The sequence below is a fragment of the Triturus cristatus genome, chromosome 2_1, assembly GCF_964204655.1.
Source record: "Triturus cristatus chromosome 2_1, aTriCri1.1, whole genome shotgun sequence".
NCBI lineage: Eukaryota > Metazoa > Chordata > Amphibia > Caudata > Salamandridae > Triturus > Triturus cristatus.
In genome coordinates, this window is record NC_140581.1 from 997,828,701 (window position 1) to 997,972,879 (window position 144,179).

The following is a 144,179-nucleotide window of genomic DNA, read 5'->3' on the forward strand; positions in this document are numbered from 1 at the left end:
TTGTCATGACATTCCATACCATGAAATTCATGACATGACATTCCTGACATTCCTGACATGACATTCCATTCATGGCATTCCATTCCATGACATGACATTCCTGACAGTCCATTCCATTACATGACATTCCTGATGACATTCATGATATAACATTCCATTCATGACATTCCATGACATTGCTGTCATTGCATTTCTTGACATGACATTCCATTCCATGACATTAATGACATCCCATTTCTTGACATTCATGACATTCCATGACAGACATTCCATGACATTCATGACATTCTATTACATGACATTTCTGACATTCCTGATGACATTCTTCACATTCATGACATGTCATTCCATTCATGACATTGCATTCCAAGACACAGTCCTGACATTCCATTCTATGACATGACCTTCCATTCTATGACCTTCCATTCTATGACATTCCATTCCATTCCATGATATTGCTGGCACTCTATTCCATGGCATTCCAGACATTCCATGACATGACATTCCTGAAATTCATGACATTCCATGACATGACATGACATTCCTGACATTACATTCCACTCCTGACATTCTATTCCATAACATTCATTACATTAAATTCCATGTCATTCATGACATTCCATGACATGACATTCCGTGACATGACATGACATTCCTGACTTTCCGTGACATGACATTTATTACATTCCTGACATTCCGTGACATGACATTTATGACATTCCTGACATTCCGTGACCTGACATTCCTGACATTCCGTGACCTGACATTCCTGACATTCCGTGACATGACATTCCTGACATTCCGTGACATGACATTCCGTGACATGACATTCCTAACATTCTGTGACATTCCTAACATTCCATGACATGACATTCCATGACATGACTTGACATGACATGACTTGACATTCATGACATGTCTTGACATTCATGACATGACATTCTTGACATTCATGACATGACATTCTTGACATTCATGATATGACATTCCATTCATGACATGACATTCCATTCATGACATTGCATTCCAAGACACGACAGTCCTGACATTCCATGACATGACATTCCATTCCATGACATTGCTGGCATTCTATTCCATGGCATTCCAGACATTCCATGACATGACATTCCTGAAATTCATGACATTCCATGACATGACATGACATTCCTGACATTACATTCCACTCCTGACATTCTATTCCATGACATGACATTCCATGACATTCTATTCCATGACATGACATTCCATGACATGACATTCCATGACATGACATTCCATGACATGACATGACATTCCATGACATGACATTCCATGACATTCTTGACTTTCCTGACATGCCATTTATGACATTCCTGACATTCCGTGCCATGACATTCCGTGCCATGACATTCCTGACATTCCGTGACATGACATGACATGACATTCCCTGACATTTAGGGCATTCTTGACATTCATGACATGACATTCCATTCCCTGACATTTATGACATTCATGACATTCTTCACATTCCTGAAATTCCATGACATGACATTCCTGACATTCATGATTTTCCATTCCATGATGTTCATGACATTCCATTCTATGACTTGACATTCATGACATGACATTCCAAGACATGACCTTCCTGACATTGCATTCCAAGACATGACATTCCATTCCATGACCTGACATTCCATCCCATGACATTCCATTCTATGACATGACATTTCTGACATTCCTGGCATTCATGACATTCGATTGATGACATTCCATGACCTGACTTTCCTGATGACATTCATGACATGACATTCCATGACATGACATTCCTGACATTCCATTCCATGACATTCCATTCCATGATGTTCATGACATTCCATACTATGACTTGACATTCATGACATGACATTCCAGGACATGCCATTCCTGACATTCCAAGACATGACATTCCTCACATTCCTGAAATTTCATGACATTCATGGTATTCCATTCCTCACATTCCATTCCATGAGATTCCTGATATTCCATTCCATGACATGCCTGACATTCCATTCCATGACATTCCTGACATTCCATTCCATGACATTCCTGACATTCCATTCTATGACATTCCTGACATTCCATGACATGACATTCTTGACATTCCATTCCTTGTCATGACATTCCATACCATGAAATTCATGACATGACATTCCTGACATTCCTGACATGACATTCCATTCATGGCATTCCATTCCATGACATGACATTCCTGACAGTCCATTCCATTACATGACATTCCTGATGACATTCATAATATACCATTCCATTCATGACATTCCATGACATTGCTGTCATTGCATTTCTTGACATGACATTCCATGACATTCCATTCCATTACATTCCTGACAATCCATTCCTTGACATGACGTTCCTGACATTCCATTCTGACATGACATTCCATTCCATGACATGAATGACATTCCATTCCATGACATTCCTGTCAATTCATTCCATTCCATGAAATTCCTGACATTCCATGACATGATATTCCTGACATTCCATTCCATGACATTCATGACCTTCCTGACATTCCATGTCATTCATGACATGACATTCCTGACATTCCATTCCATGACGTGACAGTCCATTCCATGACATGACAGTCCATTCCATGACATTCCTGACATTCCATGACGTGACATTCCTGACATTCATGACATGACATTTGACATTCTATTCCATGACATGATATTCCTGACATGACACTCATGATATTCATGACATTCCTGACATTCATGACATTCCATTCCATGACACTCATGACATTCCATTCCATGACGTTCCTGATGGCATTCCTGACATTCATGACATGACATTCCATTCATGACATTCCATTCAATGACGTGACATTCCTGACATTCAAATCCTTGACATGACATTCCTGACATTCCTGACATTCCATGACATGACATTCATGACATTCATGACATGACATTCCATGATATTCATGACATCACATTCAATTCCATGAAATCCATGACATTCCATTCCATGAAATTCCATTGCATGACATCCATGACATTCATGACGTGTTAGAAGGGTGACCTCCGGGGAGTCGGAGGGTGTCGTACTGACCACCCCGAGAGGCACCGTTCCGTAAGGATGCAGCCGAGCGCCGCTGAGAAGCCTCCTGGGCGAGGTCCTTCTCCTAGGATCGTACAGCCAAGTAATCCCCTCCCACCACAAAGGGACACAACCAGGGTATCAATGCTCACAAGTCGTTTATCAGAATTAAGGGTAGGTCTCCGTGGCAATATTTACAGGTGGATCAAGGGATCCAAAAGAGTCTCAGGGTTTGGTTAGGAACGGGGGTAGCGGGACAGTCTCAGTATCAGCCTGGGACGTAGTCCGCAGGGTTCGAAGGGTTGCTTCGGTGAGGTCGAGCCGCGACGAGGTCAGCAGGGCTCCGGTGGTTGCTTCAGCGAGGTCGAGCCGCGACGAGGTCAGCAGGGCTCCGATGTTCCGTGAGGGTCTTCTTTCTCAGCAAGGGGGAGCCGCGACGCAGTCAGCAGGGCTCGAGTTCTCAGTTCCAGGCAACGAGTCTTTCTCCGTAGGGTCAGCCGCGATCCGATCAGCAGGGCTCTGGACTCCAGGATACAACTGCCGTCCTGGTTGTGGGCTGCCCCAGATATATGGCTGGAGCCCTTTGATGTCCGGACCCTCGCGCCTGGGGGGGCAGGAAGGGCCGGGATGAGAGAGTCCAGACACCCAGCGGGGGGTGGAGCCATCGCCCAGGGAGGCCGGAGGGCGTTCAGGCCCAGGTGTCGGGGGCCGGCGGGAGGCCCCATCGAAACTCCCCTCCTCCGGGATCTGTGGAGTGGCCACTCGACCCCCTTGGGTCAGGTCTTGGCGCCTTGATGTTGGGGCTTCGCAGGGACCGAGGCCCGGGCGGGCCGCGTCGCGATGGCTGGTGCGGGTAGCGGGGTACAAGCTCGGAGGGCCCCGAAGGGTTGGGGTGGCCCCCGTTTGGTCTGGTAGGAGGGTTCGGGACCACGCCACGAGGCCGGGTCCAACAGGCTCCCCCCCCCCCCCCAGCGGAAGGCAGGGAGAGTCACCCAACTTCTTGGGGTGTTCTCCTCGCCGAGGCGTAAGAAGCGGGATAGGCCGTCGGCGTTGGCGTGGTCGTTGCTGGGCCGATGGTCTACAGTGAAGTCCATCCCCTGCAGACAGATGGACCATCGCAACAACTTCGGGTTCTCACCTCTCATCTGCATTAACCACCGCAAGGGCCGGTGGTCGGTTTGGACCCGGAAGTGGGTGCCGAAGAGGTAGGGCCGGAGCTTCTTGAGGGCCCACACCACGGCGAAGGCCTCTCGTTCAATGGTGCTCCATCTTTGCTCCCGGGGCAGCAGGCGCCGGCTGATGAAGGCCACCGGCTGGTCAATCCCTTCAGAGTTCACTTGGGACAAGACAGCCCCGACTCTGTATTCCGAGGCATCAGTCTGTACCACAAACTTTTTGCTGTAGTCGGGAGCTCGTAGCACGGGGGCGGTACACATCGCTGTTTTGAGTGTCTCGAAGACCACCTGACAGAGGGGCGTCCAGTGCACCTTCTTTGGTTGCTTCTTTGAGGTGAGCTCCGTGAGGAGGCCCGCAATGCTGCCGTAGTTCTTAATGAACCGCCTGTAATAGCTCGTGAGTCCCAGGAAGGCCCTCACAGCGGTTTGGGTGGCTGGGGGCTCCCAGGCCATGATGGCGTCGATCTTTGGCTGGAGGGGAGCCACATGGCCGCTCCCCACTTGATGTCCCAGATAGGTTACGGATCCTTGGCCTATCTGACATTTGCTGGCTTTTATTGTGAGCCCGGCCCTTTGGAGGGCGGTCAGAACCTCCCAGAGGTGCCTCAGGTGTTCGGCCCATTGGCTGCTGAACACCACAATATCGTCCAGGTAGGCGGCGCTGAACGCTTCTAGGCCGGCCAGTACCTTGTTCACTAGTCTTTGGAAGGTCGCCGGGGCATTCTTCATGCCGAAGGGCATCACTCGGAAGTGGTAGTGGCCATCGGGGGTGGAGAAAGCAGAACGCTCTTGGGCGCCCGGAGTGAGCCTGATCTGCCAGTATCCGGCGGTGAGGTCAAAGGTGCTAAGGTAGCGGGCTGCTCCTAGGAGGTCGATCAGTTCATCTGCCCGAGGAATGGGATGGGCATCGGTTTTGGTGACAGCATTTAATCCCCGATAGTCCACGCAAAACCGGAGCTCCGGGGTGGTGCCCGGGGCGGCAGCTTTCGCCACCAGGACCACAGGGCTGGCCCAGGGACTGTCGGAGGGCTCGATGACCCCCAGGGCCAACATCTTGGAGACCTCGGCGTGGATGCAGGCCCGCACCCGGTCGGGGACTCGGTAGGCTCGGTGTCGCACGGGCGGGCTGTCCCCGGTGTCGACGTCGTGGACGCACCATCGGGTGACTCCGGGAGTGAGGGAGAAGAGAGCAGCGAAGTGATGCAGCAGTCCTTGACACTCTTGGCGCTGATCCGCAGTCAGGGTGGCGGAGAGGATGACTCCCTCTACGGAGCCGTCTTTTTCGGAGGTTCTCAGGAGGTCGGGTAGGGGCTCGGAGTCATCCTCGGCCCCATCGTCCGTAGCCATCAGCAGGCTAAGTTCCGTTCGGGCAAAGTGGGGTTTGAGCCTGTTGGCGTGGAGAACCCGGAGGGGGTTCCTGGGGGATTCCATGTCGACCAGGTAGGTGACGGGGCTCTTTTTCTCTACCACCTTGAAGGGCTCGGTCCATTTGTCCTGGAGAGCACAAGGGTCAACGGGCGACATGACCCAGACCTGCTGGCCTGGCTCGAACTCGATGGTGGAGGCGTTCTGGTCATACCAGCGTTTCATTTCCTCCTGGCTGGCCTCGAGGTTGGCTTCGGCCAGTTCCCTGAATTTCCGGGTTTGATTCCGCAGGGTCAGGAGGTACCGGTAGACGTCGGGCGGAGCATCCTGGACGGTAGTCTCCCAGCCTTCTTTGACCAGGCTGAGGGGGCCCCGGATCGGGTGTCCGTACAAGAGTTCGAAGGGGCTGAACCCCAGAGACTTCTGTGGGACCTCCCGATAGGCAAACAGGAGGCAGGGCAGCAGGACGTCCCATTTGCGTCTTAGGGGCTCCTCCAGGCCCTTGATCATTCCTTTCAATGTTCGCTGTTCAATTCTTCTTCGTATGGACAATGTTTCTGCGGTCCGCTACATCAACCATCTCGGTGGCACTGAATCCAGGCCCCTTGCAGAATTGGCCTAGAGTCTTTGGGAATATTGTCTGTCAAACAATTTATCCCTGACAGCGGAATATCTTCCGGGAGATCTCAATGCAGTGGCGGATTGGCATTCTCGCTATCTTCGAGACTCCAGCGATTGGAAGCTTCTTCCATCCGTCTTCCGATCTCTTTCTCAAAAATGGGGCCCTTTTGATATCGATCTCTTTGCTTCCCGCCTCAACACTCAGTTACCTCGTTTCTTCAGTTGGCACCCAGATCCTTCAGCCCTGGCAACAGATGCGTCCTTCAGGATTGGTCGCTTCACCTCAACTATGCTTTTCCTCCTTTTCTGATGATCAGCAGGGTACTTTCTCAGGTACGTCGTCAGTCGACGTCATTAGTCATTGTGGTCCCCTTTTGGCAATTTCAGATTTGGTTTCCGTCTCTTCTGGAGATGGTGGTGGATTTCCCGGTACTCCTCCCGGCCAGCAAGGACTTGCTTCTGAACCCCTTAGGCCTTCCACACAATCTTGTTTTAGACAATTCCCTGGTTCTGTTGGCCTGGAAAGTTTCCAGCCTGGCCTTCCTGACTTCCTCCTTTCGCAGGAGGCTTCTCTCTTTATCAGCAAAGCCTGGGCCTCTGGGACCTCAAAAGCTTACAAGTCAGCTTGGTCTTTATGGGCAAGCTGGTGTATGGAGAGACATATCGATCCCTATTCAGCCCCTCTGAATTTTGAGGTCAATTTCTTGGCTTCTGAAGCCAGTTCAGGTAAGTCATACAGGACTGTCAATCTGTACAGATCTGCCATTTCACTTAACCATTCTCCAATCGATGGCAAGCCAGTGGGCGTTCATCCTTTGATCTGTCGCCTTCTGCGAGGAGTTCGTTTTTCCAAACCTCCGTTGGCTAAGTATTCAAATTTATGGGATGTTAATGTAGTTCTCAAGCTGTTTTCTGATTGGCCAGATAATTCTGCTCTTTCTCTGAAAATGTTGTCGGCTAAACTTATCATGTTACTTTTCCTTGTCTCGATAAAACGTGTTTCAGATGTTAAAGCCTTGGAGATTTCCTCCAGGCAATTTTCTCCTACAGGTGTTTTGTTCAACATTAATAGAAGGACTAAGACAAATTTAAATTCTGTTTTTACCCTTATTTCCCTTCCCATCCTAAATTATGTGTAGGTGAATGTCCCAAAGTGTATGAACAAAGAACTTTTGAGCTCAAAACATCCTCTCACTCCCAACTCCTCAATTCTGTCCGTAAACCCCATCTTCCAGATTCCTCTGTACTCTGGCCCATTGGGTCATGTCTAGGCTTTCCTGTTTTCAGTTTCTATTTTTGGTGAATTCTGGTGGTGTTTTTTCAGTGTTTTCAAAACCTCAAAAAAACAGTGCTTTTCAGTGGTTACTCATTTTCGCCCCCAAAAAAACAACTGAAACGGTGTTTTACCGGTGTTTATGGGACGCTTTGCTTTTATTATTGTTTGCTTTCTTTCTTGCCTTTTGCATCATCACTAAGCAAAAAATCAGTAAACGGTCCCACATAGATAAAATTGCATTCACGGCCTCTAGGACTGAGAACCACCGACTAAATGACACAGTTGGGATTACTTTTTCTTTGCTGCCACACAAAACACAAAATGAGAAATATTTGCGTTTTAGTTCCCACGCATACCGAAACAGTGCACCTGAATGGACTACAAAATCAATAGCATTCTTCATTAGCTCAGAAGATTGTAGAGCTGCTTTCAGCATACCATCTAGCAAATGGCATGGATCTCTTACAGGGAAACACTTCAGCTCAGGTATTGCTTTTGAAAGGTCATCACATAACTTTTTCATATACGTAGCGGAATCGCTGCAAATACAAACAATGTCACTCCAATCTTTGTTAAACTTTGTCAGAACACTCTGCAGCAGCATTCCAAGTGACACTGCGTTGCATGTTTCCAGTACATCTAGATCTGCCATGATGGTACGTCTGTACCATCCATTTTTTACATCACAAAATGTGATTAGCACTGCCACTGCTGGGTCGCCACGCATCTCTGGGGTTTCATCAAGGGTAACAGAGATCTTTACATCACCCTGGAGTAACTCTGAAATATGTTCGATATCTGCAAGGAACACCTCTGGTAGGTATTTGTCATACATTTGTGTTGCTCTTGGTAATGTTTTGCATGCTGGTGCACGCTTGCGGAACAGATTCCCAATGGGTCCATCGGCTTGGTGTAAGCTGGTTCCAGATTGCACTAGGGCACGTACAAATTCATGTGCCACATCCATTTCTTCCTCACGTTTTCTTTTGAAGCGTGTCATTGTCTCAGCAAGAGACATCTGGCATAGGCTGTTGCTATTAGGTGGCTCTTTCAATTTCAAGTGGGTCTTGGTGACAAGATGCTCAGCAATTCGGCTTGCAGTCTTCCCAGTTACTATTGGGACAGTCACTCTGCAAAACCTGCAAATTAACATCTTTTGCCCACGCACTTCTTCAACCATGAAATCTTTGTTTTCCAGCACATAATCTTCTGCCGTCTTTATTCTGCGGGGCTTGTTGTTCTGCGCAAACTAGATCATAAAAGAAACACTTAGAAACCGGTTGTGTACTGTTGAAAAAATAATGAAGCCACTAAACAGGCTGCCAACCAATTGGTGAAATTGACGAACACATATTTGAGGCATAGCATAGCATAAGAATCCATTTTATCTTTAAAGCCTGATGAAACCAAACAAAAAGTCTACCCAGCCACCCTAATGAGACTCTCAGTCCAAATGCGTTTCAACGATAGGCACAATGTGGCTCAGATTCCTCGCTCTGGGAGTCTCTCCCTTGTCCTCTTGGCCTTGAATTGACTAAGGATTGGAAAGTCTTGTAAATGTGTTTGTTCCAATAGCTGACCTTGAAGCAAAACCTTCAGCCATCAGGCCTCTAACAGGAACATTCACGAAAACTGGCAATTTGCAGTTTCTAAGTACTTTTGATTGAAAACATTAAAAATCTGTATCCCTGGTACCCTAAATGCTTTTTACCCATCATGCTTTTAGAAAGAATTCGGTTCTGGATGTATGCACATTAGCTAACCTCCAGCTTGCCTAAAAGTGAATAATACTTGGTGGTCGAAAGCCCTTAGGCCAAATTCACGCGTTAAAAAAGTCCAAATAAATGCGATGTATATACAGATGCAGGTCAGGTAACCTATTGCCAGGAGAATGTTCAGCTTAATGAAAGGGGAATGTTGAATCCGTGTGTACAGTATGAAACATTCATAGACAGTTCAACAGTAATAAGGACCAGCGGCGTAAATATACTTACATAGCTCCCAGATGCGCAACTACAGTCACATTTCGGGGGGGATTCTTCCAGCAATCGGCAGAATGGAGATGCAGGGGCTCTAAGAAGGGAGGGAAAAACAAAAAGGTTTTTTTGCAAAACCCAAAATACTTTTCCTACGGATTACATGTTCTAACCTTTACTACAGAAAAGCTGCAACCACTATGTAATGAATTTACATGGAGATGTTATTGATAAACACGCACGCACACAAAAACATACTATTTTGAGGCTTTACTGGCGCCTCTGTAGCTATGGTTAAATCTACCTTTGCATAGCAGAGGCACAACTAGAGCCAAATTTCAGGGGGGGGGGTGGGTAAGAAAAAATTTTGGGGGGGGTGGCTGAATCTTTTAAGCCATAGTTGTAAATACCATTCTGGCGGCCTGAGGAGCAGGGTGCCGCTCCACCCACCAACACACACACTTGTCAGTGCTGCTAGAAACATGGGGTCCCTTTTTGTTGCGCAAACTACTGAAGCATCACCCGGGGCCTTCCATGGGTTATGCAGGCTTCATCCAGAGCCCAGCCCTGGCAGCCTCACTTGGAGCTCTGATGAAATGAAATGAAATGAAATGAAAAGAAGAATTTAATAAAGCGCACTGCGGCCAAAGCGGCTTCCTGGCGCTGAGGACTCATCCATACTCACAGAAAAAACCCAGGAGGACTAGCCAGAAAAAGCCTGAGAAAAAAGAAAAGTTTTAAGGGCCTTGCGGAAGTGAGGGTAGATAGGGATGGAGCGGATAGAAAGGGGGAGGCTGTTGCAAAACCGGGGGGCCAGAACAGAGAAACGGGTGCCCCCGGTACGAGATTTACGAAAGCGGGGGGTGTGAAGCAAAGACAGTGATGAAGAACGAAGAGTTCGAGCAGGGGCGTGAGAAGTGATAAGGGAATTGATGAAATGTGGGGCGGAACGATGGTGAGCCAGGAAAGCCAGACAGGCGAGTTTAAAAAAAGGATCTGAAATGTACAGGGAGCCAGTGAAGAGACCTAAGGGCAGGAGTGATGTGAGAACATTTGGGTAAGCGAAGAATAAGTCTGGCCGCCTGATTTTGGATGGCCTGAAGACGGCGGGTTTCATAGGCGGGGATGCCAACATACAGGCCATTCCCATAGTCAAGGCGGGAGATGATTAAGGCGATGACTATAGTTTTAAGGGCATCAACCGAGAAAAACCGAGAGATCTTACGAATGATACGAAGGGAAAGGAAACACGAGGAAACAACAGAACTGATTTGTGAGTGCATGGACAGGTCATGGCTGATCTTAATGCCCAAGGTCCGGACGGAAGAGACCGGTACCGGGGGGGGACCAAAGGAAAGAGGCCAGTGAACAGGGGACCAGGGGTTGGAAGGGCCACCGGTGAGGACAAGCTCCGTTTTGTCCGGATTGAGCTTCAAATGATTGGAGCTCATCCACTGCGAGATGAAAACTAGAGTAGAGCAAAACTTGGGGAGGGAAACAAGAGGGGATGAAAGATCGAAGACGAGCTGGAGGTCATCAGCGTAGTTATACACAGAAACCCCCAGCTCGAGAAGAGAGGAAACAAGAGGGCGGATATAAAGATTAAAAAGAAGAGGGGAAAGAGAAGAGCCCTGCGGCACCCCACAGGTGACCGAGCGAGGGGAAGCGGAAAATCCGGAGAGGTGAACCGCTTGCGTCCTGCCTAAAAGGAAGGACGCGATCCAGGAAAGGGCAGTGCCCTGAATGCCCGCTGCGCTGACACGGTCGAGAAGAATGGCATGATCGACCGTGTCAAACGCAGCGGACAGATTGAGGAGGACCAGAGCTTGGGGGAGACTGATATCAGCTTTCCCCTTAAGTTCATCCATGACCGCCAGCACCACGCCCTCAGTAGAGTGGCCAGAGCGGAAACCCGCCTGATGGGAGGCTAAAAGACGATTCTCCTCGAGATAGGTGGACAAGCAAGAAGTGACATAGCTTTCAAGGATCTTCCCGAGATAGGGGAGCAGAGAGATGGGCCTGAAATTAGATAGCAGAGAGGGGTCAAGACTAGGTTTTTTAAGAATAGGAAGAACGATAGCAGATTTAAATGAAGAGGGGACAGAACCCAGAGTAAGAGAAGCATTGAGAAGAGCAAGAGGGGGGACAGGGCAGCTGGAGTAGAGAGTTCTAAGAATGAGATCAGGAGCACAATCCGCGGGAGAGCCGGACTTGACTTTAGCAAGCAGATCCAAGAAGAGCTGAGAGGAAATAGGTTGAAAATAATTAAAAGAAGAAGAGGGTGAAGAAGAAAAGGCAGAGAGTTCAGGTTGGGGCACAGGAGGAATGTTAGCCTTAATAGTAAGGATCTTATCAATGAAGTAGTCATTGAGTGAGGAACATAAAGATTGAGAAGGAACCAAGGATGTGCAAGTGCGGTCAGAAGTGGCAAGGTTATGAACTAATGAAAAAATTTCACGCAATTTGTTGGCAGAGGAGGAACTCTCTCAGTGAAATATTTGGTCTTGGCCGCTAAAATGGCTCTTTTGTACTCGTTCAAGAGGGTTTTGTATTTAAGCCGGAGAGTGGGACAGTAATTCCGTCTCCACTGGCGTTCCGAACGCCTGAGACCCAGTTTAAGAGTTTTTAATTCACAGGTAAACCATTTGTGGGCATCATAAGGTCGGACAAGTTTAACCCTCTTGAGCGGGGCAGCCTGATCACAAGAGGAAGAGAGCCAGACACTAATGGCGTCAGCCTGATCTTCCAAGGGCAAATCAGTCAAGTCAGGAGCAGATAGGGCCAGAGAAGATGAGAGAGAATTAAGATCAATCTGGTTCCAGCTGCGTGCCAGGATGGTTTTAGAAAGAGGAGCTTTCTCGGCAGAACCCAGATGGATAGAAAAAGAGATCATAGAGTGATCCGACCAAACACAGGGAAGAATAGAAGTGGATGAAATATTACAACGTGAAGACCAAATTTGATCCAGGGTATGACCCTGGATATGAGTGGGGGCCGAAACATGAGAAGAGAAATTGAGGCACTTGAGAGTGGCAGTGAAATCTTTGGATGATGAATCCTACCCGGGGTCACCTGGCCAATAATTAAAATCACCGAGTAGCAACAGCGAAGAATTGTTGACCACCAGGGTGGCCAGGAGATCCTGCAGGGTGGACACAAAGAGCGGCATGGCTTGAGGGGGACGATACAGAAGAACAACGGTGAGGGGTAAGGGAAGATTAAGGGAGCGGGCCACCAAGAAGTCCACATTAAGTATAGAAGGGTGGGCGAGAAGTTGAAATTTCAAAGAGGAACGAATTATCATGGCCACACCCCCGCCTACCTTACCCTCCGGGCGGTCAGCTCGGAGGGCATAGTAGGTATCGGGTAAGATAGCTAGGAGATCAGGTAGAGAGTCGGAGGAAAACCAGGTTTCTGTGAGAAATAGGAAATCAGGAGAGTCAGTGTGGAGGAGAGTGGAAAGTGCCGTTTGATTTTTGGCCGCAGAGCGAGTGTTGAGCAAAATAGCAGAGGCTGGAGGGAGACTAAGAAAAGAGCGGGAAGCAGGAGGAATACAGGGCAAGGGAAGGGAAGAAGTGATACCATCAGAAGGGGAACAAGAGGGAGGGTGGGCATAAATACCCAAAGCATCTAGATGGAGCCGTAGAGAAGGAGAGAGAGGAAGAGTAGTGGAATGAGCAGACAGTTGGGCCGAAGTATACACCAGAGGAGAGGCGAGGTCTGTGGCCCCTGGTCCCGGCCCGTCGCGGACGGGGGCAGACGGGCTTAACTTAGGCGCAACTTCGGCACGCCTTCGTCGCGCCCGCTGCGCCCGTCCGCTGCGCCGCCGGGGCCAACTGGCCAAGATAAAGGGGCACATAGGGGGAGTGGCAGGGGGGGAGGGGCCAGAAAGCTGCACCGCTAACCCAGAGCCGCCCAAGATGGAGGACTCGCCCGTCTCTACTCCGAGCAGCAGCCCGGCAGGAGGAGGCGATCAGCGGCCGGCGCTCTGGGGGGCGTGCAGGAAGCAGCTAAAATAACGTTGCGCGATAGTCCAGAGCGCAGCTAAGGAACACCAAGGATCGTGGCACAAGGTGAATGTTGGAAGTTAAACTGCGACGTTGCTCCCGGCGAAGCCTCGGGAGATCTGTGAAAGGAGTGAGAATGGGCGCGATGTCCACTGAGCGCCTGGAAGTACTTGTCGGGGGGGAGGGGCCAGAAAGCTGCACCGCTAACCCAGAGCCGCCCAAGATGGAGGACTCGCCCGTCTCTACTCCGAGCAGCAGCCCGGCAGGAGGAGGCGATCAGCGGCCGGCGCTCTGGGGGGCGTGCAGGAAGCAGCTAAAATAACGTTGCGCGATAGTCCAGAGCGCAGCTAAGGAACACCAAGGATCGTGGCACAAGGTGAGTGTTGGAAGTTAAAATGCGACGTTGCTCCCGGCGAAGCCTCGGGAGATCTGTGAAAGGAGTGAGAATGGGCGCGATGTCCACTGAGCGCCTGGAAGTACTTGTCGGGGGGGGAGGGGCCAGAAAGCTGCACCGCTAACCCAGAGCCGCCCAAGATGGAGGACTCGCCCGTCTCTACTCCGAGCAGCAGCCCGGCAGGAGGAGGCGATCAGCGGCCGGCGCTCTGGGGGGCGTGCAGGAAGCAGCTAAAATAACGTTGCGAGATAGTCCAGAGCGCAGCTAAGGAACACCAAGGATCGTGGCACAAGGTGAGTGTTGGAAGTTAAAATGCGACGTTGCTCCCGGCGAAGCCTCGGGAGATCTGTGAAAGGAGTGAGAATGGGCGCGATGTCCACTGAGCGCCTGGAAGTACTTGTCGGGGGGAGGGGCCAGAAAGCTGCACCGCTAACCCAGAGCCGCCCAAGATGGAGGACTCGCCCGTCTCTACTCCGAGCAGCAGCCCGGCAGGAGGAGGCGATCAGCGGCCGGCGCTCTGGGGGGCATGCAGGAAGCAGCTAAAATAACGTTGCGCGATTGTCCAGAGCGCAACCACACCAGAGGCCCGCACTGATGCTACGTCATAGGTTTCCCATCTGCAGGGTACAATAACATACATGCCAGCATTTCAGAAAAGCAAAGTGGGAGATTTAAAAAAAAAATAATAATAATCGGGAGAATGGGGCCTTCAGTCGGGTTTCTGTCATGTATGGACTTTGGAAGTGTGCTGCTGCAGGATCGGACATTTGAAAGCAACTTCACATGTTTTTTTATCGCCTTTCAGAAGCATGGAGCGCAATGGCAGGCAGAGAAAGAGAGGGATGCAAGAGTTTGAACTGGCCTGGCAGGTTGCGGTCAGTGCATACACCCCCCCCCTCTCCTCCGTCAGCCCGGGCTGAATTAGCTTCAGGCACACACACAGCCGCCGCCCCCCCGCCCCCGCTCCCAGTACTTCACAGACCATTCGCTTGTTAATGAGGCTTAGTTGTTTTTTCACCTCTTCTAGACCTCCTGCATCGCCATTCTGATTATTGCTGGAAGAATTAGCACGTTACACTGCAGGTAGTTCCAAGCACTTCTCACTGGCACACCACGACGTCGCCATTGGTAACCTGCGGGCCGGCCAGATGGTGGGGGGAGTGGGGTGGGGGGGGGGGGGGGGCAGGAGGTCATTGGTCCCCAGGCCCCACGCTTTCTCAAGGCCTTGAATGTGGGCAACATTATTATAGATTTTAAAGCACGTCTGCCCTATTTATTAATGACGAGCCACCTGACCATGCCGGGGCCTTAAATGGAGCCAGAGGCAGGACCTCAGGGCCGGCTTTAGGGCGGTGCGACCGGTGCCACCGAACCGGGTGCTGGCTTCCTGGGGGCACCGTGTTTGAAAGTTTATTAAGCTTTTGAACCTGCTGCAGCGTTTCTTTCCGCCGGCAATTACCAGACTTCACATAAATGTCAAGAAAACTCGTGTGATTAATTATCTTCCTGGAGAGAGCTCGGTGTTTTGTAAAGTTGAGGTTTTGACTTAGGTGAAGTTAGTGCAGAGGATTAATATGCCTGCTGCAAACAACGTGTACCAAGTAGATTACAGAGTGCATATGATGTAAACAGATCAGCAGATCATTGCTTTCAAAACAGACTTGCAACACATATTTTATCCACGCAGAGTGTCAGTGTTGTATGCTGTGTTGCAGGCATGGCTTTGTTATTATACTTTTTTAAGGGTCCTCACATCCGCCAAGGGCTAGGGGTAGCAATGCTAAGATGAGAGTGAGTGGACCAGAGCAGCTGAAGCGAGGGGAGAGGATGTGGCCTAAGGACTAGAGTGGCCGATCTCGAAGCTGGGGAACCGGTTCGAGTCTGCAACGGCAGGCAGCTGCTGCAGGGAGGGCAGCTGCAGTAGGCAAGGAGGGCAGCAGGCAGGAGCAGAAGACCGGGCAAGGCAGGCAGCACCCAGCGAGGGCACCGGCGAGGCTTTACTCTCTTCCCTGCTGCTCCGGTCAGGATGCGCCTGCTCTCTGCCGCCTACCCCCGAAGTGACCCAGGAGCGCCCACCCCACGGATCTGGACTGCTGGAGCCCGGGATGCGTCGCCTGTCAATTGGAGGATGGCCGCTCACCTCTAGGCGCCTTCCATCTATGCGCACTGCCCGCCTCTAGGCGCCTGCCTTCCATCCATACGCATTGCAGAGCGTGTTTGGGGGAGGCTGGTGCCCCACGCGCCCCCTCTCTCTGCCCGTGCCCCTCCTCCCACGCTCCAGGCGCTTCTGCTCCGCCGCACGGAGGGACCCCTGCCCCGGAGGCGGGCACCGTCGGTGGGAGCTGCAGGGGCTCTTAAGGGGTGAAATAACAGCGAGGCCTCATTAACTTGCAAATGGTCTTTTAAAGACCTGTGGAGTGCCCGGTTGCGGCTGTATGTGCGACGGGGGGGCCTTTAAGTCCAATGGGTGGTGCGCCTGGCACAAGCCCACCTTGCGGTAGTGTTTAACAAGGGCTCATTTAATCTAAATTAACAGAAAGCGTTTTTTTCATTTATATACGTGGTTAAAATTGGGGAGATTCTCGCGAAATTGTAATACAATGGCAACATTTGCTCCCTAGCTACCAAATCTAGCCACCCTGCCAGGTTCCGCCTGTGCAACGTTCCGCTACACCACGCTGGCTAGTCTTACAAAACAACATGCGGGCACTTTCCACTTACCTGCTGGGCCTTGGAGCACTTGGAGCACTGGCGGTCGTCGTCTCGTCGTCGTTTCGTCGTCGGGGGGTCTGAAGTGCGCTGCGGTGTGGTGTGTGGGGCCAGACAAAGTCCGGACAGCATTTTCAATCGGACCTGGCCCCACCCACCAACCTTGCCAACCAATGTGTGTCCCCGAATTTAATGGGGGTGACACACGTTCCAAACTGCTCTGTTCTGGGGCTTTGCATCTAACGCTTTGGCTCCATCAAGTGGCCAAGCGGTGCAACAGCAATGAAAATCAGTGACACTCGGTTTAAACCGAGTGCGCTGATTTTCATCCGGTAGGGTAGTGTCGGTTAGATTCGGTTTAAACCGAATTCCGGACAGCCTAGTCATGTCCCTTGCGGGCATTGATGTCTCTGTTTTCGGAGCTCATTCCACCAGGGGAGCCATGGCCTCCAAAGCTTTTTGGGCAGGCTCTCACTTGGAGGACATTCTGAGATCAGCAGATTGGTCTAATGACAATGTTTTTCGAATGTTTTATTGTAAACCTGTTGTTACTGTTGCTTCTTTGGTAGTGGATATGCTTTAAACAATCAAAATAGAAGCCTTCGGTCTTGCCATAAAATGTAGATTTTCCTAATACATTATGACGGAAAGTCTTAATTTTATTAAAGACACGGAGGCGAGTATTATCCAACCACAACACTTCTAGCTGTGTTTCTCCCTCCCTTTTGCGACTCCAGCGTTGCCTCCAGCATCTTCATGATGGAGCAGATGACCTGCGTAAGCATCTGTCTCTTCACCGGGTCAAGTCTCCTCCTGCTCTCGATTCTTCTATTGCGTTTCCTGCGGATCGCAGATCCTGGATGGATGTTGGGCAAACCTTTTGTTCTTGGCCTTTAGCCCTTTCTATTGTTTTTTCTATTGTTCCACTGTTTATTGACTCTATCTGATCTGCTCGCTTGCGAAAAGAGGAATGTTTGCACTCAGATGTGACGTTATCTATACTAGTGTTCCCTGATTGGTTACAAGGTTTTGGTCTTTTGCGTTCCCATTGGCCATTTGTGTCCCCTTGGCCCTCTGGGAACTGTATTTTCTTACTTATCTTGGCAGCTATGGAAAATAAAGCAAGTTAAGAAAGCATAATACTCACCTCCGTGTCTTTAAAAAAATTAAGACTTTCCGTCATAATGTATTAGGAAAATCTACATTAACCCCTTCCCTGCTTATGACGGAACCACTCCGTCATGAGCCACGGGTGCCGTGTGCTCATGACGGAGTGGTTCCGTCATGCTGCGGCCCTTGGCGGCCGCTCCTCCCACGCGGTGCTAATTCCCCGCCTGTGCGGGCGATTAGCGCAGTGGGCGGAGTCATGACGGAACCACTCCGTCATGAGCACAGCTCAACCGTGACTCATGACGGAGTGGCTCCGTCATGAGCACAGCGCCACCGCGCTGCCCCCAAACGCCCCCCAGCGCTGCGGCGGAGTTCCTGCCGCAGCCAAGGGGTTAAATACGAGTAGTATTTATGTCCTACTTTTGTTATGAGGAGAATGTGCCACGGCTGCTTTGCGTTCCCACGCCGGGATCAGTACTAACATATTAGCATAAAAAAATAGCTTTTTACATGCAGTTGAATGCAACGACGTACTTAACAGCTGTCTTTAAACTTCGTGGGAGGGAGGGGCTTAAGCAGGTGGGAATTCCTAAAGGCAGCGCGTGACGTGCCATTGCACTCCGGCCTCTATGACGCTCCTGTGCTGTCACAGAGTGGGCTGAGCAGCAGTCTCGCGAGAAGCGCAGAAGCATAAATAACGGTCGCGCATCATTCTTGGGAACAGAATATTTTTGTCTTATAGCAGTGGTGGTGAGTTGGTTGTGGGGGTTGATATTGCGACGACTTCAATCGCCGGGATGTAGGAGGTATTTCTCCCCGTTAGGTATTGTTAGCGCAAGGACTTCGTCGCCTCTGGAAGAAGTGGTGATTTATTTATTTTTTGACATACGCGCTGCAACATTTTCTTCTAGCGCTTAGAGGCTTCACTCGTTAACTTTAAGCGGGTAGTAGGGGGCGCTCGCTGCACTCTTCCTGTGTGACCGAGTATCCGAGGTCTCCACAGGGATTCCTGGCAGGATTTTAAGTGGGCCGGGTCCTGCTGTTGCAGAGCACCGACCGAAGTGCTGAGACGGGTCCCTATCGAGCTTACCATTTTCGCCCTCACCAAAAGACAAAAAATCTTAACTCTGCGTGCAACCCTTCACTGCCTTTGATGTAACTTCAAAGACACTCGTTATAGTTATTTCAGAAATTAAGTATTTTCAATATTCTAAACAACAAAGCCATAGTTGTTGCTCTGTTATCTTGGGCAACTAACCGCTGTGGTGTTGCGGTCTAGTCGACGGCACGCTAGGCGTGACGTCACCGGACTTCCGGCGGCGGCCATCTTAGGGGCGCATTAGCGCGCCGATTCAAATAGGATAAGGAGCTCCGTGCCGGCGCTCCTGCTGGAGTGTGTAATACATGAATAAACCCCTCAAACCTTGCCAGCTGTCCTAGTCATCTGTGGTGGGGCATTGTACAGGAAGAAAGGGGCAACATTACAATGGCGACGAGGAGGTGAAACGGCCCAGCGCTGCCTCCAGGGTGAGTGTCTTGTGGTCTACCAGCCATCGACGCCCACAGGCACCACCCCTGACCAGCAGGAGCGCGGCAGTGTCGCGGAGAGGGAAGGCGAGAGCGCTACATTCCTGACGGGCCCTCCTGAGCCGATTCCGGATCGCGACAACCCCACAGGTACCGCCCCAGGTAGAGTCCACGTGGAGAGGCGGTTGCACGCATCGTGGCGGGGGTCACAGGACGTACCGCGAGCGGCGGCGCCACAGACCGCGACGACGACCCGGACGCAGGGAGCCCCGACAGCACCCAGGGGTCGAGAAGCTCGAGTCCACGACCGCGGCGAACGGAGGCAAGGAGGAGGATGAGTGCCACTTCGACGGGACTGCCGAACCCGATACCCTTCCTCACGAAAGCTGGGGTTCCAGATATGCCATGGGAGGATTGGAAGCCGTACTTCTTGAATTTCCTGTTCGCCTTGGAAGAGGAAAGTGGCGCTGAGTTCTCGAGCTCGCGCAGGAAGAGGATGCTGCTACACCATTTGGGCCCTGCAGGTCAGAGGGTTTACGACGATCTAGTGAAGGTGGTCCGGCCCGCGGCGGATGACGATGTGTTTCAACACGCGATCGACGACATGGATGCTCATTACCGCCCGACAGTGTGTGTAGCCGTCGACAGGTACAACTTCTATCACAGGGCGCAACAGAAAGGAGAGACGATTGACCAGTACGTAGCGGCGTTACAGAAGCTGGCCCTAACGTGCAAGTTCGGAGCCTTCCAGGAAGAGTTGATTAGGGACCAAATAGTAATGCACGCAGCGAATGCGTCCATTCAAGATAAGCTGTGGGCCAACGGTGACGAACCCCTCAATACGGTGATAGCCATGGTGAAGAAGGCAGAAATGTCCAAGAGATGTGCAGAGACAGCGAAGAAGGACCGCTACCCTGAACAAACTGTGTGCAGGATAGAAGACCGTAAAGGCCACGAGAGACAGACACCGACGGAGCAGCACAGCACGCGACAACACAGGAAGCCCATGACCCGGGGCGCGAAACAGCAGACGCAGGGACAAGGGAGCACCAACGGGTGCTACAGATGCGGCAGCGAAAGGCACGCCGCCAACGACAAAGGGTGCCCAGCGTTCCGGGCCAAATGCACGTACTGCGGGCTGATGGGGCACTATGAGAGAGTATGCCGAAGGAAGACGTCAAGGCAGCAGGTGAAGTACGTGGCGCAGGAGATGACCAAGGAGGAAGAGCAAGAAGGGCAGGAGGACGAAGAAGAGATCCTGATGATAGATGACCAGGTCTTGGGGATCGACGGCGCGGTCGACAAGAAACCGAGGTGCGCCATGACCATAGGGGGTGTAGGAGTCACCATGGTCGCAGATTCAGGGTCCCCCTACACGATCATAAAGAGGAAGATATGGGAGGATGACTTTGCACCTGTCACAACACACCGACTGCGCCCCACGGACATCCACCCGGTGACGTTCACAGGGGAACCCATACCCATGGTAGGGTATTGCCCTCTCACGTTCGAGTTCCAGGGCAGGACGTGCGAAGGAAAACTGTACGTGGCAGAAAAGGGACCATCAGTGTTGGGATGGAAAGATCAAGGGAAGCTGAAAATAAAGCTGAACCCAGGAGGCCGCATACAAGTACTCATGATGGAGGACGACCCCAAAGTGGGAGCAAGGCAGTGGAAGGAAGAGTTCCCCGAAGTCTTCAGAGACGACATAGGGAGGCTAACAAAGTTCACGCACAAAATAAATCTCAAAGAAGGAGCCCGACCAGTGTCCCACAAAGTGCGAAACATCCCGTTCCGCACCAGGGAGGCAGTACAAGAGGAACTGCAGAGGTTGGAGGACAACGGGATCATCGAAGCCATCGATAATGCGGAATGGTTGGCCCCCTTAGTCGTGGCGCAGAAGCCGAACGGGAAGGTGAGACTATGTGTGGACCTCAGGGAACTCAACAAGAACATTGTAGTGGACAAGTTCCCCCTTCCCCGCATCAATGAGATGTTAGCTAAGACCAAGGGTGCCAAGTGGTTCTCCACTGTGGATTTAACATCTGCGTATCACCAGATCGCACTCCACAAATCGTGCAACCACCTCACATCATTCATTACACCTTTCGGGTGCTACAAGTTCCTACGGATGCCGTTCGGGCTCGCCTCGGCAGCGGCGGTCTTCCAAAAATTGATGTACCGTCTGTTCCACAAGATGGAAGGTATTCAGTTCTTCCAGGACGATATCTTGGTGATGGGCGCCTCCACGGAAGAACATGACCGGAGGCTAGCGAATGTCTTGACTGTGCTGGAACAAAACGGGCTCACGGCCCAGTGGGACAAGTGCAAGTTCGGACTGGGGAAAGTCACATACCTGGGGCACGAAATCAGTCAGGAAGGCATAAAACCCAAGGCATCCAACGTAGCTGCCATCAGAGATGCACCCACGCCCACTAGCAAGGAGGAGGTACGGACATTCTTAGGGATGGCTGAGTTCTACAGCAAGTTCGTCTCCCACTTCGCATCAAAGACGCACCACCTGAGGTCGATCCTGAAGGAGAAAACGGCGTTCTCATGGAAGGAGGAACAAGAGAGAGAGTTCGAGGAAGTGAAGAGAGAAATCTGTGGAGCCATACCCATCCAAGGGTTTGACCCGACGGCTCCCACGACCCTGACTACAGACGCTAGCGACCGAGGCCTTGGAGCAGTGCTCACGCAACAGTCGGCACGAGGAGTGACCGCGACAATCAGCTTTGCGTCCCGCACGCTGGCTGACAATGAACGCAAATTCAGCGTGATTGAAAAGGAAATGCTGGCGGTCGTGTGGGCAGTGGAAAGATTCCGGCAGTTCCTGTGGGGAGGACGGTTCCTCTTACGAACGGACCACAAACCCCTGATTAAAGTGCTCACGTCCAACGGCCACGAGCACGCTACCCCAAGAATTGCGAAGATGACACTGCGACTCCTCGACTACGTGTACGACGTAGAGTACATCCCAGGCACCAAGAACCGCGTGGCGGACTACCTGAGCAGGGCGGCGGCAAAGGAACCGGCAGAGGCGCAAGACACAGAGACTTGGGCCGAGTACGCAGTGGCGTTCATGAGCGATCACGAAAGAGCAATCAGCAAGCAGGAGTGGGAAGAAGAGTATGGGTCCGATGAGAAGGTGAAGGCGGTCAAAACGTACGTGACGCAAGGGTGGCCGGAGAAGAGGTTGCTGGGAGAAGAACTAAAACAGTACTGGGAAGTCAGGGAAGAATTGTCGCTGGGGGACAACCCGTGTTTTCTGTTCCGGGGCAACAAGGTAGTACCCCCGACGGCGCTGAGGCCCAGAGTGGTAGCTCTTGCTCACGAAGGACGTTTGGGCATCGTGAAAACGAAGGGAAGAGTGAAGGAGGACTATTGGTGGCCAGGGTTGGACCTCGCGGTGGAAAGACACGTCAGAACGTGTGAGCAATGCAACAATGCAGACAAGACGCAAAAAGTGCTGCGCCCACCGCTTGGACGCTTCGACTTCCCGGAAAATCCGTGGGAAGAGATCTCCATTGATGTTCTAGGTCCCATACAAGACGCCAGTGGCAACCAGAAGTACCTCACCGTGGTCGTGGACAGGTACTCGAAGTGGCCAGAAGTCCATGTGGATGACAACGCAGAGACAGATACCATCCTGGGATTCCTCACGGAGGTGTTCATCAGAGAAGGGATCCCCAAGGGAATCCTCAGTGACAACGGCCCACAGTTCACATCCACGAAGTGGGAGGCCTTCATGGACAGGAACGGGATAACTGTCAGGCGCACGCCGGTCTACCACCCTGCTGGGAACGGAGCAGTGGAGAGATTCAACAGGGTGATAATGGGGTCAGTGCAAGCGGCAATCGGCCAGGGAGCAAGCTGGGAGAAAGAACTCAAGCGTATGCTATGGGCGTACCGGATAACTCCCTCGTCCACAGGCTACAGCCCATTCCGCATTCTGAGAGGAAGAGAACCGTTCACCAGAGACAATGTAGCTTGGAAGAGGCTCACGGTGCAGAGTCATTGGTCACCGGCAGTGGTGCGCAGAAACTTGGAGAAAGCACAAGCCGTATACACGAACTACTACGACGCAAGGCACAACACCAAGGAAGCCGCCTTGGAGAGAGGAGAGTGGGTGAGGGTGAAACTGCCTACACAGGGAAGGAAAGGGGACAGCAAGTTCACGCCCCCCTTCCAAGTGGTAGAGCCCTATTCCACATCAGCCTTACTAAGCGACGGGAAGATTTGGGCACAAGATCGGATGGCAAGATGCACCAGAATCAATGAGACTGAACAGAACGTGGAGCTGGATGGCGAGGCAGGAGCTGGGGCCACACCGGTGGGGAAAGGCGAGTGTAGGAGACCAGAGGGGGAAGCGGGAAGCGTTCCCAAGGGATCCTGGAGTCCAAGAGGAGGAGAAGTCGAGACTCTGGGGCTTGGTGACCGAGGGACTGAGTTAGGTAGGGCTGAGCCCCAAGAAGCGTGTGGGGAAGCGGATCCGAGTGGTGGGGGCAATACCCCGACCGCAGGCGCAGGAAGCAGGAGGACACGCTGCGGAAGAAGAATACTGCTCCCACGAAGGTTCGAGGAGTTCAACCTGGACCACAAGTAAGACTGTTCTATTGTGGAGAGGGACATTGCTTATTGGGTTGTAAAAGGGGGAGATGTGGTGTTGCGGTCTAGTCGACGGCACGCTAGGCGTGACGTCACCGGACTTCCGGCGGCGGCCATCTTAGGGGCGCATTAGCGCGCCGATTCAAATAGGATAAGGAGCTCCGTGCCGGCGCTCCTGCTGGAGTGTGTAATACATGAATAAACCCCTCAAACCTTGCCAGCTGTCCTAGTCATCTGTGGTGGGGCATTGTACAGGAAGAAAGGGGCAACATTACAACCGCCATTGACAAAACTGATAGTCCTGGCTTGTTGTATGTTACTTGTGGTTCTGTATATCTGGTTGCATTGACTGAAGCAGCAAAATACCAGTCAGGGATACACTATCCAACGCGTAGATTTTCAGTTTACGTGTTTTTAAGCCACGCCTCTAATTACGTCGGTTACGCCCTTTGATGGGACTCTCTTCCCCCCCCCCCCCCCCCCCTTCCTTGCTCTGATTTTCAGGGGTCTTAAGCAGATAGGCTTCACTCTGAACAGCGTATGTGCAGCCCAGGAGCGTTTATGATCCTCTTGAGATTGAGGGAGGGGACCGACACTAAGGCTAATTTTAGTTAGCACATGTGGATATAGGTAAAGAGAACGCGGCAAACCACTAAATCCCTGTTTTACTGTCGCATGTTGAAAATGTGACCTATTTGCTTAAACGGTAAGATGAGCCTGTGCATTCCTGGCCTTTTGATTTCGCTCGAGGTCTTACAAAGGTGGGCATTAAAGTCCAAGGTGTTTCGCTGTTCCACGCCACTGAAAATTCCCTCTTACATTGCTTTATTAGTCGGGGATTAGATGTGGCCCATCCCTATTCGAATGAATGTTATCATGTTAGCCATGTTTTGCAGTGTCGCCCGAGGGCATGGTTTTTCTGTCGGGAGTTGCCGGGTTTCTCTCGATCCTTTGCTAATGTTTATTAGTGGTGTAAGTAGTAGAGTTGCTACTGTGACTTTCTCGTTACTTTGCTAATCTGTTATCCGTTCAATAGGATTTGCGATACCACGATGTCTTCGGTAGCAGTTGAGCATCCACAGGTAATGGCTGGGTTTATTAATTTGCTTTTATATTTTGAGTTTAGTAAAACCAGTGACTCTTTTTCTAGATGACTTGCAATGTCTGTTTCTTAAACAGAATGTGGTGTCACGCGTGATCAGCCTCCCCCTTATTAGCTCCACCTATGGCATGGTGTCCTCGGTCTACGCCAACACAAAGGAGAACCATCCCTACCTGAGGTCGGTCTGTGAAGTGGCAGAAATGGGAGTATTGACCGTCACTAACATGGCTATAACCAGCGCCAAACCAATACTTCAAAAGATGGAGCCTCAGAGTAAGTGAAGCTAAAGGCTGATTATTGGCTAGACCCCAGCCCCCCCCCCTCCCCCCCCCCCCCCCAGTGTAAATGTTACATGCAGTGCTGTTGCTCCAGGTTTAAACTTTCACTCGGTGTTAAATTAACCATGCTTGATCTGGGTGGGTAGATGGACTTCAGTTTGTAAACTGTCTTACTCGCCCTACTGTTCCAATTTGTGAATGCATCCCTTGAAAGTAGCGATGTAAGCCACTTGAAGGGCGGTAGCTGCACCTCGGATTTTCCCCATGGTAGCCTTGCTGTGGCATAGCTATTATAATTGCATAGGTCCGCAACCGTTTAAGATTCCAGTATGTTCAAGAAGTATGGCGACTTTAAAGTTGGCAGACTTCAGATAAATGTTAATCAAATGTTTGACTACGGAAGAGTCTGAAAGTTTTGTTTAGTGTTGCTCATATTTAAGTAATGGCTGTAACACTACCATCCAGATTCTCCTTTGCATATTGATTTTGTTGAAATGTTGGCATTTTTGTTAAATGTCTTGGCTTGGTGTACCCTACCTGTCTTTACTATCAGATGGGTCAGTTTGAGGTGCAGGCCAAACATTTTCTCTGGAGAAATGCTCTTCGTGTTGGGAAGCTGGTCTCAGATGGAACTCTATATAAACAAAAAAAAACTCCTGTCATCAATTCATATAATCTCGTATCAACCATAAGATAATACATCTCGATTATCAAATCAATCATACTCTTATCCAGGCCTAGGTATAACCTTGATTATGCTTGTGGGCACGATTTGAGCAGTAAGGAAATGGATCTTAAACTGACATGGTTCTGTACAACCAAGGACTTAATTTAGCTTTGGATGCAAATGCTCCTTAAATTATCGGTTGGACGCATTTAGCTTTCAAGACTGTTAAGCAGGGTACCCATCAGTGCTGTTCCAGTTAAATATACATTTTCATAGGGCATAAATGAGAGCTTTAATTTTTGATGTTTAGGCTGTCGCTTGCTTTTTGACTGCACCAGCTCAGTGATGCAGCTTCAACGTTTAGCCTTCCTTGAGACATGGATTATTTGATCAATAAGGGGAATTACCTTATTGGTCTCGAGATTGTGGTGGGCATGGTTTGAGCTCACAACTAGCTCTGCATTAAATGTTAAGAGCTAGTAAGTTATGTACCCTCCTTGATTTCAGATTATAAAGTCATCCCACACAAGTGCTGCGGACTCTACATAATGGCGGTGTCTCCTTCCCGGATGATAGGGCATGATACTGGGCCACACCTCTAACAGCCATCAACAACTGGGTTCTAATCATCTGACAGTGACAGTTGGAAAAGGAGGGTCTGAGCGCGATCGCACAAGCTTTTTCTGTATGTGGACAGGGTGTTAGACAGTTGCTGGCAACACAGGTGGCATTGGAGGCATGGGCTATGGCAGGATTCCTCAACCATTATGTCATCTGAGCTGCTGATAAGCGTATATCATCCCAAGTTAGTAATATTACAGTTGTAATAGTAGCCACATTGGACAAGATCACTTTAGTGACCACTAGGTCCAAGGTTAGCAGCAGTTATCCCCTCCGTGCATCAACCGGAATAAAGTTTTTGTCAATTTGCAATGCCTACACATAGGTAGTATATGCTAGCTGCAGTGCCCATGGCACAAAAGTAATCGTATCAGTAATAAGTCTCTGCACATGATTCATAGTCAGATACAAACTGAATGGTATGAAACTTAATTTTTAATGTTTTCAGTTGCAGTTGCGAACGACTATGCATGTATGGGTCTTGATAAGATCGAAGAGAAGCTACCAATATTGTATCAGCCGTCAGACAAGGTAATAGTTTCAACAATACAGATGTATGGTGGTAGTATTTATATATGGTTAGCAATACTGACTGTGCATGCCCTTTATCTTGGTCTGTAATTTGCTGGTGCTAATGCTAAACTTCCATGCTGTGCAGCTTATTTCAATCCTTATTGTACGTACTTTTGTAATTGAGAGAACTTGCCTATTCAGGCAATTTTTTTTTTAATGCTTAAGCTATACATTGAATAAAATATATAGAGATTTATGCTCTTGTACTTTTCAATAGATTGTGTCCAAAGCCTCCAATATGGTTGTTGGTGCCAAAGAAGCCTTATCCATTACAGTAACGGGTGCCAAAGATACTGTGGCTCATACAATCACTGGTGTGGTCGACAAGACAAAAGAAGCTGTTCATGAGAGCGTGGAAATGACAAAGTCTGTTGTACATGGCAGTATTAACACCGTGCTAGGCAGCCATGTGGTGCAAATTGTGAATAATGGTGTGGACACAGCACTCACCAAATCTGAGACTCTAATAGACCAGCATCTCCCACTGACTGAGGAAGAGTTGGGTGAGTACATCTGCAGATTTGTTTAATTAGTCCCCCGTAAGTCTGTCTATACTTGTAGTTTGTTTATTGCTGGTATCTGGAAAACCTATTGTGTTCCATCCTGTTTGTGGTGGTGAATGGACTTTCTGGACCTGCTGTGCAGGGAAAGGGCTGGCTATGGAGCCTTGGTGTTGGCTGCTGCTCACTTTGCCATCACATGTTTATCTCTTGGCTCTCTGCGGGCCCTTGGCTAGTCCTTGTGTTGCCACAGTTGGTCAGGCTGAAAAGTGTCATTTGATCCACAGTCCACTTCAGACATAAGCCTTTAGTTGGCGCACAAATTTCACTGGTCTTCCCACTATTCTCCGTTTATATACTCCCTACCGGGTCTCATCTTCCTAGACTTCAACTTGCTCTTTTCCTGCCATATGTCAACATCCCATTCCTGCACTGAACACTTTTCTGCCCCCCCCCCCCCCTGTCTGTTTTCAGACCACATTCTGTTGGCTCTTAAAACATAGACCATTCAGGCTTGTCCTCACACCCGTAGTTTGTCTTCCGAGACTCTTTTCTGCCCATAAAGTCACAAAGCCCATGAACTTAAATAGTCTTGACCCCTCTAGACACCCTCCACTATCCTCTTCCTGGGCAGCACAATCCATGGATGTCCACGAGTCCACCTTCCTTGCCTCTTCTTTCTCCTTCGCGCCCCCCCCCCTCCCCCACCCCGTAGCATTCCCTGTGATCTGTTTCCTTACTCTGAAGCACCTAGAGTGCCCCCCAGCAGCATAACCAACTTGGATTCCTAGTAATGTGTACCCACCCCCCCTGTCCATTATTCCTTCCAAAGATCTAAATTACACCACTGGGCGCACTATTGCTTTAAAAATGTTTTTGTTAAGCTATACATAACATAAGCTGCCTTGTGCTTACAAGGTGTCGCTTAAAGTGAGCATAGGTGTCTTTAAAAAAAAAAAAAAAGTAACATGCCTCCTGCAGTTTAGGACCACGTTAGTGTCTTCTGCACTACATAAACCTACATTTTTCCAGGTTGCCACCCTAGTAGGATAGGGTGGTGGTTTAATTTTGTTATTGCAGAGACCCTTGTGTAACTTGCAGGTGTTACTCTGTGGGGGGGAGGGGGATGATGCAGCAAAGATCTCCTATGAGTTTCTTATTATACGTTTGAGGCCTTTCATGGCTGACAGACTTGCAGTCTCAGGACACTTTAGAGTTCGGTAGTGGTACTACGCAATGCACAAAACAATTGTGTGTTTTGCGGTATGAATGGTCTTCGTTTGGTTTGTTAATTTATGTCCATTTGAAATTGAATACAAACTTTTTGTTCCTTTTATTTTACCAAGGCAGGTTACTAAATTTGTCTTGTTACTTAGTTCTCCAAAAAGCTAATGACCCTTCTAACACTTGACATAACTTGTTCAAGCTAAAGTTAGTTGGTGTTTTGTAAGGGGCTGGGGAGCTTTTTTTTTTGGGTTTTTTTTGTTGTTCGCTAATCGTACTGCACTTCACACACAGGAGCTGGTTAAATGGCTCCCTTCCCACTTGTAATGGTTACTTTGATTGCGGGACATTATTCTCTTCACTTCCCTTAATGCAGAAGTATGGTTTAAAGTGTAATGAGTTGGTATGTTATGGTCCTAAATTAAGTACTTTGTAATTTGCTTTTGTTTGCAGCTGCAGAAGTTGCATGTGTGCAAGGCTTTGAAGATGGGGCTCAGAAGCCAAACTACTATATTCGAATAGGATCCTTGTCAAGCAAAGTTCGGAAGCGTGCCTACCAGCAAGCCATAGCCCGGTTCAGTGATGCAAAATCCAGGAGCCAGGAAGCAATTTCTCACCTCCACCGTACAGTTGCCCTGGTAAGAAAAGCATTTCCACTGTGCTTATCCCTCTAGATGTTTACTTGTGTCTAGCGTTGACTAGTGTCTAGTGTTGTGCTGAAAGTCCGTACCCTCTTATTAGAAATTTTTTATACCACTTTTGTTCCAACTCAGTGTGGTTGGCAATGTCCATTAAACATTTTCTGCATTCAATGCCTGCTTTAGTTTCCTTTCAATCTGACCCGTTAGACAGCTAGCATTCAAAATCGGCACAAAACTGGACTTGCAATGTGGGGATTTCTTATTGGTACTGCAGTGGTAAACTATCCACATTGACTGCACTCTGGTTACTTTCTTACTGTTTATCTGGTAACTACTGGACTGTAACACAAGGCATCAATGCACTTTCTTCTTTAGATGGAATATGCTCGGAATAACATGGATAGTGCCAACCAGAAGCTGCATGATGCCCAAGAAAAGCTTTATCAGTCTTGGTTGGATTGGAGCAAAAGCACGGGCCAAAACTATGGCGAGGAGTGTAACGGCACAGAGGTAAATCTGCACTTGCCTGATCTCCAGATTACTGCCTTGATTAGGAATTAGTTGTGCGGGAATGTAGTGCTATTTATACTTTCGATCTGTGGATGCTTCCTGCAGCAGTGTGCATTGGACAGAAGTTCTGCATAACCCTGCAAGAAGCTGCTGCGACTAGATTCCTGTGCTTAAACTGAGGCCACAATAGGCAGTTTGTAAGCCTAATACATGTAGCCTTGTTCAAGTACTTAATTTGTTTTGTTCTTCTTTTTTCCCAGGATGTTGAGTCTCGTACCCTGGCGATTGCCCGCAACCTTATAAAACATCTTCAGACCACCTGCATCACTTTAGTGTCCAGTCCGGCTCTCCTTTTGACCCTTGCCCTCCCGCGATATTGAATACTCTCACTGAGGTCATAGCACCTCCCCTAACGGACCTTTGCAACTCCATTTTCCAATCTGGCACCTATCCGAATATTTGGAAAAAGGCAGCTATAAAACCACTACTTAAAAAACCTTCTTTAGACCCCACTGATTCAGCCAGTTATAGGCCCATTGCTTGCCTACCGTTTCCGGCTAAAATATTTGAATCAGTGATGAACCTGCAATTATCCGAATTTGTTGACCATCATAATCTTCTGGATGACACGCAGTTCGGATTTAGGAAATATCATGGCACTGAAACGGCCTTGATAAAAGCTTCTGATGAGATTAGGACCATCATGGATCGGGGGGGGCAGCAGTCCTGGTGCTCCTCGACCTGTCCGCCGCCTTCGACACGGTCGACCATTCCATCTTGGTCGACCGTGTCGCATCCATGGGGGTAACCCATCTTGCAAAGAACCTCATCGCTTCGTTTCTTGCCAACCGAACTCAAACGGTTAAGATGGGTAATTTTTACTCACCCACTTTTGTTCTTCCTTGCGGGGTTCCTCAGGGATCCTCGCTAAGTCCCACTTTATTTAATATATATGTGGCAGATTTGGCGAAGGTTATAAAAACTCATAAGCTGCGGTTAACCACTTATGCCGACGACACCCAATTGGTGCTGTCTATTCAAAAAGACGGTCCTGCAGTCGCCGCCCAATTTCAGGAAGGGATGTTGGCCATTAGCTCATGGATGGCGGATAATAGTTTAAAATTGAATTCGGACAAGACCGAGGTGCTGACCTTTGGTAGGCTCTCCCCTGAGTGGTCTGCGATTTGGTGGCCCAGTGATATGGGTCCCCCTCCCACTCCTGTAACCAAGGTCAGGAATCTCGGTATCATGTTCGATGACAAACTGTCTTTCAAGTATCATGCCAACGCTGTGGCGGCATCTTCCTTTTATATGCTTAGAAAGATTAAGAAGTTGCTGCCATACCTTCCTTCAATGGCGGGAAAAACTTTAATTACTACACTTGTCTTTTCAAAAATGGATTATAGTAATGGCCTTTTTCTTAACGCTCGGGAGCAAGTTCTAGCTAAGCTGCAATCTGTACAGAATGCGGCAGCTAGATTAATGCTTAATGTTCCATTCCGTCACCCCACATCTGCGGCTATTCATCAGTTGCACTGGCTGAGAGTAAAGAGTCGGATAAAATTTAAGGCTCTATGTATCGCTTATAAAGCCATTCATGATTCGGGACCTAAGTTCCTGAAGGATGCTTTTCGGATTTATGTTCCCAATAGAACTTTACGATCAGCCTCTACTCATCTTCTCCCAGTGCCACGCACTAGAACCTCCACATGGGGAGACAGACGTTTTTTGGTAGCTACTCCTAAGCTGTGGAACTCCCTTCCCTTTGCTATAAAAACTGCCCCTACCCTTATCATGTTTCGTAAACTCCTGAAGACTTGGTTATTTAACCAATAGCTTCTTCATATGTCTTTGTCAGGAGGATGTTCTGTATGCGCCGAGACACCTTAGGGTAGTCGTGCGCAATAAAAGTTGAGAAAACATAAGCATAAACATAAACAAACATAAACAGTATACACGGCATGCCCCACAACATCCAGGAACAGGCTCACCACATGAGCGCAATGGCTGGCGATTTGTACCAGAACTTTCACTTGGCCTCCTCTGTCAGAGAAATCTCTGACCACGTTCTTGCGACCACTAAAGGACAATTGGACAAAATGAAGGTTTCACTGGATAATATGGTGGACTATGTTGTGAACACACCACTCAACTGGCTGGTGGGTCCCTTTTATCCCCAGTTGGGTGGCACTCCTCATACTGAGGAAAAGAACGAAGGGGAGGAGACTAGCAGCCAGCATGCATGCCAAAGTTAGTTTGTAGCATGTGCACTGCAGCACTCACATCTGTATACTAATTATGGCAAATTATCTGCCACCTCTCGAGCATGGCTCCATCTAATCGTGATGGATGAGTTGGACATGCAAGGTTAAATGCATAAGCTTGCGGAGAGCACTTGTATGACCATAATTGTATTTGTATTTACCTTTGAGGTAATTCACTGAATCTTGCTGGTTACTGGCCTTTATTGAGCACTTTTTGTACCGCACATGATTTTCTGGTGGACATGCTTTTGTAAGTGCTACGGTATTTTAAATCTTACTTGGTTGTAGATTTCATACTGGGTCACCATGTATTATGTATTTCTAGTAATAAACCATTCTAGCAGCATACTGTCTCCAGTGAACACTTTGTGTTCTCTTGGGTGGCACACCTAATCATTCTGATAGAATGACTCGTGTGCATACCTAATCGTAACTGATGGAGGGCTGGGCCAACTTAACAATTCCTCAAGTCTATCACATGTAACGGAGTTCAGCATGTGCCACCTCATGGTTGCTAACTCCTGTGAAATGAATTGCGCACCTATTGGGTTTGTGGTGCAAACAGTGAAGTAACGAACTGGAGCAAATCTAAAGTAAAAGGGAAGCAGTGTGGGATGCCGGGATGGATAACAATTGAAGAATTCAGTACAAGAAGGCCTCTGCAGAAGATTAGTTTAGTCTTGAGACAATGTTATCGAGCACAGGGCCGGCTCAAGGGCTGTGCAATTGGTGCCACCGCACCGGGTGCTGACTTTGGGTGGAAGCGCCACGTTCGTCCTTTGAAAAGCACCTGATGCCGCGTACTTTGTCCCAGCAGTTTTCAGACCTCAATAAAAAAATGACAACTGCGGTGATTAATGTTCTTCCTGGAGAGGCTGGAGCTTTGTTTAGTGGAAGTTTTGACTCCTAATGCAGAGGGTTAATATGCCTGCTGCGAATTGTCATTCACATCAAAGTGCATATAATATAAATAGGTCTATGGGTTACTGCTTTTGTCGGAGATCCTTTTGTTACTTGCAGTTTAAAAGTTAAAATCCTAATAGAGCAGTAAGCTACTAACTGCCCTCAAAGAGCTGCATGCAAACTGCAAGGGAAATATTAGAGCTATATATTTGCCCGTCTTTTGTTCCCCTAATTGCAAAAGGGGTTCATTTGGGTAGAATCCTCATTGAAGACAACCCCTAACAATGGGTTACATTTTAAATTCGGAATTTGTGCTTTTCCAGTTCAAGGACTCTACAACTATACTGCCTAACAGTATGGACGAAATGTGACTCCTACTCCTTGTAGGTCTGTATGTAACATTTCCTATATACTGATCTACACACACAATTGTCTGTCTGCAATGCGTGTGATGTAAAGTGTTCTGACATCTTAATCTGGTATGAGGTGGCACTACAATTCTAAATGAATCTAAGACCGTGGTCATGGAGACTTGAGGGGCACTGTCAAATAGTGGTACTGCGAGAATCCATGGCAGAGTTGGTCATTGGTGGGGGGGAGGGGTGTCCACAAACGTTGCACAGGGTGCCACCAGTGCTAAAGCCGGCCCTGGTCGAGCAATACCTCCTCACTAAACTAATAATCATTGCTGGACAAAATGGACTAGATTTAGTTTGTAGGGCAGAATGTTCAGTTACAAACGTGATCGAATATTCTGCCTGCTAAATCCGTGGTCTGTTTGCTTAATTCGGAGTCTGGGGAAACAGTTTTCTGACAGTGGTAGCCCTGTTAGCTCTGCCACTGAACCATAATAAGACTGCCTGAAGGTATAGGGGTCCATTGGAGTAAAGTCGTCAGACCCTCTGCCCAACTTGGAGGGGATGGCTTTTTTTTAATAAAGAGCCTTACTTTTTTCTTTTCTTACCACCAGGAAATATCTGGCGGTGGCAGGCAGAAGAGAAAATGGCCCTTTGCTTTACGTGATTCTCATCCACCCCAGACATGAGTCCAGGAGACAACTCTGTTTTGGGGGTGTGGGGGGCTAGTAAGTTTTCACTTAATTTGGTAAACACTCTGGCCCTAAAGATAAGCAGATAATGCTTTCCTGGCTGATAAATATTGATGGCTACAGCAGCTCTGACCACAAACATGCAGACCCAACCAATGGCATACTATGTTTAGGGGTTCAGGCAGAAGCTCTTGTGGCCCAATATCCTATTATTCCCTGCCATAGCCTGACAAACCATACCTGCCAAAGCAAATCACCTCGGCCATGAACTGGAGAAAACCCAGAATTGCAATCAAACTGCCAACTAACAAATGAGATTATAACCATTTCCTGGTGTAGAGGGGGTTTGATATCAACACTAATTCAGATTTTAGTGATTTCAATATCCCTATGTATAGTTGGTGCAGTGCCAAGCTTGAATAATTTAAGACTTGTATCTCGGCTGGTGCCATTTTTCACTTGGTTGCCATCGTTATCAGAGGAAATAATCTTGCTGGGAAGATTATTCCTGGTTTTAATAAAGGACTGGTTCATAAATATTCCACCATTAGTGTGTTCCCAAATCGCCTACGGAATCTATGGACCCCCCCTCTTCCTAGGCTCAGTCTAGCAAAACCAATTGGGATAACTTAAGTAATAGCTGCTATTGCACAGTTAGAATTTCAGAAATCCCTTGTCCCAGTGCTTTAAAAATAAGTGCAGGTACTCACCAAATTGAAATGTGGACTGAGGGGGGGGGGGTTGGGGCGGGGCTATGGGGGCGGGGCTACTGACAATGCTAAGGGACCCGGCCAGAGACACACATTTAATTTGACTGAGATTCCATTGATGTGCAGAATGATACTGAGATGAAAAACATACATTCACCTGAGCCACTCAATGCAAATTTGATTCTAATCTAGCCTGAGAACAATTTGATTACGCTTCACTAAATAGGCCAACAATCTTCACAGCGGCTAAGTATACTCACAAAACCCAGCAAAACGCGAGGAAAGCAGATTCAATGTGAGTAATTGTTCTAATACAGGGTCGCCCCTTAGGCTGCAGTGTCTCTGCCTTCTCGGAAGAAAGAGTTGGTGCTAAAAATATTGTTTGACTACAGCACTCATTTTTCACCATCTCCGTGCAAGTCACAGGGGAATTTTGGGGACCAAAGAGATGCACCAGCTTGGCCTAAATATCAAGGAACATTCTTGTACTGAAAGCTCTCAAAAACGAAGTACAGAATTTAGGCCAATAAAATACTAGTTTAGAAAATCTGAAGCACTTTGGTTTAAAATTCTAGGTTCTTTCCTAGATCAGGTGGCCTTGTGAGTTCAAGAGCTTTAAGGTACAGACTGCCAACTCATGGTCTTTGAGAACTTAAATAGTCCATGGTCTGATAAAAACAATTCACAAAGTGCTCTGTATTAGGGTTTGATCATTATTGAGGTAAAGTGGTTAGTTTGTCCTTAACTAGAGCATTGGCCCTTACGATCAATTAACCAACAAATAACAAAACATTTGCTTTAGGCAACACACTTGACACACAAATGATGTAAACCTATTTGCTGGTTCACTCACCGAGAATTATTGCTGTACTTCTGAACACAACCTCTTTATCCACAAAGCAAACTTCACTCCGTTTTAATTTCAGCTCTGAGTATTTCTTACTGAAAGAAAAATGTTGCTTCTGGTTGTAATGCCCCTGCACCCTTCACATCCAATGGGCATGACCAAGGACAATGTTTCAAATGTGCCACGACTCTCCGGGGACTTGCATTTTGGGAATTTCTTGTCATAAGCTTTGTGGTTGGTTCGATCTCGACGTGCTGGGCGAGCAGGAATTCCTGTTCAGAGTCAGTGTAGTGAGCGGAAGGGGTGACACAAAGCTGCATCCTGGGCTGGTGGCCGCACGCACATCAGTCCTGTCTGACTTGTCTCCATCAGAGTTTAAGCACTATTCAACTCGTCAGCTGTGTCGCGCTTCTTTTTTGTATATGTAAAATTTCCCTGAGCTTGGCTGGATGCCCCATGAGTATCGGTACAAGGAAAAGATCCGGTACTCTAGGGCCGATTTAGAAGTGCCGGTACTTAGTACCGGTCCATTTAAAGCACTGCCTTATCCTCGACAGATCCACTCCTCCGTTTTAAAATTCAGCCACAATTTGGCATTCTGCTTTGTGCCTCTTCAACTTGATAGGTGACATGGAGGCAACGGCACCATCTATGACGAGTCCTCTGTCCTTGCCTAAACCAGGATGGATCTTCAATTATGCATGTCCCATAGTCACTTTTCCTTATTCAATATAAGTGCCAAACTACTCATGGGGATTCTGGCTAATAAATGGAATAGTCTTATCATCCTCGATCAGGACAGTTTCATCGCAGGTGAAACTTGCTCAGGGAAAACGAAAGGCATTTTGCTTGTTTTTAACATTCTGAAAAGGTGGTAATTTTGTTTGGTCCATGTCAAGAAGGATTTGACATGGTCCATTGGTGGTTCCTAAAGGAAAGGTACTCCAGATGGGCTTTTGTCCCCGATTTCTGTCCAGGGTTTTTACCAACTTTAAGGATCCTCCTGCTAGACTCTGAACTTACATGGCACATCGGGTGTAGTGTCAACGAAGCAGGGCTACCCACTCCCCTTTCGACACTACTAGTAACCTATCCAAAAAGGTTCAGTTGTGCAATAACATTGGCAGCACAGAGCATAATGTATGCAGATGTCTTGACACCAGATGTGGAATTCTCTAGCCAGCAACAGAGGGAGTTCTTAAAACTTTATGACCAGGATTCAGGCCTTAAGATTAATCTACAGATGTTGCAAATACTCAACCTCTCCTTACCAGGTGCAAAAAAGAACCTAAAACATTCTGCCGTCCAGTAGGCTAGAACCGCTAGTAATACTCTCTTCTACCATGTCCAAGACTGTGTACACGGTGACCTTTTGAGACCACTGAAGGGGGACTTTCAGTTCTGGCATATCGGAGTTCTGTCGTGGTTAGGGCAGCTAGAATGAACCACCCAGATTATACATATAAATCATGCAAACACTGCTGCTGCCGGCAACAAGAGAACTTTACACAATATGCAAATTATCAACTTTGTCTGGACCAAGAAGAGACCGAAGTTGGTAGTTAATCATGTCGACCCATAGAGTATGGTGATCTGGCCAACATTACTACGCAGTTCTATTCTGTTGCATAGTGTGGTTGTGAGAAAAATAAATACTGAAGATTTATGGACTAGACAATCGCTGGAATACATTTTTGCAAGGGTTCCATGGCTGCCCAAAACAAATGCTTGGCATTTGATTTATACTCCTCAAAGCACAATAGTGACTTTAGCGGCTTCAGACTCTGCCTATTTTTGCTAGCTATAGAATTCTGTGCACTTTACCTCTGCCCAGCATGGGTAAAGTGCTTGTGGTAAAAATGGTATACTCTTGACTGGCATATTAAACTTGCCTATAGGTTTCCTAATATATACTACTAAGCACAGAGGTCTTCAAGATGTGGGGCGTAACCCCCCGGGTGGGCCATGGAGTCCTGAGAAGGGGGTTCCGCATTCCCCAGCTTCACTTGTGACCAATCAAAAACATTTGCCTTTGTTTAGGAAAGACGGCTGTCCTGGGACAGCTAAATTAAATCCTTATCAGCTGAAGTTTTATCAACTGACTAGTGCTGGAAAAGCTGTGCCTGCATGAAATGCAAATGTGCGTATCAGTTAATCAGCAAGTGTAAAGGGTGCTTCGCAGCCGGTTCTGGCTTTAATTGTTCAAATCACTCCAAGGTTTGTGATGACAAAGATTTGCTTTTTGAGTGGTAGTGCAAAGAGTTAACTGGGCTGTGAAGTGCCTGCTTTTAATTTTAACTGCATTTACACAGCCCTTAGTACTCAAAGTGGTGTTGAAGGGACAATTATGTAAAAAAAAAAAATTGCTTTACTTATGCTCTGGTATTACTAACATCTACATTTTGGAAGCAGTATTTTATTGTATGACATTCCTGACATTCCATTCCATGATATGATATTCCTGACATTCCATTCCATGACATTCCTGAAATTCCATTCCATGACATTTCTGACATTCCTGACGTACATGACATGACATTCCTGACATTGCATTCCAAGACATGACATTCCATTCCATGACCTGACATTCCTGATATTCCAAGACATGACATTCCTGACATTCTATTTCTTGACATGACATTCCTGATATTCCATCCCATGACATGACACTCTTGAGTCCATTCCATTTCATGACATTCCATTCTATGACATGACATTCCTGATGACATTCATGATATTCGATTGACATTCCATTCCATGACATTCCTGACATTCCATTCTATGACATAACATTGCTGACATTCCTGTCATGGCATTTCATTCATGATATTCCTGACATTCCATAACATTCCTGACATTCCATTCCTGATAATCCATGAAATTCCTGACATTCCAAGACATGAAATTCCTGACATTCCAAAGCATGACATTCCTCACATTCCTGAAATTCCATGACATTCATGGCATTCCATTCCTCACATTCCATGAGATTCCTGACATTCCATGAGATTCCTGATATGACATTCCTGACATTCCATTCCATGACATTCCTGATATTCATGACATGACATTCCATTCCATGACATCCCTGATATTCCATGACATGACATTCCTGACATTCATGACATGACATTCCATTCATGAAATTCCATGACGACATTCCTGACAGTCCATTCCATGACATGACATTCCTGACATTGATTACATGACATTCCATTCATTGACATGACATGCCTGACATTTCTGACATTCCATTCCATGACATTCCTGACATTCATTACATGACATTCAAGACATTCCATTCTTTGACATGACATTCCATTCCATGACATGAAATTCCCGACATTCATGACATTCCATGACATTCCATGAAATGACATTCCTGATGATATTCATGACATGACATTCCATTCATGACATTCCATGACTTGACATTCCAAGACATGACATTCCTAACATTCCATTCCTTGACATTCATGACATTCCATTCCATGACATTCCTTGCATTCCATTCCATGACATCCATGGCATAACATTCCTGATGACATTCCTGACATTCCATTCCATGACATTCATGACATTCCTGACATTCCTGATGACATTCATGACATGACATTCCATTCACGACATTCCATGACTTGACATTCCAAGACATGACATTCCATTCTATGACATGACATTCCTGACATTCCATTCAATGACATTCATGACATTCCTTTCCATGACATTCCTGAAATTCCATTCCATTCCATGACATGACATTTCTGACATTCCTGATGACATTCCTGACGTTCATGATATGACATTCCATTCCATGACATGACCTTCCTGACATTGCATTCCAAGACATGACATTCCATTCCATGACATGACATTCCTGATATTCCAAGACATGACATTCCTTGACATGACATTCCTGATAGTCCATTCCATGACATTCCATTCTATGACATGACATTCCTGACATTCCCGATGACATTCTGACATTCATGACATGGCATTCTATTCCATGACATGACATTCCTGACATTCCACATTGCTGAGATTCCTGACATGACATTCCTGACATGACATTCCATTCATGACATTCCATTCATGACATTCCATGACATTCCATTCCATGACGTTCGTGACATTCCATGACATGACATTCCATTCCATGATATTCCTGACATTCCACCACATGAAATTCCTGACATTCCAAGACATGATATTCTTCAAATTCCTGAAATTCCATTCCTCACATTCCATTCCATGAGATTCCTGATATTCCATGACATTCCTGACATTCTATTCCATGAGATTCCTGATATTCCATGACATTCCATGACATGACATGACATTCCTGACATTCCATGACATGAAATTCCTGATATTCCATGACATTCCTGATATTCCATTCTATGACATGACATTCCTGACATTCATAACATGACATTCCATTCATGAGATTCCATTCCATGACATGACATTCCTGACAGTCCATTCCATTACATGACATTCCTGACATTCCTGATGACATTCATGACATTCTATTCCATTCATGACATTCCATTACATGATATGACATTCCATTCCTTGACATATGACATTCCATTCCATGACATGACATTCCTGACATTGCATTACAAGACATGACATTCCATTCATTGACATGACATTCCATGACATTCCTGACATTCCATTCCATGACCTGACATTCCTCACATTCCATTCAATGACATTCATGACATTCCTTTCCATGACATTCCTGAAATTCCATGACATGACATTTCTGACATTCCTGATGACATTCCTGACGTTCATAATATGACATTCCATTCATGACATTCCATTCCATGACATGACCTTCCTGACATTGCATTCCAAGACATGACATTCCTGACATTCCATTCCATGACATGACATTCCTGATATTCCAAGACATGACATTCCATTCCTTGACATGACATTCCTGACAGTCCATTCCATGACATTCCATTCTATGACATGACATTCCTGACATTCCCGATGACATTCTGACATTCATGACATGGCATTCTATTCCATGACATGACATTCCTGACATTCCACATTGCTGACATTCCTGATGACATTCCTGACATGACATTCCATTCATGACATTCCATGACATTCCATTCTATGACGTTCATGACATTCCATGACATGACATTCCATTCCATGATATTCCTGATATTCCATTCCATGACATTCCAACACATGAAATTCCATTCCATTCCAAGACATGACATTCCTCACATTCCTGAAATTCCATGACATTCATGGCATTCCATTCCTCACATTCCATTCCATGAAATTCCATTCCATGACATTCCTGACATTCCATTCCATGAGATTCCTGATATTCCATGACATTCCTGACATTCCATTCCATGAGATTCCTGATATTCCATTCCATGACATTCCTGACATTCCATTCCATGACATGACATTCCTGACATTCCATGACATGAAATTCCTGACATTCCATTCCATGACATGACATTCCTGATATTCCATTCTATGACATGACATTCCTGACATTCATAACATGACATTCTATTCATGACATTCCATTCATGACATTCCATTCCATTACATGACATTCCTGACAGTCCATTCCATTACATGACATTCCTGATGACATTCATGACATTCCATTCCATTCCATGACATTCCATTCCTTGACATGATTTGACATTCCATTCCATGACATGACATTCCTGACATTGCATTACAAGACATGACATTCCTGACATTCCATTCCATGACATGACATTCCTAACATTCCTGATGACATTCATGACATGACATTCCATTCATGACATTCCATGACTTGACATTCCAAAACATGACATTCCTAACATTCCATTCCATTCCTTGACATTCATGACATTCCATTCCATGACATTCCTGGCATTCCATTCCATGACATCCATGACATAACATTCCTGATGACATTCCTGACATTCCATTCCATGACATTCATGACATTCCTGACATTCCTGATGACATTCATGACATGACATTCCATTCACGACATTCCATTCCATGACTTGACATTCCAAGACATGACATTCCATTCTATGACATGACATTCCTGACATTCCATTCAATGACATTCATGACATTCCTTTCCATGACATTCCTGAAATTCCATTCCATGACGTGTCATTTCTGACATTCCTGATGGCATTCCTGATGTTCATGATATGACATTCCATTCCATGACATGACCTTCCTGACATTGCATTCCAAGACATGACATTCCATTCCATGACATGACATTCCTGACATTCCAAGACATGACATTCCTTGACATGACATTCCTGACAGTCCATTCCATGACATTCCATTCTATGACATGACATTCCTGACATTCCCGATGACATTCATGACATGGCATTCTATTCCATGACATTCCTGACATTCCACATTGCTGACATTCCATGACATTCCATTCCATTCATGACATTCCATGACATTCCATTCCATGACGTTCATGACATTCCATGACATGACATGACATTCCATTCCATGATATTCCTGACATTCCAACACATGAAATTCCTGACATTCCAAGACATGATATTCCTCAAATTCCTGAAATTCCATGACATTCATGGCATTCCATTCCTCACATTCCATTCCATGAAATTCCATTCCATGACATTCCTGACATTCCATTCCATGAGATTCCTGATATTCCATGACATTCCTGACATTCCATTTCATGAGATTCCTGATATTCCATTCCATGACATTCCTGACATTCCATGACATGACATTCCTGACATTCCATGACATGACATTCCTGATATTCCATTCTATGACATGACATTCCTGACATTCATAACATGACATTCCATTCATGACATTCCATTGCATGACATGACGTTCCTGACAGTCCATTCTATTACATGACATTCCTAACATTCCTGATGACATTCATGACATTCCATTCCATTCATGACATTCCATTACATGACATGACATTCCATGACATGACATTCCTGACATTGCATTACAAGACATGACATTCCATTCATTGACATGACATTCCATGACATTCCTGATATTCCATTCAATGACCTGACATTCTTCACATTCCATTCAATGACATTCATGACATTCCTTTCCATGACATTCCTGAAATTCCATTCCATGACATGACATTTCTGACATTCCTGATGACATTCCTGACGTTCATAATATGACATTCCATTCATGACATTCCATTCCATGACATGACCTTCCTGACATTGCATTCCAAGACATGACATTCCTGACATTCCATGACATGACATTCCTGATATTCCAAGACATGACATTCCATTCCTTGACATGACATTCCTGACAGTCCATTCCATGACATTCCATTCTATGACATGACATTCCTGACATTCCCGATGACATTTTGACATTCATGACATGGCATTCTATTCCATGACATGACATTCCTGACATTCCACATTGCTGACATTCCTGATGACATTCCTGACATGACATTCCATTCATGACATTCCATGACATTCCATTCTATAACATGACATTCCATTCCATGATATTCCTGATATTCCATTCCATGACATTCCAACACATGAAATTCCTGACATTCCAAGACATGATATTCCTCACATTCCTGAAATTCCATGACATTCATGGCATTCCATTCCTCACATTCCATTCCATGAAATTCCATTCCATGACATTCCTGACATTCCATTCCATGAGATTCCTGATATTCCATGACATTCCTGACATTCCATTCCATGAGATTCTTGATATTCCATTCCATGACATTCCTGACATTCCATTCCATGACATGACATTCCTGACATTCCATGACATGAAATTCCTGACATTCCATTCCATGACATGACATTCCTGATATTCCATTCTATGACATGACATTCCTGACATTCATAACATGACATTCTATTCATGACATTCCATTCATGACATTCCATTCTATGACATTCCATTCCATTACATGACATTCCTGATGACATTCATGACATTCCATTCCATTCATGACATTCCATTCCATGACATTCCATTCCTTGACATGATTTGACATTCCATTCCATGACATGACATTCCTGACATTGCATTACAAGACATGACATTCCTGACATTCCATTCATTGACATGACATTCCATGACATTCCTGACATTCCTGATGACATTCATGACATGACATCCCATTCATGACATTCCGTTCCATGACTTGACATTCATGACATTCCTGACATTCCATTCCATGACATTCCTGGCATTCTATTCCATGACATCCAAGACATGACATTCCTGATGACATTCCTGCCATTCATAATATTCCATTCCATGACATTCATGACATTCCATTCCATGACATTCCTGATGAGATTCATGACATGACATTCCATTCACGACATTCCATTCACGACATTCCATTCCATGACTTGACATTCATGACATTCCAATACATGACATTCCTGATATTCCATTCCATGACATGTCATTCATGACATTCCATTCTATGACATGACATTCCTGATATTCCATTCTATGACATTCCATTCCATGACATTCATGGCATTCCATTCCATGACACTCATGACATGACATTCCTGACATTCCATTCCGTGACATGACATTCCTGACATTCCATTCCATGACATTCCTGACATTCCATGACATGACATTCCTGACATTGCATTACAAGACATGACATTCCTGACATTTCATTCCATGACATTCATGACATTCTATTCAATGACATACCATTCCTGACATTCCATTCCATGACATTCCTGACATTCCATTCTGTGACATTCCTGATATTCCATTCTATGCCATTCATGACATGACATTCCCTTCCATGACATGACATTCCTGACTTTCCTGGCATGACATTTATGACATTCATGGCATTCCATTCCATGACATGACATTCCATGACATGACATTCCTGACATTCCATGACATGACATTCCTGGCATGACATTTATGACATTCCTGACATTCCTGACATTCCATTCCATGACAGTCATGACATGACATTCCATCCCATGACATTTCTGATATTCATGATTTTCAATTCCATGATATTCATGACATTCCATTCTATGACTTGACATTCCTGACATTCATGACATGACATTCCATTCATGACATTCCATTCCAAAACATGACTTTCCTGACATTCCATGACATGACATTCCTGATGACATTCCTGACATTCATGACATGACATTCCATTCATGAAATTCCATGACATGACATTCCTGACATTCCGTTCCATGATATGATATTCCTGACATTCCATTGAATGACATTCGACATGACATTCCATTCATGACATTCCATGACATGACATTCCTGACATTCCATGACATGACATTCCATGACATGACATTCCTGACATTCCATTCCATGACGTTCATGACATTCCATGACATGGCATTCCATTCCATGACATTCCATTCCATGATATTCCTGACATTCTATTCCATGACATTCCTGATATTCCATGACATGACATTCCTGACATTCCAAGACATACCATTCCTCACATTTCTGAAATTCCATGACATTCATGGCATTCCATTCCTCACATTCCATTCCATGAAATTCCATTCCATGACATTCCTGACATTCCATTCCATGAGATTCCTAATATTCCATGACATTCCTGACATTCCATTCCACGAGATTCCTGACATTCCATTCCATGACATTCCTGACATTCCATTCCATGACATGACATTCCTGACATTCAATGACATGAAATTCCTGACATTCCATTCCATGACATGACATTCCTGATATTTCATTCTATGACATGACATTCCTGACATTCATGACATGACATTCCATTCATGACATTCCATGACATGACATTCGACAGTCCATTCCCTTACATGACATTCCTGACATTCCTGATGACATTCATGACATAACATTCCATTCATGACATTCCATTCCATGATATGACATTCCATTCCATTCCATGACATGACATTCCTGACATTGCATTACAAGACATGACATTCCTGACATTCCATTCCATGACATTCATGACATTCATTACATGACATTCATGACATTCCATTCTTTGACATGACATTCCATTCCATGACATTCATGACATTCCATTCCATGACATTCATGACATTCCATTCCATGACATGACATTCTTGACATTCCTGATGACATTCATGCTCAGACGTGAGTCCCTTGCTCACTTTGCCACTGGATTCAAGCAAGCCTGGCTGAAGACGGCTGAAATGCCAGAAACCGGTCCTAGGAAGCTTGTTTCCGGTCCAGGGAAGACATGGCTTGGCAGTTTGGGCTGGACTGTTCCCATGAGGCACAGGGTCAGACTGATTTGCATATTGCCATGTCTGAACTGGGGTGGCAGAGTGGGCTAAAGAACGGTGGTGGATTAAACCCAGATCAGTTGACTGGGGGTGAGTGCTTGCAATGTTCAACACTCCGTCCATCATTTCCTTTGGTATTGCTTTGTTCGCCATAAGTTGGCAGGGTATGCTCAGACGTGAGTCCCTTGCTCACTTTGCCACTGGATTCAAGCAAGCCTGGCTGAAGACGGCTGAAATGCCAGAAACCGGTCCTAGGAAGCTTGTTTCCGGTCCAGGGAAGACATGGCTTGGCAGTTCAGGCTGGACTGTTCCCATGAGGCACAGGGTCAGACTGATTTGCATATTGCCATGTCTGAACTGGGGTGGCAGAGTGGGCTAAAGAACGGTGGTGGATTAAACCCAGATCAGTTGACTGGGGGTGAGTGCTTGCAATGTTCAACACTCCGTCCATCATTTCCTTTGGTATTGCTTTGTTCGCCATAAGTTGGCAGGGTATGCTCAGACGTGAGTCCCTTGCTCACTTTACCACTGGATTCAAGCAAGCCTGGCTGAAGACGGCTGAAATGCCAGAAACCGGTCCTAGGAAGCTTGTTTCCGGTCCAGGGAAGACATGGCTTGGCAGTTCGGGCTGGACTGTTCCCATGAGGCACAGGGTCAGACTGATTTGCATATTGCCATGTCTGAACTGGGGTGGCAGAGTGGGCTAAAGAACGGTGGTGGATTAAACCCAGATCAGTTGACTGGGGGTGAGTGCTTGCAATGTTCAACACTCCGTCCATCATTTCCTTTGGTATTGCTTTGTTCGCCATAAGTTGGCAGGGTATGCTCAGACGTGAGTACCTTGCTCACTTTGCCACTGGATTCAAGCAAGCCTGGCTGAAGATGGCTGAAATGCCAGAAACCGGTCCTAGGAAGCTTGTTTCCGGTCCAGGGAAGACATGGCTTGGCAGTTTGGGCTGGACTGTTCCCATGAGGCACAGGGTCAGACTGATTTGCATATTGCCATGTCTGAACTGGGGTGGCAGAGTGGGCTAAAGAACGGTGGTGGATTAAACCCATATCAGTTAACTGGGGGTGAGTGCTTGCAATGTTCAACACTCCGTCCATCATTTCCTTTGGTATTGCGACATTCATGACATGACATTCCATTCATGACATTCCATGACTTGAAATTCATGACATTCCAAGACATGACATTCCTGACATTTCATTCCATGACATTCCATTCCATGACATTCCTGGCATTCCATTCCATGACATCCATGATATGACATTCCTGACATTCCTGATGACATTCCTGACATTCATAACATTCCATTCCATGACATTCCATTCCATGACATGACATTCCTGACATTCCTGATGACATTCATGACATTCCATTCCATGACATTCACGACATTCCATTCCATGACTTGACATTCATGACATTCCAAGACATGACATTCCTGACGTTCCATTCCATGACATGTCATTCATGACATTCCATTCTATGACATGACATTCCTGACATTCCATTCCATGACATTCATGACATTCCATTCCATGACATGACATTCCTGATATTCCAATCCATGACATTCCATTCCATGACATTCCATTCCATGACATTCCTGGCATTCCATTCCATGACACTCATGACATGACATTCCTGACATTCCATTCCATGACATGACATTCCTGACATTCCATTCCATGACATTCCTGACATTCCATTCTATGACATGACATTTCTGACATTGCATTACAAGACCTGACATTCCTGACATTTCATTCCATGACATTCATGACATTCCATTCAATGACATAACATTCCTGACATTCCTGACATTCCATGACATTCCTGACATTCCATTCCGTGACATTCCTGATATTCCATTCCATGGCATTCATGACATGACATTCCTGACATTCCTGACATTCCCTTCCATGACATGACATTCCTGACTTTCCTGACATGACATTTATGACATTCATGGCATTCCATTAAACGACATGACATTCCATGACATGACATTCCTGGCATGACATTTATGACATTCCTGACATTCCTGAAATTCCATGACATGACATTCTTGACATTCCTGACATTCCATTTCATGACATTCATGACATGACCTTCCATGACATTCCATCCCATGACATTCCTGACATTCATGATTTTCAATTCCATGATATTCATGACATTCCATTCTATGACTTGACATTCCTGACATTCCTGATGACATTCCTGACATGACATTCCATTCATGACATTCCATTCCATGACATGACTTTCCATGACATGACATTCCTGATGACATTCCTGACATTCATGACATGACATTCCATTCATGAAATTCCATGACATGACATTCCTGACATTCCATTCCATGATATGATATTCCTGACATTCCATTCAATGACATTCATGACATTCCATTCCATGACATTCCTGAAATTCCATCCCATGACATGACATTTCTGAAATTCCTGATGACATTCCTGACGTTCATGACATGACATTCCATTCCAACACATGACCTTTCTGACATTGCATTCTAAGACATGACATTCCTGACATTCCATTCCATGACATTCCTGACATTCCTGATGACATTCCTGACATTCATGACATGACATTCGATTGATGACATTCCATTCCATGACATGCATGACATTCCATTCCATGATATTCCTGACATTCCTTTCCATGACATTCATGACATGACATTCCATGACATTCCAGACATGACATTCCTGATATTCCATGAGATGAAATTCCTGACATTCCAACACATTACATTCCTCACATTCCATGACATGAAATTCCATGACATTCATGGCATTCCATTCCTCACATTCCATTCAATGAAATTCCATTCTATGACATTCCTGACATTCTATTCCATGAGATTCCTGATATTCTATTCCATGACATTCCTGACATTCCATTCCATGACATTCCTGATATTAATGACATGACATTCCTGACATTCCATGACCTGACATTCCAAGATATGAAATTCCTGACATTCCATTCCATGACATGACATTCCTAATATTCCATTCTATGACATGACATTCCTGACATGACATTCCATTCCTTGACATGTCATTCCTGACAGTCCATTCCATTACATGACATTCCTGATGACAATCATGACATTCATGACATAACATTCTATTCATGACATTCCTGACATTCCATTCCATGACATGACATTCCTGACATTGCATTACAAGACATGACATTCCTGACATTCCATTCATTGACATGACATTCCCGACATTCCATTCCATGACATTCCTGACATTCATTACATGACATTCATGACATTCCATTCTTTGACATGGCATTCCTGACATTCCATTCCATGACATGACATTCCCGACATTCATGACATTCCATTCCATGACATTCATGACATTCCATTCCATGACATGATATTCCTGATGACATTCATGACATGACATTCCATTCCATGACTTGACATTCATGACATTCCAAGACATGACATTCCTGACATTCCATTCCATGACATTCATGACATTCTATTCCATGACATTCCTGGCATTCCATTCCATGACATTCATGACATGATATTCCTGACATTCCATTCCATGACTTGACATTCCTGACATTCCATTCAATGTCTTTCATGACATTCCATTCCATGACATGGCATTCCTGACATTCCTGATGACATTCCTGACATGATATTCCATTCATGACATTCCATTCCATGACATGCCTGACATTGCCTTCTAAGACATGACATTCCTGACATTCCATTCATTGACATGACATTCCATGACACTCCTGACATTCCTGACATTCCATTCCATGACATTCCTGACATTCTATTCCATGAGATTCCTGATATTCTATTCCATGACATTCCTGACATTCCATTCCATGACATTCCTGATATTAATGACATGACATTCCTGACATTCCTGACATTCCATTCCATGACATTCATGACATTCCATTCCATGACATTCCTGGCATTCCATTCCATGACATTCATGACATGATATTCCTGACATTCCATTACATGACTTGACATTCCTGACATTCCATTCCATGTCTTTCATGACATTCCATTCCATGACATGGCATTCCTGACATTCCTGATGACATTCCTGACATGATATTCCATTCATGACATTCCATTCCATGACATGCCTGACATTGCCTTCTAAGACATGACATTCCTGACATTCCATTCATTGACTGACATTCCATGACATTCCTGACATTCCTGACATTCCATTCCATGACATTCCTGACATTCATTCCATGACATTCATGACATTCATTACATGACATTCATGACATTCCATTCTTTGACATGACATTCCATTCCATGACATTCATGACATTCCATTCCATGACATTCATGACATTCCATTCCATTTCATGACATGACATTCTTGATATTCCTGATGACATTCATGCTCAGACGTGAGTCCCTTGCTCACTTTGCCACTGGATTCAAGCAAGCCTGGCTGAAGACGGCTGAAATGCCAGAAACCGGTCCTAGGAAGCTTGTTTCCGGTCCAGGGAAGACATGGCTTGGCAGTTCGGGCTGGACTGTTTCCCATGAGGCACAGGGTCAGACTGATTTGCATATTGCCATGTCTGAACTGGGGTGGCAGAGTGGGCTAAAGAACGGTGGTGGATTAAACCCAGATCAGTTGACTGGGGGTGAGTGCTTGCAATGTTCAACACTCCGTCCATCATTTCCTTTGGTATTGCTTTGTTCGCCATAAGTTGGCAGGGTATGCTCAGACGTGAGTCCCTTGCTCACTTTGCCACTGGATTCAAGCAAGCCTGGCTGAAGACGGCTGAAATGCCAGAAACCGGTCCTAGGAATCTTGTTTCCGGTCCAGGGAAGACATGGCTTGGCAGTTCGGGCTGGACTGTTCCCATGAGGCACAGGGTCAGACTGATTTGCATATTGCCATGTCTGAACTGGGGTGGCAGAGTGGGCTAAAGAACGGTGGTGGATTAAACCCAGATCAGTTGACTGGGGGTGAGTGCTTGCAATGTTCAACACTCCGTCCATCATTTCCTTTGGTATTGCTTTGTTCGCCATAAGTTGGCAGGGTATGCTCAGACGTGAGTACCTTGCTCACTTTGCCACTGGATTCAAGCAAGCCTGGCTGAAGATGGCTGAAATGCCAGAAACCGGTCCTAGGAAGCTTGTTTCCGGTCCAGGGAAGACATGGCTTGGCAGTTCGGGCTGGACTGTTCCCATGAGGCAAAGGGTCAGACTGATTTGCATATTGCCATGTCTGAACTGGGGTGGCAGAGTGGGCTAAAGAACGGTGGTGGATTAAACCCAGATCAGTTGACTGGGGGTGAGTGCTTGCAATGTTCAACACTCCATCCATCATTTCCTTTGGTATTGCTTTGTTCGCCATAAGTTGGCAGGGTATGCTCAGACGTGAGTCCCTTGCTCACTTTGCCACTGGATTCAAGCAAGCCTGGCTGAAGACGGCTGAAATGCCAGAAACCGGTCCTAGGAAGCTTGTTTCCGGTCCAGGGAAGACATGGCTTGGCAGTTCGGGCTGGACTGTTCCCATGAGGCACAGGGTCAGACTGATTTGCATATTGACATGTCTGAACTGGGGTGGCAGAGTGGGCTAAAGAACGGTGGTGGATTAAACCCAGATCAGTTGATTGGGGGTGAGTGCTTGCAATGTTCAACACTCCGTCCATCATTTCCTTTGGTATTGCTTTGTTCGCCATAAGTTGGCAGGGTATGCTCAGACGTGAGTCCCTTGCTCACTTTGCCACTGGATTCAAGCAAGCCTGGCTGAAGACGGCTGAAATGCCAGAAACCGGTCCTAGGAAGCTTGTTTCCAGTCCAGGGAAGACATGGCTTGGCAGTTCAGGCTGGACTGGTCCCATGAGGCACAGGGTCAGACTGATTTGCATATTGCCATGTCTGAACTGGGGTGGCAGAGTGGGCTAAAGAACGGTGGTGGATTAAACCCAGATCAGTTGACTGGGGGTGAGTGCTTGCAATGTTCAACACTCCGTCCATCATTTCCTTTGGTATTGCTTTGTTCGCCATAAGTTGGCAGGGTATACTCAGACGTGAGTCCCTTGCTCACTTTGCCACTGGATTCAAGCAAGCCTGGCTGAAGATGGCTGAAATGCCAGAAACCGGTCCTAGGAAGCTTGTTTCCGGTCCAGGGAAGACATGGCTTGGCAGTTTGGGCTGGACTGTTCCCATGAGGCACAGGGTCAGACTGATTTGCATATTGCCATGTCTGAACTGGGGTGGCAGAGTGGGCTAAAGAACGGTGGTGGATTAAACCCAGATCAGTTGACTGGGGGTGAGTGCTTGCAATGTTCAACACTCCGTCCATCATTTCCTTTGGTATTGCTTTGTTCGCCATAAGTTGGCAGGGTATGCTCAGACGTGAGTCCCTTGCTCACTTTGCCACTGGATTCAAGCAAGCCTGGCTGAAGACGGCTGAAATGCCAGAAACCGGTCCTAGGAAGCTTGTTTCCGGTCCAGGGAAGACATGGCTTGGCAGTTCGGGCTGGACTGTTCCCATGACACACAGGGTCAGACTGATTTGCATATTGCCATGTCTGAACTGGGGTGGCAGAGTGGGCTAAAGAACGGTGGTGGATTAAACCCAGATCAGTTGACTGGGGGTGAGTGCTTGCAATGTTCAACACTCCGTCCATCATTTCTTTTGGTATTGCTTTGTTCGCCATAAGTTGGCAGGGTATGCTCAGACGTGAGTCCCTTGCTCACTTTGCCACTGGATTCAAGCAAGCCTGGCTGAAGACGGCTGAAATGCCAGAAACCGGTCCTAGGAAGCTTGTTTCCGGTCCAGGGAAGACATGGCTTGGCAGTTTGGGCTGGACTGTTCCCATGAGGCACAGGGTCAGACTGATTTGCATATTGCCATGTCTGAACTGGGGTGGCAGAATGGGCTAAAGAACGGTGGTGGATTAAACCCAGATCAGTTGACTGGGGGTGAGTGCTTGCAATGTTCAACACTCCGTCCATCATTTCCTTTGGTATTGCGACATTCATGACATGACATTCCATTCATGACATTCCATGACTTGACATTCATGACATTCCAAGACATGACATTCCTGACATTCCATTCCATGACATTCCATTCCATGACATTCCTGGCATTCTATTCCATGACAGTCCATTCCATGACATGACATTCCTGACATTCCTGATGACATTCATGACATTCCATTCCATGACATTCCTGGCATTCCATTCCATGACATCCATGACATGACATTCCTGACATTCCTGATGACATTCCTGACATTCATAACATTCAATTCCATGATATTCACGACCTTCCATTCCATGACTTGACATTCATGACATTCCAAGACATGACATTCCTGACATTCCATTCCATGACATGTCATTCATGACATTCGATTCTATGACATGACATTCCTGACATTCCATTCCATGACATTCATGACATTCCATTCCATGACATGACATTCCTGATATTCCAATCCATGACATTCCATTCTATGACATTCCATTCCATGACATTCCTGGCATTCTATTCCATGACACTCATGACATGACATTCCTGACATTCCATGACATGACATTCCTGATATTCTATTCCATGACATTCCTGACATTCCATTCTATGACATGACATTTCTGACATTGCATTACAAGACCTGACATTCCTGACATTTCATTCCATGACATTCATGACATTCCATTCAATGACATAACATTCCTGACATTCCATTCCGTGACATTCCTGATATCCCATTCCATGACATTCATGACATGACATTCCTGACATTCCCTTCCATGACATGACATTCCTGACTTTCCTGACATGACATGTATGACATTCATGGCATTCCATTAAACGACATGACATTCCATGACATGACATTCCTGACATTCCATGACATGACATTCATGGCATGACATTTATGACATTCCTGAAATTCCATGAGATGACATTCTTGACATTCCTGACATTCCATTCCATGACATTCATGACATGACCTTCCATGACATTCCATCCCATGACATTCCTGACATTCATGATTTTCAATTCCATGATATTCATGACATTCCATTCTATGACTTGACATTCCTTATGACATTCCTGACATGACATTCCATTCATGACATTCCATTCCATGACATGACTTTCCTGACATTCCATTCCATGACATGACATTCCTGATGACATTCCTGACATGACATTCCATTCATGACATTCCATTCCATGACATGACTTTCCTGACATTCCATTCCATGACATGACATTCCTGATGACATTCCTGACATTCATGACATGAAATTCCATGACATGACATTCCTGACATTCCATTCCATGATCTGATATTCCTGACATTCCATTCAATGACATTCATGACATTCCATTCCATGACATTCCTGAAATTCCATCCCATGACATGACATTTCTGAAATTCCTGATGACATTCCTGACGTTCATGACATGACATTCCATTCCATGACATGACCTTTCTGACATTGCATTCCAAGACATGACATTCCTGACATTCCATTCCATGACATGACATTCCTGACATTCCTGATGACATTCCTGACATTCATGACATGACATTCGATTGATGACATTCCATTCCATGACATGACATTCCTGACATTCCATTCTATGACAAAACATTGCTGACATTCTTGATGACTCCTGACATTCATGACTTGACATTCCATTCATGACATTCCATGACATGACATTCCTGACATTCCATTCCATGACATTCCATTCCATGATATTCCTGACATTCTATTCCATGACATTCATGACATGACATTCCATGACATTCCAGACATGACATTCTTGATATTCCATGAGATGAAATTCCTGACATTCCAACACATTACAATCCTCACATTCCATGACATGAAATTCCATGACATTCATGGCATTCCATTTCTCACATTCCATTCAATGAAATTCCATTCTATGACATTCCTGACATTCTATTCCATGACATTCCTGACATTCCATGACCTGACATTCCAAGATATGAAATTCCTGACATTCCATTCCATGACATGACATTACTGATATTCCATTCTATGACATGACATTCCTGACATGACATGTCATTCCTGACAGTCCATTCCATTACATGACATTCCTGATGACAATCATGACATTCATGATATAACATTCTATTCATGACATTCCAACCATGACATGACATTCCTGACATTCCATTCCTTGAGATGACATTCCTGACATTCCAATCCATGACATGACATTCCTGACATTGCATTACAAGACATGACATTCCTGACATTCCATTCATTGACATGACATTCCCGACATTCCATTCCATGACATTCCTGACATTCATTACATGACATTCATGACATTCCATTCTTTGACATGGCATTCCTGACATTCCATTCCATGACATGATATTCCCGACATTCATGACATTCCATTCCATGACATTCATGACATTCCATTCCATGACATGACATTCCTGATATTCCTGATGACATTCATGACATGAAATTCCATTCATGACATTCCATTCCATGACTTGACATTCATGACATTCCAAGACATGACATTCCTGACATTCCATGACATTCATGACATTCTATTCCATGACATTCCTGGCATTCCATTCCATGACATTCATGACATGATATTCCTGACATTCCATTCCATGACTTGACATTCCTGACATTCCATTCCATGTCATTCATGACATTCCATTCCATGACATGGCATTCCTGACATTCCTGATGACATTCCTGACATGATATTCCATTCATGACATTCCATTCCATGACATGACATTCCTGACATTGCCTTTTAAGACATGACATTCCTGACATTCCATTCATTGACATGACATTCCATGACATTCCTGACATTCTATTCCATGACATTCCTGACATTCATTACATGACATTCATGACATTCCATTCTTTGACATGACATTCCATGACATGACATGACATTCCCGACATTCATGACATTCCATTCCATGACATTCATGACATTCCATTCCATGACATGACATTCCTGACATTCCTGACATGATATTCCATTCATGACATTCCATTCCTGACATGACATTCCTTGACATGACATTCCTGACATTCCATTCCATGACATGACATTCCTAACAATCCATTCCTTGACATGACATTCCTGACATTCCATTCCATTACATTCATGATATTCCGTTCCATGACATTCCATTCCATGACATTCCTGACATTCCATTCCATGACCTGACATTCCCGACATTCCATTCCTTGACATGACATTCATGACATTCCTGATATTCCATTCCCTGACATTCCATGACATTCCTGACATTCCATTCATGACATTCCATTCCATGACATGGCCTTCCTGACATTGCATTCCAAGACATGACATTCCTGACATTCCATTCCATGACATGACATTCCTGATATTCCAAGACATGACATTCATGAGATTCCATTCTATGACATGACATTCCTGACATTCCTGATTATATTCCTGACATTCATGACATAACATTCGATTGATGTCATTCCATTCCATGACATTCCTGACATTCCATTCTATGACCTAACATTGCTTACATTCCTGATGACATTCATGACATTCATGACATGACATTCCATTCATGACATTCCAAAACATGACATTCCTGACATTCCATTCCATGACGTTCATGACATTCCATTCCATGACATGACATTCCTGATATTCCATTCTATGACATTCAATTCCATGATATTCCTGACATTCCATTCCATTCTTGACAATACCATTCCATGACATTCCAGACATGACATTCCTGATATTCCATGACATTCCAAGACATGACATTCCTCACATTCCTGAAATTCCATTCCTCACATTCCATGGAATTCCATTCCATGACATTCCTGACATTCCATTCCATGACAGTCTTGATATTCATGACATGACATTCCTGACATTCCATTCCATGACATGACATTCCTGATATTCCATTCTATGACATGACATTCATGACATGACATTCCATTCATATCATTCCATTCCATGAAATGACATTCCTGACAGTCCATTCCATTACATGACATTCCTGATGACATTCATGACATAACATTCCATTCATGACATTCCATTCCATGACATGATATTCCTGATATTCCATTCCTTGACATGACATTCCTGACATTCCATTCCATGACATGACATTCATGACATTGCATTACAAGACATGACATTCCATTTATTGACATGACATTCCTGACATTCCATTCCATGACATTCCTGACATTCATTACATGACATTCATGACATTCCATTCTTTGACATGATATTCCTGACATTCCATGGCATGACATTCCTGACATTCATGACATTCCATGCCATGACATTCCTGACATTCCATTCCATGACATGACATTCCATTCCATGACATTCCTGGCATTCGATTCCATGACATTCATGACATGATATTCCTGACGTTCCATTCCATGACTTGACATTCCTGACATTCCATTCCATGACATTCCATTCCATAACATGGCATTCCTGACATTCCTGATGATATTCCCTACATTGATGACATGATATTCCATTCATGACATTCCATTCCATGACATGACATTCCTGACATTGCCTTCTAAGACATGACATTCCTGACATTCCATTCCTTGACATGACATTCCTGACATTCCATTCAGTGACATGACATTCCTGACATTCCATTCCATGACATAACATTCCATGACATTCCATTCCATGACATTCCTGACATTCTATTCCATGACCTGACATTCCCGACATTCCATTCCTTGACATGACATTCATGACATTCCATTCCATGACATTCCTGATATTCCATTCCATGACCTGACCTTCCCGACATTCCATTCCTTGACATGACATTTCTGACATTCCTGATGACATTCCTGACGTTCGTGACATGACATTCCTGACATTTCATTCCATGATATGACATTCCATGACATGACATTCATGACAAGACATTTATGACATTCATGACATTCCATTCCATGACATGACATTCCTGACATTCCATGACATTCCATTCCATGATATGACATTTGACATTCCTGATGACATTCTTCACATTCATGACATGTCATTCCATTCATGACATTGCACTCCAAGACACGACATTCCTGACATTCCATTCCATGACACGACATTCCTGACATTCCATTCTATGACATGACATTCCTGACATTCCATTCCATGACATTCATGGCATTCCATTCTATGACATGACATTCCTGACTTTCAATTACATGACATTCCATTCCATGACATTCATGACATTCCATTCCATGACATTCCTGGCATTCTATTCCATGACATTCATGACATGGCATTCTAGATATTCCATGACATGACATTCCTGAAATTCATGACATTCCATTCCATGACATTCATGACATTCCATTCCATGACATGACATTCCTGACATTACATTCCTTGACATGACATTCCTGACATTCCGCTCCATGATATGACATTCCTGACATTCTATTCCATAACATTCATTATATTGCATTCCATGTCATTCATGACATTCCATTCCGTGATATTCCTGACATTCCATTCCATGAAATTCATGACATGACATTCCTGACATTCCATTCCATGACATTCCTGACATTCCATTCTATGACATTCCTGACATTCCATTCCATGACATTCTTGACATTCCATTCCATGACATTCATGACATGACATTCCTGACATTCCATTCCATGACATTCCTGACTTTCCTGACATGACATTTATGATATTCATGGCATTCCATTCCATGACATGACATTCCTGACATTCCATGACATGACATTCCTGACATTCCGTGACTTGACATTCCTGACATTCCATGATGTTCCTGACATTCCAAAACATGACATTCTTGACATTCCTGACATTCTATTCCATGACATTCCATTTCCTGACATTTATGACATTCCATTCCATTCCATGACATTCTTGACATGACATTCTTCACATTCCTGAAATTCCATGACATTCATGACATGACATTCCATGACTTTCCATTCCATGACATTCCTGACATTCATGATTTTCCATTCCATGATATTCATAATATTCCATTCTATGACTTGACATTCCTGACATTCCTGATGACATTCCTGACATTCATGACATGACATTCCATGACATGAAATTCCTGACATTCCATTCCATGATATGATATTCCTGACATTCCATTCAATGACATTCCTGACATTCCTGACATTCCATACATGACATTCCTGACATTCCATTCCATGATATGATATTTCTGACATTCTATTCAATGACATTCATGACATTCCTGAAATTCCATTCCAAGACGTGACATTTCTGATGACATTCCTGATGTTCATGACATGACATTCCATTCATGACATTCCATTCCATGACATGACCTTCCTGACATTGCATTCCAAGACATGACATTCCTGACATTCCATTCCATGATATGACATTCCTGACATTCCAAGACATGACATTCCCGACATTCCATTCCTTGACATGACATTCCTGACAGTCCATTCCATGACATTTCATTCCATGACATTCATGACATTCATTCTATGACATGACATTCCTGACATTCCTGGTGACATTCCTGACATTCATGACATGACATTCAATTGATGACATTCCTTTCGATGACATGACATTCCTGACATTCCATTCTATGACATAACATTCCTGACTTTCCTGATGACATTCCTGACATTCATGACATGACATTCTATTCCTGACATTCTATGATATGACATTCCTGACATTCCATTCCGTGACATTCATGACATCCCATTCCATGACATGATATTCCTGACATTCCATTCCATGACATTCCTGACATTCCATTCCATGACATTCCTGACATTCCATTCCATGACATTCATAACATGACATTCCATGACATTCCAGACATGCCATTCCTGATATTCCATGACATGCCATTCCTGACATTCCAAGACATGACATTCCTCACATTCCTGAAATTCCATGATATTCATGGTATTGCATTCCTCACATTCCATTCCATGAAATTCCATTTCATGACATTCCTGACATTCCTTCCATGAGATTCCTGATATTCCATTCCATGACATTCCATGATATGACATTCTTGACATTCCATTCCATGACATGACATTCTTGACATTCCATTCCTTGATATGATATTCCTGACATTCCATTCCATGACATTCATGACATTCCATTCCATGACATTCCTGACATGACATTCCTGACATGACATTCCTGACATGACATTCCATTCCAAGACATGATATTCCTGACAGTCCATTCCATTATGACATACCTGATGACATTCATGATATAACATTCCATTCATGACATTCCATGACATTCCTGACATTGCATTCCTTGACATGACATTCCTGACATTCCATTCTATGACATTCCATTCCATGACATGCCTGACAATCCATTCCTTGACATGACGTTCCTGACATTCCATTCTGACATGACATTAATGACATTCCATTCCATGATATTCCTGTCAATTCATTCCATGACATGACATTCCTGACATTCCATTCCATGAAATTCCTGACATTCCATTCCATGACATGATATTCCTGACATTCCATTCCATGAAATTCATGACCTTCCTGACATTCCATTCTATGACATTCCTGACATTCCATTCCATGTCATTCATGACATGACATTCCTGACATTCCATTCCATGACGTGACAGTCCATTCTATGACATGACATTCCTGACATTCCTGGTGACATTCCTGACATTCATGACATGACATTCAATTGATGACATTCCTTTCGATGACATGACATTCCTGACATTCCATTCTATGACATAACATTCCTGACTTTCCTGATGACATTCCTGACATTCATGACATGACATTCTATTCCTGACATTCCATGACATGACATTCCTGACATTCCATTCCGTGACATTCATGACATCCCATTCCATGACATGACATTCCTGACATTCCATTCCATGACATTCCTGACATTCCATTCCATGACATTCCTGACATTCTATTCATAACATGACATTCCATGACATTCCAGACATGCCATTCCTGATATTCCATGACATGCCATTCCTGACATTCCAAGACATGACATTCCTCACATTCCTGAAATTCCATGATATTCATGGTATTGCATTCCTCACATTCTATTCCATGAAATTCCATTTCATGACATTCCTGACATTCCTTCCATGAGATTCCTGATATTCCATTCCATGACATTCCTGACATTCCATGATATGACATTCTTGACATTCCATTCCATGACATGACATTCTTGACATTCCATTCCTTGATATGATATTCCTGACATTCCATTCCATGACATTCATGACATTCCATTCCATGAAATTCATGACATGACATTCCTGACATGACATTCCTGACATGACATTCCATTCCAAGACATGATATTCCTGACAGTCCATTCCATTATATGACATACCTGATGACATTCATGATATAACATTCCATTCATGACATTCCATGACATTCCTGACATTGCATTCCTTGACATGACATTCCTGACATTCCATTCTATGACATTCCATTCCATGACATGCCTGACAATCCATTCCTTGACATGACGTTCCTGACATTCCATTCTATGACATGACATTGACATTCCATTCCATGATATTCCTGTCAATTCATTCCATGACATGACATTCCTGACATTCCATTCCATGAAATTCCTGACATTCCATTCCATGACATGATATTCCTGACATTCCTGACATTCCATTCCATGAAATTCATGACCTTCCTGACATTCCATTCTATGACATTCCTGACATTCCATTCCATGTCATTCATGACATGACATTCCTGACATTCCATTCCATGACGTGACAGTCCATTCCATGGCATGACATTCCTGACATTCCATTCCAACATGACAGTCCATTCCATGCCATGACATTCCTGACATTCCATGACATGACATTCCTGACATTCATGATATGACATTTATGACATTCTATTCCATGAGATGACATTCCATGACATGACACTCCTGATATTCATGACATTCCATTCCATGACATGACATTCCTGATGGCATTCTTGACATTCATGACATGACATTCCATTCATGACATGACATTCCTGACATTCCTGACATTCAAATCCTTGACATGACATTCCTGCCATTCCATTCCATGACATGACATTCCTGACATTCATGACATTCTGGACATTCCTGACATTCATGACATGACATGACATTCCATGATATTCATGACATCACATTCCATTCCATGAAATCCATGACATGACATTCCATTCCATGAAATTCCATTGCATCACATCCATGACATTCATGACATGACACTCCATTCCATTACATTACATTCGATGACATCCATGACATTCATGACATGACATTCCATGACATCCATGACATGACATTCCATGACATTCCATTCCATGATATTCCTGACATTCATGACATGACATTCTTGATATTCCATGACATGATATTCCTGACATTCCATGACATGGCATTCCTCACATTCCTGAAATTCCATGACATTCCATTCCTGACATTCCATTCCATGACATGACATTCCTGACATGACATTCATGACATTCCATTTATGAAATTCATGACATTCCATTCCGTGACATACATGACATTCTATTCCATGCCACGACATTCCTGACATGACATTTATGACATTCCATGACATGACATTCCATTCCGTGACATGACATTCCTGACATTCTTGACATTCATGACATGACATCCATGACATTAATGACATGACATTCTATTCCATGACATTCCATTCCGTGACATCCATGACATTCCATTCCATGACATTCCATTCCATGACATTCCATTCCGTGACATCCATGACATTCATGACATGACATTCCATTCCATGACATTCCATTCAATGAAATCCATGACATTCATGATATGACATTCCCTGACATTACATTACATTCCATGACATTCCTGACATTCATGACATGCCATTCCATGACACTCCTGACATTCCTGATATTCCATGACATTCATGATATGACATTCTTAATATTCCATGACATTTCTGACATTCCATGACATGACATTCTTCACATTCCTGAAATTCCATGACATTGATGATATTCCATTCCTGACCTTCCATTCCATGACATGACATTCCTGACATTCCAGACATGATATTCCTGATATTCCATTCCTGACATTCCATTCCATGACATGACATTCCTGACATGACATTCCTGACATTCATGACATGACATTTTTGACATTCCTGACATTACATGACATGACACTCCTGTTATTCTTGACATGACATTCCTGACATTCCATTCCATGACATTCATGACATTCCATTCTATGACATGACATTCCTGATCACCATCCTGACCTTCATTATGGCATTCCTAACATTCATGACATGACATTCCATTCATGAGATTCCATGACATGACATTCCTAACATTGCCTTCTAAGACATGACATTCATGACATGACATTCCTGACATTCATGACATTCATGACATGACATTCTTGATATTCCATGACATGACATTCCTGACATTCCATGTCATGGCATGCCTCACATTCCTGAAATTCCATGACATTCCATTCCTGACATTCCAATACATGACATTCCTGACATTCATGACATGACATTCCTGACATTCCACACATGACATTCCTGACATTCCATGATATTCCAGACATTCCATTCCATGACATGACATTCCTGACATGACATTTATGACATTCCTGACATTCCATTCCATGACATGACCTTCCTGACATTGCATTCCAAGACATGACATTCCTGACATTCCATCCCATGACATGACATTCCTGACAGTCCATTCCATGACATTTCATTCCATGACATTCATGACATTCCATTCTATGACATGACATTCCTGATGACATTCCTGACATTCATGACATGACATTCGATTGATGACATTCCATTCGTTGACATGACATTCCATTCTATGACATAACATTCCTGACTTTCCTGATGACATTCCTGACATTCCTGACATTCCATTCCTGACATTCCATTCCATGACATTCATGACATTCCATTCCATGACATGACATTCCTGACATTCCATTCCATGACATGACATTCCTGACATTCCATTCCATGACATTCCTGACATTCCATTCCATGACATTCCTGACATTCCATTCGTTGACATTCATAACATGACATTCCATGAAATTCCAGACATGCCATTCCTGATATTCCATGACATGCCATTCTTGACATTCCAAGACATGACATTCCTGAAATTCCATGACATTCATGGTATTCCATTCCTCATATTCCATTCCATGAAATTCCATTCCATGACATTCCTGATATTCCATTCCATGAGATTCCTGATATTCCATTCCATGACATTCCTGACATTCCATTCCATGACATTCCTGATATTCATGACATGACATTCCTGACATTCCATCCCATGACATGACATTCCTGACAGTCCATTCCATGACATTTCATTCCATGACATTCATGACATTCCATTCTATGACATGACATTCCTGACATTCCTGATGACATTCCTGACATTCATGACATGACATTCGATTGATGACATTCCATTCGTTGACATGACATTCCTGACATTCCATTCTATGACATAACATTCCTGACTTTCCTGATGACATTCCTGACATTCCTGACATTCCATTCCTGACATTCCATTCCATGACATTCCTGACATTCCATTCCTTGACATTCATAACATGACATTCCATGAAATTCCAGACATGCCATTCCTGATATTCCATGACATGCCATTCTTGACATTCCAATACATGACATTCCTGAAATTCCATGACATTCATGGTATTCCATTCCTCATATTCCATTCCATGAAATTCCATTCCATGACATTCCTGACATTCCATTCCATGAGATTCCTGATATTCCATTCCATGACATTCCTGACATTCCATTCCATGACATTCCTGATATTCATGACATGACATTCCTGACATTCCATCCCATGACATGACATTCCTGACAGTCCATTCCATGACATTTCATTCCATGACATTCATGACATTCCATTCTATGACATGACATTCCTGACATTCCTGATGACATTCCTGACATTCATGACATGACATTCGATTGATGACATTCCATTCGTTGACATGACATTCCTGACATTCCATTCTATGACATAACATTCCTGACTTTCCTGATGACATTCCTGACATTCCTGACATTCCATTCCTGACATTCCATTCCATGACATTCATGACATTCCATTCCATGACATGACATTCCTGACATTCCATTCCATGACATTCCTGACATTCCATTCCATGACATTCCTGACATTCCATTCCTTGACATTCATAACATGACATTCCATGAAATTCCAGACATGCCATTCCTGATATTCCATGACATGCCATTCTTGACATTCCAAGACATGACATTCCTGAAATTCCATGACATTCATGGTATTCCATTCCTCATATTCCATTCCATGAAATTCCTGACATTCCATTCCATGAGATTCCTGATATTCCATTCCATGACATTCCTGACATTCCATTCCATGACATTCCTGATATTCATGACATGACATTCCTGACATTCCATTCCATGACATGACATTCCTGACATTCCATGATATGACATTCTTGACATTCCATTCCATGACATGACATTCTTGACATTCCATTCCTTGATATGACATTCCTGACATTCCATTCCATGACATTCATGACATTCCATTCCATGAAATTCATGATATGACATTCCATTCATGACATTCCATTTCATGACATGACATTCCTGACATTCCATTCCATGACATGCCATTCCATGACATGCCTGGCAATCCATTCCTTGACATGACGTTCCTGACATTCCATTCTATGACATGACATTAATGACATTCCATGACATTCCTCTCAATTCATTCCATGACATGATATTCCTGACATTCCTGACATTCCATTCCATGAAATTCCTGACATTCCACGACATGATATTCCTGACATTCCTAACATTCCATTCCATGACATTCATGACCTTCCTGACATTCCATTCCATGACATTCCTGACATTCCATTCCATGTCATTCATAACATGACATTCCTGATATTCCATTCCATGACGTGACAGTCCATTCCATGACATGACATTCCTGACATTCCATGACATGACATTCCTGACATTCATGACATGACAATTATGAAATTCTATTCCATGACATGACATTCCTGACATTCCAACACATGATACTCCTGATATTCATGACATTCCATTCCATGACACTCATGACATTCCATTCCATGACATGACATTCCTGATGGCATTCCTGACATTCATGACATGACATTCCATTCATGACATTCCATTCCATGACATGACATTCCTGACATTCTTGACATTCAAATCCTTGACATGACATTCCTGCCATTCCATTTCATGATATGACATTCCTGAAATTCATGACATTCTTGACATTCTTGACATTCCTGACATTCCTGACATTCATGACATCACATTCCATTCCATGAAATCCATGACATGACATTCCATTCCATGAAATTCCATTCCATGACATGACAGTCCATTCCATGACATGACATTTCTGACATTCCTGATGACATTCCTGACGTTCATGACATGACATTCCATTCATGACATTCCATTCCATGACATGACCTTCTTGACATTGCATTCCAAGACATGACATTCCTGACATTCCATTCCATGACATGGCATTCCTGATATTCCAAGACATGACATTCATGAGATTCCATTCTATGACATGACATTCCTGACATTCCTGATGATATTCCTGACATTCATGACATAACATTCGATTGATGTCATTCCATTCCATGACATTCCTGACATTCCATTCTATGACATAACATTGCTTACATTCCTGATGACATTCCTGACATGACATTCCATTCATGACATTCTAAAACATGACATTCCTGACATCCCATTCCATGACGTTCATGACATTCCATTCAATTCCATGATATTCCTGACATTCCATTCCATTCCTGACATTCCATTCCATGACATTCATGACATGACATTCCATGACATTCCAGACATGACATTCCTGATATTCCATGACATTCCAAGACATGACATTCCTCACATTCCTGAAATTCCATGACATTCATGGCATTCTATTCCTCACATTCCATGAATTCCATTCCATGACATTCCTGACATTCCATTCCATGACAGTCCTGATATTCATGACATGACATTCCTGACATTCCATTCCATGACATGACATTCCTGATATTCCATTCTATGACATGACATTCCTGACATTCATGACATGACATTCCATTCATATCATTCCATTCCATGAAATGACATTCCTGACAGTCCATTCCATTACATGACATTCCTGACATTCCTGATGACATTCATGACATTCATGACATAACATTCCATTCATGACATTCCATTCCATGACATTCCTGACATTCCATTCATTGACATGACATTCCTGACATTCCATTCCATGACATGACATTCCTGACATTGCATTACAAGATATGACATTCCTGACATTCCATTCATTGACATGACATTCCATGACATTCCTGACATTCCTGACATTCCATTCCATGACATTCCTGACATTCATTACATGACATTCATGACATTCCATTCTTTGACATGACATTCCATTCCATGACATGACATTCCTGACATTCATGACATTCCATTCCATGACATTCATGACATTCCATCCCATGACATGACATTCCTGACATTCCTGATGACATTCATGACATGACATTCCATTCATGACATTTCATTCCATGACTTGACATTCATGACATTCCAAGACATGACATTCCTGACATTCCATTCCATGACATTCATGACATTCCATTCCATGGCATTCCTGGCATTCGATTCCATGACATTCATGACATGATATTCCTGACATTCCATTCCATGACTTGACATTCCTGACATTCCATTCCATGACATTCCATTCCATAACATGGCATTCCTGACATTCCTGATGACATTCCTGACATTGATGACATGATATTCCATTCATGACATTCCATTCCATGACATTCATGACATTCCATTCCATGACATTCCTGGCATTCGATTCCATGACATTCATGACATGATATTCCTGACATTCCATTCCATGACTTGACATTCCTGACATTTCATTCCATAACATGGCATTCCTGACATTCCTGATGACATTCCTGACATTGATGACATGATATTCCATTCATGATATTCCATTCCATGACATGACATTCCTGACATTGCCTTCTAAGACATGACATTCCTGACATTCCATTCCTTGACATGACATTCCTGATATTCCATTCCATGACATGACATTCCATGACATTCCATTCCATGACATTCTATTCCATGACATTCCTGACATTCCATTCCATGACCTGACATTCCTGACATTCCATTCCTTGACATGACATTCATGACATTCCATTCCATGACATTCCTGATATTCCATTCCATGACCTGACCTTCCCGACATTCCATTCCTTGACATGACATTTCTGACATTCCTAATGACATTCCTGACGTTCGTGACATGACATTCCTGACATTTCATTCCATGATATGACATTCCATGACATGACATTCATGACAAGACATTAATGACATTCATGACATTCCATTCCATGACATGACATTCCTGACATTCCATGACATGACACTCCTGATATTAATGACATGACGTTCCTGACATTAATGACATTCCATTCCATTCCATGACATGACATTTGACATTCCTGATGACATTCTTCACATTCATGACATGTCATTCCATTCATGACATTGCATTCCAAGACACAACATTCCTGACATTCCATTCCATGACATGACATTCCTGACATTCCATGACATGACATTCCTGACATTCCATTCTATGACATGACATTCCTGACATTCCATTCCATGACATTCATGGCATTCCATTCTATGACATGACATTCCTGACTTTCAATTACATGACATTCTATTCCATGACATTCATGACATTCCATTCCATGACATTCCTGGTATTCTATTCCATGACATTCATGACATGGCATTCCAGACATTCCATGACATGACATTCCTGAAATTCATGACATTCCATTCCATGACATTCCATTCCATGACATGACATTCCTGACATTACATTCCTTGACATGATATTCCTGACATTCCACTCCATGACATGACATTCCTGACATTCTATTCCATAACATTCATTACATTGCATTCCATGTCATTCATGATATTCCATTCCGTGACATTCCTGACATTCCATTCCATGACATTCATGACATTCCATTCCATAACATTCATGACATTCCATTCCATGACATTCCTGACATTCCAGTCTATGACATTCCTGATATTCCATTCCGTGACATTCCTGACATTCCATTCCATGACATTCATGACATGACATTCCTGACATTCCATTCCATGACATGACATTCCTGACTTTCCTGACATGACATTTATGACATTCATGGAATTCCATTCCATGACATGACATTCCTGACATTCCATGACATGACATTCCTGACATTCTGTGATGTTCCTGACATTCCAAAACATGACATTCTTGACATTCCTGACATTCTATTCCATGACATTCCATTCCCTGACATTTATGACATTCCATTCCATTCCATTCCATGACATTCTTGACATTCATGACATGACATTCTTCACATTCCTGAAATTCCATGACATTCATGACATGACATTCCATGACTTTCCATTCCATGACATTCCTGACATTCATGATTTTCCATTCCATGATATTCATGATATTCCATTCTATGACTTGACATTCCTGACATTCCTGATGACATTCCTGACATTCATGATATGATATTCCTGACATTCCATTCAATGACATTCATGACATTCCTGACATTCCATTCAATGACATTCATGACATTCCATGACATGACATTCCTGACATTCCATTCCATGATATGATATTTCTGACATTCCATTCAATGACATTCATGACATTCCTGAAATTCCATTCCAAGACGTGACATTTCTGATGACATTCCTGATGTTCATGACATGACATTCCATTCATGACATTCTAAAACATGACATTCCTGACATCCCATTCCATGACGTTCATGACATTCCATTCCATGACATGACATTCCTGACATTCCATTCCATGATATTCCTGACATTCCATTCCATTCCATTCCTGACATTCCATTCCATGACATTCATGACATGACATTCCATGACATTCCAGATATTCCATGACATTCCAAGACATGACATTCCTCACATTCCTGAAATTCCATGACATTCATGGCATTCCATTCCTCACATTCCATGAATTCCATTCCATGACATTCCTGACATTCCATTCCATGACAGTCCTGATGTTCATGACATGACATTCCATTCATGACATTCCATTCCATGACATGACCTTCCTGACATTGCAGTCCAAGACATGTCATTCCTGATATTCCATTCCATGACATGACATTTCTGATATTCCTGATGACATTCCTGACATTCATGACATGACATTCCATTCATGACATTGCATTCCAAGACATGACATTCCTGACATTGCATTCCAAGACATGACATTCCTGACATTCCATTCCATGATATGACATTCCTGACATTCCAAGACATGACAGTCCTGACATTCCATTCATTGACATGACATTCCTGACATTCCATCCCATGACATTCCTGACAGTCCATTCCATGTCATTTCATTCCATGACATTCATGACATTCATTCTATGACATGACATTCTTGATATTCCTGATGACATTCCTGACATTCATGACATGACATTCGATTATGACATTCCTTTCGATGACATGACATTCCTGACATTCCATTCTATGACATAACATTCCTGACTTTCCTGATGACATTCCTGACATTCATGACATGACATTCGATTCCTGACATTCCATGACATGACATTCCTGACATTCCATTCCGTGAAATTCATGACATCCCATCCCATGACATTCATAACATGACATTCCATGACATTCCAGATATGCCATTCCTGATATTCCATGACATGCCATTCCTGACATTCCAAAACATGACATTCCTCACATTCCTGAAATTCCATGATATTCATGGTATTCCATTCCTCACATTCCATTCCATGAAATTCCATTTCATGACATTCCTGACATTCCTTCCATGAGATTCCTGATATTCCATTCCATGACATTCCTGACATTCCATGATATGACATTCTTGACATTCCATTCCATGACATTCCATTCCAAGACATGACATTCCTGACAGCCCATTCCATTATATGACATACCTGATGACATTCATGATATAACATTACATTCATGACATTCCATGACATTCCTGACATTGCATTCCTTGACAGGACATTCCTGACATTCCATTCCATGACATGACATTCCTGACATTCCATTCCATGACATTCCATTCCATGACATGCCTGACAATTCATTCCTTGACATGACGTTCCTGACATTCCATTCTATGACATGACATTAATGACATTCCATTCCATGACATTCCTGTCAATTCATTCCATGACATGACATTCCTGACATTCCATTCCATGAAATTCCTGACATTCCATTCCATGACATGATATTCCTGACATTCCATTCCATGACATTCATGACATTCCATTCCATGTCATACATGACATTCCTGACATTCCATGACGTGACAGTCCATTCCATGGCATGACATTCCTGACATTCCATTCCATGACATGACAGTCCATTCCATGACATGACATTCCTGACATTCCATGACATGACATTCCTGACATTCATGACATGACATTTATGACATTCTATTCCATGACATGACATTCCTGACATTCCATGACATGACACTCCTAATATTCATAACATTCATGACATTCCATTCCATGACATGACATTCCTGATGGCATTCCTGACATTCATGACATGACATTCCATTCATGACATTCCATTCCATGACATGACATTCCTGACATTCAAATCCTTGACATGACATTCCTTCCATTCCATGACATGACATTCCTGACATTCATGACATTCTTGACATTCTGGACATTCCTGATATTCCATGATATTCATGACATCACATTCCATTCCATGAAATCCATGACATGACATTCCATTCCATGAAATTCCATTGCATGACATCCATGACATTCATGACATGACATTCCATTCCATTACATTATATTCAATGACATCCATGACATTCATGACATGACATTCCATGACATCCATGACATGACATTCTTGACTTTCCTGACATGACATTTATGACATTCCTGACAAATTGTGCCATGACATTCCTGACATTCCGTGCCATGACATTCCTGACATTCCGTGACATGACATTCCTGACATTCCATGACATGACAACTTTCCCTGACATTTATGACATTCTTGACATTCATGACATGACATTCCATTCCCTGACATTTATGACATTCATGACATTCTTCACATTCCTGAAATTCCATGACATGATATTCCTGACATTCATGACATGACATTCCTGACATTCCTGACGGACATGACATTCCTGACATTCCATGACATGGCATTCCTCACATTCCTGAAATTCCATGACATTCCATTCCTGACATTCCATTCCATGACATGACATTCCTGACATTCCTGACATTCATGACATGACATTCCTGACATTCCACACATGACATTCCTGACATTCCATGATATTCCTGATATTCCATTCCTGACATTCCATTCCATGACATTCCTGACATGACATTCATGACATGACATTTAGGAAATTCATGACATTCCATTCCGTGACATACATGACATTCTATTCCATGACACGACATTCCTGACATGACATGACATTTATGACATTCCATGACATGACACTCCTGTTATGCATGACATGACATTCCTGACAATCATGACATTCTATTCATGACATTCATGACATTCTTGATGACATTCCTGACATGACATTCCATTCATGACATTCCATTCCATGACATGACAATCCTGACATTGCATTCCTTGACATGACATTCCTGACATTCCATTCCGTGACATGACATTCCTGACATTCCTGACTTTCAAATCCTTGACATGACATTCCTGCCATTCCATTCCATGACATGACATTCCTGACATTCATGATATTCTTGACATTCTGGACATTCCTGACATTCCTGACATTCATGACATGACATGACATTCCATGATATTCATGACATCACATTCCATTCCATGAAATCCATGACATGACATTCCATTCCATGAAATTCCATTGCATGACATCCATGACATTCATGGCATGACACTCTATTCCATTACATTACATTCGATGACATCCATGACATTCATGATATGACATTCCATGACATTCCATGACATTCCGTTCCATGACATTCCATGACATTCCGTTCCATGATATTCCTGACATTCATGACATGACATTCCTGACATTCATGACATGACATTCCATGACATTCCATTCCATGATATTCCTGACATTCATGACATGACATTCCTGACATTCATGACATGACATTCTTGATATTCCATGACATGACATTCCTGACATTCCATTCCATGACATGACATTCCTGACATTCATGACATGACATTCCTGACATTCCACACATGACATTCCTGACATTCCATGATATTCCTGATATTCCATTCCTGACATTCCATTCCATGTCATGACCTTCCTGACATGACATTCATGACATGACATTAATGAAATTCATGACATTCCATTCCGTGACATACATGACATTCTATTCCATGACACGACATTCCTGACATGACATTTATGACATTCCATGACATGACACTCCTGTTATGCATGACATGACATTCCTGACAATCATGACATTCTATTCCATGATGTTTATGACATTCCATTCCATGAAATGACATTCATGACATTCTTGATGAGATTCCTGACATGACATTCCATTCCTGACATTGCATTCCTTGACATGATATTCCTGACATTCCATTCCGTGACATGACATTCATGACATTCTTGACATTCATGACATGACATTCCTGACATTCATGACATCACATTCTATTCCATGAAATCCATGACATGACATTCCATTCCGTGACATTTCATTCCATGACATCCATGACATTCATGACATGACATTATATTCCATGACATTCCATTCCGTGACATCCATGACATTCATGACATGACATTCCATTCCATGAAATTCCATTCCGTGACATTCCATTCTGTGACATCCATGACATTCATGACATGACATTCCATTCCATGAAATTCCATTCAATGAAATCAATGACATTCATGATATGACATTCCATGACATTCCATTCCATTCCATGACATTCCTGACATTCATGACATTCCATTCCATGATACTCCTGACATTCCTGATATTCCATGACATCCATGATATGACATTCTTAATATTCCATGACATTCCTGACATTCCATGACATGACATTCTTCACATTCCTGAAATTCCATGACATTGATGACATTCCATTCCTGACCTTCCATTCCATGACATGACATTCCTGACATTCCAGACATGATATTCCTGATATTCCATTCCATGACATGACATGACATTCCTGACATGACATTCCTGACATTCATGACATGACATTTTTGACATTCTTGACATTACATGACATTCCTGACATTACATGACATTCCTGACGTTACATGACATAACACTCCTGATATTCATGACATGACATTCCTGACATTCCATTCCATGACATTCATGACATTCCATTCTATGACATGACATTCCTGATCACGATCCTGACCTTCATTATGGCATTCCTAACATTCATGACATGACATTCCATTCATGAGATTCCATGACATGACATTCCTAACATTGCCTTCTAAGACATGACATTCCTGACATTCATGACATGACATTCCTGACATTCATGACATTCTTGATATTCCATGACATGACATTCCTGACATTCCATGTCATTGCATTCCTCACATTCCTGAAATTCCATGACATTCCATTCCTGACATTCCATTCCATGACATGACATTCCTGACATTCATGACATGACATTCCTGACATTCCACACATGACATTCCTGATATTCCATATTCCTGACATTCCATTCCATGACATGACATTCCTGACATGACATTTATGACATTCATGACATTCCATTCCATGACATTCCATTCCATGACATGACCTTCCTGATATTGCATTCCAAGACATGACATTCCTGACATTCCATTCCATGATATGATATTCCTGACATTCCAAGACATGACATTCCTGACATTCCATTCCTTGACATGACATTCCTGACATTCCGTCCCATGACATGACATTCCTGACAGTCCATTCCATGACATTTCATTCCATGACATTCATGACATTCCATTCTATGACATGACATTCCTGACATTCCTGATGACATTCCTGACATTCATGACATGACATTCGATTGATGACATTCCATTCGATGACATGACATTCCTGACATTCCATTCTATGACATGACATTCCTGACTTTCCTGATGACATTCCTGACATTCATGACATGACATTCCATTCCTGACATTCCATGACATGACATTCCTGACATTCCATTTCATGACATTCCATTCCATGACATAACATTCCTGACATTCCATTCCATGACATTCCTGACATTCCATTCCATGACATTCATAACATGACATTCCATGACATTCCAGACATGCCATTCCTGATATTCCATGACATGCCATTCCTGACATTCCAAGACATGACATTCCTCACATTCCTGAAATTCCATGACATTCATGGTATTCCATTCATCACATTCCATTCCGTGAAATTCCATTCCATGACATTCCTGTCATTCCATTCCATGAGATTCCTGATATTCCATTCCATGACATTCCTGACATTCCATTCCATGACATTCCTGATATTCATGACATGACATTCCTGACATTCCATTCCATGACATGACATTCCTGACATTCGATGATATGACATTCTTGACATTCCATTCCATGACATTCTTGACATTCCATTCCTTGATATGACATTCCTGACATTCCATTCCATGACATTCCTGACATTCCATTCCATGACATTCATGACATGACATTCCTGACATGACATTCCATTCATGACATTCCATTCCATGACATGACATTCCTGACAGTCCATTCCATTACATGACATACCTGATGACATTCATGATATAACATTCCATTCATGACATTCCATGACATTACTGACATTCCATTCCATTACATGACATTCCTGACATTCCATTCCATGACATTCCATTCCATGACATGCCTGACAATCCATTCCTTGACATGACGTTCCTGACATTCCATTCTATGACATGACATTAATGACATTCCATTCCATGACATTCCTGTCAATTCATTCCATGACATGACATTCATGACATTCCATTCCATCACATGACATTTCTGACATTCCTGACATTCAAATCCTTGACATGACATTCCTGCCATTTCATTTCATGATATGACATTCCTGACATTCATGACATTCTTGACATTCTTGACATTCCTGACATTTCTGACATTCATGACATGACATTGCATTCCATGAAATCCATGACATGACATTCCATTCCATGAAATTCCATTCCATGACATGACAGTCCATTCTATGACATGACATTCCTGACATTCCATTCCATGACATGACAGTCCATTCCATGACATGACATTCCTGACATTCCATGACATGACATTCCTGACATTCATGACATGACATTTATGACATTCTATTCCATGACATGATATTCCTGACATTCCATGACATGACACTCCTGATATTCATGACATTCCATTCCATGACACTCATGACATTCCATTCCATGACATGACATTCCTGATGGCATTCCTGACATTCATGACATGACATTCCTTTCATGACATTCCATTTCATGACATGACATTCCTGACATTCAAATCCTTGATATGACATTCCTGCCATTCCATGACATGACATGACATTCATGACATTCATGACATTCTTGACATTCTTGACATTCCTGATATTCATGACATGACATGACATTCCATGATATTCATGACATCACATTCCATTCCATGAAATCCATGACATTCCATTCCATGAAATTCCATTGCATGACATCCATGACATGACACTCCATTCCATTACATTACATTCGATGACATCCATGACATTCATGACATGACATTCCATGACATCCATGACATGACATTCCATTCCATGATATTCCTGACATTCATGACATGACATTCCTGACATTCATGACATTCATGACATGACATTCTTGATATTCCATGACATGACATTCCTGACATTCCATGACATGGCATTCTTCACATTCCTGAAATTCCATGACATTCCATTCCTGACATTCCATTCCATGACATGACATTCCTGACATTCATGACATGACATTCCTGACATTCCACACATGACATTCCTGACATTCCATGATATTCCTGATATTCCATTCCATGACATGACAGTCCATTCCATGACATGACATTCCTGACATTCCATGACATGACATTCCTGACATTCATGACATGACATTTATGACATTCTATTCCATGACATGATATTCCTGACATTCCATGACATGACACTCCTGATATTCATGACATTCCATTCCATGACACTCATGACATTCCATTCCATGACATGACATTCCTGATGGCATTCCTGACATTCATGACATGACATTCCTTTCATGACATTCCATTTCATGACATGACATTCCTGACATTCAAATCCTTGATATGACATTCCTGCCATTCCATGACATGACATGACATTCATGACATTCATGACATTCTTGACATTCTTGACATTCCTGATATTCATGACATGACATGACATTCCATGATATTCATGACATCACATTCCATTCCATGAAATCCATGACATTCCATTCCATGAAATTCCATTGCATGACATCCATGACATTCATGACATGACACTCCATTCCATTACATTACATTCGATGACATCCATGACATTCATGACATGACATTCCATGACATCCATGACATGACATTCCATTCCATGATATTCCTGACATTCATGACATGACATTCCTGATATTCATGACATTCATGACATGACATTCTTGATATTCCATGACATGACATTCCTGACATTCCATGACATGGCATTCCTCACATTCCTGAAATTCCATGACATTCCATTCCTGACATTCCATTCCATGACATGACATTCCTGACATTCATGACATGACATTCCTGACATTCCACACATGACATTCCTGACATTCCATGATATTCCTGATATTCCATTCCTGACATTCCATTCCATGACATGACATTCCTGACATGACATTCATGACATGACAGTTATGAAATTCATGACATGCCATTCCGTGACATACATGACATTCTATTCCATGACACGACATTCCTGACATGACATTTCTGACATTCCATGACATGACACTCCTGTTATTCATGACATGACATTCCTGACAATCATGACATTCTATTCCATGACATTCATGACATTCCATTCCATAAAATGACATTCATGACATTCTTGATGACATTCCTGACATGACATTCCATTCCATGACATGACATTCCTGACATTGCATTCCTTGACATGACATTCCTGACATTCCATTCCGTGACATGACATTCCTGACATTCATGACATGACATTCCTGACATTCATGACATCACATTCTATTCCATGAAATCCATGACATGACATTCCATTCCATGACTTTTCATTCCATGACATTCATGACATGACATTCCATGACATTCCATTCCGTGACATCCATGACATTCATGACATGACATTCCATTCCATGACAATCCATTCTATGACATTCCATTCCGTGACATCCATGACATTCATGACATGACATTCCATTCCATGACATTCCATTCAATGAAATCCATGACATTCATGATATGACATTCCATGACATTCCATTGCATTCCATGACATTCATGACATGCCATTCGATGACATTCCTGATATTCCATGACATTCATGATATGACATTCTTGATATTCCATGACATGACATTCCTGATATTCCATGACATGACATTCCTCACGTTCCTGAAATTCCATGACATTGATGACATTCCATTCCTTACCTTCCATTCCATGACATGACATTCCTGACATTCCATTCCTGACATTCCATTCCTGACATGACATTCCTGACATTCATGACATGACATTTTTGACATTCCTGACATTACATGACATTCCTGACATTACATGACATGACACTCCTGATATTCATGACATGACATTCCTGACATTCCATGACATTCATGGCATTCCATTCCATGACATGACATTCCTGATCACGATCCTGACATTCATTATGGCATTCCTAACATTCATGACATGACATTCCATTCATGAGATTCCATGACATGACATTCCTAACATTGCCTTCTAAGACATGACATTCATGACATTCCATTCCTTGACATGGCATTCCTGACATTCCATTCCATGACATGACATTCATGGCATTCTAGATATTAATGACATCACATTCCTGACATTCATGACATGACATTCCTGACAGTCATGACATTCATGACATGACATTCTTGATATTCCATGACATGACATTCCTGACATTCCATGTCATGGCATTCCTCACATTCCTGAAATTCCATGACATTCCATTCCTGACATTCCATTCCATGACATGACATTCCTGACATGACATTCCTGACATTCCACACATGACATTCCTGCCATTCCATGATATTCCTGACAATCCATTCCATGACATGACATTCCTGACATGACATTCATGACATTCCATTCCATGACATTCATGACATTCCATTCCATGCCATGACATTCCTGACATGAAATGACATTTATGACATTCCATGACATGATATTCCTGACAATCATGACATTATATTCCATGACATTCCATTCCATGACATGACATTCATGACATTCCTGATGACATTCCTGACATGACATTCCATTCATGACATTCCATTCCATGACATGACATTCCTGACATTCTTGACATTCATGACATGACATTCCTGACATGATATTCCTGACATTCCATTCCTGACATTCCATTCCTGACATGACATTTGTGACATTCCTGACATTCCATGACATGACACTCCTGATATTCATGACATGACATTCCTGACATTCCATTCCATGACATGACATTCTGGATCACGATCCTAACATTCATTATGACATTCCTAACATTCATGACATGACATTCCATGACATGACATTCCTGACATTGCATTCTAAGACATGACATTCCTGACATTCCATTCCTTGACATGGCATTCCTGACATTCTATTCCATGACATGACATTCATGACATTCTTGACATTCATGACATGACATTCATGACGTGACATTCCATGATATGACATTCCATGACATTCCTGACATGACATTCCATTCCATGACATCCATGACATTCATGACATGACATTCTATTACATTCACGACATGACATTCCATTCCATTCCACGACACTCCATTCCATTCCAGGACACGACACTCCACGACACTCCACTCCACTTCACGACACTCCACTCCACTTCACTTCACTTCTTACCACACCACTTTACTTCACTCTATGCCAGATTTGTACCGAATCGCGATTTGGTAATTGCAAAATGCTATGTAGGTAGGATTCGCAAAATATTTAGTGATTCCTTAATATTACCTAATAGTGATCAGGTAAATACTGAATCGCTATAAGGTAATATGACTCCATTCGTTCCTATGGGCCAAAAGGTCCATAATTGCGGATGGCTTTGCATTTGCTAATTTGCGATTACTTAATTGGTAATGGCAAATTAGTGAATGCAAAGCCAAGGGTGCCCAGGGGCATGAGCCCCCCCGAAGCACCCTCAAAATTCAAATTGTGCACATGTAAAGCGCACACATGCTCTAGGGATTTGCAAACTGCCAAATTTCGCGATTCACACCATTGGCGAATGCAAAATGCTTTAATACATCTGGTCCTTTGCCCCTCCACTCTACAACACTCCACTTTATGACACTCCACTCTATACCCCTCCACTCTATGACACTGCATTTCTCATCCCCCACTGTACAACACTGTACGGCACGCTTCTCCACTCTACGTATCTCACTCTATGCCACTTCATGCCACTTTACTCTATGCCATTCCACCACTCTCCACCCCACCACTCTCCACTTCACTCATTCCACTCTCGACCCCACCACTCTCCACTTAACTCATTCCACTCTCCACCCCACCACTCTCCACTTAACTCATTCCACTCTCCACCCCACCACTCTCCACCCCACTCATTCCACTCTCCACCCCGCTGCTCTAATCCACTCTCCACCCCACCACTCTCCATCCCTCTGCTCTAATCCACTCTCCACCCCACCACTCTCCACCCCTCTGCTCTAATCCACTCTCCACCCCACCACTCTCCACCTCTCTGCTCTAATCCATTCTCCATCCCTCTAGTCCACGCTCCACCCCTCTACTCTAATCCACTCTCCACCCCTCTGCTCTAATCCACTGTCCACCCCTTTTCTCTAATGCACTCTACAACACTCTGCTCTAATCCACTCTCCACCCCTCTGCTCTAATCCCCTCTCCACCCCTCTGCTCTACTCCACTCTACTCTACTCCACTCTGCTCTAATCCACTCTGCTCCACTCTGCTCCAATCCACTCTACAACACTCTGCTCGAATCCACTCTGCTCCACTCTGCTCTAATCCACTCTTCTCTAATCCACTCTACAACACTCTGCTCTAATCCCCTCTCCACCCCTCTGCTCTAATCCCCTCTCCACCCCTCTTCTCTAATCCACTCTACAACACTCTGCTCTAATCCACTCTCCACCCCTCTGCTCTAATCCCCTCTCCACCCCTCTGCTCTAATCCCCTCTACAACACTCTGCTCTAATCCACTCTCCACCACTCTGCTCTAATCCACTCTACAACACTCTGCTCTAATCCGCTCCACTCCTCTCCGCTCTAATCCTCTCCGCTCCACTCTGCTCTAATCCACTCTACAACACTCTGCTCTAATCCTCTCCGCTCCACTCTGCTCTAATCCACTCTGCTCTAATCCACTCTCCACCACTCTGCTCTAATCCACTCTACTCCACTCTGCTCTAATCCACTCTACAACACTCTGCTCTAATCCACTCTGCTCCACTCTGCTCTAATCCACTCTACAACACTCTGCTCTAATCCACTCCGCTCCACTCTGCTCTAATCCTCTCCGCTCTAATCCTCTCCGCTCCACTCTGCTCTAATCCACTCTACAACACTCTGCTCTAATCCTCTCCGCTCCACTCTGCTCTAATCCACTCTGCTCTAATCCACTCTACAACACTCTGCTCTACTCCACTACACAACACTCCACTCCACAACACTCCGCTGTACTCCACTGCACTGCACTCCACTCCACTCTACAACACTCCACTCCTCCACCACTCTTTACTTCACTGTATTCCACTCCACTCTATGACACTCCATGCCACTAGCGTTTAGCCATGCTAAAGAGCAGTCACGCTGATGTAAAAGATGTCTAAAACACATTGGCAAACCCAATAGCTCTTGCATAGGCGAGACCGATTGGCGTTGCCAGTGCTTGTTATGATTGTTCTTCATCCACCCTTGGGAATATCAACAAACTGTTTTAATTTGGTAAGCTATAGGAACCAATTTTAAATTAAGCAGTTCAAATGTTTTAAATGCACTAACATATTATGGCAATATTTGCATATATCTTTTAAGAAGTTCGCTGTAATTATAAGAACATGCCTTTTCTGTTAAAAATAGACATTCCCATTGCTTCAGTTCACTGCTTGTGAGAATGTTACCCTTATTGCAATACAATGCAAATGACTCATTCATCTAGCCATCATCTAAAAGAACATATTCATGGTGCAAATTAATATTTAAACAAAGGCAAAGTAATATACAGATCCTGAATTTCTGATATAAGCATTAAAATGCAACAATAGGCATTGATGCCTTAAGACTACTTGCCAAAAACGATCTATTCATTTTAAATTGTATTGCATATTATTGCACCATCATTGTTTACTTGCAGATAGGTATCAAATGGCATTAGTGACCCAAATTGCTTTCAGCAATCTATAGAAGGCCACTAATAATTTATAGACCCAAAAAGTTTAAAATCAATAGAGAAAAGGGTAATTTGAATGGAAAATATTTGGAAAAACACAGGGTTATACAGCTTTTACTTTGGTATGTCTGTCGTTTCTGCTGCTAGTTTCTTTTTCCGGTGAGGAAAGTGTGTTTAAATGCAAAGTGTGTTTAAGACTGCAGTACCGCCTCCTATCCACAGGGGCAGAGCTGAGCAAAAATATAAACACACTTCATGAAGCACAGGTCCCCACAAAGCAATTATTTAAAAAGTTGCAAAAATCGACACAGATGTTCCTGGAGTCATTTTTTTATCATTTCATTCCAGGACACGACACTCCACGACACTCCACTCCACGACACTCCACTCCACGACACTCTAAGACACTCTAAGACACTCCAAGACACTCCACTTCACTTCACTTCTTACCACACCACTTTACTTCACTCTATGCCAGATTTTTTTTTTTTTAAAGAAATTTTATTGTTTTCACAACAAATACAACCAAAGGACATGAAATCAGATCGTATATACAGTTCAGTAGACAAATCACCACACATAGCCACCATTTCTACAAGTAGACCTAGATCGGACGTCTTGAAACCTTCAGTATCGCCCACCCTCCCCTCCTCCCCCTCAGCTTCCCTAGCCCTCTGAGTCAGAAGATTCCTCATCAGAAAGAGGTGGCGGATCACATATGTTACCCCTATACTTGTTCCATGCTCCCCACACTCTGACCCACTTTCGAGGACAACCCCGCCTGATAAATACGGAACGCTCAGCAAACATAGCCCCATCAATCTCTTTCTTCCACATTGATAGCAACGGTGTCTCCATCGCTCCCCATTTTTGGGCTATGTTCCGTTTAGCCATCATGTTCCCCAGCGTCACCCAGCCCTGCGCCTGGCGATTAAGATCCGTGGGCTCCCACACATTCAACAGACAGCGTCTGGGTTCCGGCAACAGTGACACCCCGCACACCTGCGACATCGTACGCAACACTCGCCTCCAGAAGAGTTGGAGAACCGGACAGTCCCAGATCAGGTGATAGAAGGTTCCCTCCTCCCCGCAACCCCGCAGGCAGAAGGGATGTGGCGCTCTGCCCAGTTTATGTAACAGGCTTCTGGTGAAATATGAACGATGTAAAATACGAAGTTGCACAAGACGCAGCCTTGAGGGTATACCCGCCTCGCGTGGTGAAGCCAGCGCCTCCCGCCAATCTGGGTCATCAAAATCGCCGACCTCGTCGGCCCATTTCTCCCGCAAGAGCCCCATAGGGTCCAGCAAATTGTTGATCAGTTTACGGTACGTGAAGGACGTGGCCCTCTTAGGCATGTATTCGGTCAACAACCTGTCTTCCAGTGGGGATGCCTCTGGAACCTGCGCACCTGGGGTTAACTGTGCCGTCAGGGCATGTTTCATCTGTAGGTATCGGAACCATTCTGAAGGAGCCAGCTCATATTGTTGTTGTAAGCGAGCGAATTGAACAACCTCCCCTTTGTGCCACACGTCGCCTATCACCGAGATCCCGATAGCGTCCCAAGCGTCAAAGCCCTTGCTGTCCCTGAGGCGTCCCAGTCGCTTCGTGTCCCAGAGAGGCGTAAGCTGCGTCAGGACTCCGCGCCAACCCAGCCTGGCCTGTGCCGCATGCCAGATAGACACAGTCTGTCGCAGAGGGCCAATCAGCTGTGGGGTCAACCGGGCATCGTATAATGGGGTTAGCAGACCCCTTTCACCCAGTATATCCCTATCTGCCTTGAACGCGGGATCTGACTGAGGCGCATGGAGCCACTGGTTGATCACCTTAAGCTGCGCCGCCCAATAATATAGCTGGATATCTGGGAGCGCAATTCCCCCATCGTACCACCCACAGACTAGTTTTGCTTGTGCAATGCGCGCTGGTTTGTTGCCCCAGAGTAAGTTAGAGACCTGCGCTGCTACCGCACGGAAGTAGGCCGGCGGCACCGGGTATGGAGTATTTTCCAACACATAGAGAAACCTCGGCAGGGCCATCATTTTAAAGAGCGCCGCTCTCCCCACCAGGGTCAGGGGCAACGTTCCCCAGTGCCGCACATCCTGCTTGAGGCGGTCCAATTGAGGGCTTAAGTTGTGCCTGAAAAATTCCATCTGATCCAATGCAACGTGCACCCCCAGGTATTTGAATGACCCCTCCGCCACTTGTATCTGACAGCCCTCTGACAGTCGGGGGGGGGCCCCTCAGCACCATGAGGACCGACTTCGACCAGTTGATCGTATAGCCGGATGCCCGGCTGAACACCTCGCAAATATTAAGCAATGTGAGGATGGATCGCCTTGGAGAAGATAAGTAAAGCAGTATGTCATCCGCGTATAGGGAGACGCGGTCTTCCCAATTCGCCGACCAGCGAAGGCCCCTCATCATAGGCTCCCACCGTATCCATGTCGCGAGAGGCTCGAGCACTAGGGCGAAAAGCAGCGGCGAGAGCGGGCAGCCCTGACGCGTACCCAGCCCCAGGGGGAAATCCTCCGACATATGCCCGTTGGCCGCGACATGGGCCAGCGGCTTGGTGTATAGGAGTCGGATCCAGGCACAGAATTTCGGCCCAAACCCCAGATGAGACAATACTGCGAAGAGAAAGGGCCACTCCACCATATCGAATGCCATGCGGGCATCAAGGGAGAGAATGACAGCGGGTTCCTGCAGTCGGTCCACTCGGGCCAGCACGCTATGTAAGCGCCTCAGATTGTGGGAGGTACTCCTCCCGGGCATAAAGCCCGACTGGTCCGGGTGCACTATGTCAGTCAAATGAGGCGTGAGGCGGAGGGCCAACAGTTTCGCAAGGATCTTGGCCTCTGCATTAAGCAGTGAGATGGGGCGATAGGAGGCACATTGGTCCGCCGGCTTACCCGGCTTCGGTAGTACCACGATAGTGGCCGTTCGCTGGTCCGCGGGGAGCTCCCCCACCTCCAGCCCGTGTTTGTACATATTCAACAAGTGTGGGGCCAGCATCTCGGGCAGCCGTTGATACAGCTCAATCGGGATGCCGTTAGGACCCAGTGCCTTACCGGGTTGTAATGCAGCAATAGCCACCTGTAGCTCCTCGACCGTAAGTTCGGCCTCCAGGGACTCTCTAGCTTCAGGGGAGAGCTTGGGCATCTGCAGGTCTCTGATATATGTCAGCGCCACCTCCACCGACATGGAGGAGTTGGAGGAGTATACATCACGAAAATGCCCCGCCAGGTTGCGCACTATTTCTCGTGGGTCTGACGTTTTCGACCCCTCGGCCGTGGCCAGCTGCGCGATCCATCGGGCTCCGCTGTCGCGCTTGTCCAACCACGCCAGTAGCCTGCCGGTTTTATCGCCTACATCGTAGACCGTGTGCCGTGAGGCCTCAAGTCGTTGTTTGACACGGTCTGCCAGGTGCTCCCTGTGCTTCACCTGAGCCACTCGCAGGTCATGGGAGGTTTCACAGGAGGGGGTTTCGGCCTGACGAGCCTCCGCAGCCCGGAGCTCAAGCTCCAGCGACTGCAACTCAGACGTCTGCATGCGCTTATAACCTGTGATGGCAGCCATTGCCTGGCCCCGCAGCACCGTTTTGTACGCCTCCCAAAGAATTGTGGGGGAGTCGACCGAAGCGGCGTTTTCGTGAAAGAAGAGTTTTGACGCCTGTGTGATGGATTTACTAATCTTCGGGAGACGCAGGTAGCTTGGGCGTATCGGGTAAATGCGGCGGCGCATCAGGTGGGAACTATTGTAATGCAGGAGGATCGGGGAATGATCAGAGATGCCCCTGGGTCTAATGTCAATACTCTCAACGTTGTGAAGGCATCCGGGGGAGCCCAGAAAGTGATCAATACGGGTTAGACTGTTGTGCACCCCGGAGTGGAACGTATAGGAGCGCGTCTCCGGGTGATACCAGCGCCAAAGATCTGTGAACCCTAGCGCCGCCGCGAAGCTTGCAAGTCGCGTTGCGCCGCTGCCCTGCGCCCGAGGCGGGGACCGGTCAATGTGATCATTCATCACTGCATTAAAGTCACCCCCAAGTAACACCTCCCCCTCCGGTAGGGTGAGGAGAAATTCACTAAGCGCCGGGAGCGCCGCGGCATGCAACCCAGGAGGGATATAGACCGACACTACGTTATAGAGATGTCCTTCCCATTGTACATGAGCCGCGGCGAAGCGCCCGGCTCCGTCCGTTTGTACATCAAGCACGATTAAGCGGGACTGTTTGCGCAGCAAGATGCCAACCCCCCAGGATCCAGAAGTAAACTCAGAGTGGACCACCATCTTATATCCCCATCTGTCCAGCGCTTTAGTAGCAGTGCCGGTGAGATGGGTCTCCTGAAGCAAGACCAGCGCCGGGGCACACCGTTTAATACTATGCAGGACCAGGCCTCGTTTGATTTTATCTCCTAAACCCCGTACATTCCAGGTCAGTAAAGAGAGGGGTTGTACCGGGGTCAAATCAGTGTCAGGGGCTACTGAAGTAAACAAGTCCGACTTCACGGCGGGTGGGAGAGGAGATAAAGCAGTAGTCGGATAGAGCATAGTGTGACCCTGGTCGTGTGCAGAACATGTGCGTGGTGCAAGTCTGAAGGCCGTGTCCTACATAACCAAAACAAAGAAACAAAACCAAAGAACGTACCCCATCCCCCCACCCCCCTCCCTGCCTCCCTGCCACACGGACTCAGAACTGCCCGCCACCCCAACTCAGCAGAGTGCTCAATCCCTTGAACCCCAAACAGTACTTGCGCTTTTTAGGGAGCGTGGAGTCCGAGGGGGACCAGGACATCCCCTGTCCCCAAGTCCCATCGTTCATGTCCCAAAACAGCCAGTATGCGGACACTACATCAGCAGCGGTCCCCAGAGGGCAGTCCTAAACTATATTTCGGGAAGGATGCGAGCCACCGCGTCAACCCGTGGGTTCCTCCTCAACCTCTTCAAGGCGCTGTTCATGTCCAGTAGGATCGTCCTCACTCCCGGGACGCCTTGTCCCCCGGCTCGAGCGTCTTGCGCCACCAGCCCGGCGCCACCCCTCCAACCAGTCATGAGCCTCCTCCGGTGTGTCGAAGAAGAAAGTCTTGCCCTCCGCCGCCACCCGTAGACGCGCCGGGAAGAGCATTGCATATGGAAGTTCTCGGGCCCTTAGTTTCTTCTTGACCTCCACAAAGCTCCGCCGCTGCGCCGCCACCGCAGCCGTATAGTCAGGGAAGAAGGACACCGTGGAGTTCTGAAGCCGGATCGGCGGCGCCACCCGCGCCGCCTGCAGAATGGCATCCCTGTCTCGGAAATTAAACAGGCGGGCCAGGACAGGCCTCGGAGGCGCCCCCACCTTCGGACGCCCTCCCGGTACCCTATGTGCTCGCTCCACCGAGAAGAATGCTGAGAGGCCCCGGGGTTGCAACTTGGATTTAATCAGTTCTTCAACATAGAGGTCCATGGCCGGGTGCCCCTCACTTTCGGGAATCCCAATAATGCGCACGTTATTGCGGCGAGAGCGCCCTTCTTGGTCATCCAGCCGGGCCGCCATGCGTTTGTTCTCCGACTCCAACTGCGACACTCTCTGTAAAAGGCCTTTTGAGTCCTTCGCCAGAGTCTCCGTTGCCTGCTCCACCTCCGCTACCCTGGCGGACATCTTCTGGAAGTCTGCGCGGAGCAGGGATACGTCCGTAGAAATCGACCCCACCGTAGATTGTACCTGTGTTAAGGCCGTCATAATGTCCTCCAGTGTCACCTTCGGCGTGTCGGCGGTCGCCGCCATCCTCCCTGCGGGGCCGCCGCGGTCTGACACCTCGGAGTCCTTGGTGTAGGCGAACTTATCAAGCTTGCCTTGGTGGTGCCCCTTGGTTCCCTTCCCGCTCATGGCGCTAATGATGCCTCCCAAATGGCACTCCCGCAGATCAACGGGGAATCGATGCACCAGGGCCCTCTAGGCCGAGCCCGAACCCTCCAGGCAGCCTGGGGAACGGTCCCCGTCTCAGGTCGTCCCCGAGGGGGGCCGGCACGGATCAGCAGGGGCGGCCGCACGTCTCAGCGGGGCCCGGCACAGGTCCGGATCGCAGTCTCCGGTGCAGCGCAGGCCCGGGGGAGCCCCATCGGTGTCAGGCAGCAGCTCTCAGAAGCGCGGGTCAGGCCTACCGGATAGACATCGGAGCTCGCGCCGCAGCCCTGGTGCCCCTTGCAGGTTCCTCGTTGCGGGCCGATGGGGGTCGTCCGGCACCCGCCACACTCCTGCCCCGGCCTCCTCAGGCTGCGCCGTCGTCAGTGTTCGCCGTGGGCGCCCAACCTCCGTTACCGCCTCAGGGCAGACCGGTCCGGGCACGCCTCGCCCGGGGTCACCCCGTCACTCGAGGTCCCGGTCGCACTCGCCGAGGCAGGCCGCAGAGTTCCGGGTCCCGCCGATTTCGTCACAGGCGTCCGAGGGACCCAGGAGCTGGATCGGGGTGCGACGCTGTGTGTCCGCTGCACGTTTCTGGACCTTAGGGATCGGATCGCTGCTCGGATGAGTTACGGATGAAAGGGGAGTCGATCTCTTCCCTGGAGCCCAACTAGGCTGCGGCCATCTTGCTTGGCTGCAAGCCACGCCCCCCCTCTATGCCAGATTTGTACCGAATCGCGATTTGGTAATTGCAAAATGCTATGTAGGTAGGATTCGCAAAATATTTAGTGATTCCTTAATATTACCTAATAGTGATCAGGTAAATACTGAATCGCTATTAGGTAATATGACTCCATTCGTTCCTATGGGCCAAAAGGTCCATAATTGCGGATGGCTTTGCATTTTCTAATTTGCGATTACTTAATTGGTAATGGCAAATTAGTGAATGCAAAGCCAAGGGTGCCCAGGGGCATGAGCCTCCCCGAAGCACCCTCAAAATTCAAATTGTGCACATGTAAAGCGCACACATGCTCTAGGGATTTGCAAACTGCCAAATTTCGCGATTCACACCATTGGCGAATGCAAAATGCTTTAATACATCTGGTGCTATGCCCCTCTACTCTACAACACTCCACTCTATACCCCTCCACTCTATGACACTGCATTTCTCATCCCCCACTGTACAACACTGTACGGCACGCTTCTCCACTCTACGTATCTCACTCTATGCCACTTCATGCCACTTTACTCTATGCCATTCCACCACTCTCCACCCCACCACTCTCCACTTCACTCATTCCACTCTCGACCCCACCACTCTCCACTTAACTCATTCCACTCTCCACCCCACCACTCTCCACCCCACTCATTCCACACCCCACTCATTCCACTCTCCACCCCACCACTCTCCACCCCACTCATTCCACTCTCCACCCCGCTGCTCTAATCCACTCTCCACCCCACCACTCTCCATCCCTCTGCTCTAATCCACTCTCCACCCCACCACTCTCCACCCCTCTGCTCTAATCCATTCTCCATCCCTCTAGTCCACGCTCCATCCCTCTACTCTAATCCACTCTCCACCCCTCTGCTCTAATCCACTCTCCACCCCTTTTCTCTAATGCACTCTACAACACTCTGCTCTAATCCACTCTCCACCCCTCTGCTCTAATCCCCTCTCCACCCCTCTGCTCTAATCCACTCTACTCCACTCTGCTCTAATCCACTCTGCTCCACTCTGCTCCAATCCACTCTACAACACTCTGCTCGAATCCACTCTGCTCCACTCTGCTCTAATCCACTCTGCTCTAATCCACTCTACAACACTCTGCTCTAATCCCCTCTCCATCCCTCTGCTCTAATCCCCTCTTCACCCCTCTGCTCTAATCCCCTCTCCACCCCTCTTCTCTAATCCACTCTACAACACTCTGCTCTAATCCACTCTCCACCCATCTGCTGTAATCCCCTCTCCACCCCTCTACTCTAATCCCCTCTCCACCCCTCTGCTCTAATCCACTCTCCACCACTCTGCTCTAATTCACTCTACTCCACTATGCTCTAATACACTCTGCTTCACTCTGGTCTAATCCACTCTACAACACTCTGCTCTAATCCACTCCGCTCCACTCTGCACTAATCCACTCTGCTCTAATCCACTCTTCAACACTCTGCTCTAATCCACTCTCCACCCCTCTGCTCTAATCCCCTCTCCACCCCTCTGCTCTAATCCCCTCTACAACACTCTGCTCTAATCCACTCTCCACCACTCTGCTCTAATCCACTCTACTCCACTCTGCTCTAATCCACTCTACAACACTCTGCTCTAATCCACTCTGCTCCACTCTGCTCTAATCCACTCTGCTCCACTCTGCTCTAATCCACTCTGCTCCAATCCACTCTACAACACTCTGCTCTAATCCACTCCGCTCCACTCTGCTCTAATCCTCTCCGCTCTAATCCTCTCCGCTCCACTCTGCTCTAATCCACTCTACAACACTCTGCTCTAATCCTCTACGCTCCACTCTGCTCTAATCCACTCTGCTCTAATCCACTCTACAACACTCTGCTCTACTCCACTACACAACACTCCACTCCACAACACTCCACTGTACTCCACTGCACTGCACTCCACTCCACTCCACTGCACTCCACTCCACTCTACAACACTCCACTCCTCCACCACTCTTTACTTCACTGTATTCCACTCCACTCTATGACACTCCACGCCACTAGCGTTTAGCCATGCTAAAGAGCAGTCACGCTGATGTACAAGATGTCTAAAACACATTGGCAAACCCAATAGCTCTTGCATAGGCGAGACCGATTGGCGTTGCCAGTGCTTGTTATGATTGTTCTTCATCCACCCTTGGGAATATCAACAAACTGTTTTAATTTGGTAAGCTATAGGAACCAATTTTAAATTAAGCAGTTCAAATGTTTTAAATGCACTAACATATTATGGCAATATTTGCATATATCTTTTAAGAAGTTCACTGTAATTATAAGAACATGCCTTTTCTGTTAAAAATAAACATTCCCATTGCTTCAGTTCACTGCTTGTGAGAATGTTACCCTTATTGCAATACAATGCAAATAACTCATTCATCTAGCCATCATCTAAAAGAACATATTCATGGTGCAAATTAATATTTAAACAAAGGCAAAGTAATATACAGATCCTGAATTTCTGATATAAGCATTAAAATGCAACAATAGGCATTGATGCCTTAAGACTACTTGCCAAAAACGATCTATTCATTTTAAATTGTATTGCATATTATTGCACCATCATTGTTTACTTGCAGATAGGTATCAAATGGCATTAGTGACCCAAATTGCTTTCAGCAATCTATAGAAGGCCACTAATAATTTATAGACCCAAAAAGTTTAAAATCAATAGAGAAAAGGGTAATTTGAATGGAAAATATTTGGAAAAACACAGGGTTATACAGCTTTTACTTTGGTATGTCTGTCGTTTCTGCTGCTAGTTTCTTTTTCCGGTGAGGAAAGTGTGTTTAAATGCAAAGTGTGTTTAAGACTGCAGTACCGCCTCCTATCCACAGGGGCAGAGCTGAGCAAAAATATAAACACACTTCATGAAGCACAGGTCCCCACAAAGCAATTATTTAAAAAGTTGCAAAAATCGACACAGATGTTCCTGGAGTCATTTTTTTATCATTTAGAAGACATTGCCTTGTGGGGACCTGGGTCCCCACAGTGCAATCAAGTCCCCACAGTGTGAGTGTGTTATCACACCCAAATCCCCACAAGGATAGTAACTCTCTCTCTCTCTCTTTTCCCCGTGATCCAGCCATATTGGGACAAGTGGCACATGAATTGCAAAACATCCTGGGGTTTGAGATCCCACTTGAGCCAAAATGTCCTTTTGGGTGTACCAAATGCAATGCACTGCATCTCCCTCTGTTTACACCTGTTTGGTATTTGTTTCTATACTGTTGTGTATATGCAAAGAAAAGTAAATCTATCTCCCCCCCCCAAATATGGAGTAATTGATCTCACCACCATGAGTTCAATTCAGAGGAACAACTGTCTACCTATACATGAAATTACACTTGCATCGCACCCTCTCTCTTGAGTAGAGGCTGGCTGCTGCATGTAAACAAGTGCTCTTTGAAAACCGATAAAAACTGAATGGTTTAAACTGTATGAAACTTAATTTTCAATCTTTTCAGTTGCAGTTGCGAACGACTATGCATGTATGGGTCTTGATAAGATAGAAGAGAAGCTACTAATATTGTATCAGCAGCCAGACAAGGTAATAGTTTCAACAATACAGATGTATGTTGGTAGTATTTATATATGGTTAGCAATACTGACTGTGCATGCCCTTTATCTGGGTCTGTAGTTGAGAATTCCTGTAATTTGCTGATGCTAATGCTAAACTTCCATGCTGTGCAGCATATTTCAATCCTTATTGTACGTACTTTTGTAATTGAGAGAACTTGCCTATTCAGGCAATTTTTTTTAATGCTTAAGCTATACATTGAATGAAATGTATAGAGATTTATGCTCTTGTACTTTTCAATAGATTGTGTCCAAAGCCTCCAATATGGTTGTTGGTGCCAAAGAAGCCTTATCCATTACAGTAACGGGTGCCAAAGATACTGTGGCTCATACAATCACTGGTGTGGTCGACAAGACCAAAGAAGCTGTTCATGAGAGCGTGGAAATGACAAAGTCTGTTGTAAGTAGCAGTATTAACACCGTGCTAGGCAGCCATGTGGTGCAAATTGTGAATAATGGTGTGGACAAAGCACTCACCAAATCGGAGACACTAATAGACCAGTATCTCCCACTGACGAAGGAAGAGTTGGGTGAGTACATCTGCGGATTTGTTTAATTAGTCCCCCGTAAGTCTGTCTATACTTGAAGTTTGTTTATTGCTGGTATCTGGAAAACATCTTGTGTTCCATCCTGTTTGTGGTGGTGAAGGGACTCTAAGGGTCTACTGTGCCAGGAAAGGTATGTCTATGGGACCTTAGTGCTGGCTGATGCTCACTTTGCCATCACATGTTTATCTCTTAGCTCTCAGGGGGCCCTTGCTTAGTCCTTCAGTTGCCGCAGTTAGTCGGGGTGAAAAGTGAATTTTGATCCACAGCCAACTCCTGACTAAAACCTTCAGTTGGCACACAGAAAATACACTGTTCTCCCCACTGTGCTTAGTTCAGGGCTCCTCTTCCTAGACTTCAACTTTATTTCCCACAAAGTCAACATCCCATTCCTGCACTGGCCTGAACAAATTCTGGCAACTGGCACCTCACCCCCCCCCCCCCCCCCCCCAGTTTTCAGACCAGATTCTCTACTGGCTGTCAAAGCGTAGATCATTCAAGCTTGTCCTCAGATCCTCTAGTTTGTCTTCAGAAACTTTTCTGCCCATAAAAAGCCACAAAGCACCTCAAAGCCCTTGAATTTAAATAGTCTTGACCCCTATAGACAACCTCCCCTAGCCCCTTCCTGTGCAGCACAATCCATGGATTCCCACCAGTCTACCTTCATTTACCCCAATCCAGTAAAATTCCCGCTGATCTGCATAGTGTGCGGCAAGGAGTTTCCTTAATCTGAAGCTCCTAGGGTGCCACCCAGCAGCATAACCAGCTTGTCGGCTTCCTCTGCAAAATGGAGGCTTTGGAATGAGTAACCCCCCACCCATCCACTCTTCCCCCTCCCATCCACTCTTCCCCCTCCAGGTCTACATTACACCATTGGGCGCACTATTGCTTTGAAAAAGTAGGACTTTAAGCCCAGATCTTGTGTGGTGGGATTTTGTTCAGATGTAAATAACATATTACCAGCTGCATTGTGCTTACAAGGTACCTGTTAAAGTGTGCATTGTTTAATTTGTTTCTTACATGCCTCTTTGGAGTCTTACAGTTTAGGACCAAGTTAGTGTCTTCTGCGCTACATATAAACCTATATTTTCCAGGTTCCTACCCTAGTAGGACAGGGTGGTAGTTTTATTTGGTTACTGCAGAGACCCCTGTGTAACTTGTGCAACTTTCTGAGAGGGGGTGGGTGGAGGGAGGTGCGCTGCAACAAAGATCTCCTATGACTGATTTTGTATACGTTTGAGGCTTTTCATAGCTGACAGACTTGCATTCTCAGGACACTTGTAAAATACTTAAGAATTCGGTAGTGGTACTATGCAATGCACCAAACAGTTTGTTTTGCTGTTTAAATGGTCTTCGTTTGGTTTGTTTACTTTCATACACATATGAAATTGAATACAAAAGCTTTTTGTACCTTATCTCTTACCAATGCAGGATAATACATTTGTCTTGCTCACTTGGCATCAAACATTCATGTCTAAATGTGTCCGCTTAATTCCCCAACAGGCAAACTACCCTTCTAACACTTGACATAACTTGGTCAAGCTAAAGTTAGTCGGTGTTCTATAAGGGGCTAGGGAGGTCATGCTTTTCGTCCCCTAATCGTACTGCACTTGCTTTACACACAGGAGCTGGGTAAATGGCTCCCATCCCACTTGTAATGGTTACTCTGATTGCGGGACATTATTCTCTTCTCTTCCGTTAATGCATAAGTATGGTTTAAAGTGTATTGAGTTGGCAGGTTATGGTCCTAACTTAAGTACCTTATAGTTTGCTTTTGTTTGCAGCTGCAGAAGCTGCATGTGTGCAAGGCTTTGAAGATGGGGCTCAGAAGCCAAACTACTATATTCGAATAGGATCCTTGTCAAGCAAAGTTCGGAAGCGTGCCTACCAGCAAGCCATAGCCCGGTTGAGTGATGCAAAATCCAGGAAGCCATTTCTCACCTCCACCGTACAGTTGCCCTGGTAAGAGAAGCATTGCCACTGCGCTTATCCCTCTAGATGTTTAGTTGTGTCTAGTGTTGAGCTGAAAGTCCGTACCCTCTGGTTATAACTCTTTAATACCACGTCTGTTCCACCTCATTGGGGTTGGAAATGTGCTTTATATATTTGCAGCATTCAATGCCTCTGATTTCCTCTTAATTTGACCTGTTAGACAAATAGCGTTCTAAAATGGACACAAAACTGGACTTGCAATGTGGGATTTCTTATTGGTACTGCAGTGGTTAACTATCCACATTGACTGCACTCTGGTTACTTTCCTACTGTTTATCTGTTAACTACTGGACTGTAACACAAGGCATCAATGCACTTTCTTCTTTAGATGGAATATGCACGGAAAAACATGGATAGTGCCAACCAGAAGCTGCATGATGCCCAAGAAAAGCTTTATCAGTCTTGGTTGGATTGGAGCAAAAGCACGGGCCAAAACTATGGCGAGGAGTGTAACGGCACAGAGGTAAATCTGCACTTGTCTGATCTACAGATGTTTCCAGATTACTGCCTTGATGTTTAAGAATTTGTTGTGCGGGAATGTAGTGCTATTTATACTTTCGATTTGTGGATGGTTGCTGCAGCCGTGTGCATTGAACTGAAGTTCTGCAAAACCCTGCAAGACTTCAGCTTCATTACTTAGGAAGCTGCTGTGACTGGATTCCTGTGCTTAAACTGATGCTAGTATATGCAGTTTGTAAGCCTAATACATGTAGCTTTGTTAAAGTACTTAATTTGATTTTTTCTTTTTTCCCAGGATGTTGAGTCTCGTACCCTGGCGATTGCCCGCAGCCTTACAAAACATCTTCAGACCACCTGCATCACTTTAGTGTCCAGTATACATGGCCTGCCCCACAACATCCAGGAACAGGCTCACCACATGAGCACAATGGCTGACGATTTGTACAAGAACTTCCACTTGGCCTCCTCTGTCAGAGAAATCTCTGACAACGTTGTTGCGACCACTAAAGGACAATTGGACAAAATGAAGGGTTCCCTGAATAATATGGTGGACTATGTTGTGAACAACACACCACTCAACTGGCTGGTGGGTCCCTTTTATCCCCAGTTGGATGGCATTCATCATACTGAGGAAAAGAACGTAGCGGAGGAGACTAGCAGCCAGCATGCATGCCAAATTTAGTAGCATGTGCACTGCAGCACTCACATCTGTATACTAATTATGCCAAGTTATCTGCTACCTCTGGGGCATGGCTGCATCTCATCGTGATGGATGAGTTGGACATGCAAGGTTAAATGCATGAAAGCTTGCGGAGCGCACGTGTATGACCATAATTGTATTTACCTTTAAGGTAATGCACTCAAGTTTGCCAGTTACTGGTCTTTATTGAGCAGTCTTTTTTTTATTTTATTTTTATCGCACATGCATTTCTGGTGAACATGATTTTTGTAAGTGCTAGGATATTAGAAATACTACTTGGTTGTAGATTTCATACTGGGTCACCATGTATTGTGTATTTCTAGTAAACACTTGTAGCGGCATACTGTATCCAGTGAACACTTCATGTGTCATCTTGGGTGAAAAGGAAAAGTCTGTGGGTGGCACACCTAAAGTTCTGATAGAATGACTCGTGTTCATACCTAATCATAACTGATGCAGTGCTGGGCTAACTTAACAAGCCTTTAAGTCTCACCCATGTAACTTTGAGTTTTGCATGTGCCACCTCATTGTTGCGAACGCCTTGAACATAATTGATAGACCATGCTTAGATATACTAGTGTTAGGTTGACTGGGCTTTGTGTTTAACGCTTTCAACTCTAAGCACACCTATTGGGTGAGCTGTACCAATGGTGAAGTAACAAACTGGAGAAAATCTGAAGTAAAAGGGAAGGAGTGCGCTGTGCGGTGCTGGGATGGATATTACTAGAATAATTCAGTCCAAGGCCTGCGGAAGTTGAGTCTTCAGTCAATTAATATTGTTGAGCAACACCTCACTAAGCTAATCATTGGTGGACAAAATGGGTCAGATTTAGTTTGTAGGGCAGAATGTTCAGTTACAAACGTGACCGAATATTCTGCCTGCTAAATCCTTGGTCTGTCCACTTAATTCAGAGTCTGGGAGACTGTTTTCTGACAGTGGTACACCTGTTCGCTCTGCCAATGGACCATAATCAGACTGCCTGAAAGTGTAGTGCCAAGATTTTAGACACAAATAATGATACATTTCAAGCCCTAATATATAAAAGGGGAGTATCCATCTGTTTAATTTTTATAATAAGGACTTTCATAATGTACCGAATATGAATTTGATCAACTTGTTTGACTAGATCACAATTTTTACTCCGAAGAAAATACAAAATGTCCGCCTGTCTCTTTGTAGTTGTCGTATCGCCCAAGCACTGCACACCGAGACAGGTAGGTGATTACGTGATTCTTTGTTTCCTTTGGTCGTAGCTGTGACCACACATGTCCCTCTCCTGTTCCCTGTTGTCCAGAAAGCCCTCCCCACTCCCCTCACCGGAAGTGGTGTTCGGTTCCAGTCGGGTACAGGGTCCTAGTGCCCCTTTTCCCCAGGTCACTACATCTTCCCTCCCTTTGTTGTGAGAAACTGACAAGAGAAGACGGTGAGCGAGATAGTGGTAGAGACAAAGAAAGGAGAGACGTTTTGTTATCCCCATCATTTCATTTCTTCAATCAGTCTTTTTGGTCTTTTGCTCACTCTCCTTGGACAAAGTCCTCCCTTGTCTTTCTGCAATCCCTCTTGTCCCTCACCGTGGCCTGGTCTTCGTCCTTTGTTGTCCATAGCTTCATGTCCCATCTGTCTGTGTTCACTGCTGCTGTCCCCAGGCGGCAAATATGTCGTCCAGTATTGGCAGTGTTGCGCTTGCTGATGTCGATGAGAGTTTTTGCGCTACGGGGAATCTTCGATGTTCATCAATGATCACGAGCAAGTAGTTGCCCATGTCCAAAGACCCATAGAAGTCTGCTACCAACGTTGTCCACACTGCTCCTGGAAGTTCCGACATTTGTAATGGTTCAGGCCTTGCTGGCTGCCCTGTTGTTTGGCAGATGTGGCAATTTATGATAGTGTCCTCCACCATTCTGTCTAGGCCAGGGAACCATCCTTTATTCCTTTCTCCCATAGCAATTGCTTTGTTGCGACCATGGCTCTGTGTGATTCGTGTTCCAAATTTACAGTTTGTTGATGTAGTACAATTGGCATGACTATCCTAGTTCCTCTCATTACTATTCCGTTTACAGTCTCTGATAGTTCTTCATGTATTTTTTTGAATGCTAACATCTCCTCCTTGTTGACTTCTTCCATGGTGCTGTTGGTGTTGATGTGTCTCCATCTCTGCTGTTTTGTCACCACTTTCACACCTGCATTGTTGCAACCTTCCCTGTTTCTTGCTGTAGTTCCACGATTGTTATTGATGCTGGAGTGTTCTGTTTTAGCACAAAGTTTAGGTACTCTTCTGCTATTGATGTGTTCTCAGGTGCCTGCGGTAAGGGGTGCCGTGACATGTAATCAGCCGGGTTGTGTTCTTTTCCCGGTTTGTTCACAATCGTGAAACCATAGTCCATCAGTCTTATACCCCATCGCTCAATGCAAGACGGTATCTTTGCATTTGGATTGCCATATATTGTCACAAGGGTCAGTTATGATGGTGAATGGTTTCCTGTAGATGAACATGTGGTAGTGTTCACATGCCCATACCACTGCTAGGCTTTCCTTTTCTGGCTGCGAGTAAGCCCTTTCAATGTCAGACAGACTTACTTGCATATGTGACAATCTTTCGTGGAGAGTCCCTACTCGGCAGGTGTTGTGCTAAAATTGCTCCTAATCCGACCGGGCTGGTGTCCACCGTCCGCTCCGTGCATAGTAGTGGATCAAAATAGGCAAGATGATCCACAGCTATTACAGCATGTCTGATGGCCTCAAATGCCAGATTGCATTCTTGTGTCCAGATGAATTTCTGACCCTGCTTCGTTAGTTCTCGAAGCGGTGTGCTCACTGTGGCAAAGTCTTTTATGTAGTGAGCACAGTAGCTGGCAAGCCCAAGAAATGACCTCACTTCTGCGACGGCTGTTGGAGGACTTGCCTTTTCCAATGTCTCAACCTTGCTGGAGTCCGGCCTCATTCCTTTCTTGGAGAAGATATATCCGAAAAATACCAGTTAATTTCTCCCCAGTTCGCACTTGTCTTCGTTCAGTGTTAGTCCTGCTTTTTCCAGGTGGAGGTATACTTCACGCAATGCTCTTCATCTGACTGACCAAATACCAAAATGTCGTCAGTGTAGTTCAAACTGTTCTTTACTGGCCTTATGGTCTCCTGAAATATTTCTGCTGCCGATGAGATGCCAAAACTCAGTAGTTTGTAGCAAAACAGGCCCATGTGTGTAGAGAAAGTGGTAATGTATCTTGATTGTGGGTCAAGCTCCAGTTGATGGTATCCTTTGCACAGGTCCAGCTTTGAGAATCTGCATGCGCCAGTGAGACAGCTGATCATGTCATTGAGGTGTGGCCCAGGGTGTCTTTCCCTTTCAATCGCTGTATTTGGTATCCTCATGTCCACACATATGCGAATCTTGGATGTGTTCTTTTTTTGGAACCGCCACTATTGGAGACACCCATTGGGTCGGCCTGTCTGCAGGATCTATGATGTCCTGGCTCAGCAGGCTTTGTATTTTCTCTACCTGTGGCTGCAGGTGTATGGGCACTTCTCTGTGATGCTGAGCCACAGGTTTGATTGCCTCGTTGATGTGCAGTGTTATCTGTTTTCCTTTTAGTTTGCCTAGCCCTTGTAGTATTGCCGGATAGTCTCGCAAAATGTTCAGTTTCTCTGACATGTGGTATGTTATTGCGAGGAGACCCGTCACCTGCGCCATGACGTTGCTTAGCAGACATGGTGCTGGAATGTCTCCCCGTAGCACATGTATGTCTTCTTTGATTGACCTGTCTTTGTACGTCAGTGTCTCTAAACTTCCCCCATGTTGACCACTGGTTTCCTCCAAGCCCAAGGTGAATACATCGACAGTGGATGGTGATAGTGGCCGTGACTGGTTCCGATAAGCTGAATGGTAGTGGCCTGCAAAAAAGGGTCTGTGCGCTATTCTTGTCACTTGCAACATCAGTCATTTTGTTGACGTACAGGTCTTCGTTTTTATGTGGTGCTTAGTTTCTTTGTTGTATTTTCTCCTCTCTATTTATTTCTTTATTTTCTTAATTTCTTTTTTGTATTGCCGTTATTCCTTTATTTTCACTCTTGGTTGTTGTTTCCTTTTAATTCCCACTTTTTTTTCCTTCTGGCGCTTTATTTTCTGTTTGTTTGACTTCAAAATGGTCTCTTCTTCTTTCCTGCCCTTTTTTGGCTCTCTCGCCTGACCCTTAGATGGCCTCCAAAATGTGGTATTTTTTGTATGACCTGACCTCAAAATGGCTGCCTGATCTTCCTTAGCTTCCCATGGCTGTCGAGTTCTCGCGAGATTTCAGCTTGAAATCTCCACGCGGGAGGCTCAAAGCTGTCTTGGCAGTCGGCAGTTAGCTTCTCTCGCAGTCGGCTGTTTTCTTGCCTCCCTTACTCCTCACCTCACTTGACGCGGCCGGGCTGGGCTCCCGATGTCGCTGCAGGCATCAGCACGTGGACCAGGGTAGGCTCCTTGCTCCGCTTTTCTTGCGATCGGGGTGGGTTCCCGATTTCGCGTCTTCTTCTTTTTGGGGGCGCACAAACCAGGGTGGGCTCCTGGCTCTGTTTGGACGTCGTCGAGGAGCGTATGCCTCTTATGTTGATTCTGGATCCCACCGGATCGTCGCCAGTTGTCGATTCGCCCAAGCACTGCACGCTGATACAGGTAGGTGATTACGTGATTCTTTATTTCCTTTGGTCGTAGCTGTGCCCACACACGTCCCTCTTCTGTGTCCTGTTGTCCAGAATGCCCTCCCCACTCCTCTGACCGGAAATGGTGTCCGGTTCCTGTCCCCTCCCCACCAGTCGGGTACAGGGTCCTAGTGCCCCTTTTCCCCAGGTCACTACAGTATTTTCCACAAAATACTGAATTCAAATTTTAACACACAATCATTCCAAAAGGCAAATTGTTTTACAAATATAAACTTTTTCACCAAAACTATAAGATAAGAAGACTCGAACCCTGTAAGTACATAATGCAATCTACCCTGCTCAACAAACTAGGCTATCTGATCCCTTTTAAAATTAAAATCATTCTTAATCTATTACTCTACACATACAGTCTATTTTTAGTTTGAAAACCAATTACAATTAAATTTATAAAACAGATGCCGCAATAGAAGCTACTCTCCATTGTGTGTCTTAATCTAAAGACAATACATTAAAAAAAGTTTTGAGATAGAGAAGGGACACGAACCGTGTCCATGCATATATAAGTCAGCCTTGTTCAGGATGTTATGCTATCAGAGCCGTCAGGCTAAAGAATCACTCCTGCTTCTATTTAACCGCATGTGCAATCAGTTATCAAAAAGAGAAGCCCCACTGAAAAAAGAGTAACACGGATAAAAATGGTATTTCTGCTGGATGCAAATTAAGGACATATATTTAATCCAAATTAAAAAAAAGTTATGCGATAGAGGAGGGACACAAATCAGCCCTGTTCAGTGTGTTATGCTATCCGAGCCGTCAGACTTAAAAGCCACTTTTGGTTCTATTTGTCCACATGTGTAATCCGTTATCAAGCCAGGAGGCACCACTGAAGAAATGAGTAACACCAGGCGCGGTGCGTCCGTTGTGGCGTTGCCTCTGCGCCCGCAGCTGCTCCCTCGGCGTCTCTGAACTTAAGTAAACTCTCAGTTTACTTAAGTTAAGAGACGCGAGGGAGAACTGACAATCATGTCAGTCAGCATGACGTTGGACCGCCCACCCCCTTCAGACTCTGATGGGGGTGGGCGGTCCAGCGTCATGTTGACTGACATGCATTGTCAGTTAGACGTCACCTGGGGCATGCAGCAGCAGTGCACAATGCACAAGTGCGCATGAGTGGGGAAGGTCGGAGAATTTTTTCTCCGTGCCCAGTCATGCGCACTAGTGGCTGCACAGGCTGGCGCATGCCCATTAGGAGAGCGAGGGTTGAGCAAAGGCTTAAACCTCGGTCTCCTAATGGGCAGGCGGGCGGAGAGTAGGAGTGCCCTCAGCCAATCCTGGCACTGCTGGCAGCGCCAGGATTGGCTGAGTGGGGTTGCCACCCACTTGCCAGCAGTGATGCGGCTGTTCCTGAGTGTAGGTAGGCTCCAACGGACCCAGCGAGATGGCGCGGACCTGCCTGGTCAGGTAGGAATGGATTTTTATTTTATTTTAAAACTACCCCGCACCCACGCGTGACACCCCCACCCGACCCGACACCCCCCCACCCGACACCACACCCCCCCACCCGACACCCCCCCACTTTGTGTGCTATAGGTATTTATAGTGCCTACTACCACAGATGAAGCGCTTAATCAGTTTGAGAAGGTTAACATTATACTCCTTGGCAGGCCAGTGTTGGTGATTTAGACATGCTTGATGGTTATGATTTGCGATGGTATGTTATGGTATTTTAAACAATTTTGTGCATTATTTACTCATGTAAGTTTACTGGGAAGTTTTACAGAGAGGTTATTTGGGCAATAAGATGTTTAGTTATATGAATAATTTTACACTTAGTTGTAGTTTTTGCACGAGGATATTACTGTTGATTAAATTTTGTTTCTCATGCTCTTAACTAGAAATTTTGAAACAGTCATTTTTAGGTTGTGATTCAGGGTTAGGTAAAAGTGAGACCTCAGACATTGGGGAAGACGTGTACATAAGGTTAGATTGTGATTAATTACATCATTCTAGGAGTGCTTTATGTGGTTCTTTCATGCACACTAGTCTGTCTGGTATCAAGCACTGAATTCAACTTCATGTTGATCTTTGTTTTGCTCTTAAAATGTATTTGAATAGCAAAATGTATCTGCACAGCCAGTAAGACGGATACACGCAAGATACGTGCATACCTAACAGTCTCCAGACCTACTGGCTTTTCCGCATAGTCGCATACCCCATCCAGAGTAATAAATAGTAGTGACAGTCTGTTTTGCTGTGATTGTGTATGTAGAGGGACCAGATTGTTTAGGGATTCACCTCGAGGTGTTTGAGCATTGACCAGACAGAGCAGTGCAGGTAACTTTTCTCTTGTGTGTGAATAGGCTTTTTGATGATAGTGATGTAAATATTTTGAAGTGAATTTTTGAACCTGTGAGTCGAGCCTCCCCGACCCTATAGTGAAAAGATGTGCCATTTAAAAAGAGACAATCCTCCTAATAGCGTTTAATACAAAGTCACCAAAAGGCTAACGAATTTCGGAAGAGATGGCCGTGCCAGAAGTTCAGTTTTCAGTGTTTGGTTAGTCTTAGTTTAATCTACCATTGACCAGTACTCCAGAAAAGTGGTTGTGTTGAGGTGACCACTGCCTGTTCCATGTACCAAAGCCTGTTCCAAAAGGAAATTAGCGAAGGGGTACGGTTTCCACCACTGGGCAGCGGGCCAGTGTCTGAAGGTGGAAGGGGCAGGATCTCTCAGGGCCTCTGGTACTGGCAAGTGCCCCCCTACCCCAAGCCATGGCCCTTTCACCCCATGTGCTGTCCCTGAGCATTAGTTTGTCCTCTTTTCAATTGCTATATTTTTGTGTAGTGTATTCCATCTCTTGGGGTGTTACAGGGTAGGTTTGTGCTGTTTATATTGTAATTCTGGATGCGAGGAAACTTGATTATTACTTTCCGGAATGGTGTAAAAAATCATTGAGAATACTGCTTATGAGAAGAATTTATTATTGCATTCTCGCACAGCTTGAAATGTGGAATGTTTGGAAATATTTGTGGTTTTGTGGCCACGTCATATAATGTCATTTTGGATCGTATGAAGCAGGGATGTCCCGAGTTGCTTCACAAGAGCTTGAATTTAGCCATAATTTCAGGATGACCAAAGAATATGTAAATGATACAATTTAGATCAACTTTATGCATGATTGTCATATGTGAATATAATAAAATCTGATATGAATCCAACCTTCATGGACCAACATCGGACATCACTGCCAGAACGGGCCTCTGTGGTGGAGCTAGTCTGGTAACATTGGCCCTTTTTAATATACATTGGCTATAAGCATGTGCGTTGTCGGACTCTCTCTCGTCGTGGTGATGCCTGGGGATGCCATTGGGCCACGTACAGGCCTTCAGACTCTATGTTAACTATATTTTCATTTCTGTGAGGAGGTTGTTTTCGATGCTATGAATGAATTCACAAATGTCCAGAAAGCAGCCAGCAGCTATTTATAAAGTGTTCATTAGCTTTCACACTCATTTGTTTTTCGGTATATATTTCTCTGATGAAAAAGTGTGCATCTTTGAGTGCAGTGCAGCGAAGGGTGAGTTGTTTGTGTGCGTGCAGGTTGAGCAGTGTGCCTGTGTGAGTCCAGGGTGAGTTATGTGGATGGGTGAATGCAGGCTTAGTGATGTGTCAGGGAAGGGTGAGTAATGGGTCTATGAGTGCAGGGTGAGTAGTGTGCCTATGTGAATGCAGGGAGAGTGATGTATCTGTGCAAGTGCAAAGAGACTTGTCTGGCTACTCCCAGAGATGTGTTCGCCAAGTCTCCTCTTTCTCAAATTTGCTTGAAAATGCACCATTTGCCCACTCTTTTTTTCAAACTTTTCTCGGGGAAGAACCTTCCCGAACCCCCCTGTAGGTTGTTCCGGCTCGCTCGCTCGCCACAGTGCAGTATTTACGTCTCACCACTTTCAAATGTCACTAGCCGCCCCTGAGTAACACAACAAAAGATGGTAAGTCCACAGGACGCAAATTATAGACATGTATTTAATCCAAAACATGTACAGCAAAATTCCTAAAACAGGTTCCACAGTAGAAACCACTCTCCGATATGTGTTTAAATTTAAAGACAAGATGTTTGGAAAAGATGTAAAAACGAGCGGATGGAGTGATGCAAACCCTGCCAGTGCATATATTAAACGGCCTCAATTCAGCGTTCTGTGCTAGCAGAACCGTCAAATTAAATATTATCTCCCGGTTCTATTTACCCATATATGCGACCTGTAATTAAACAAAAAAGTGCTACTAGGCAGGAGTAACACAGTAAGGATAGATGCCAAACACATTGACAATGAACAAAAATGTGCACAGTTATTCAATGCTTTAAGATCTGAAGGACAGAAAGCGTTAGATCGTCTTCCTGAAGTAGATCCTAAACAATGGGAATTTGGTACAGGAGATGTGTAGTCTTTATTTAAAGAAAGTTCAAGAGAACTTTTTATGTTGGAGCAATTCCACGCTAGAAACAATCAATATTGCTAAAGAAATTGAAAGATCCTTGGAGTCATGCAAAGTATTAGTCAGTTCAAATGAAGAAAAAAGCATAACACCTGTTAGTGTAATTTGCAAAGAAGGACAAGATTTCAAGCAACAGAGAGATAAGAGTAGTGTAAATTCCTATCAGTGAGTCGCACATCGGAAATTATTCTCAATGTGCAGAAAATTGGTCAATCATGTATGAAATGTAAAAAAATAGGTAATTTTTCCAAAGTATGTAAACGGAATGAAATGAAAATTAAAATAAATTACTTCAGTGATGTTGTTACAGTGACCACAAAGAGCATGGCAAATGGGGTGTTGATGGTGAATGTGAAAAATATGGCATGGACTATAGCTACAAAATGTGCTCTATTTTGTAATGTCAATATTGGAGGCAAGTCAATTGAACTCAAACAATTTTTTTACGGCCGTGAAAGTACAGTAACTGTTCATGCTAACGATGTGGGTGCTGGTACAGTATTATGTCAAATTTCAAGTAGGAAAGAAACACACTAAACAAACCTTTGCATCCAGAATGTTAAAGGATTCAGAAAAAAATATAGCACAATAGAAAAGGAGGCAGTTGGATGATGTTGGTCAGTAATTATATCTTAGGCACTCATTTTATTCTGAAAACTGACCTTACATATTATGGTGAACACGGTTCAGAAAGGGATCTGCTCATTTTGTCTGTTTGATTTCTAAATTACAAGAATACAATTTTGAAATTGAAGACATTGCTGGTAGGCTAAATGCATGAGAAGATTGTCAATATTACCTTTGATGTTTGACAAAAAATTTGATGAATGTAATGGAAGTGAATGTATGGTAACTTCTGTGGATATTTTACACGTATGTACAGGCATTTTGGTATAGGCCTTTTGACAGAAGATGAATGGAAGATGAACATGGAAGGTCATACCGTAATTCAGAAGGTATTTGAATACATGTGACGTGGCTGGCCCAAGATTAAACAGATCGATGGATCTGTACAATGTTATACACAAGTTTCTGAGTTGAGTTTTTTTTTTTAGGTGTGCTTTTGAGAGGTGAAAAGGTGGTCCCACCATCAGGTCTGTACAAGAAGATAATTGGTCTGGAACATGCAGGCCATTTAGGGTGTATTGCTACTAAGAAAAAGTTGAGGAAAACATTTTGGTGGCGAAAAATGCATACACACGTAGAGGAGTATATCTGTTTGTGCAGTGAGTGTTTTCATTCTACCAAGAAATGAAGTGTAAGAAAAACTCCATTGATTCAAGGTTTCAGTTGATTTTGCAGGACAAATAACATGTATGCCACAAGGCAAAAAGTATGTAATTGTACTAATTAACAACTTTTCACAGTGGCTATACAATGAAGTTATTAGTTCTGCAAACAATGAGGGTGCATTGAAATTCTTTGACAAGATTTGCAATGTTGAAAGTCCACCACGCAAGCTCATTTCTGACAAAGGAGTGCAATTTGCTTCAGAAAGATTGGAGGACTGTTTCAAAGACAGTGACACGTTGTGCAGTAGCGGTATTCAGTCCACAGGCAAATGGTTTAGTGGAAAGAGCTAACTGTATTATCAAAGAGCTGATTCAAATAGCGTCAATGTCTGGGGGTGACATAGAAAAATGGTTGCCGAGAGAATTTGGCAGTACCCTAATGCACCACAGAAATACAAAGGGTGAAACACCATTTGAAATGTTACATGAAAGATATAATAAAGTGAATTTGTTTCCCGAGTGGTTGAGAGAGAAAACTGAACTAGAGTCAATAAATACTGATACTAGTTTTGTCAAATATAGAGCTGAATAAAAGCAAACAAAAATGGAAGAGTGTTATGATAAAAAAAAAGTATAATGTTAAAACATTGAATAAAAGAGTTGATTCTTTTTTATCAGAAAGAAAATAGTTTGATGACGAAATGTGTATTCTAGCAGTTTGTGCCTTAGAAAGTTAAAAGTGTGAAGGGAGGAGCAGTGGAATTTGAGGACAGATGATGGCTTTCCAAAGAAGATGTGGTTGTACTGTCTAACAGTCCAGGAAATATTCTTCAGGTCAGTCAAAACAATATGATGTATATTTTTGAAGATACTATAAATGGCAACCAATTAATTAGATAACAATCCTAAATGTACTAACAATGAACAAGAAAATGCTGATAAAGTGAGTTGTTCTTCCAGTAATAAGAGGAATGATTATGAAGCAAACTCATTGAACAATGACAGATCAAGCAGTCTTTGGGAGCACGGTGCAGGATTGAGTTATCCATATTTGAAGACAATGATGGTTTCATTTACACATAGTCAGGTAGGCTGATCAAACTGCCTTCATATTGAAATTAATATAAACTGTGTTGACCATACAAACTTTTGCTTTCTTTTCTTTTGTTTTATAACTTTGTGTTTATATTTTTACGTTATTTATTATTAAGGTATATAACTTTTACGTTGTTTATTCATTATGAGAAGATGTTTTATGTGGTATCACATTAGACTTGTTGCTTCTTAACCATGTTTCTCACTATAGCCACTTGAATCTTCAGGATGTCAAATATTTTTTCTTCTTTAGAGGTATTGTAGGTGTGTTTTAGCTGAGCTATGGAGTATATGCTTTTTATGGACAGTTATAAAAAATGTTTACACTAGATACAGTCCATGTATCACCAAAATATATAGTCTGACAGCACTTCATGTTTGCCGCCAGCAGCAACAAACACCACGGAGCCAGCACCATTACCGGAGGGGACTCTAAGCTCCACAAAGCCAAGTGCCAGGAGGCGCTGACGTCACCCTGACCGCACCCAGAGGCGCGTTAAAGCACATTGCGGCGGCCGCAGCACGGGAGCCGCTAACAGCAACAAACACCACGGAGCCAGCACCATTACCGGAGGGGACTCTAAGCTCCACAAAGCCAAGTGCCAGGAGGCGCTGACGTCACCCTGACCGCACCCAGAGGCGCGTTAAAGTACATTGCGGCGGCCGCAGCACGGGAGCCGCCAGCAGCAAGAAATACCACCGGAACCAGTATCATTACCTGGGGTGGACTCAAAGCCCCACAAAGCCAAGCACCAGGAGGCGCTGACATCACCCTGACTGTGCCCGGAGGTGCGTAAAATCACATCGAGGCGCCCGCAGAGGTGGAGCCACTGGCAGCAAAAAAAAACCACCGGATCCAGTACCATTACCAGGGGGGACTCTATGCCCCTCAAAGCCAAGTGTCAGGAGGCGCCCAGAGGTGCGTAAAAGCACATTGTGTCGCCAGCAGCGCAGGAGCCGCCAGCAGCAAGAAACACCACCGAAGACCTCACCATTACTGGGGGGGACTCTAAGCCCCATAAAGCCAAGTGCCAGGAGGCGCTGACATCACCCTGACCCGCTACCAGAGGCACGTAAAAGCACATCGCGGAGCCCGCAGCGCGGGAGCTGCCAGCAGCAAGAAACACCACCGTAGCCAGCATCATTACCGGGGGGGGCTCTAAGCCCCACAAAGCCAAGCCCGAGGGGGCGCTGATGTCACCCTGAAATGAAATGAAAAGCGGTATTTATAAAGCGCTGACTGCCACTCCGAAAGGAGCATCCTGGTGCTGGTACGGAGGTTCGAGAAAGCTCTGAAGTTACTAAATGAGAGAGAAACAGAGTTTATCTGAAGATCCAAAGATAAAAGTCTTTAGTGCCTTCCTGTATTGTGTTTCAGATTTTAACATTCTCAATTGCAAAGGCAGTAGGTTCCAGGTTCTAGTACCTAATACAGCCATTGTTTTACCTCCCTTTGTTTTGCATCTAAAACTGGGAGGTTTGAGCAGGTTGTCTGATGAGGACCTGAGGGTTCTGGTTGTAATGTAGGGGGTGAATCTTGATTAGAGGTGTTTTGGCCCTATTTTGAGTGAGGCTCTAAATGTGATTAGGAGGATCTGAAAAAGTATTCTCTTGTGTAGTGGGAGCCAATGAAGGGTTTTGAGACTGCAGATGCGAAAGACCTTCGTGGTAGTTTTAAAACCAACCGCGCCGCTGCATGTTGGACTACTTGGAGTCTTTTTAATGTTTGTTTGCTGGCTCCTGTCAGGAGGCTGTTGCAGTAGTCTAGTCGTGAAAGGAAAGGATCAGGGCAACTGCTACTGATTTCCTTACAGCGAGCGGAAGTAGATCGAAAAATAATTTCAAGGATTTTATAAGGCTGAAGCAGGTCCCTGCTACCGTCACTGCGTGTGGTTGGAAGGTGAGGGTGGAGTCAAACTGCACTCCTAGGTTTTTTGCAACCTTCACCGTATCAGGCGGGGGTGATGTACCCTCCGCCCACCAATCGCCCGGCAAGAATGAGACCTCTTTCCCTATTGGTAGGATCTCGGTTTTATCAGTGTTGCACCTAAGGTGGTCATCCTTCATCCACTAGAGGACCTTGGTTAGACATCTTTTGAAGTTGAGTTCAGTGTCCTTGGAGTTTTGATCTAGGGATAGGATCATTTGGGTATCGTCTGCGTAGGAAGTAACTTCGATCCCAAACGATGTAATCAGCGAGATGAGGGGAGTCATGTAAATGTTAAATAACAGTGGGCTTAGCGTAGAACCTTGGGGCACTCCTGACCGCACCCTGAGGTGCGTAAAAGCACATTGCGGCGCCCGCAGCGTGGGTCGCATGCAGGTGTGCCCGGGCAAAGCCCGTGCCAAGGGTGGATCCGTCTGCACCCATCAGTGCCTGGATGAGACTGGGCTAGGCCTATTCTCTTGGTCCTGCTGCTCCTGCTACAGTTCCTGTATGAGCTCAATGGCAATGTAAGTTGCTTTCTAGAATCCATTTTTGAGGTTGCTTGGGACTCCTCCACGTATTGTCTCGTGCCACATGTAGTTGTGACCTCTGTCCTGCATAATAATCTTTTGTCTATAAAATGGCTAAAGGGAAGCAACAGGGGATCAGGGAGGGGACACCTAAGACCCCCAAGACTCTCCAAAACTCCACACTTGACTGCTTTCTAACAAAGGTTGTTTCAGCTATTAACAAAGAAATTAAGGCAGTTGAACGTCGGCTATCTCTAGGGGGTAGTTCCCTTGTCACCTTGAATCAAGACCTAGTGCACAGTGGGGTGCTTTAGGTTAGTGACCACGGAGTCTCTGTAAGCTTGAAATCCTAAGCCATATCCGTTGTTGAACCATCATTTCCCCATGAGAAATTATCCTCCCTTCATTTGGTCCCCCTGACACCTGGTCTCCCAGCTAAAAGTAAGAAGAAGCTGAAACATTTGGATCCCTCAGTTGGCGCTAAGACTAGGTCCAAGAAAAAGTTGCTGGACCCATCGGAAGGGACTATCAGCATCCATCCTGCACCAGCCGTCGAGCAAGTACCCCAACAAGCTATCTTATCATGTCCAGCGCCAGGTACAGATATCCTACTAAATTGACTGGAAGAACTATTAATTAAAAATGTCAAATCAGTCTTGTCTAGACTCGACAAGTTCGAGTATAACATGGGCAATTTAATACAATCTGTTATATGTGCTCTGAAAGGGGAAGGTAAAGACACAGTACTACATCCCGGCATCTCCACCATGGGAGTGACACATGGCCCCATAGGTTGAGTAATCAAAACAATTCGCATACACCATCAGTGCCGGCTGGGATGGTAGGGTCTGCTCCGGGGGAAACCCATACTAAGAACAGGGTTTTAGAGTATGCTTGCCCCACAGGTGACAGCAAACTTGCTGGTGGTAGGTCCAGGTCTAAAACCAAGAGATTCATGACCTACCCTAACAGTAATGGTACAGCAAGGCAGCCTCCTTGTCAGACAAATGCTTTGGCCCATATAGATCATCTACCAAATGAGGCTCCCCTGGATATACCACCTGAATGCTGTCCCTATGTTGCTACACTTACTAATGTCCCTCTGCTTCAGGGCAACCTTGAAGAATCTACAGGCCAGCTAAAAACAAGGTTTGTCACTGGTTATAACACACAAAAAGACTTTAACAAGGGGGGTCCAAGGGAAAATTTAAAGACCTGCAAGAAGTAATACCCCAATCAACATTCACTATAAACACAATGAGCTTCTCGGGTCTAAAACAAGCTTAAAGCGATGGCACAAAGAAACAGATGAGAAGTAGATCTGTGTCTCATTAACAGAAAAGCCTAATAGGGGAGCAATCCCTTTTTAGGACGAATGCCCTCACTCACCAAAGGTGACATGCTTCATCATTTGGGCTTTCTCCTCCCAGTGGGAAAACCCAGTCCCACTGAGGGCTACAACTACCCCACTGAGAGGTGGGAGCTCAGGGATGTTTTAGATTATGCGTGAAGTTAGGATACTAAAATCCCAAAGAAGAGCAATATGGTGATGTGAGGGTGCAGCGCAAAAAAGTGAGTGATTAAAGTGTGTGAAGCTAAAACTACCTAGTGCAGATGAAAATAAATTTTATTGGCTCATCTGTACTGGCAGGAGTAAAAAGCAGTGCAAAGCAGAATCTATTGGAAAACTGCTAGATTGAAAAAAGGTCGACATGTTTCAGCCATTCACCATCTTACAAGTATGCCTGGCTTTCTTCAGGACGAAAGGAACAAAGCTGCTGCAGTGAAGTGTAAAAGAATAATTTTTAAATTGTAAAATACAATATACAAAACCAGTAATCCAAATGCGGATTCAGTATCGCTGGAACTTGTCCAATTTGAAGGACAAGTGAGCCCATCTCAACCTGGTTACTACTCAGGGAAGGGAGCCCCGCTCTCTCCGCCGGTACTTCATTGTGGTACAGAATTGCAACCGGAGGTCACTGGTTATCCCACTCTACGGAGAATGACAACTCGAGCTACAATGATTTCCTGATGGTCAGAAGAGTAGGATGGGTTGGTCCCCTACGTAAGTCCACTGACGGCGATTGTGTTGTGATAAATTGTCGAAGTCCTGACCTTGCGGGGTCTATAATCGGGAGTGGGGGTAACCTACCCAGTAAGGGCGCAGCCCAGGGGATAGACATAATGCAGTTGGGATTCTTCTATAGACAACTAAAACTTTGCGGCCCAATTAATTCACAAATTCCCAGACCACCATGGCATAAGCAGATGAGAAAGGTTCAATCCCTTTTTGCAACGAGCAATAGATACGAGGCACTATCAGATATGGATAATCAGGACTGACTAGAGCCTAGTAAAGCCGCCCCCATGATATTCCAGGGCATATCCCAGGCTGCCACTCTAGTGGAGGAACAGACATATGCCCATCCCAATGATCCGAAGTATTATATCCCAGTCACCCCATGTGATAATAAGGTAATCATTACATCTACAACAAGAGGTAGCCCCCAAGCAATACAGTCACTGAAGGGAGGAACCATTACTGACCCGCAGTTGAACATCATTTCATGGAACATTGCAGGGATACGTTCCAAACGTAATAATCCTGAGGGGGGTATACTAGTGGATAGCTGCCATATTTGTCTTTTTCAAGAGACCTGGGCTACCGAACTGATCCACAGGGTGGGTTTTTCCACAGTTAGCATAGAGGGAAAACATTCATCATCATGCAGACCAGTGGGAGGAATGTTGGTCTGGGTTAAATTAACATTAGTTTGCAAAATTAAGTGCCTTGACATACATTCCCAGGAGATTCTGGGCATTGACTTGGCCTCACTCAAAGGGGATACCCATGTTCGGATTTTTAATATATAAAATCGGTTCAAAAGTCCCCATAAGCCCTCAGATACTATAACGATGTTACCAATTAACAAATTACCGCGAAACTGCCAATAATGAATACCCCCTCATTATAGCTGGAGATTTCAGTACAACGTACAAGCCTGTAGACAACATGCAGGAAATAGTCCTGGAGGAAGAAGAAGCCAGAGGTATTAAAAGGCTTCTGATTCCAACACTAAAAAGATGCACCTGTGTAGCACAGCAAGTCCTATCACTTACGCTTGCTCACGGGGTCGGGCATGTAATGGGAGGACACACTCAGACCCCAGTGCAGAATATACCTTTAAGAGGGGGAAGTCTAAAAGCAGAATAGATTATATTCTGGTTGACCACGATCTAAGGCCACAAGTAAACGACATGGCCATTCTAAATCGCGATGATAGCGACCACAACGCCCTGCTTCTAAGCTTCTCTGTGTTTCCGGTCTTACAACCCCAGCCCAAATTACCAAAGGCACAGGTAGTAACAACCAACAACAACAGGAGAGTCACGTGGGCAAATGCAGTCACTGATGGCAAGCTTCTCTCTGAAATCTATAAAGAAGTGGAGCAGTTTTTAGTGAAGACGACTAATGTCATCATGAATGATGACGCTATCCTGGCCAGCTATCAAGATCTGTCGAATAACATCTCACTCTTTTTTAGGAGACAGGGAGGGTAACTCCCGCGAAAACGCAATAATGCTGCATGGTATAACTAGGAATGCAGGAAGGCAAGAGCAGAACTTATGATGGCAGTAAAAGAAGGGGTCAGACTTAAAATTATAATAAGGAGCATAGCTTGAGCGCGCATGGAGTGAGACGTCTTCCATCGAGTCTCTGCTCTAGCGCTTCCCGCTTTCGCCTTTTGTTCAGTTTCTGCTGTCCTCCCTAATCGCTGGTGGCCCCTATGATCTCTGGGGTTCTCCATTGCGCCTGCCTGCCGCTGTGAACGCTGCCAGGGGACCCTACTACCTGACGTTCTCACCCTCCGGATGTACGTCCTGCTCTCGCCGCCATTTTCCCCGTCTGCTGTGGGGGAGCCTTGCACGGCGGCTGTCATCCTCTCCGGGGGCACAACAGTGCGGGATTTGATCCCTGGGGGACGCCAGAGACACTGCGACACCTGGGCATCGTCTGTGGATCCGCCAGAGGCTGGCGTTGCTGCTGGTTGACACCGGGTGCTGCAGGAGGCCGGAGAGCCTTCCGAGGCCTGCTGAACCCTGCGGATCCAGTGGACTGTCGTTACCACCAGGTCCGACGCACGGAGCAACTGTTGCTGGGCCGTGAGGAGGCCGGAGGTACCGGGGCAGGGGATTACGCTGTGGCTGGCGCGTGTGACACGGGAAATCCCTGAGGTGTCCCCTGGCCCCGCCGCCATTTTAACTCCCCGGGCTGCCCTCGCGCCCCTGACGCTGGTGCACCTGCTCGATGCCCGGCCCCCAGCTATGAAGATCGGCTTCCTAGGGCCTCACATGTGACTCTCCCTATCTTCTTTGGCTGCCCTGACGTCTCGGGCACCCTGGGCCCCGCTGCGAACCTACATAGTTGCCCCTGGATCCTCGTGAGGGACTGCCCTGGGCCCAGCGTGGTTGCGCCTCCACCCTGCCACCTTGCAGTTGCTTCTTGCCTGGCCCGCATCGGCCTACCTGGCACTGACACCCTTCATGCACGCTGAGGTCCACAACCTGCTGCAAGAGGGTGCCCTGGATTGGTGATTTTGGCTGTTGGCTCCTTGTAACGCCGTTGCCTCTGCTTGGACTCCCTGGTATCAAGCCTGCATGCTTGGGAACTGTGGTCCCCTGATATAGCCCGGCACTTTGGAGCCTGAACTATTCGCACCCCCTTTGGCCTGATTGCCCTTACGCGGGGCATTGTTTATGCGCTCCTCGCTCCCGAGGTGGGTGCCCCCCCAAAGCAGCCTCCGCACCGCCCCTACATATCGCAGTCATGCCTCCCAAGCATAGAGGGGCTAAGAAACCTGATGCTGCAGCCTCCCGGGAAAACCCGGTGACCTCTCTATGGTCCAAATCGCTCCCCAGCACGCAAGATGATCCTGCCTCTTCCCTGCCGCCGTCTGGGGTGTCGGCCTCTGGAGTGCCCATAACTCAGGCATATATGTCAGCATTCCTGCAAGAGATTAAAACCGAGATTGGCTCCCTTCGCCAGGACTTCAAGACTGGGCTGCAGGACATTCGCAGAGAAGTGTCTGACCTCGGTGATCGGGTGGATGGCCTCGAACGCACGATGGACACTCGGACAGAGGATATTGATGGCTTATGGAAGAAGGTAGCTGAGCTCGAGGACCAGAATATCACCCTTCAGCTGAAGCAGGAAGACCTGGAGAACCGCAGTAGCCGGAACAACCTCCGCATTAGAGGCGTGCCATTCGGAAAGGAAGGGTCAGATATCCTCTCGTACACTGCAGATCTCCTTCATGCCATCCGAGAGGGGGAGAGCACCTCTCCGCCTATGCTCGACAGGGCTCACCGGCTGCCTGCCCCTCGCAATCGCCCTCACTTGGTTCCCAACATCATCACGTGGGTCGATTTCTACACAGATAAGGAGGCCATCCTTCGAAAGGTGCAGGGAGTGCAAACGTTATCGTACAATGGTCTCTCTGTCCAGATCTTTCAGGACCTCGCACCCTCTACTCTACGGCACAGGAAGAGCTTCAAACCTGTGACTGACAAGCTGAGGGACCTTGAAATCAAATACCAATGGGGCCACCCCTTCGCCTTGATGTTTTCTTGGGAGGGCAGACGTCGGAGTGTCTGCTCCCTACAGGAGGCACAGCGCCATCTTCATCTTCCTATTGACGACCCTCCACCCTCCGGTACTCGTCCTAAGGGCTCCCTTCGACCAGAGTGGTCCACTGTTCTTCCACCTCGTTCTCGTCACCTCTCCAGGGAACTTTACTCTGCACAGGGTAAACAGGAGGCCATTAGCCAGGTGCTGTCCCTGAGAGCCTCTCCTTCCCTTACGAACTAACCCTCTCTGACGCTGGGATGTTCTCGGCTTTGCCTTTGTCCTGGGCCTTTCCAGTGGGGCCCCTTCGCTGGGATTCAGAGACTGATCCTCAGTGTGCCTTCCTCTCAGACCTGCACGGGATACTGCTGACGGAGGCTCTGTGCCTCATGTGTGTCCAACACCCCCCCTTGTTGGAGTCCTATCAGGGAGTGACTTCTCTGGGATGATCCGCCTTCAGGACTCCGGATTGCCCCGTCTAGACTCTGCTGTATTGAGGCCCAGTTGGCCTGTTTGTTCTTTATGTCTTTTTTCTTCTCTTTGGTTTTTTTTCTATTCTTTTTTCTCTCTGTCCCTTTTGGAAGCGTCGGACTTGCTCTTTGGTTGGTGTCATCACGACTGGTTGGTAGGGGGGTCTGGCCGACTGTCGAGCTGGAGCGGAGGGGTCCTTACCCACTTGTTCGCTTTGGGGGTATTGCGGCTACCCCTGTTCCTCTGTCGTCCTATCACGCGTGTTTAGAAGGGCGGTTGGCCCTTTTGAGAGTTGCCTCCATCTTCCCTCATTTTTCACCTCTCCTCCTAGTTGGCTCTCTGAATTGCCTCTTCCTGCTTGCTTCTGGTCCTAACACGCACCCAAGTCTCCCCCTAGTTGGCTCCCGATGCTGCCTCTTCCTGCTGGCCTTTCTGCACGCTGCGTCCTCTCTCCTACACGATGATCCATACTGTCACTTTCCTCTCCCTTAACGTCAAAGTCCTCAACTCACCTTCCAAGCGTTGCCAAGTCTGGCACTATCTATCCCACCATGATCCTGATGTGATTTTTCTTTAGGAGACTCACCTGCTCTCCTCAGACACCCACCTCATGTCTCATCGCAAATACCCTACTCAATATTGGGCAAGTTCTCAAACCAAGACTGGAGGGGTGGCACTTCTTTTTAAGTCCGGTTGGCGTGCGACCTCCTCCCAATGCATAGCTGACGACGAGGGGAGATTTATAAAAGTTGATATGGTTTCGGGCCGAAGCTCCTGCACTTTGGTTAATATCTATGCCCCCAATCAGAAGCAGGACGCCTATCTGCAACAGCAGCTGGGGACGTTATTGCGTGCGGTCTCCACTCCTATTGCTCTGGGAGGCGACTTTAACTTAGTTTGGGACCCTGAGTTGGATTGTACGGCTCAGGCGCATCAGGTTTTGGGGGCGATGTCGGCGCACCTGAAAAATACCATTACTGACCTTGGCTTGGTCGATGCATGGCGATACCTACATCCGGACTCCAGAGATTATTCCTTCTATTCTCACGTTCACCGTTCATATTCGTGGATTGATCATTTTTTTCTTTCGCTCCCCCTGGTGCGGGATCTCTGCACGGTGGACATCTCCGCCATTTATATCTCTGATCATGCGCATGTCCTGATTATGCTCCAACTCCCCGCACTTCGCAACGATCCCCTGCTGCGTTGGCGCATGCCTCTTCAAGACCTCCGTGACCCGGTTGATGTGGCGGATATCCTTACAGAGATCGAGTCTTTCTTTGCGACTAATACCCTCGATGATACGTCTGAGGATGTTCGATGGGATGCCTTCAAGGCTACTATTCATGGGGTCATCACCTCAATATCCATTGCCCGGTCCCGCGAGGCCCTTTTGGTTGAGGACACCCTCTCCCGCGATATTAAAGATCTGGAACCCGTGGACCATGCCTCTCCATCCCTTGCTAATAAACATCGTCTAACTGCCCTACGTGGCCAACTCCACCTGTATCGCACTAACAAGGCTGAACGGCTACTTGTCAACCTTAAACAGATATTCTACGTCGGGGCGACAAGGTCGGGCGTGCTTGGCCCGTCGCTTAAGAGCCCAGACTGCTCACTCTCACATTCACAGGCTCAGAGGTCCTGATTGCTCTTGGGCCACCTCGGAGAGAGACAAGGGCAATACCGTTATGGCCTTCTACAAGGAGCTTTATGCTCAGGCTCCTTGCTCCCCGGAGACGGTCGAGAAGTTTCTTGATGCCTGCCCCTGAGACCCGATTGACCCTTATTTCAAGGGGTTGCTCGACGAACCTATTACTCAGTATGAGCTTGTTAAGGCCTTGAAGCAACTCCCAACGGGCAAGACGCCGGGGCCTGACGGCCTTCCGCTTTCTTTTTATCGAGTTTTGTACCCTCAGCTACGGGAACATCTGCTTCATCCCTTTAATAGTTTTACGGATACTACGGGCCTTACACCTACGATGAACGAGGCTGAGCTTGTCAGGGTCCCTAAGACTGGGAAAGACCCGACTTTGGCGGCTTCCTTCCGCCCCATTGCTCTGTTAAACACTGATGCAAAACTTTTCACAAAAATCCTAGGAATAGGCTGGAACTCCATCTACCGGAACTTATAGACCCCGATCAGGTGGACTTTATTTGGCACCGTCAGGGAGCTGATAACATCCGGCGTATTGGCCACCTAGTGGAAAAAGCGCGCATTAGAGCCATTCCTGCCTGCTTTGTCTCCCTTGACGCCGAGAAGACGTTCGACTGCGTGGACTGGGGCTTCTTACTGGCGGTTCTCCTGAAGATCGACTTGGGACTGGGCTTTAGATCCAAACTGATGGCCCCCTATGCTAACCACCCCCGTATACATTTTAATGGCTTTACCACTGCCCCTATTTCTATTCACCGGGGCACACGGCAGGGGTGCCCGCTTTACCCCCTTCTTTTTGCGCTTGTTGTCGAACCCCTGGCCATCGCCATCCGTTGTCACTGTGATATCCAGGGCATCCGTATGGATGACGACCTGTTGCTGTCTTTATCCTCTCCGTCGTCCTCCTTGCCTGCGGTGGCTAACCTCTTGGCCTCTTTTGAAGCGGCTTCGGGCTACCGTATTAATTTGGAGAAATCTCATGCCCTCAATCTTACGCTTCCAGCACCGGAGGTCCAGCGCCTTCTGGACCTTCTCCCTGTGCAGTGGACTGATGAGTCCATACGCTACCTGGGCCTGGACTTAACCCCTACACTCTCGTCCTGGACCTCCTCGAATTGGCCTCGCTTTCGCAACTCCGTTCGCGAAGAGATGCCACAGTGGGAGGGCTTCTCTTGGCATGGTTGGGCCGCCTTCACGCAGTTAAGATGTCCCTTCTCCCTAAAATTCTCTATTTGTTTCAGTCTCTCCCCCATCCCGTGCATGGATATTCAGGACTTGTAGGGTGAATTTACCAAATTCATCTGGGGGAAATCACGCCCCCGCTTTTCCCACAAGATACTCCTGCTTCCCAGATCGAGGCGGGGACTGGCATGTCCCAATCTGATGGAATATTATTGGGCTTGCCACCTCCACTTTATTTCTAAATGGATTGTCCCTGAAAGTGAAAAACACTGGTTCCATATGGATCGGGCCGTAGCTTGTAGACCACTCTGGGATCTCGCTTGGCTCCCACGTTCTGCACACCCACGAAGTGCATATCTGGCGACACCAACGAGAACGGTCCTGGAGGTGTGGGATGGATTGGCGCTATCTCGTGGTCTTACAACTTTCCCCTCTCCTAATACACCGTTTACACACAATCCAACATTTCCCCCTGCGCTCCAGCCCCGCTCCTTCAAAGCCTGGACTACTGAGGGTCGCCGGGTTCTCCAGGACTTCTTTCAAGGCTCTGCTCTGCGCTCTTTTGACCAGTGTAAGCTGTTTTTTCGCCTATCGGACAAGGAGCGTCTACAGTACTACCAAGTACGTCATTGGCTCTCCGCCCCCGAGTATTCCCGGGAAGTGACTCGGCTTCTTACCCCTTAAAACCCTGGTTCGTCGATTCGACGGATCTAAAGGCCTCATCTCTAAGACCTACTCGGTTCTTCAGCACTCTGGCCTCCTAGACTGAGGGCTTTGCAATTGTTTGATAGTCCCTTGGAACCTTACTCTAAAGGTGGACAGCCGGATTCCCTGGAGTAAATTATGCCACCCACTGGATGCCCACTCTGAACTCGATAAATTCTACCCTGCACTCTGAGACTTGTTGTTGGCCCCCCTCTGGCTCTTCCCTGGCGCATCCATTTCTTCTTCTCTCTCTCATTCCTTTCCTTGTTCTTCCTGGTTTCCTTTTCCCTTGATCTTTCGCCTTCTTCCTTTGTCTCCTCTTCACAAATTTATTATTTGTCTCTCCTTTCTTTTTGTTTATTATAATTTCACATGTTTATTGCCACAAAACTTGTGAGTGCTGTCGCACAGTGATATGTGCTTCCAGATTGGGCAGGAGCCCTGTTTTGTTTCCTATTGACGCTTTTGTGTCTTTGTTTGCTCCCCGATGTATAGCAAGGGTCCCTCTGGGATAGTCTATCCTTTTTCTGCGGACTCTTGGGCCCTGGGCTCAATTTAGGCCCCTCTGGGCTGTACAAGAGACTCAACTCCTATGTGAATGACTTTTCAATCCGAGACTTTTGCCTTGGCCCAAATCCATGGGTACTGCCATTCTTCGAAATAGCCTTTCTTTGTTTCTATATCAATTATAAGATGGGAGCACCACATAATGCAGCTGGGTTGACTAAATCATAAATTATGCGACCAGACAGCAAATTATGTGGCGTAATACGGCACATTTTATGCCGCATTACATCATTATGTTGTCATGTGTACACAAATTAAAATTTTGTGGGAAAAGATTTTGCCTCATTACCACCAGTATATCACCCAAATACAGCAATAAGTAACTAAAAGGGGACCAGTCAAGCTTTGCAAAGGATCTTTCACTTTCTGACAACACGGGCTGTTGTATATTAAGTACCTTTTCATCTGTTTGAGCTAGAAACATTTTTTTTTTCTTTTACAAATTATGCAGCAGATGATAAGTGATTGGCAAATCCATAATTATGTGGAAAATGGTGCAGTATTGTATAATTTCAGTGGCCTTGCTACTAGGTTATAGCTGTCCCAAGCCCAGCAATGGTCACTTAGAGCATCTCTCAAGTCAGTGATTCCCGAACTGTGGGGTCCTGAGCCGAATTTTGGTGGGTTGTGAAAGTCCAAGGAATAATTAAAGGTGCCTATAAATTCTTTATTTATCCACGTCAGTGACAGAGGTCAAATGCCAGGCTTAGTCTGACAAATTGCTGCTTATGTTTGTAACATGGGGATTAGTGTTTACAAATGCCTCTCAATTTGCAGTCAGAGAAAGAAATGTAAAGAGAATTGTGTGACAATCATGCTGGGGTACAAGACTTTGAAAGGAAAGGCTGTCATTTTTTATTGCACACAACAAAATGTAACTATCTGTAAATGAACAGTACATATTCAGCAGTTCCAAAAGCAGAAGTGAAATACTTTCTTTGTAATTTTGAAGTGTGATGGAAACAAATATTTTAACAGGATCAAAACAAATCAAGACACGTTTTCTTGGTGATGGCACATGATATTCAGTGAAACCTGATTTCCACACATTAGCATTTGTGTGCAGTATAGTTTTATCAGTAAAACTGCATGCCTGTACAAATGTAGTGACCATTCCAATGGAAAATGTGCTTTTTGAAAATGACAGTGGCTTCTTCACCATGATTTTGTTACATCACCTCATGTCCACTAAAGCTAGGAGGATATCGACAGTTTGTCATGCTAAAATGTGGGCCTTGGTTATAACAAGTTGGGGAACCTCTGTTCTAGCGGCAAATATCTTACCAACCTAGGCTGCACAGCCATCCTTCAGGTTACAGAAAAAGACAACAGAGCTTTCACTTTGTTACACTAGTTGTACAGATGAAGAAGGCAGAAGTGTCCCACTCTACTGACTGAGAAAGCAGAACTATTTCTCAGTTATATGGATCAGACAGCCACAGATGGTAGAGCTGTCCCTCAGATTACACAGACTTTACAGGCTGTGGTATAGCACTGCCCCAAGTTCTATAGATATTGCACGTTCAGAGAGCAAAGCTACCCTCAGGATATAAATATTTTACAGGCCCTTTGTGTAGGATTAACGATCAAGAGAGAATGTGCATTAACCCGCATCCGTCTGAAAGCAATCTCGCTGTTGTGCTGTGCACCCCTTGCTCCTTGAGGTAAAGCGTGTTTGGGTAGAAGGCTGTGGGAAGAGTGGGCCGACTGAGGCCTGCGTGGGAATCCAATGCTCGGGGGGCGCAGGCTGAGGTGTGGGAAGCTGTCTGAGGGAAAGAACATGGTAGGAGGGGAGAGACGAAGATGCCATTATAGTGAGACCGACGAGGGGGCAGGTGGAGCACGGGCTTAGGAGCTATGAGGTGTGTGTTGGGAAATACTCGGTTCAAGGTGGGCAGACCGGGGACGCTGGAGGCTGACTGAGGCCCCTGGGCATTCATTCATATATAGAGCAGGAGACTGCGAGGGTCACCTGCGAAGGGAGGCTGTGATCTAAAGGGCCATCGTGGGAAATTGCGATTCTCCTATTACCATGACTAGAGAATCTAGATTTCATTAAAGACACGGAGGCTAACATTATGCATATTACTTTTAATGCGTCCCCAAGCAGCCGGATACATCATAAAGCAGAAAGGTTCCAGAACAGAACAATAAGAAACCTACAAAAGGCATGAGGACATAACAATCAGCCTCTTTTAAAATGTGGTATAGAAAAAGATAAGTCAAATAAACTTTAGAGTCCAGAGAAGTCCTTCAGAACGTCCTGAAGCGATGGATGAAATGAAGAAATAACTCTTCTACTGATCAAGATAATGAAGTTTATGAGAGGTTATCTGAAAAAGAAGAAAAAGTTATAAGAAGGACAAGAATGGTAAAAATTCAAAAGTGGGAGTAAAAGGGTGATTAAGCACATGTACGAGAGAGAACAAGAAAGCATTTATAATAAACATCATCAATCTTTGCATAAAGAATAAAATATCAATATAATAATGTTACAATGAAATGGTAATATAAGTACTGTATACAAGAGAATCAACCACCCAGGGAAAGGGTTGGGAGGGTTAATGTTAGCCTCTGTGTCTTTAATGAAATCTAGATTGTCTAGTCATGGTAATAGGAGAATCGCAATTTCATTACAAGACCGGAGGCTACCATTATGCATGTTGGTAGCCTTGAAGGACAACATCTGACATATGAGAGATTGGTTTACAGTAGTGTTTTGCAAACGTAGTAGAATTAGACCAATCAGCAGCTTTAAGAATATCATCCAATTTACCACCTGAACAGAAGGATTTATTGGCCATAGCGCCTCTGATGGAGTGAGGTTTAAATATATTCAGATCGATACCTGCTAGATTCATGAAGATTTTATGTTTAAAACGTTTTATTGAAACAAAACAAACCATGGGGGAGGGGGATAGGAGGTTAGGGTACATATAATACAATCAAAGAAAAAAGGTGCAACTCAAGAGGGTTGGCGATGGATAGCCCGATGGGCCAGGGGAAAAGCACAGTAAATGAAAGGCTAGAAATGCAAACTGTGGAATCCCTGCGTGCATATCCAACACCCCAAATCTGAGCAATGAAAACCAGCAGTAACTCGACAAAGCACAATCCACCCCCCCCCCAACCCCCATCCCCCCAGTAAAGAAAGGAAGGAAGAAAAAACAATACCCCACCCCCCCCGTCCTATGGTCCCGCGTCAGATTAGCCCTCACCAAGAAGCCCCGCACCCCCCCCCCCCCCCGGGGCCCCCGTCTCACATGTGATCTACTCCGCCGGGATCACCGGCGGCGTCAACCTGAGAAGCCTAAGATACCTCGGACAGGTGAGCTCCCGGAATTCGGTGGACAGCAGCGCTAGAAAGGGTTGCCACAGCTCTTCAAATTGGTCTATTTCCCCCGCCACCGTGAGCGACAGCTTCTCCATTCCCAGCACATGCCAAAGCCTATGCAACCAACCCGTGATGGAGGGGACAGTGGCGGTGCGCCAGTGGATAAGGATGTTCTGGACCGCAGACCCCAGCGCAATCGCGATCTGCCTGCCCCTGCGGGACTTCAGTGGGTACATTAGGTCATTGGGGAGGCCCAGCAGGACATACGCCGGGAAGCGCGGCAGCTCTATCCCAAAGTGCTCATCCACCTCGTCCAAAACTTCCTTCCAGTAAGCGGTCAGCACGGGGCAATCCAAAAGGATGTGTGAGAGGGTACCGTCCTGCCCGCAGCCCCGCCAGCACCCCTTGTCAGTGTGTTTATGCATTTCATACAGTCTCTCCGGGGTGTAGTACCAATAAGTGGACACCTTAGTAAAGGTCTCCGTAAGGCCCGTGTGATATGCAGAGTGCCGCGCCCGATACGCAATTTTGTCCCATTCCTTGTGGCTGAGTGTCCTACCCAATTCCCTGTGCCAGCGCTCCCTCCCCGGGTTGTAAGAGTGAAACGGCGGGGGTTGTAGGTACTTGTACAGGTCGGTAATTAGCTTAGCGTCGGAGGTCCGGGTAGCCAGCCACCTTTCATACGGTGTAATTTGACGAGCAGCGGTGTCACGCACCTGGGGCTGGAGGGCCCAATGCCGAACCTGCATGTAGCGCAATCTGTCCAGCTCCGTCAGGCCGAACTCCTGGCGGAGTTGCTGAAACGGAATCACTCCCTCCGGGCCATAGATCTGGAAGAGCGCCCTGCAGCCCGCCTGCACCCAATGGGAGAAAACTCCCGGCTCCATCCCTGGGGAGAAATCCGGGTTACCCACTATGGGTGTGAACGGCGAAGGGAAGGTGGTGAGGCCCCGAGCCTCACAGACTGCGTCCCACACCCGCAGGGGGACCCTCATAACAAAAGAAGCGTAAAGGTTAGGGGGGCGGTGCGCGCGGCGCAAGAATGGAACCTCTTGGAAAGTGCGGCCCGCCACTGCCTGGTCTTGAAAGAGCCAGTGTTTGTCGGACTCCCACCTGCTCCACTCCACCAAATATCGCAGCTGTGCCGCCTGGAAGTACCTACGGAGGTCCGGAATACCGAGGCCCCCCGCCTCCGGAGCAAGCGTGGAGAGGACCCTCTTCATTCGTGGCTTGCGACCCTGCCAGACAAAGCGGGAGATGTCAGCCTGCATTTGTCGTATCCAGCCCGCCGGGGGCTGAAGAGGGAGGGCCCGGAAAAGATACAGTACCTGGGGCAACACCGTCATCTTAACCGCCGCGATTCGCCCCAGCCAGGACAGTAGGCCCTTGCTCCAGCCACCAAGCTCCTCCTTGATCTTCCTGCTGAGGGAGGCATAATTGGCCGTAAACATCTCCGGTAATGTGGGCGCCAGCAGAATCCCCAGGTATGGCACCGTGGACGAGGACCACTGCATGGGGAAGAGTCGCTGAAGGTCCCTCCTGGTGTCCGCAGCCAGGGACACGTCTAACACCACCGACTTGCTCATATTCATTTTGAAGCCGGCCACACAGGCAAAGGCGTCTAGTTCCTGGAGGCAAGCAGGCAGCGACCTCCTAGGGTCGTCCAAGGTCAACAGGACATCGTCCGCGTAGAGGCTGACAGTGTGGACATACTGGCCCATCCGGACCCCAACAGCATCCGGGTTATCGCGAATCCTCTGAGCAAACGGCTCCATGTAGAGGGCAAACAAGAGCGGCGAGAGGGGGCAGCCCTGCCTCGTGCCGCGTTCGATAGCAAATCCACCGGAGCTACACCCGTTGACCCGCACCGACGCTGAAGGATGCTTATAACAGTTGAATACCATGGTGCGGAACCTATCCCCGATTCCCAATTTCTTGAGAACCAGCTCGAGATACGGCCAGTGAACTCTGTCGAAGGCCTTCTCCGCATCAACGGACAGCAACATCCGCTCCCCCGGGATCCGTGAGGCCTTCTCCAGAACATGCGCCACCCGCTTGGTATTGTCAACCGTCTGTCTGCCGGGTACAAAGCCAGCCTGGTCCGCCTCCACCAATCCGGGGAGGTGTGGACCCAGCCTGGACGCTAGAATCCCTGTATACAACTTGAGGTCGACATTTAAGAGCGAGATGGGTCGATACGAACCGCAGAGGGCCCGGTCCTTCCCAGGTTTCGGAATTACCGCGACCGTCGCTCTCAGGAGATCCGGTGGGATAGCTCCCGGTTCGGAAAAGGAATTAAATAGCCGAGTAAGGACAGGGGCCACAGCCGTGCAAAAAGTCTTATAAAACAAAGACGTGTACCCGTCCGGACCCGGGGCCTTACCATGCTTCAGCCGCGCGATAGCGGAAATCACCTCCTCAACATGGATATCCCGCTCCAGGTGGTCCGCCTGAGCCGGATCCAGCACCGGAAGGGTCACCGACTCCAAATAGCCTTCGGCGTCCCGTGGCGAGGAGGGCTCCTCAGCATACAGCGCCTCGTAGAAGCCGCGGAAAGATTCCGCTACCTCTGCGTCCCCGGAGACGACCACCCCGTCCGTGCCCACAAGTTCCCTCACGACGCCACGCTGCTGCGTGACCCGGAGCCGGTGTGCTAGGAGCTTGCCACATTTGTCCCCCCCAGTGTAGAAGGCATGTTTCAAGCGCAAGGCGGCATACTCCGCCCTATCAAGATCCAATGCCGACAGGAGCTTCCTCGCAGCCTTCAACTGCCTCCACACCCTTGGCGCCCCCGTGCGGCGGTGGACCTGCTCAAGCTCCCGGACCTGAACGGTCAGCTCGTCCCTCTTCCGTTGCCGCTCCCTATTGTCGGCTGCGGAGATAGAGATAAACTCCCCCCGGAGGACTGCCTTCAATGCCGCCCACTGTGTCGCCTGCGAAGTGTCGGTGTTGCTATTGTGAGTTAGGTAGTCCTGTATGACCTCCCCAATGCGCTGCACTACAGACTTTTTGTGTAAAAGGGTATCCCGGAGGCGCCACACCCCCCGAGAGGGGGAGGCCGCCGGCCACTGGAAAACGCCGGTGACTGGTGAATGGTCAGACAAGGTCAGGACCCCGATGTCCGCCGCCGTGACAGCGGCATGCATCGGTCCACTCACCAGGAGGTAGTCCAGCCGCGAGTAGGTTCGGTGTGCGTGTGAAAAGTAAGAGTAGTCCCTATCCGTGGGGTGCATGGAGCGCCAAAGGTCGTGTAAGTCCATCTCCGCAATCCGGGCCTTCCCAGCCTGGGACAGTTCCCTCGTCTGCGGGAAGCGCTGCGCCGATCTGTCCATCACAGAATCGAAGACAATATTAAGGTCTCCCCCCAAAATGACGTGGCGGTCGGGGGAAGCAGTGACCTCCACCAACACGGAGTCTAAGAAACGTTCTTGGTGGTCGTTTGGGCTATAAACGGAGCCGACCGTAAACGCTGTGCCTCCCAAGCGCATGCGATACGCAAGAAGCCTCCCCTTCTGTTCAGCACACTTATACAAAACCTCACCCCTAAAGGAGCTCGCTAGAAGAATGGCTACCCCCGCCGTCTTGTTCGCTGCCGAGGAGAAGAACTGGGTAGGGAACTTAGCAGAGCGCAGCCTATGGCAATCCCGGGGCAGTAAGTGGGTCTCCTGCAAAAGGCAAATGTCCGCCTGCGTCCCCTCCAGCAAAGATAAGATCGCTCTGCGCTTCACGGGGTTATTCAGACCCTGAACATTAAGGGTCACTACCTTTAGGGTCGACATTCCTCTCGATCGGGTGCGCCGTGCAATGGGCAGGGGATCAGCGGGTGGGGCGCGCGGGGCAGCCGCGCAGGACAAGCCAAAACAGACCAAGCGTGGGCATGGACAACATCGGACGGGACCTCCCCAACCCCAGAACAACCCCTACACCCACCCAAAACACAACCCTGGCAACTAGCCAAACGCAAACTCAAACACCCCATTGTCCCAGTCAAGCCCCAAAACGGGCAAGTCCGTAGAAAAGAACGAAGTGGACGTCCAGCCACTCACCTCCAGCCGCTCCCCCCCGACTCCCCCGCCCCGTGCCCAGCATTTAAAGAAGCTAAAGGCATCTCCCCCCGGAGTGAGTATTAGGCCGTCAAGGCCACGCCGGTGGAGCCGGCCGAGTCCCTGGCCGCCGCCCTCAAAGCGTCGGCCATGTCCGCCCTGATGGTAGGGGAATCAGGACGCCCTGCGCTGGCCGCTGATCGTCGCCTCGCCGACCTCCGCCGGCTCCGTCTCTCCGAGGGCCTCCACGACGGTGTAGCTCCTTCCTCCTCCGCCGCCGTAAGCCCCAGGACTCCACAAATGTCCTGCAAGGAGCGTAGCTGGTGTAGCACCCCGTTCCATCGGAAGATCAGGTGGAAGGGATGACCCCAAGAGTACGGCGTCTCGTGTTCGCGCAGAAAGTCAGTGGCAATCCTGAAGGACCTGCGTTTCTGCAGCGTGATGGCGGGGAGGTCCTGGTAAAGCGCCACCGGCCGCTCCCGGAAAGTCAGGGGCTGTTTCCTGCGGGCCTCAGTCATGATGCGTTCCTTCAGCGGGAAGTCGGGCAGGAAGGCCAAAATGTCCGGTGGAGGTGCCGATGATTGGCGCTGCCGGCCAACCCTATGTGCCCTATCAATGCTAATGGGGAAGTCCGCAGCTTCCCCCAGGATCTCCCGGAACAGGTCCCGCAGGTAGCTCCCCAGGTCGGACCCCTCGTCTGCAGTCGGCACCCCACGCACTCGAATGTTGTTCCTCCGTGATCTGTTCTCAAGGTCCTCAGAGTGGGCCTGGAGCTCAACACACTGCTCCCGGAGGCGGAGAACGTCCTGTTGAAGATGGACTATCTCCTCCTCCCGGCGTTGGGCCTCCGTCTCCACCGTTTCAACGCGCTCGCCAAGGCCCTCCACTTCCCTGCGCACTTCCCGGACCTCGCTGGCCACCTCCCGCTTCAGTGTCTGGAAGTCCTCCCTGAGGGAGCTAAACAGTTCCTCCATAAAGGTCCTCGTGACGGGTGACTCCCCCCCAGTCACGTCCGCCGAGGCCCGGGAGGACCCCGGCGAAGGCTGTGTTCTGTCCCGCAGTTGCTGGGCCCTGCCAAGCATGTCCGGCAGGGTGCGGTCCCCCTTCTTCGAGCCTCCTCTTCCAGACATCGCAAGCACTGCGGTCGGGCACTGGTCCAGCCGCCCCAGGGATGCCCAGCTGCTGGCAAGCACTCGACGTGGGTGTCCCCCCACAAGCAGAGTCGCTGCGTCACAGGTGACAAAATGGCGGTCCAGTCCGGTCACCGCCAGCCGTGGGTGCCCATCCGAGACAGCAATGGGAGCTACAGTGGGGGGCTCCTCATCAGCACATCCCCCAAAAAGTCAGCCCGGCAGCAGCGGCGGTCACATACATCCGCCAGCAAGGGCTCCGGTGAAGGCCAACACCACTGATCCCACGGGGACAAGATGGCGGCAGGGCGGGGCAGGGCAGAACGACCAGGCCCGGCGACACCACCGGGGCCCCCAAAACGCACAGCAATCAAATAGGTTCCACCGCCGGTTTCAGGCTGTCGCACGCAGGGGCCCAGATGGTCCGACCCCAACAGAGAGTCCGCCGTACTTCGGCCAAGGGACAGGGGCCTACACAGTGCGAAGTGTCGCCGGCACAGGTCTGAGTGCCAAAGCACCCGTCCTCAGTCTTCCGCACCGTCGGGTCCCCTCCCGCAGGGCTCCTTCACCTTCCGTCGAGCGACGGGCCAGATTCCCTCCAGATCGCAACTTTCAGCACCAGGCCCAGCCGAGGCGCTCGGACAGCACTCCGACGCGCTCCGCCTCTCAGGCCCTCCGTCGCTCCTCGAGCTCGATCGGACCTTTTGGGGGCTTCCCCCGAGGCGATCAGAACCAAAACGGCAACAACGTGCGCACCAGGTGCTCCGCCACACTCCTCTTCCACGCTGAGCCTCAGCGGGGGGAGAAAAGCATAAGAAAAGGGCTCAAGCTTGGCCGGGCCGGAGGAGCTACGGGAGGAAGCGTCTGCTCACCCCGCCATCTTGGCCACGCCCCCCTTCATGAAGATTTTAACCCATCTAGCTATAGAAGCCGAGCTAATAGCTTGGTGAGATTTAACGAAGGAAATAATTCACACCAGAAGGGCGAAGAGAGGTCATTCTATGCTCATATTCTTTCATACAGTCTACAACACAAAGTTTTTTGCAAAGGTCAAAGCGTGGGTAGAAAATAGAGTCAGACATAGTCTTGGTTCTTCTATACAACTCGAAATTGACTCCAAACATGTTATAGGATCCATATGAAATATCAAGAGCTTTAACATCAGAGACTCTACGGCAAGAAACTAAGCAAAGTAGTGTAGCGAGTTTGATGGAAAGATTCTTTCTATTCAAAAGGTTATTTTCAGGCCAACTACAAAAGAGGTCAAGAATAACATTGACATCCCATAGAGATTGGTATCTTGGTTTAGGAGGTCTCCTAAGTCTGATACTTTTGAGGACTCTACAAATAATGTTGTTTTTACCAATCGTTTTACCATTTATCAGAGCATGTCCTGGGGAGATAGCTGACCTATAGCAATTGATAGATCTATAACTAAGTCCCCTTTCGAATTTTTCAACAAGGAAATTAACTATGTCAACGATAGGTGCCTCCACGGGATCCAGGTACCTTTCCAAGCACCAACGTAACCAAACCTTCCAGATGTTGTTATACCGGTAGTGTGTACCGGGGACCCAAGACTCAATGAGGAGAGTTGAAGCTGTCGATGAAAGTCCTGTGAGATGGTTGGATTTCCTGACACTCTCCAGGCAAGAAGGCTCAAATTCTTTGTTTGGACTAGAGCAGTGGTCTTCAAACTTTTTGATGCCGAGACCCCCCATCAAAAGTTTTTAGGTGAAAGGACCCCCCCTCTCTAGTCAGAAACTATTATCTTACAATTTTACAATTTGCTTTTAACTCTGCCATGTCGGTACGTCAGGTGCATGCTCGGAAGGACAGACATATGCATATATCATCATACAAAGACATTCCTTTCTCATTATCACAAGGCAGTGTAACAATCTGCTAATTTTTCTGCACTTTTACATAGAATATTTTAATAAAAAATTAATAGTGTTATCCATTTAAAATGCCACTGCCTTTAACAACTTTAGATGGATGAAACTCTGAATTACGTTTTCTTGCTTTTATCCAGCAATTTACAGGTCACACACCTCTCAGCAATGCGCACTCAACTCACTGAGCTACCGTACCATTTTGGTTCAGTGTTTACAAAAAATGAGACAAGATTTGGACAATAGGAATAGTAGGGAAACCAGGTAGAAATGTTGGGACCACTTCCTCTGTGAATAGCATGGGAGTCGTCTCTTTAGATCAGAGTCCCCCCTGTACATTTGATAAAGAATCTTGAAATCAGATTTAATTTTGACCTACCATTGTATAAATAGATTTGCTGAATGACTAAGAACTGTTTTTTACAATTAGGTATACTAAAACAGGTTAGGTTTCTGTTCAACATCCAGCAAAGAATACAGATCTTCAAGGTTTTTGTGACTGTGAGGTTTGATTACAGTAATGCTGTATATCTGGGGATCCTACAAAAGCCTCGAATAAACTGTAATTAGTACAAAATGCCACAACGTGACCCATACTAAATATTAAAAAACACACGTCCTTCTCAAAGTGCCTAAATAAACGTCATTGGCTTCAGAGTTTTCAGAGGGTTAACATTAAATACATATGCTTAGTTCATAAAGCATTATATGGCCGTAGACATAACCCTCTTACCCACAAATCTAGGTTCTGCACCCCAAGAAAAAGCTTGGTTATTTATGGTTCCCAAGTTTCAGAGAACTTTATGGGGAAAGATGGTTTTCAGTGGCTGCAGCAATGCTCTAGAACTGGTTTACACTTAATCTAAGAAGAGAATACTCCTTGCTGGGATGTAGACTAGAGAGCTACTAAACGCCTGGCTTTTCCACCACAAGGCTCCTGTGATTTTATGACTGGTTAGTGATTTTCAGAAATGGTCTTTGAAGAATGAGCGCTGAGGTACCTACCTGGATATAGCGCTTTAGAAGTGGCCAAATATAAATAAATAATATGCAGATAATTGCTCCTCTAATCACAAAACATTGATCGCCAAAAATAATCCTATATAAGGATGTGGGGTTTGGTGCAGCATTAGACTGAACGTTGGTACCTGCTGCCATCATTTGCTTGTCAGATCATATGCTACTCATAGCAACCAGGGGCATAACAATGGCCTCCGCATGTGAGAGGGCCTCTTCAGCAGATCTTGCAGGAGGGCCCCCCCCACCTCACGTTCTGTTACGCCACTCTCTATTAACTGGAACAGCACTCTCGTATCCTGAGAAATCTAAGCCAGGCAGACAGCTAAACACACCTTACTGCCAGTGTGCTGCTGGCCTGAAAGAAATGTAAATGTGCACAACGAGTTAATCTGCAAATCCTTTACATTTGCAGATTAACTCGTTGTGCACATTTGCATTTCTTTCAGGCCAGCAACACACTGGTAGAAAGGCGTGGTTAGATGTCTGCCTGGCTTCGATTTCCCAGCACAGGAGAGTCCCTGAATTAAACTCCAGGGAAAGCATTTCAAATAGGTCTGGGAAATGAAGAGCGTGACCCCCTACCCATGCTTCCATGGCCCCCCAGATTGAAGATCTCTGCTGTAAACTAACAAAATGTTTCTCAACAGACAGCAGCCGCGCTCTCCTAGGCAAGACCTAAAAATGCATCCTGGCAGTGTTCCACTTGTTCATGGTTGTCATCAATTACGTATGTAAGAGGTTTTACCTTAATAAAGTAAGTGGCAAGGCTCATCCTCAACCTCCCACTCACACTCACATCACCCTGCACCTCAAAGAGCTCCACTGGCTCTCAATCCACAAATTAATATTCTTCAAACTCCTCACACACACATACATTGCCTTACACAACATTGGCCCCACGTACCTCAAAAACCGAAGACCTGGCTCTTCACCTAGACTCGACAATGGCTCAGCCCATACAGCTCCTGCTTCAGCTCCAGGATACCCTCCTGGGTGAGTTGTGCGCTCTACAAATACTAATAACATAACACACCATGTCCAAACAAGTGTGCATAGAAAAACCAAATCCGTGCACCCTGTAATCATGGGTACATCGTGTCTCTGTTTGAAAATGTGTAGCACACTGGGGTCTCTGATGAACAATGGCAATATGATACAAATCTGAACATATGGCACCTAACACTGTAGTCATGTTAAGGGTGGAGGGTAACACTGCCACCAGTGTTTGGGCTAAATGCTTACCCTGATCAGTTTCAAGACTCCTCCCAAGTTTCCAGGAGCAGCACAAGCATGTTGTAGGCCCCATATACCATGGCAGTAGGCTGCATCTTTTTTGGGAACGCCGCATGAAAAATTGCAGTGCTCCTTTGCACGAAGGATAGAAGATTGCACTGCACTGGAGTTACAGAGCTTTGCAGCCTGATGATATCATCTGCAGTGCGGGTGCTAACTGATTCTGCTTTGTGCCACACAGAGCCTTGTGGAATAGTAAAGATGACCCAGCATTATGGAATGTAGGATTTGCACTAAAGATACAACCTTGAAGATTCCTACATGAAGACAACCACAGAGAGGTAATCTACTTATGACATGTGCAGTTTCATAAATCACACACCACATGTAGGGTCCATACTCAAAATATTGCTTAGACCATCCTTTGCACCTGGTTCAACTTGGCATTCGGGTTTGATGATGGGCCTCCAAAGAGAAACTCAATTTACAAGCATTAGCAATCATCTCTTCAAGACACAAATCATTGTAGGTACTGCATAGAGGTCAGGGTTCATCATAAAGACACTTTAGCTCTCAAAAATTGAGACTGAGGTTTGCACCAGCTTCTGCCATTTTGCGTAGTAAAGCTGGGCTTTATTGACCTGAATCCTTATGTAAGCTTTGGCTCTAAATGTTCACTTCTTCGAGTGACATTATGAACACAACTGTGCCCAGATGACTGGCACAGGAAAATAAGTCTTTAAATCCACCGAATTTGCATTGAGGGCTGCCAAAGAGAGAGAGGTGAAGCAACACAGGTCAGTATCGTAGTGGGGGCTGCCATGGGACCAGTGGGTTGGTGAACTTGATCCCAATAAAACGGTAAATTAGTTATTTGTGGCCTCTTCCATCTGCAGACAAAACGTTAATAAATAATGGATCGGGAACACCAAGAGGCCATAGGCAAAGGAAAATGAGGAAAGAAAATCATGTCATGATGAACAAAGGGGACAACACTCGGAGAGGGACAAACAGAAAAAGTATGCATGAGAGAAATATAACAAAGAAAAAAGCATGAGACAAAACATATTTAGAAATTAAAGAATGAACAGGAGAAAAAAAGGAAGGATGAAAGCAAAAACGGTGAAACAGTAAAGGTGAAAAATAGGATAGACGGGTGTAGGAATGAATGGATGGAAGACTGAAAGACTAGAGTGAAAGGATGGAGTGAAAAAGTGAAACAACGGATAGGTGTAAGGGAGAAAAGTATGTTATTGGTGTTTGTATAGCTCGAGGGTCACCTGTAAGGGTATCAGCGCGTGTAGGGATGAAAGAGAGAAAAGATTGAGAGATAAACGGATGAATGAGTGAACGCATGCTGAATGGACAGAGAGTACATGTGAAAGGGTGTATGAAAGGGTGAATGGATGGATGCTGGATGGACGGAAAGGTGAAGGGATTGATGGATGAATAGATGGAAGGGTAAAAGGATTGATAAATGGATGGAAGGAGGATGAAAGGGTAAAGGTCTGTGTGCCCGTTGTAGAGGTATGGTTCAAGTGGGGGTGTTTTAGTGTTCTAGCTACTGCCTTGATTCAGGTTTAGCGTCACCTCTGCGTGGGTGCGTGATAATAAAGCAATTATGTAGTGTATTGTCTATCAGGAGGGAGCAACTGGCTGGGTGAGGGTATTTAAAGGCGGGCTCGTTGTCCACATGCACTGCAGTCGTAAATCAGCGTAGATGGGGTTTAATTGCAGCGGACAAGAGAGGTTAATTTTTTATTTTTGCATCTTTTATATAGCGCGAACTCGAACCGAAGGTATTGGAGCACACATGAGCACCGTATTTACATAACATATTCAGGCACGGGGAGGTTAAGTGATTTGCCCAGAATCACAGGATGTGGACGCGACCCCGAGGCTCGAACCCTAGTTTCCAGCGCCAAAGTCGGCCGTCCAGCCGACGGACCACATCCTCTCTTCATTCGACCCCTCTTTTCCTGAAGCCCCGACACTGTGCTGGAGAGTGCTAATAAGATGGGCCTAAACTCAACACAAGACCTTTGACTTTTTGTGACGTAGTGTGACAAGGTGCTCTTTGCGGGCACCACACCATTTTTGCACTGCTCCACTGCAGGTGGTGTGAATCGCAGGGATTTTCGTTACCTTTTAAATCTGCAAATGGTCCTTAACGACCTGTGAAAAACTAAGGAGATAAGACTGCAGACAGCCCAGCGGAGCCCACAGCAGCTCGAGCAGAGACACACTACGGGGGACTAGTGATGGAAAGGACCCCCTTTCCATCACTTCACGGCCCCCCTGGGGGTCGCGCCCCACACTTTGAAGACCCCTGGACTAGAGGGTGAATATGACCGTCTACGTCTGAGAGTAGATCCGCGAGGGGAGGGATTAGGAAGGGAAGGTCGTAGGAAAGTTCCAGAGTAGTGGGAAACCAAGCTTGGGATGGCCAGAAGGGAGTCACTAGGACAATTGAAGAGTGTTGATGTCTGATCTTCTGGAGGACTCTCTGTATCATTGCGAAGGGGGGAAATGCGTAAGCGTTGATCCCTTTCCAAGATTGGAGAAATGCGTTCACTGCTAGAGCACCCGGGTCGGGCATCCAGCTGTAGAAATTCTCCAGTTGGAATGTTAGTCTGCTCGCAAAGAGATCTATTTGGAAAGGACCCCAAAAATTGTTGAGAGAATTGAAAACAGAGGTGTTGAGCTTCCAATCGCTGTGATCTAAGAGGAACCTTGAGTTCCAATCTGCATATAGGTTTGATTTTCCTGGGAGATATTCTGCTCTTAGGGAGATCTTGTGTTCTAGACAGACCATCGAACGTTTCTTGGCTATATTCGATAGATCTGCGGATTTTGTACCTCCCAGACGGTTTATGTAGGCAACAGCGGACATGTTGTCCATCTTTAGTATAACTGATCTGCCTTGAAGAGAGTGTTTGAAACTCATTAAAGCATAAAGACTGGCAGTGAGCTCTAGAAAGTTTATCTGGAGTGAAGATTCTTCTTGATACCAAACTCCTCCTGTGTTCTGATCCAGAAAACAGGCACCCCAGCCATGAAGGCTGGCATCTGATTCTAAGACAAAATCTGGGGTTGAACCAAAGATTGCACTGCCATTCCAAGAGTCTAAGTTCTCTAACCACCAGTTCAGTTCCAGTTTGGCTTCTTGGTTTAGAGAAACATGATCTCCGTACCAGAGACCTGATCTCAGAGCCTTCGCTTTTATCCTTTGGAGGGCTCGATAGTTTAGTGGGCCTGGAAAGATAGCTTGGATAGAAGAGGAAAGGAGGCCCAGAAGTCTGGCTAGTTCTCTCAAGGATAGATTTTCTTGTTTGAGAACATGTCTTATCTCTTTCCTGATTTTGGATATTTTCTTTGAAGGGAGAAGGAGGAGACAATTTGTGGTGTCCACAGTGAAACCCAGGAATTCCAAAGTTTTGGAAGGGGATAGTATTGACTTTTCTTTGTTTATGATGAACCCCAGGTTTTCTAAGAGATTTATTACAGAGTTCAGGTCTTGGATGATTTGAGAGTGATCCTGAGACAGGATCAGGATATCGTCCAGGTATATGATAAGGCGAATACCCTTTTCTCGTAGGGAAGAGGCAAATGCTCTCATCATCTTGGTAAAACACCAGGGGGCTGAGGAAAGGCCGAAAGGAAGAGCTTGGAACTGAAAAAGATGATTTTTCCAGATAAATTGGAGAAAGGGTTGATGAGTCTTGGCCATGGGAATTGTAAAATAGGCATCTTTTAGATCTAATTTGACTAGCCAATCTCCTTCTAATAACAAGTCTCTCAGAAGATGGATTCCCTCCATCTTGAAGTGTCTATAAACTATGTATTTGGTGAGGTACCTTAAGTTTATGACGGGTCTCCAACCTTTGTCCTTTTTCTCTACTAGGAATAGTGTGCTCACAAATCTGGACGTATGCATAGGGAATTCCACGATTGCATCTTTCAGAAGCATTGAGGAAATCTCTTTTCTATTATTTTGTCTTGATCTAAAGTGAGTGGAATGATTTTGGGAAGGCACATTTGTGTCGGAATGTCTATAAAGTCTATCATAAACCCATTCACAGTATTCAGGACCCAAGGGCCTTGGGTGATTAATTTCCAGTTGTGAGAAAATAATTTTAGTCTGCCTCCTACCTTTGGAGAGAGGGAAGAGGAATTGAGAAGGATCATAGTACTCACTTTGAGGGTTGATGTCACTGGATGCTCCTCTTCCTCTGAAATTTCTTGAGCGAAATCCTTTCCCTCTTGGGGGATAAAATTGAGGTATGTTTGGGGGTTGGGAACCTCTTCCGCCGTAACCTCTAGATCTGGAGTATGGCCTGCGGTTGAAGCGGACGGAAGATAGGCCCCTTCTTCCGGCCCTGCCAAAAAGGTTGTTATTGTTGAAGACTCTCTTCATATTTTGATGGGCCTTGTCTAATGCCGTAAAGGTAGATACGTATTTACCTAAGGTCTTGATCATGTCTTCACCAAAAGGTCACTCAGTTTGGGACTGATTTTGGTGGGAACAATTCTTCTCCTCTCAGAGTTGATGCTGGCATTGGCATTGCCCAATAAAACTAATGCCCTTTGGCTTGAGGAACTTCAATTTTCGATCACGATCGAATCGACCCGCCATTTTGTAACCTGCCGCCATTTTGTGTTGCCATCACTCAAGCAGCACGGCGAACAAAGTCTATTCTGCTTTTCCTGTAGCTTGGTGTCGAAATACGTCCTCGGCCTTGTTTGCGAAGCTGGTGTTTGGACTAGCCGAGAACACTAATCCTTGTCTGGCTTTTCTAATCCCTGTTTCAACTATCTGTAGGCTCACACTATTCTTTCCCGATCATATCTTATCGACTGGCCTTCACTGTCTCCTGCTAGCATTCTCTTGTGTCATGACTGTCCTCCAATACACACAAGCGTATCTCACCACCTGCAAGTCAGTTGTAATCTGTTAATAAATTAGTTCGGGGGTGGGATGACAAACACAGTTGGAGGAGAGGTCTCTTCGCGTCATCTGATATTTCTATTTTCGAACCTTTCTTACTGGTTCCGCTTTGTTTTCCACTTACCCTATTGGCTCTTTCCTTCTATGCTTGGGGCGTGTGTTTTTTTAATAATCATGTATTGTATAGTATTTAATCTGATGCGCCACAGAGTGAAGTGGCAGTCTCCTGAAAACCGACTTTGTGTACTTCTAGGATAACTGTACTAGCTGCAGCTAAATAAATCCAATCTTCTAACGCTGACAGAGTGTCCCGTGTCTCTGTGTAACGAAGCAGGTGAACCCCGGAGACAGGGGGCATACCCTGCGCCGCCAGGTCCAAAAGGTTCTGGTTCTTCAGGCTCCAGCCTCGGATTGCTTCGGTGTTAAGTGGAGAGCCATTGATATGGCTATCTTCTGCAGCATCGATGATTTTAGCTAGAGGTCCGACAATATCAAGGAGACGATCTTGGCAAATTTTAAAAGATCTTTCCATTCCTTTCCTGGGGTCTCGCCCGAGTTAAAAAAGATATTTGATCAATTCTGGGTCAGGATTTGGTGTTTGGCAGACCTTACCCTCAATGAAGGGTCTAGAGCATTCGGATCTTAAAAGATTTTGTGTGTCTCTTTCCAGAGGGTTTCTCAACCATTTTGCGATAAATTTGCAAACATGATCTTGTGGAATCCAATCTGTACTCCTTGGGTGTTTAATATTAAGGGGAGAAAACATCTCTTCCCCCAATGAATCTAAAAAGGTGTCCTTGGAAGAGGAAGCCAGATCATTGTCAAAGGGTTGAGAGTTAAATTCCTGATCGTCCTAATCTAAGTCAAGGATATATTCATCAGGGAACTCAGAGGCATCATCATCAATAAAATCATAATCATCATCATTATGATCCAAGTGTGTATCAATGAAATGAGCACTTCGACAATTTGTGCCGCTATGGACACCCGTATATTTTGTGCCGCTAGGGACACCTTTAAAAGTCGTGCCACTATGGACACCTGAAGTATTTGAGGTGCGAAGACCTCCCATCAAATTTGAGGTGCTGTGACCTCCTATAGTGCTCTTGGGGATAAAATCGATGTTTTTAATTTTTTTAGATGTTTTTCCCCTTATTTCAATGAAATCATCATCATGAAGGGTATGTTGTAGTTCGGTAGTGTCATGCTCCTCAGGAGGGAGTGATCTTTTAGACGTAATAACTTTAGATGAAGTTGACAACATACAGGATCTCATTTCATCATGGATCATGCTTTTGATTGCCTCGTTCTCCATATTAGGGATGGGGGCGCTGCCTCATCTGAGTCTATGTCAGACATGGAGAATTAGGGGAGATGTTAAGTAATGAAAAATATAAAATTATCTATTCCCGTATGTATGTATATATATTTTTCTTTTTTTTAAATATTTATATATATTATTTTACTTTTTCTACTTTATTTTTTTAGAAGAGTGATTAAAAATTAGGTAAGCTCTCTTTTTTTTTTTAAGGAATTATGGGTAGAAAAATATAATGAAAAAGTGTGTCTGCCTTCTTCTTCTCTTATTAATAATATTATTTAGTAAGATTTTATGGGGTAGAGGTGGGAGCAATAAAGCAAGGCTGAAATAAAATATTTAGCCCTTAAAAAACGATCTTGTGAGTCTGTTTCCGATGCACCCGAGTAACAGTTACTGTGCTCGAGCGTTGCCAAGGGAGTCACAGTGGTTGAAAGAAAGTTCCCTGGCAACGCGCAAACGTTGCACGCTCGTTGCCCAGGGACCTTCCTCAAATTGGTGCAGTGACGTTTTAAGAGGGTGGAAAGGAAGTAGATGAAGCGCGGATCCCCGCGGGAGATCGAGGCGGTTCTCCGTGAAGGAATGGTGCTAAAAGAACTTGCCAACGGAGCATCTGTGATTATGAATACAACACAGAGCTCGAGGTATGTGTAGTAAGCCCGGCAAAAACGGGGTGTGATGAAGGGGAAGAACGGGTCGAGTCGAGACCGATCTCCATAAATTGGTAGAGCGAAGGGAGGGGGGGTGGGAAGGGAAAACCCAAAGCACAAAGTCAACCCATAAGAGGCACAATAAATAGGTTGTTGGGACAATAAATCACATAGAGATATAGTATATAATCAACAAGTCACAAAATCAATTAAATAATCAATAATAAAGGTAGTAAGGGAGGAATAAAAAGGTGACTTATCTGCTTGGAGCCGCATTTAAAAGAGGCTGATTGTTATGTCCTCATGCCTTTTGTAGGTTTCTTATTGTTCTGTTCTGGAACCTTTCTGCTTTATGATGTATGCAGCTGCTTGGGGACGCATTAAAAGTAATATGCATAATGGTAGCCTCCGGCCTTGTAATGAAATCTGCAGAGACGGGTGGAGGGGTCTGACGGGGCAGCCTGCTGCCTGGGGGGCAATGGGGTCCTGGTGATGGAGAATGGGCCTGGAGAGGACAGGCAGGGCGTCTGGTGGGGCAGGGTTCTAATAGGGCAGGGTGATCGGTCTGGTGAGGCAACGAGGGTCTGACTGGAGGTCTGGCTGGGCAGATGGTGGGTCTGATGGTGCAGGACGAGGTCAGAGACCACAAGCTGAGGTCTACGGGCACGAGACGGAGGTCTGAATCCGGGAGAAGGGCTTGTTGGAACAGGCTGGTGTTTAGGGGACTGGTAGAGGGGTCTGAGGCAGACTGGGGGCCGGGAGACACTATCGGAGCCTGATGAGCCAGAATGATATAATGGGACAGACTGGGTCCCTAGAAGGGCAGAATGAGATACGAGACGGCAGAGTGAAGTGAGACTAGACAGAGTTGGGGGCTGAAGGAACAAGATGAGTTCAGAATGGCCAGACAGGTCTGAGGGGTCAGGGCGGGAGTCTGCCGGGCAGGGGGGAACTGCGTTTCCATAAGGCAGGCCCTCTCACCTCTCTTTGATGAGACATGCTGAATGACGCCAACCTCACAATTGGGAATCTCAGAACCCCAAGACCCCGTTTTTGGGTAGCCCGGCCAGCGCCTCCACTTCTTTCGGCCCTGCTCCGTCCGAGCGTCTGCCTACAGATGCGGCCGCGGCAGAATTGAACATCCCTCTGTCACTTTCCCCAACATCCGCTGCGGAGATATGTGTTGATTAGGATTGGCCCAGCAACGCCCCCCCTCCTCCCTCCAGGGCAGGGGCATTAGCACACCAAAGCTAATGAGGCTTGTGGGGGGGACAGGATTTCGCCGCACACAGATAGGTTTCCAGCTGGAAGCCGTGGTATCTTATAGCGGGGAGTTTGTCTCGGAGGAGGGAGAAAGGTTTGGGGGGGGTTGTCCGATAGACTGGGACCAGTTTAGTGCAAATTTGCAGGCCTTAGGGCCTTAGCCAAGAGCGATGTTCCTGTGGGGGACGTTTACATACTGCCCACAACAAACAAAGCGGTTTCAGGAGGATGAATCCTCTGTATGGGCAATTTTTGAGTGTAGAAATTGCAGTGAGATTCACGACTATGAAGAACAATCTGAGGACCTAACCAGTACACTCTCAAGAAAGAGTTATCCAGAGACACATTTTACAAAAAGCCAGATCTGGAGAAAGAGTTATCCAGAGATAATTATACAAAAAGCCAGAAAGAGGGCAAGAAATAAGAACACAGACTCCCTCTTTGAAGGAAGTTTTAAGAACGAACAACAGAAATTAACCAGTGTAACCACCTTCAATCCTTTGTCAAACAATCTTGAAAAAAACGTATCAACAAACAATAGAATATTCTCAATACCAGACGCATGTCCTTCTCAAAACCCTTGTTTGCCTTAAACCATTTGAGTAATGTAAGGGACCAACCTGCCCACAAAAGGCCAAGAAAAGAGTGATCTACAGAGTCTAGACCACACGGTCAGGTCTGCCACCTCTAACTGGACACTATGCATGCAGTAATGTTTTACTGTCCAAACTAAAGACGTGAATATTGGCCTCATAAGAAAATGGCACATTTTGAAAGACACCAACTACAACATGAATACTTGTATTTATCTCATCACCTGTACTTGCCAGTTATGCTATATAGGCATGATCACAAGACCAATCAGACTATGAATAATGAACACAGAAGCACCATCTGGAGTAAACGGTCAAATACAAAATTGACTAACCATTTTCTGGAATGGAACCACACTCCAAAGGACATGACCTGGATAGTTCTGGTAACAATCCATGAAATTCACAACATCCAAGAATGTCTACTCAACAAAGAACAAAGAGGGATTTTTAAATTAAACACTTATGAATAAGGTCTCAAAGATGAAATCCTTTGGAACCAACTACCCAAAATATTAGACAGTTCTACATCTCTGTTAATCTCTTCTAGAACTGTAGATGTTAAAACAATAAGTCAGATTTGGATATACTCCACTTCATGAAGAAGAAGGAGTCAGCCCAGAGTTTCATCACTCATCATGCTCAAGAAACTGCTCATCTAAAGAGTAAGGAGGAAGGAACCCCCAGTTTCATTATATGTTGTGCCAAGAATATGACTAGAAACAGAAGTCAGGTGCCCGGATACATTTTTACTGTATCCTCCTGAGATCTCACTTTCTGTAAACTGGTATTTAAATCTTGTTCTTATGTTATCATAGAGTGTTGCACGAGACGTCAGCAATGCTAAAGCCAGCCCTGGTGGTAGGCCGTTGTTGTTTCAGTGAAGCATGTTCACCAAATTCATTGTTGACAACACACGCATCTACCAAATAGTATAAAAACTATGTTTTGAAATAGGCAGGATATTTAAAGTTGTAGTTTAAATAATGTAGTGGGTTTCCGGGCTCCTGTCGGTAGTTTTAAGGAAAGCAGTAATCTGCGTGTCAAAGTTCTTATGGCACGGTACTCCTACCTGTTTTGCACATACTGAGGATATTGCTCATTAAGTGTAGTTGTGTAGGCTACACCTTTTGGCTTTGCAGTACGTGTTATTATTAAAATAGTTTGGTACTTGGATTCGCTGACAGTAAACAGAAGTATAATTAGATATTCACTAGAGGGTCACATTAAGCAAAAGCCAACAATGCTTTGATAGAAGAACCTCGACATGAATATTTGTTTAGCATTTATGTTACAGCCTTGTAAACTGGAGCATAGGAGGGGCACGAGCAGGCTCCCTGGGGAGAGTAATCTGTACTCCTCTTGCTTTCCT

The 144,179-nt window shown here is 45.7% G+C and overlaps 1 pseudogene across 1 annotated transcript; it reads left to right on the forward strand.

The window, feature by feature from the left end:
* Positions 1–24,889: 24,889 nt before the first annotated feature.
* On the forward strand, positions 24,890–97,234 carry LOC146866213 (perilipin-2-like; annotated as a pseudogene). The gene is made up of 7 exons (XR_014975692.1): positions 24,890–24,931; positions 25,029–25,224; positions 93,445–93,527; positions 93,801–94,086; positions 95,886–96,063; positions 96,422–96,556; positions 96,848–97,234. The product of XR_014975692.1 is annotated as a perilipin-2-like (transcript).
* Positions 97,235–144,179: the final 46,945 nt, after the last annotated feature.